This window comes from Aegilops tauschii, chromosome 1 (assembly GCF_002575655.3).
Source record: "Aegilops tauschii subsp. strangulata cultivar AL8/78 chromosome 1, Aet v6.0, whole genome shotgun sequence".
Classification (NCBI taxonomy): domain Eukaryota; kingdom Viridiplantae; phylum Streptophyta; class Magnoliopsida; order Poales; family Poaceae; genus Aegilops; species Aegilops tauschii.
Genome location: NC_053035.3, coordinates 424,377,325 through 424,521,503, shown reverse-complemented (window position 1 = coordinate 424,521,503; position 144,179 = coordinate 424,377,325). Strand labels below are relative to the sequence as shown.

Sequence of the window (144,179 nt, the reverse complement as noted above, 5' to 3'; positions counted from 1 at the left end):
CGCTGGCATGCCACACGTGCACTGCATAAGGCCGAATACATTGAGAGGCACTGTATTTGAACGCCGAGACAAGTTACAGCACCAGTTTTGTGTATTTTACAAGTTTAGGAACCAAACTGAACGCGCCGGACAAGTTAAAGCACTCACAGTGTATTTAACTCTTGAAAGAAAAAACTCGTCAATTAATGACTTCATCCTAGTCAGTGCCTCTTGCGCCACAATGCAATCCGGCGCTGGCGCTGAGCCAGTGGCTGCATGGGCCGGCCCAGCAGCAAGAGCAAAGATGGCTTCAACCTGTGAGAGCATGATGAAGATCAACGTTGACGGCGGCCTGTCGAGGTCGGGGCGCATTGTGCAGAGATGAGGAGGGAAGGTTTCAAGGTGCTTCTGCTCTTGTTACTTTTGGTCCGAATGAACCTGATATTTTAGAAGCAGCCGCTTGTCGTGAAGGGCTTGCGCTAGCGGCTGACCTGAACCACCAGCGAGTTCAAAACGCTTGTGACCCATGTGTGCAGCGAGTTCAAGACTGGTGAAAAAGAAAAAACAAAGATAAATTTAGCAATAGGAAAATCTAAGCTGTCATATTATCAATGAGCGGACTAGGGACCCATGTGTCGTCACCCCCCCACCCCTCTCCCTTCTCATGCATCACGCATGCATGCGCCACAACACACAAGTGTGTGTGTCGATATAACTAAAGATTCCATCAAATTTAAATTTGTTACCAATTTCATATCACAACACATTAATCCGATTGACGATCCATTTCCACCTTTAGCTCCGGGGGGTGAGATCTTTGATAATAGATCTCATGTCGACATGTTTTGACAAAAAGGCAATACTTAACAACTTATTGGACTTAGTTATCAGGTCATTAGCCAATTAGTTGTCATATATCCTATATAACTAAATAGGTGATCTTCACCAATAAATTATTCTTAACATGCAAATATGCCATCTTAACATGCAATCATGCATGGAAAAGTTCCACCTCAACATGCACCCTTGCATGAGAATTTCATCCAATCATCCTACTTATACATTAAATATAAATATTCTGCGTACTTATAATCAATTTCATATGTGTTCTTATTTTCATTTATCCTAGTGTTAACCCAAACACTCATGTTAAATACAATCAAATCTCATTAGATTAATCAAATTCCGCGGGAACGCAATGGGGTATCATCTAGTTATATTAACGACGCTTTGATCCCTACCTGGGTCAGTTATGGCTCGATTCAAATAGATATTCAATGCCTGAATGATTTGATGGTCAAGCATGATGTCATTGTACATGTAAGAATATACATCGGTCTTTTATAGGCCTTCATTACGGGTGGTCAAGAAGCCGAAATATGGAAGGGTCCGAAGATTCCCTAAGAAGTTCTAAAGCCAGGTTGCATGGCACTATGGAGGCCTAGTCCAGACAGTTAGTTAATGGAGACATCAAGAAAACTGAGGTTGGTATGGTTTATTTGACACAGGAGGAGCCCAACACGATTTCATCTCGGGAGATTCCGAGAGAAGCATGGCCAAAATTCTAGACAAGCTTGAGAAATACACACGGTGTACTAAACCTAGGATGGCCCATCAGCTAGGAAGCGGTCAATGGGCTGGCCTCAAGGCCCAATAGCCAAGGTGTGGCCTAGGATCCTTGCTCTACGGGAAGCGCTCCTTCCGGGAGGATCTCATATTGGCATGCAAGTCAAGAAGCCCTCGTCCGATCCGGACCCTAGGTCGGTTAGCAAAAGGTATAACCTTGAGTCTCGAACACCTTTATAAGACGAGACCAGGGGTAGTTCGAGGCATCTGTCTGTAGCATCATCGTCTCGATAGCATTATCACCACATACCCCGTCATACGAGACGTTTTTCCCCATCAATCAAATCCGAAGTAGGAGTAGGCTCTTACCTCCATGATGATGGCCCGAACCTGGGTAAACTCACCACATGTGAATCCCCTCCGGTACTTCCGATCCCGCGCATCATCCTCTCGGGACTACTGACGGTTTTCAGTACCTTCACTAATTCTTTTGGGACACAAGATGAAAACGAAATATGACAATGCTTTCAAGGCTTGGCAAGCTGAACTCTTGTAATTTCTGTTTCTGCTTCTTTTTGGCTCCGTTTGTTAAGGTTTGTTTTCCTTCATTTATCTTATTTTTTGTCTTATCTCAAACCAGTGCGTACATACACTTCCTAATGATATAAAAAGTTGCAGTGGTGTTTGCCCCCTCGCCATGAAAATCATGTTATTTATCTAGACGAATTTAGCTCTGCTTGAATTTCTGTTGTATATAATGGCTGGATGTAATGTCATTGTAGCCGACACATCTTTGATAAAGTTATTTCATGGTTATATGCTCGGTTATTATTTGGGTTTTTGCAATAAGATGTCTTGAATCCAATTATAATGAATGCAATTACATTTAACAAAAGAATTAAATTTAATACACAAAGGGACCATGCTACGACTGATCAAGGAAAAAAGGACCACAATCATCGTTCACTTTAAAACAACAACATAAGACCAGCCGCAACAACAATCAGACCGAGCCAGGCCATCGCAGACTGATCAACGCCAGCCGGCGCAGTTGAGCTTAATACTGTCTCGGACTGGCAATGACGTCGGTTCCCTGTCCGTCGGCACCGCTGCACAGTCCGCACTTCTTTGGACTTGACGTTGACCTTGACCTTCATGCCGGCATCGCAGTGCCCGGAGACGCCGCAGATGAAATATCGGGTCCCAGCGATGGCAAGCGGAACAACATCGTTACCGGTCGGGAAAGTCGCTATGGGGCTGAAGCAGTTGCAAGAGTCATACCCCGTCTTGCTCACCTCCACCACGTTGCGCACGGCGGTGGAGTACTGGAACTTGAGCTCATCGCCGGTGGTGAACCTGATTCTCGAAACTCACTGGGAGTAGTTGGTTTGAAGGTCCCACGACCCGTCCGGCTCGCCCACGGTGTGGCTGGCACCAAGCGCCGTCCCAAGCATGGTCATGGCCACGGTGATTAGAATAAGAGTTTTGGTCCCCATGGATTAAATATGGATCTAGAGTACTGGCAAGCTGACTTAGTAGTAACTGAAAAAATGGTGGGGGATGGAAGTTAGCGCTAGAGAGAAATTTGGTTATATTGTCTGATCAACTAATGATCACAAGCTCCAAGGAAGCTAAAGAGAGAAATGGCTGCAGGATGGATGGTGTTGTGAGATCATTGATACTAGTGTGTCGATCGGGTGTAAGCGCGTTGACCAGGTGACATAGAATAGGTCGTCTAAAATACATGAAGATAACATCGTACACGTTAGCTCCTGAAACTGATATTATTATATATGATTGGCTTCATAGCTTTAATAGAAAACTAACAATGGAGAAGATGTGATCAGTAGCCGTCAGTAGACCGGGTCTGGGGAGAAAATGATTAGTAACCATATTGTCAGCAGACCATGTCCAAACAATTAGTTAGGAAATCATCAGTAGCCATCAGTAGACCTTGTCCTCGATCGATCCGGATGCCCGCACGAGCGTACTAAACATAAATTAATCCAACATATTTTCTAGTTAAACATTCCGAACGTGTTGATGCGCACATGTACTACATCGGTACGTCAAATAATTATATAATTAATTAAGGTTCTTCTAAAATAATAATTAAGATGTATGCCACCGTGAAAATTCACGGAAATTCACTATTGATAATATGTTGTGTTGACCAAATTCAAAAGTTGCATAGTCTGCAGGGTAAGGGCGCCTCGCCGTTGTCATATAGCTAAAATCATATTTGGCAAAGAGGATTTATAGTTGGTCATAGTTTTTGGTAGTGAAAGGTAATTCCACTAATAATTAGTTGTCATATATGTACTATACATTTGAGCTAAACCACGACACTTATCATAGATCGGAGGGAGAATTTTTTATCACCATCGTTTCTCCTCGAGATGGTCTTGTTTCTTTTATTTAGTATGAGTTCCCCTGTTCCATTTCACACGATAAAACCACAACATTTTGCAGTGCGCCAAAATATCAAGGGGTAATCTCTGCGGTCCTGAGTGGGAAACTGTACCTTGGGCACATTGGCTAGAACCTGGTACTTACGTCCAAACACTACCACTAAGTACACCTTAAGGAAAACTCTCATAAGAGAACAATTTGAAGCAGGCTCACAAGGTCGGCCCTGGAGAGGTTATAACATTTGCGAGGTAAATGACAATTCAAAGCTAAATGAAAAAAATTAAACTAAATATTATCCTTTTTGTTAATCATCTCTTAGCCCTTTTCTTTATTACGACAACGTAAAACTAAATGCCCTTTATAGCTGCTAAGATAAAATCATAAATCTGCCATCTTGAAAGAAAAACGACGGAGGATGTATCGGAGGATCTGCCATCTCTTAGCCCTTTTCTCTTTCATTTTCTTTTGGGCTTATCTGTGCTGCGGCCCCAGCGTGCTGGATGTATCGGAGGTTTGCTTTATAATATAAAGCGGGGGGAAACCCTTTTTCTTAAAACGACGGAGGAAAGCTACGCTAGCTGAAGAGAAAAGCTACAAGGGGACACCACGATGCTGCATCCGGCCATGGTTTTTGCTGGAACCAGTTGGTGAGGACACTGGAACCAGCCGTGGTGCATCCCGGGAACCCGACGGCAATAGATGCCGCATCGGGTCATCCTTTTTGCCAGAATTGACATGTGTGGATGCTAGAATAGGGCAGGAGAAAAGCTGCAAAACCTCAACGACCGTGCAACCATGGTTCCCGCGAGCTACGACGGCATGCTTCTAGCAGTGTGGCGTGGTGCTGGGACCCGTCCGCAAAAAAGTTGCAAGCAGTCATCAAAGTAGCTATGACGGTGGTGACTGCGAGCTGCGCATGGGAATCAACAACGGTGAGCAGCGGCTTGCCAGCGAGATGTTACAACCAGCGCTTGCAAATGCTGGAACCAGAGAGAGTTTTTGCTGGAACTAGTGTGACTGTCACTTGCGAGCATCAGCGTAGCAGAAGCCATTGATAATACATCTCGCCGGCGTGGCGCGGTGCTAGGGACCGGGGCGACAGGAGGTGCGATGCTGCCGGGGGGGGGGGGGGGGGGCACTGGCAAGCTGCGCGAGGGGAAGGGTGTTTGGCGAGACTGCACAAAGTGTGGGGAGGAAGGAGCTGAGCAACCAAATCAGACAACCTAGGCAGCTTGCATCTAAGGACTAGTGCGCAACTGACCGCAAATTGGGCCGGCCGACCAACACCTCGCACTGCCCTTTACTTTTTTCCATGATTATAGTTCGGCTTTGCAAGAAGATAAGTTAAATTCAATTATAATGGAAGAAATTACATTTAACAAAAGAACTGATTTATAATACACAAATAAGCATGCACGGCGCATCAAAGAGGAAAAAAGCACCACAATCGTCGGTCACTAAAAGAACAACACGAGACCAGCCGCGACAACGGCCAGACCTAGCCGCGCCACCGCAAACTGATCAATGCCACCTGTTGTGGCCGAGCTTAATACAGTCTCGGACCGGCACCGAAGCCGCTTCCCCGTCCCTCGGCACCGTTGTACTGTCCGCACTGCCTTCGACTTCACATTGACTTGAACCTTCATACCAGCAACGCAATGCCCTGGAACGCCGCAGATGAAGTACCGCGTCCCAATGGCTGCAAGTGGGACGACATCTTTGCCGGTCAAGAACGTCGCGATGGGGCTGGAGCTGTTGCAGGAGTCGTACCCAGCCTTTCTCACCTCCACCACATTGTGCACGGTGGTGGAGTACTGAAACTGGAGCTCATCGCCGGTGGTGAACCTAGTTCTCGAAGCCCACAGGGTGTAGTTGGTTTGCAGGTCCCATGATCCGGCCGGCGCGCCCACTGTGTGACTTGCGCCGAGCACCATCCCGAGCATGGCCATGGCCACGGTGATCAGCATAAGAACTTTAGCCCCCATGGATTAAATGGCGATCGACTAGCTAGCTAACTGAAAAGATCGGAGCTAGAAGTTAGCACTAGAGAGAAATTTGATAGTATCCAAGGAAGTTGCAGAGAGAATTGGCTGCACGATGGAATGTGATGTAAGATCGTTGATGCCACTATGTCGAAATATATAGGCGATGGATTGGTTCAAGCTAGGATCATCACGTGTAAGCGCGTTGACCAGGTGAGGTATGGTAGGTCTAAGATGCATGAATATGAGTAATAGTATTCCCAGATGAATTTAAATACATGTTGGTGCGTGCACGCTTGGCTCGCCTATTATACTATGATAATCTAATAATGGTGACGATGGGATTCGTAGCCGAGAGTAGACTGGGTCTGGCGGCAAACCCTCAGGCTGCTATCGATCCGGTGCCCGAGCGTGCTAAACATTAATTATTTGAACATAATCTTTGATTAAAGTTATGAACGTGTTGGTGCGCGTGCATATTCCTACCACAAGATAATTGATTTATTAAGATGTATATCACTGTAAATATTTTAAAATAAAACGTAATCGTCTTTTCTCAAGAGTACACAAATTACGTACCATAGCTTTATCTTTACCTTTATCTTTACCTAATATTAAAGAGAGGATTGTTACTCCACTTTTTTTCGTTTGCGGTGGGAGTAGATATATTTTCGTCCGTCATGGTACCAACAATTTTCGTTCGTCGAAAATCATCTGGCCTCGCACTGAGTTTTTCGTCCTGTAAAAAATCATCAAAAAAGACGGCCTAGGTGGGAATCGAACCTGCAACCGTCAGCATGCAAAACATAAAAACAACGAGCAAAGCCTAAAGTGGAATCGAACACAACACCGCGCGCGAGTTAACCACGCCCCTAAGGCAGTGTAGTTCTTCAATTTGTTGTCTAAAAATTGCAGCACCGCTTATACAAACTATATGCATTGAAAGATGTAAACTTTTTTGAAATTCAAATGTGATTTTATTTCAAAAAGAGTAAATAATTCTGAAAAACAAACATTTCCAAAATACGTTAACAAATTTTTAGAGACTTGGACATTTCTCGAAACTATGAACAAAAACTATTTAAAAATGCAAACATTTATTAAAAACAAGAACATAATTGAAAAGGGGAACATTTTCTGAAATTATGAACATTTTTTTAAAATGCAAAATTTTGTGAAATTACCCTAAGAATTTACGAACAAGTTATGAAAACATGATTTTTTTTTGAATTTATGAACAAAATTTGAAAAGAGAATTTCGTTTCCTAAATAAGTGAAAATATTTTGAAATTGTGATTTTTTTTTGAAAACCCAATTTTTTTATGAAATCCCCTGAAATGTTTTTGAATTTGCGAACAAATTTGGAAAACATGGACTTTTTTAGTGATTGAAAAAAATTTGAAACAGAAACATTTTCTGAAATCACGAACATTTTCAAAATCTATCAAAATATATAAAAATGCATAATTTCAGAAATTTCAAACTTTTTGGAGTTTCAGCAAACATTTTAAAATTTCTGAACAGTTTTTGAAAAAAGAAAAATATACCTTGAGTGAGTAAATTGAGCTAACTCTTACTTGTGTCTATCACCTCCGTCCATTATTATTAAGCCAGGTGCAAATGAGTAGGTTTGTTGTTTTTGGGTCATTCATGAAAAATGCCTTATTTAATCTCTCTAGCAAATCGTTACAGAGCACCAGCCAATGTATGCGATGGGTTTTCTTTCCTCCAATTGGAAGCTGCTTCTCCATGCGATCACCGGTTACAATTAGATGCATTTAATCTTCATGCGAGGTTATCACTTGGTCGTAGAGTTTTGGCCGTCAAGCCCTTTAAATCCAAACGAGAGGGTTTGTTTACTTATCAAATTAAATAATCGCCTTCTCATTTTTTACACTAAATTTCATCAATTTATATACATTTGCAAGTTGTATGGAAAATCAATAAATTGCTCCAGGAATTGATAGAGTGAACAGTGGGTCCCGATTATCCCTAGAGAAACGAACACACCATTGTGTTGTTAAAGATGAGCAGGAAGGATTTAACTCCGCATTTCTCAAAAAGAAGAAATTAACTCCCAATGATTTGGATGCTTTGTACGTGGGATTGTAGGTGAACGTGAGATAGGCGGTATATTACGGGACAGTGGGAGTATGATATAACTTAAAATATAATTGCAATCGGACTGTGTTTAACTTGGCCGGATGGTCAACTTTTCTCCGATGCAATGCACGGGCATATGTGCTAGTTATATAGAAGGCAGGATAACAGATACAAGAAGGGCAGTAATAGGCGTTGGTAGACTGATTTGGTCAAGATCGATCACCACGCGCGCCATTGTAATAGGCCATCAAGGACAGTTGATTTCACGAATCGTTCTCTCTCTCTCGAAACAAGCTTTCGTCCTCTTTATAGATAAAGGCGTAAACAACTAAACCGATACAAAAATGACCCGATACGAGGCATTGAGGAGAACCTCATAAGCTGATCTAAAAAATTCGGTAATACTAGCCAAGAACGCTAAAAATGCACTAAGTGCACCTAAACGCCTCGAGCTAGCAGCCGAGAAGAAGCACATGAAACCCACCCCCATGCAAGAGGAAGACCCACCCTCACCGGTGACGCCCCCAAGAGGGTTACGGCACAAAGCGTCGCCGCCGCCGCATCAGCCGAAGCTAAGAAAGGTTTCACCCTAAGAGTTGGACGACAAGGAGAGGTCCAAGGCGACGCCCCAAGAGGAATACAATACCCGCTGGCCTTATCGCCGCCGGCGCCGGAGCGCAAATCTTTCGCTCGACCACAGCTCCCACCACATCGAGGAAACTCTAACAGGGACCCCACCACGACGGAATGTCAGCACCAGAACCATATCAGGGCAAAGCTTGCATCGAAGTCGTCTACTACACCAAGATCACCCATCACTACAGGAATCAGGAACTTTGTCGTCTGCCATGGCTGACGGCAAAGGTCTTTGCCGTCTGCCTTTGCCGTCAGCCAGCAGTCGGCAACACGTCCGGGTGAACAAACTACGGCAAAGGGCACTTTGCCGTCTGCTGGCGGACGGCAAAGGTGCAATGGTCTTTGCCGTCCGCCAGCAGACGGCAAAGAACCTGGACGGCACACGTGGCAGCTTAGGGCCGTTAAGGGGTTAACGGCGTGCTTTGTCATCTGCTGGCAGACGGCAAAGACCTTTGCATCTTTACCGTCTTCCAGCAGACGGCATAGTGCCCAAATATGCTAGCCCAGATGCCCCCCAGGTAGCTGCCACGTGGCACGCTATGCCGTCTGCTGGCAGATGTCAAAGATGCAAAGTTCTTTGCCGTCTGCCAGCAGACGGCAAAGCAACCATATAGGCTAGCCCAGCGCCTCCCAGGTTGCACAGGTAGCTGCCATGTGGCAGCTTATCCGTCTGCTGGCTGATGGCAATGCTCTTTGCCGTCTGCCAGCAGACGGCAAAGAGCCTGTAGAGCCCCTGTTTTTTTGTGTTTTTCTTAAATTCATTCAATTTCACAGATATATATATATATATACACACACATTTGAAAATAATTTCAACAAGCATAACAACACATATACATACCAAATCACATCCCTGCCACATGGATATGATCATCTGATACGTCTCCAGCGTATCTATAATTTATGAATTATTCATGCCATGTTTACAACAATTTTATATGGTTTTGGTATGATTTGCATGGAACTAACCCGGACTGACGCTGTTTTCAGCAGAACTACCATGGTGTTGTTTTTTGTGCAGAAATGAAAGTTCTCCATATGAGCTGAAACTTTTTTACGATTTTTTTGGAACAAAGGAGACCCCCGAAGCTTTGTGGGAGGGCCAGAAGAGCCACGAGGAGGGCATAACCCACCAGGGCGCGCCTGGTGGGTTGTGCTCACCTCGAGGCCCATCTTCGCGTGAAACTGACGCCAAAAATCCTATAAATAGAGAAACCATCAGAAATAACCCTAGATCAGAAGTTCCGCCGCCGCAGGCCTCTGTAGCCACTGGAAACCAATCTAGACCCCGTTCCGGCACCCTGCCAGAGGGGGAATTATCTCCGGTGGCCATCTTCATCATCCCGATGGCCACCATGATGAGGAGGGCGTAGTCCACCCTCGGGGCTAAGGGTTTGTACTAGTAGCTATGTGTTTAATCTCTCTCTCGTGTTCTTGAGATGTCACGATCTTGATATATCGCGGGCTTTGTTAATATAATCAGATCATATGGTGTTTTCCCCTCTCTATCTTGTTGTGATGAATTGAGTTTTCCCTTTGAGATTTCGTTTTATAGGATTCAATACTTTTATGGATTTGAGAGCACTTGATATATGTCTTGCATATGAATACTCGTGGTGACAATGGGGTATCGTATTGATTCACTTGATATATGTTTTGGCACTCAACTCGCGGATTCCCGAGGTGACATTGGGGTAATCTATGCATAGGGGTTGATGCACGTTCTTGTCTTTGTTTCTCCGGTAGAAATCTTGGGGCACTCTTTGAAATTCTTTGTGTTGGATTGAGTATTATGAATCTGAAATTATTTGGTGTTATTTTAGTACGAACTCTTGGATAGATCGATCGGAAAGAATAGCTTCGAGGTGGTTTCGTACCCTACAAATGATTTCTTCTTATGTTCTCCGCTAGATAGGAACTTTGGAGTGATTCTTCATCGCACTTTCAGGGGTGGTTATATGATCCAATTATATTAGCACTATTGAGAGATTGCACTAGCAAAAGTACGGACCCTAGGCCTCATTTCCAAGCATTGCAATACCGTTTTTGTGTCCGTTTACTATTTTCTACCTTGCTGTTTTTATTATTCAGATTATAAAAATATATTTCTACCATTCATATTACACTTTTATCACCATCTCTTCGCCGAACTAGTGCACCTATACAATTTGCCATTGTATTGGGTGTGTTGTGGACACAAGAGATTTCTTGTATTTGGTTGCAGGGTCGTTTGAGAGAGACTATCTTCATCCTACCCCTCCCATGGATTGATAAACCTTAGGTCATCCACTTGAGGGAAAATTGCTACTGTCCTACAAAACTCTGCGCTTGGAGGCCCAACACGTGTCTACAAGAATAAAGTTGCATAGTAGACATCATCATCCAGCACATATATAAACCAAATCAAAAGTCCATATGCAACATATATAGCTAGCCAACATATCCAACAACAAGCATACAATGGTTTCGTCCATACATACATATATAGGTAGCAAGTTTCACATTGTTCATCCTACAAAATCAAAACAAAAAGAAAGCACAAGGAGAAGAGTAGACTCCATCAACGCAAGCTTCCTCATCTAAAGCAAATCTGCAAATTGGGAAAGAAGAATGTTAGAAGAAGAAGAATAAGAAGAAGATGATGAAGAAGAAGAAGAATAAGAAGAATTTTTCTTCTCTTTCTTTTTCTCCTCTCCTCTTATCTATCTTCTTCTTCTAACTAAGGTGGGTAAAAATGCCATTTTTTAGCTAAGCTAGGTAAAAATGCTAAGTGTAGGTCATTTTAGAGCTAAGCTAGGTAAATAGGTCATTTTGGAGCTTAGTAAGGTTATTATGTCATTTTCGAGGAAAATAAGCTAAGTCTATGTCATTTTGGAGGTAACAAAGATTATCATGCCATTTTTGACCTAAGTATGCTAAGTATCTCATAAATGAACTGAAGAAGCTAAGTATAGGTCATTTTTGAGCTAACCTAGGTAGTTATGCCATTTTTGACCTAAGTAAGCTAATTATGTCATAAATGAACTAGGTAAGGTAAGTATAGATCATTATTGAGCTATCCTAGGTAGTTATGCCATTTTTTAGCTAACTTAGCATATTAAGTCATTTAGGAGGAAAAAATGCCAAGTATAGGTCATTTTATAGCTATCCTAGGTAAAGTATAGGTCAACTAAGCTTATTATGTCAATTTGGAGAAAAATAAGGTAAGTATAGCTCATTTTTGTGTTAACCTAGGTGATGATGCCATTTCTGAGCCAACTTACGTAAGTATAGCTCATTTTTTATCTAACTTAGGTAACTATGCCATTTAGGAGGAAAATAAGCTAAGCATGCATTTGTTAAGCAAAATGCTAGAGAAAACTTACCCTGATCACAACAACAAATGCGGTGAAGATCGCAACTAAGGTAACAATTGATCCAACGGCATAATGATACCAAGCCTCATTATCAATGACATATTTTCTAATCTTCTTAATCTTCAAGCGCATTGCATCCATCTTCAAGCGCATTGCATTCATCTTCATCTTGTGATCATCGACGACATCGGCAACATACAACTCCAATATCATCTTCTCTTCTTCAATTCTTTTTTTTCAAATACTCATTTTTCTTTTTCAACTAAATTTAACTTCTCGACAAGAGGGTCGGTTGCAATTTCTGGTTCACATACCTCCTAGACTAAAATATCTCTATGTCAACTTGATGGCCATAATTGTGAAATGCAACAAATAGTTATAAAAGAGAATTTACCACATCCGAATCATAAAGCGGGCGAGGGCCGACGGGGACGGATATCAAGACCATGGCACTATGTATAACAAACAATCATACAAAGTAAGAAAATTATACAAGTAACTATATAAATCATTCAATCATACAAGTAACAAGACTATATAAATCAAGTACAACATAAAAAATTGAATACCTAATAATAATCTGGATCGTCGGGTTCAATAAATACTCCGGGATCAATAAATGCATCATCATCAACACTATCAGTAATGACATGCTCATCATCATCATTAATAAATGCATCATCATGTGGAAGGCCACCTTTACGTAATCGGTTAAGCATTGACAGGTCATCCGCAACAGTAATCTCTTCTAGTTCAGGCTCTTCTTGTTCCGGCTCAGGGGTGAAGTCAGGTTCCCTGTCGCTGTCTACTTCACTGTTCTATGGTGAAGTAGAGCGGTTCTTGAAACGTTTTTTGGAAAGACGTGTTTCTTGGAAGAATTCTCCTTCATATGTGTTTGGGTTAATGTGAGGTTCATAATCATCTTCACCGGGGGGGAGGTGGTCTAACACGTGGCGGCACTTCATAAACGACATCCCAACCATTGAGATTTGGATCACTTTGACAGGCCCACGGTAGATAGAAAACTTGGGTTGCATGTTGAGCCATAATATAGACATCGGGAACATCCAAATGGGTGCTTTTTTTGATTTCCACTAGCCCTATATGTTCATGAGTCCTTCTAGTCTCCTTCGGCTGGAACCAATAACATTTGAAGACTACGACGTTGGTGGGTTTGCACCATAGAATTGAAGTTCATAAATTGCTTCAACTCTTCCATAATACTCGGTATCTCCTTTGCCGATAGCAGAGACACAACAATTTGTAGACTCCCGGTCGGCCATAGATAGCTCTCTGCCGTAGGTACGAAAGCAATACCCGTTGATGTCGTATTTGTCAAATGAACGGACCTTAAAGTCAAAACCATTAGTGACTTGTCTCAATTCGGCGTCCATAAACTCTGAATTAGCCTACAAGTTTAATATGAAAGGGATTGTTGCATTAGCCACAAGTTAGACGAAGAAATGAAATGGTCTAATGGAAATTACCATTTGTTTGAACCAAGAGATGAAATCGGGATAGCCGCCTCCATGCTTTGCCAGAAGCTCATACCATTCGACGAAATCCTTTTGGATCACCGCTCCATACGAGAATTTGGCGATGTATCGACTGTATCAAATTTATCTGGCAATAAGAGCAGTTCAAAGGAATTAGAAGTTGCGAAACAATGTACCGAGAACTTACTCGATGTACGGCCGCACTTCTGTTAGGTTGTTGAAGATATACAACGAAATGGTCCGCCATTCTTCGACATCTAATGTTAAGGAATTAGAAGAACCGGCTGGTACCAGATCCCCTTTGAATAGGCTGAGGTTGGATCCACCCTTTTTAGGGTCGCCAGCATTGTACCGAGGCTTCGGATTATGCAAATGACCATTTTCGGCTTCGTAGTGTGCTGTCACAAAGTTTGCCGCCTCCTCAGTAATGAATGCCTCGGCCATCGATGCTTCAATTCTACGTTTATTTTTACATTTTGCTCGAAGCGTCTTCTGCATCCTCTCAGTTGCGTAGCACCAACGATTTTGCACGCCCCCCTCCCAAATCTTGCCTCGGTTGGGAGATGCAAAATCAAGTGCTGCATTGGATTAAAGAAGCCCGGCGGAAAGATCTTCTCTAACTTGCAGATCAACTCCGGCGCCAACTCTTCCATTTCTTCTAGCAGGCCAGGTGATAGTTCTTTCGCACAAAGAACACGGAAGAAATAGCTCATTTCTGCCAGTACTAGCCATTCATCCTCAGGGATGAAGCCACGCAACATCACCGGCATTACCCGCTCAATCCATATGTGCCAATCATGACTCTTGAAACCAAATATCTTCAATTTATCAAGACTCGCTCCCCTCTTTAGATTCGCTGCATACCCATCGGGGAACATCAACTGCATTTTCACCCAGAAGATAATTTCCCTCATAGCTGGCCTTCCAAAATTGAACCATGCCTTTGGCTTTGTCCAGTTCTGCTTTCCTTTCGGTGGTTGCATGTTTTGTAACGGTCTATGACATAGCGCCTCTTGATCGACTCTAGCCTTAGTATTATCCTTTGACTTCCCATCTATGCCGAACAATGTACCAAAAAGTGCCTCGGCGATATTCTTCTCAGTGTGCATCACGTCGATGTTGTGTGGGCAAAGGAGGTCTTTGAAGTAAGGCAGATCCCACAAGCATGTCTTGTGAGTCCAGGCGTGTTCCGAATTATACCCCTTGAAATACCCTGGACGCTCTGGATCCGGCTCGAGAGCATTTAACTGATCCAGGGTCTCTTGGCCTGTCAACGGAGGTGGTGCAGAGTTTTTGACAACTCTACCTTTGACGAAGTTCTGCTTGTCTTTCCTGAACTTATGGCGAGGATCCATGAACTGTCTATGCAAGTCGAAGCAAGAAAACTTGCGACCAGCCTGAAGCCAACGAAGCTCAAGAGCTCCCTTGCATGTGGGGCACGGGAGCCTTCCATGCACACACCAGAGGCTATAAGTAATCATGCATATAAGAGATCAAAGAAACTCAAATAACTTTCATGGATAAAATAGATCTGATCATAACTCAAAGTTCATCGGATCCCAACGAACACACCGCAAAAAGAGTTACATCAAATAGATCTCCAAGATACCATTGTATTGAGAGTCAAAAAGAGAGAAGAAGCCATCTAGCTACTGCCTACGGACCCGTAGGTCTACAATGAACTACTCACGCATCATCGGAGAGGCACCAATGAGGATGATGAACCCCTCCATGATGGTGTCTAGATTGGATCTCATAGTTCTGGAACTTGCGGAAATTGGAATTGTGATTCGTCGACTCCCCTAGGGTTTCTGGAATATTTGGATATTTATAGGGCGAAGAGGCGGTGCGGGAGGCCCCCGAGGTGGGCACAACCCACCAGGGCATGCTTGGACCCCCAGGCGCACCCAGGTGGGTTGTGCCCCCCTCAAGGCACCCCTCTGGTACTTCTTTGGCCCATATTGTGTCTTCAGGCCCAAAAAGTTTCGGTGCGTTTGGACTCCGTTTGGTACTGATATTCTGCGAAGTAAAAAACAAGAAAAAACAGGAACTAGCACTGGGCACTATGTCAATAGGTTAGTCCCAAAAAATGATATAAAGTTGCTACCAAATGATTGTAAAACATCCAAGAATGATAATATAACAACATGGAACAATAAAAAATTATAGATACGTTGGAGACGTATCAACGTGCGATAGGGCTAGGCCCACCCGACAAGGTTGCTGACCTTACCGAGGACTTTCCGAAGCTGAGCTGGAGGAATCATTCATGGGAACTTGCCTATCGAGCCAAAGACTCTGGGACCAAAGTCCAAGAACATCATCCTCGGCATCGAAGACCAGTTCAGGGGCTACAGACGGTGTCCTGGACTAGCGGGTGCTAACCTAGTCGGCCCATGCTCCTCGAGATGGGCTGATGGGCCCTCATTCATCTCGAGGTGGACTCCGGAGGCCTGATACGTCTCCAACGTATATATAATTTTTGATTGTTCCATGCTATTATAGTATCAATGCTTGGATGTTTTATATGCAATCATATCTCATTATATATCATGTTTTGGGACTAACCTATTAACTCTGTGCCAAGTGCCAGTTGCTGTTTTTTGCTTGTTTTCGGTTTTCAAAGATATCAGTACCAAACGCAGTCCAAATGCCACGAAACTTTTTGATGATTTTTTTCTGGACATAAGAGACCCTAGAAGCTTTGGGGGAGGGTCAGAAGATGAAGGGGTGGCCAACAAGCCACCAGGGTGCGCACTGGTGCCTTATAGGGCCCTCGTTGCTCCGTTTGATGTAACTCTACCTCTATAAATTCTCCAAAATCGGGAAACCAACAAAGAGCCACCCAAAACACTTTTTCCACCACCACAAGGTTCTGTTCTCGCGAGATCTCATCTAGAGGCCTTTTCCGGCACTCTGCCAAAGGGGGAATCAATCACGGAGGGGATATACATCAACCTTGCTGCCCTTTCGATGATGTGTGAGTAGTTTACCTCAGACCTACGAGTCCATAGCTAGTGACTAGATGGCTTCTTAGCTCTCTTCGATCTTCAATGTAATGTTCTCCTCGATGTTCTTGGAGATCTATTTGATGTAATCACTTTTTGCGGTGTGTTTGTTGGGATCCGATGTGTGAGTTTATGATCAGATTATCCATGAACATTACTTGAGTTTTCTATGAACTCTTTTATGCATGATTATTATAGCTTTGTATTTCTTCTGATCTATTGATTTGGTTTGGCCAACTAGATTGATTTTTCTTGCAATGGGAGAGGTGCTTTGTGATGGGTTCAATCTTGTGGTGATCTATATCCCAGTGACAGAAAGGGACAAGACACGTATTTGTATTGTTGCCATTAAGGATAAAATGATGGGGTTTATTCATATTGATTGAGTTTACTTTGTCTACATCATGTCATCTTGCTTAAAGCGTTACTCCGTTCTTTATGAACTTAATACTCTAGATGCATGTTAAATAGCGGTCGATGTGTGGAGTAATAGTAGTAGATGCAGGCAGGAGTCGGTCTACTTGTCTCGTATGTGATACCTATTTACATGGTCATTGCCTTGGATATCGTCTGGATTATTCGCTTTTCTATCAATTACCCAACAGTAATTTGTTGACCCACCGTATGCTATTTTCAAGAGAGAAGCCTCTAGTAAAAACTATGGCCCCCGGGTCTATATTTTTATCATATATTAAAATCCAAAAATGCTTTGTTGCAATTTACTTTACTTTATTTTATTTTTTGTTTTATTTATCTATCTATCACTATGAGATTTGATCCTTGCAATTAACCACCAAGGGATTGACAACCCTTGTTTGTGTTGGGTGCAAGTATTTGTTATTTTGTGTGTAGGTACTACTAACGAGGTGTTGCTTGGTGCTTCTACTGGATTGATAACCTTGGTTCTTAACTAAGGGAAAATACTTATCTCTACTGTACCGCGTCATCCTCTCCTCTTCAGGGAAATCCCAACACAACTCACAAGTAGCAGGAAGAATTTCTGGTGCCGTTGCCGGGGTGACATCATCAACATCTATCAAGTACCATCACATAAACTTTCATCTCCTTGCATTTACATTATTTGCCATTTGCCTATCGTTTTCATCTCCCCAACTTATAAAACATTTTCACAAAACTACAAAAATACTTTCCATTCGTCTTTTTGCTTGTTTCCTTGTTTGCCTTGTTTATATGGCCAGCATCACTATCTCTCCTTTTTCTCCATACTTTGAAGTTCTTTACTTCAAACAAAAGCAAGGAGGAAATTTGAAAGATGCTTGGTATAGAATGATGGAATCTTATCGCATTTGCACTATAAAAGGGGGTATGAAAATTTTGCTTCGAAATTTTTACGCAGGGCTCACCATGCCTAATAGAGAACTTCTGGATTTTGCTACAAAAGGGAATTTTATTGAATGTGATTCCATCATTGCTTACGAAATAGTGGAAGGAATAGTGGGAACCCCTCCTCCACAAAAGGAATTTAATTACACTCAATAAGGAATTCAAATCTTGGAAAAATTAGGTGATATGCAGAAAGATCTGGTTGAGTTGCAAAAATCTAGTGAACCTCTCAAAAATATTAGCAGGAACCTCAACCGCACGAATACATTGATTACTCTTTGCAATAAGCGCCTAGATGCTTTAGATATACAAATTGCTTCATTTTCTAAAAATAATGGGAAGCGTAAGGAACCTACGGGGTTCGAGAAAAGCCCCATCAAGATTGCAAAAACTAAGATGACAACACTCGAAACTATGCATTACGCCTAGCTAGGGGCGTAAAACAATAGCGCTAGTTGGGAGGCAACCCAATAGTTATCTTTTTTTTTCTAGTTCCTTTTATGTTTGTTGTGTGCATACAATTATGCTACTATTATGTTTGTGTTTTTGTGTTTTAATTAGTGTTTGTGCCAAGTAAAGCGTCCGGGATAATTTGGATGATAGTTGCTTTGATTCTGTGCAAAAACAGACACTTTTGCGTCCAGTATCAGAATTGTTAAAATTTGGTGGAGCTTGATAAATTCTTAATTTTTTTACACGTGACTGATATACAAATTGCCCACGTTTTCCTAATGTTTCAGAAATTTTCGAGTTACGAAAGTATGGTCATTGTTCGAATTATTATAGACTATTATGTTTTTGACAGATTCTGTTTTGTTGCGTTGTTTGCTTGTTTTGATGAATCTATGGATTTGTATCGGGGGTATAAGCCATGGTGAAGTTAGAATATAGTATGTATAATGCAATAATAAAATATGAATGGGTTTACAACAGTACCTAAAGTAGTGATTTGCTTTGTTATACTAACAGATCTCACGAAGGTTTTTGTTGAGTTTTGTGTGCTGAAGTTTTCAAGTTTTGAGTGAGATCACAATGGATGAAAGAATAAGGAGTGGCAAGAGCCTAAGCTTGGGGATGCCCGAGCCACCCCAAGGTAATATTCAAGGACTCCCAAACATCTAAGCATGGGGATACCCCGGAAGGCATCCCCCTCTTTCCTCTACCAACTATCGGTAATTTTACTTGGAGCTATATTTTTATTCATCACATGATATGAGTTTTGCTTTGAGCATCCTGTATTATATGAGTCTTTGCTTTGTTTGATTTTTATTTTGTCACAATCATCTTTGCCGGACACACCTTTTTGAGAGGGACACACATTATTCGTGATTTGTTAGAATACTCTATGTGGTTCACTTATATGTTTTGAGCTAGGCAGTTGCTCTAGTGCTTCACTTATATCTTTTTTAACACGGTGGTGGATATATTTTAAAGAAATAGTTGCACTCTCATGCTTCACTTATATCTTTTTGAGAGTTGACAATAGTAATGGCAATTAGTACAAGTTATTAATTTGGTCCTAATATGATAGGTAATCAAGAGGGATATAACAAAAACTTTCATGTAGATCACTGAATATGATAAGTTTGATTCCTTGCAATAGTTCTGTGATATAAATTATGGTTTAGTAAGAATATTGGTGTTAAGGTTTGTGATTCCCGAAGCATGCACGTATATCTCTCGTTATGCTATGAAGTTGGAGCATAATTTATTATTGATTGTCTTCCTTATGGGTGGCGGTCGGGGACGAGCGATGGTCTTTTCCTACCAATCTATCCCCCTAGGGGCATGCGTAGTAGTACTTTGCTTCGAGGGCGAGTCCATGGATTATACGCACTCTCACCTTTCTGCAATTTGCTAGCCTCTTCGGTACCGTGCATTGCCCTTTCTCACCTCGAGATGTGGTGCAAACTCCGTCAGTGCATCCAAACCCCGTGATATGATACGCTCTGTCACACATAAGCCTCCATATATCTTCCTCAAAACAGCCACCATACCTATCTATTATGGCATTTCCATAGCTATTCCGAGATATATTGCCATGCAACTTTCACCGTTTCGTTATTATGACACACATCATCATTGTCATATTGCGTTGCATGATCACATAGCTAACATAGTATTTGTGGCTCAGCCACCATTCATCATTTTTTATACATGTTACGCTGGATCATTGCACATCCTGGTACACCTCCAATGGCATTCATATAGAGTCATATTTTGTTCTAGGATCGAGTTGTAATTTTGGAGTTGTAAGTAAATAGAAGTGTGATGATCATCATATTCATTATTAGAGCATTGTCCCAAGTGAGGAAAGGATGATGGAGGCTATGATTCCCGCACAAGTTGGGATAAGACTTCGAACGAAAAAAGAGAGGCCAAAAAGAGCCCAACAAAAAAATGACAGAAAAAGAGAGAAGGGGCAATGTTACTATCCTTTCCACACTTGTGCTTCAGAGTAGCACCATATTTTCATATAGGGAGTCTCCTATGCTTTGAATTTTTCATTATATAACTTGGCTTGTATATTCCAATGATGGGCTTCCTCAAATGCCCGAGGTCTTCATGAGCAAGCAAGTTGGATGCACACCCACTTAGTTTTATTTTTGAGATTTCATACACTTATAGCTCTTAGTGCATCCGTTGCATGACAATCCCTACTCCTTGCATTGACATCAATTGATGGGCATCTTCATATCCCGTTGATTAGCCTTGTCGATGTGTGGCATTCTCCTCTTTTGTCTTCTCCATATTATCTCTATCACCATACTCTATTCCACGCATAGTGCTATATCCATGGCTTGCGCTCATGTATTTGCGTGAGAGTTGAAAAAGTTGAAGCGCGTTAAAAAGTATGAACGAATTGCTCGGCTTGTCATCGGGGTTGTGCATGATAAATACTTTGTGTAAAAAAATGGAGCATGACAAGGCTATACGATTTTGTAGGGATAACGTTCTTTAGCATTGATATTTTGAAAGACATGATTGTTTGTTGGTATGCCTTATTATTATACTCCCTCCGTTCCTAAATACTTGTCTTTCTAGGCATTTCAACAAGTGACTACATACGAAGTAAAATGAGTGAATCTACACTCTAAAATATGTCTACATACATCCGTATGTGATAGTCATTTGAAATGGCTAGAAAGACGAGTATTTAGGAACGGAGGAAGTAGTTTTTATGTCAAATTATAGATTATTGCTTTGAATCATTCGGATCTTAATATTCATGCTACAAAATAGAGATTACATGATGAACATGTTAGGTGGCATTCCACATCAAAAATTCTGTTTTTATTATTTACCTACTCGAGGACGAGCAGGAATTAAGCTTGAGGATGCTTGATACGTCTCCAACGTATCTATAATTTTTTATTGTTCCATGCTATAATAGTATCAATGCTTGGATGTCTTATATGCACTCATATGTCATTATATATCATTTTTTGGGACTAACCTATTAACTTAGTGCCAAGTGCCAGTTGTTTTTTTGCTGGTTTTTGGTTTTCCAGGATATCAGTATCAAACAAAGTCCAAATGCCACGAAACATTTTGACGATTTTTTTCTAGACATAAGAGACCCTAGAAGCTTTGGGAGAGGGTCAGAAGACGAAGGGGTCGCCCACAAGCCACCAGGGCGCGCCCAGGGGGGTAGGCGCCCCTAGTGCCTTGTGGGGCCCTCATTGCTCCGTTTGACCTAACTCTGCATCTATAAATTCTCTAAAATCAGAAAACCAATAAAGAGCCACCCAAAAAAAATTCCGCTGCTGCAAGCTTCTGTTCTCGCGAGATCCCATCTGGAGGACTTTTTCGGCACTCTGCCAGAGGGGGAATTGATCACGGAGGGGCTCTACATCAACCTTGCTTCCCTTCTGATGATGTGTGAGTAGTTTACCACATGCATACGGGTCCATAGCTAGTAGCTAGTTGGCTTCTTCTCTCTCTTTGATCTTCAATACAATGTTCTCCTCCAGAGGCGGAGGACGAAAAAAATTAAAGGTGGGGCGAAGTCTTAAGCAAATACTTTTTTGATGCAAATTGAAAGAGTCAATACACACTGCAAACAAAAAATCAAATACAATGAAAATGTAGACATGTTTCAATAGAAAAACAAGCTAAAATATACTGATAAAGAAGCTTTCAATGGCGTCTACAAGGACAAGACAAGGGCAGTGTCCTGCCCTCCTTCTGAAAATCTTTGTTAGTTTTACCAAGATCAATACCTTTGAAGACCCCTCGCTCATTGTAACAGACCATCATGTCATTAAGCCAGCCAGCGGACATCTTGTTGCGCAACTAAGTCTTGATGATTTTCATTGATAAGAATCCCCTATCAACTGTTGTCGTCGCTACTGGTAGTAGCAATGCCAACTTAATGAGATGATAAATAGTAGGAAGCATGACATGCCTTTCAAGTTCAACCATCTTTTTAGCTAGCTTGCAATATCATGACAAAGCTCTAAAGTCTTCAATTCTTCCCATATGAAAATGAACATATCAAGGTTATCTTCTATATGTTCATGTTCATTATCAAAGAAATTCATGATTAATTTATGTGATTCTAGCAAGCTTATCCAGATTGAACCTAGAAAAGGAGTTTCTTCGGTCAACACAAAAGAAGTTTTGGAACAGCTCTAAAGATACCTCATTAAAATGATAATCAAACTCTGTGATCATGGAGTCTATAGCAGAATGAAAGGTGTCCACATGAAAAAAAAGTATGTGCTATCGCTTGCTGCCGCCGCCGCCGCCTAGTCCTGGCGACCTAGCCAGCCGCCGCCGCCATGCTAGCTTAGCGTTGCCTCATGTCTGGTCACTACAAAAAAAATACACATCCGTGACATTTTGGGCCGAACGAATTTTTTTTCTGTCATACATATGACACTTCTATGACGACAATTGTGACAAAACCCGGTATCATCATAGATGTGGTGGGCTCCTACTTCTATGACAAAAACTCATGACAGGAAATGGGCTTTTCGTCCTGGGCGGGCCGGAGACGCAGCTGCATGACATTCTTTGGGCCGTCCATGACGGAAAAAACCGTGGTAGAAGCGAGGGGGAGGAAAATTTCGGGGAGTTCCCGGTTACGGTGGGAGGTTGGGGGCCGAGCGATGCGCGTTTCTCTCGTACACGTACGCGCGTGTGTGCGAGGCGTTGGCTCTAAGTGAACCCGAGCGAGGCGTTGGGCTCTAACTGAACCCGGGCGATTGCACTGCAGGCTACGCGTTACTGAACCCAAGCGATCGATCGATGGCTGTTAACTGAACCCGATCGAGCGATTCCTTCGCTACTACTGCTAACTGAAGCCGATCGATTGGATGAACAGTGAGCGTTGCGGGGGGGGGGGGGGGGGTTGGATGAACAGGACCCCGTGGTGTGGTGGAGGGCTGGATGAACAGTAGACGGTGGAGGGGTGCCCGTGGAGGGGTGGTTGAACAGGACCCCGTGGTGTGGAGGGCTGGATGAACAGTAGACGGTGGAGGGGTGCCCGTGGAGGGGTGGTTGAACAGTAGCCGGTGGAGTAGCGCGCGGTGGAGGCTGGATGAACAGGAGCCCGTGGAGGCTGGAGGAGGTTGACGGTAGCCCGTGGAGGCTGGAGGAGGTTGACGGTAGCCCGTGGAGGCTGGAGGAGGTTGACGGTAGCCCGTGGAGGCTGGAGGAGGTCGACGGTGGAGATGAACAGTATCCCGTGGAGTCCCGTTTTGCGGTACGCTACACCCCACCCGATGAACAGGACCCCTGTTTCGACCGTAGGAGGTCCGTTTCGTCCGTTTTGCGGTACGCCACACCCCTCCCGGTCAACAGGACCCCCCGTTTCGACCGTAGGAGGTCCGTTTCGTCCGTTTTGCGGTACGCCACACCCCTCCCGATCAACAGGACCCCCGTTTCGACCGTAGGAGGTCCGTTTCCTCCGTTTTGCGGTACGCCAGACCCCTCCTGATCAACAGGACCCCGTTCCGAACGTAGGAGGTCCGTTTCCTCCGTTGTGCGGTACGCCAGGCCTCGTTTCCATCGCCTGTTCCGTCCAAGCCCTCTCGATGAACACAACCACGCATTCCGTTCTGACCCAGCCGGTTGGCTCCCACGCGTTCCGTTGCCTCCCGATGAACACGACGCATTCCGTTGCCTCCCCATGAACACGACGCATTCCGTTGCCTCCCCATGAACACGATGACGACGCTGTTTCTCCGTTCCAACCCAGCCATGTACACGAGCCCTGGCCGTACGTATGCGCGAGTAGGCGTTCGAGACCCCGCCCATATGTACACATACGTGGCCGTATGTTCTTTCTTGCACCCTGGTCGCTGTACGTACGTGTACATGCTACGTGCGCGCCTCTACTACGACACGTACGAGCCTCTACTACGACACGTGCGCGCCTCTACATCCACCAGTATATATGTACGTACATGTTCGCGACCAGAATGACAACGCTACGTACGCTTCGACCAGGTGGGTCCCGACTGCCAGGCACTTCCTTGCCTGCGAAGATGTAGCTGGTGGGTCCCAGCAGTCAGGGGGCGAATCGTTTTTTTTTGCCCGAACGCACTTCCTTGCGTGCGAAGATGTAGCTGGTGGGTCCCAGCTGTCAGGGGGAAACATTTTTTTCGTGAAATACAGTGGCCCGTCCGGTGGGTCCCAGCTGTCAGGTGGAGGAATCGTTATTTTCCGCGTAATAAGGAGGCACTTCCTTGTTGCGGCCGTGGACCCAGATGTCAGCCTCTCCACGTACAGTCCACGTCCGATGGAAGTCGTTCCTTGACCACGTTGACCACGCCGCGCCGAGAGCACCAGGGCGGTGGACGACGGCAAGGCCTAGGAAGGGGACGACGGGGAGCCGGGGAAGACGCGGCAGTGGAAACCCGCGCGGAGAGGAGTACGAGGGTTCACTGGTTCGGCTGCGGTGTGAGGCTGCCGTCGCCGCAGGGCCTAGCCAGTGGTGGGAATAGTAGGGGGCGATGAGGCCTCCGCGGCAGCACAGCCGGCCACGGGAGGCAGGAGCATGCGGCACGACCGGCGCTGCTTTGGGCGGCTGGAGCAAGAAGACCAGAGGTTGAAGAAGCACTACGGTCATTGGATGGACATCGTACGGTCACTGGAGCTAGAATCGTTCATATTGACTAAAGTTGATAAAGGCCCCCGTCCCAGTCAACTTAGATAGGCCCACAAGTCAGCCTCCCACCATGGTGGGTCCCAGCTAGCAGGGGGAGTATTCATTTTTTTGTGCGTAATAAGGAGGCACTTCCGGTGGGTCCGAGCTGACAGCGGGGGGGACGTTTTTTTCGCGCAATACGCTGGCCCGTCTGGTGGGTCCCAGTAGTCAGGGGGAAACTTTTTTTTTCGCGAAATAAGGTGGCCCGTCCGGTGGGTCCCTGCTGTCAGGTGGAGGAATAATTATTTTGCGCGTAATAAGGAGGCACTTCCTTGCGGCCGCCTGGACCTAGCTGTCAGCCTCTCCACGTACAGTACTCTTCCGATGGAAGTTGGCCGTTGACCACATTGACCACGCCGCGCCGAGAGCACCAGGGCGGTGGTCTGGACGACGGCGAGGCCTAGGAAGGGGACAACGCGGAGCCGGGGAAGACGCAGCAGTGGAAGCCCGCGCGGAGAGGAGTACGAGGGTTCACTGGTTCGGCTGCGGTGTGAGGCTGCCGTCGCCGCAGAATAACAGGGGGTGTGGGTGAGTGGAGGGATGGCCTGGCCAGCGGTGTGAGTAGTAGGGGGCGATGAGGCCTCCGCGGCAGCACAGCCGGCCACGGGAGGCAGGAGCAGGCGGCACGACCGGCGCTGCTTTGGGCGGCTGGAGCAAGAAGACCAGAGGTTGAAGAAGCACGACGGCTGTTGGATGGACATCGTACGGTCACTGCAGCTAGAATTGTTTATATTGACTAAGTTGACAAAGCCCTTGGTACGTCAACTTAGTAGGCCCACAGGTCAGCTTCCGAAACGGTGTGCCCCAGATGTCAGGGGGAGGAATCATTTTTTGGGCGGGTGAAGCTAGAATATTCGAGATTGAAGAAGAAGCACGGCATCCGTTGGATGGACATCCAACGGCCACTGCTGCTAGAACCGTGTGTTGACTATAAGTTAACAAAGCCTTGCATACGCGTCAACTCTGTTTTTTTAGGGGACGCGTCAACTTAGTAAGGCCAGAAGTGTGTGGCAGAGAACTTATAGCCCATTTGAGATTTGTAAGAATGTGTAGCCCATTTTTGAATTCTAATGGAATTTACTACAGCCCATTTACAGTTTGTTAAAAGTACAGCCCATTTCAACCAACCGTTCAAAACAGAATTCAATAAAATTTCCCACATTTTGATGGGATCCGAAATATTTTTATCCCGAAATTTCTAGTCAGATTAAATACAATTTCAATATAAATTTATATTACGTAAAAATCCAACGAAACATTGCGCTCGCAACAATTAATGAAATTAAAATTTTCAATATCCAAAAATAATATTTTATAAAGTAATCACGTGTTTGGTGCATTTTTTTATAGTTACTGCCCAGTTTTTATAATTACATCCCATTTATTATTTCTTAAAGCCCATTTTCTTGTTAAGCCTAATGCATCCCTCCTAGGAAAGATTTGCAGCCCAGCGGGGCAGAGAATAACAACTTGACCTTGCCTGGGTATTCCTAAAAAAAGTATAGCTGGGCTAGCCATTTTCAGCTTGAAAAAAATTAATATCTGGGCTGGATATGTGGCCTGGGCTAGACGGGCCACAGCCCGCCCAGTTAATACCTGCAGCGATGTTTTCGTTGTTGTTCAGAGGAGAAAAATTAATATCTGGGCTAAACATCGAAAAACTCTGCAGTGCTCACACCTCAAAAGCACAAATACTGCTCGAGCTGCTTGGTCCCAGCTGTCAGCCGCTTCTTGTGCAATTCTCTCGTTTATTGACTACTACATAGGTTGCCAATGGTGTGGGACCGTGATGTCAGGAAACCAGGAGGAAGCAAAATAGATTATAATTATATGTATATATATATAATAAGGAGGCACTTGCGTACGTGAGGCTATGGACCTGGTGGGTCCCCATTGTCATCCTCTCCAAGTAAAGTCATCTCCTCGCCCGCGCGCGCTTTCCACCCGAAACAGTCAGCGTCGCCTGCCCCGCTTCCCGGTGCAGGCGATTGCTCCGCCTTCAAACGACACAAGTGTCGTCCGTCCGTCCATCTGCCGCCCACATTAATGATACACGGTTGCCGAGGCGGCTACTCCGGCGCCACACGTCCGTCCCTCTGCCCGCCCACCATTGCTATATAAACTGCTGCGCCGGCCATAGCCGCAGCCATCCGCATACGTTCCCTTTCTCCTGTCCACACCACTACTGCCCACGATGGCTTCCTCGCGCTCCAGCGCTCTTCGGGACGGGCGGACGACGGACCACAAGGAGATGGCAGCCATTGCTGCCGACCGGCTGGCCGACAGGCAGCCGGAGGACGACGACGTCCCAATGGAGAACATGGTAGTCGACGATCCGGCGCCAACCCCCTCCTCCGCGCCATCCTCGCCGGTGCATTGCACCATGACCATCGGCGAGGCCCGTGCCCAATATATGGACAGGGTGAGGCAGATGCGTGAGGAGCAGTTCCGGGAGGCGCAGGCCGACGCCGCCTACAACCACCATCTCCTCCAGGAGCACCTGCAGGCGAAGGAGCAGATCGCCGCGGAGCGGGCGGAGCAGGAGGCGCTGCTCGACTCGTACCGCTCCGCCCGTAAGGGCCGCCTCGAGCGCTGGCGGTACCGCATGCGGGTGGCGGAGGCTGCGGCCGCCTACAAAGAGGCTAGCAAAGAGGGCGATGAAGCGAGCGATGCGCTGTTTGGCGAGACCGAGGACGAGGCAGAGGACAATGTCGGCTCCGACGAGTCCCCGCTCCGCTGGCGTCGACGAGGCCCTGCTCCGCCGAGGCCCCGCGGCGCCAACAACGAGGCAGAGGACACCGCCGGCTCCGCCGAGGCCCCGCCCCGCCAACAACGAGGCAGAGGGCATCGCCAGCTCAGCCGAGGCCCCACCCTGCCGGCAACGTGGGGGAGGATTTCCACCGCTCCGCTGAGGCGCCGCCCGCCGGCAACGAGACAGAGGACATCACCGGCTCCGCCGAGGCCCCGCCCCGCTGCCAACGAGGCCGCGCCACACAGAAAACGAGGAAGAGTAGAACACGGTAGGTCGACGCCGCTCGGGTCCAAGTAAGGCCACCGCTGCTACCCTCCGGTTGAAGCCAAGCTAGGCGGGTTAACCATTGACGGCCGGTTAGCTTCTTGGCGGCGACGTGGAGTCGCAGAGCTGCGCTGGAGAAGAATGCTGCTTCTACTTAACTGCTGGTGCAGTTGGCTGACTGACACGTGGGCCCAACAGGCCACATGTCAGTTACGCAACTGCACCTGCAGTTAAGTCACTGAAGCTTCTGTTCGTCTCAGCGGGACACAGGTGGGTAGCTTCGGTTAATTAATTATACCTCCAGCGCACCCCTTTTTAGTTGACGAATGTATGAAATGTAATGAAATCCGGCATGTTTATATGAAATCCGACCGTGTATGAATGAATTTATTTCGATTAGTTCGAATTCCTGTATCACTGGCATTGGATGAACATGCAAAACAATGCGTACTAGCATTATTCCCAGGGTGATCACCTCGTTTGCAGCAGTTTCACATGTACTCCCTCCGGTCCTTTCTAGTCTGCATACAAGTTTTGTCTGCAGTCAAAGTATCTCTACTTTGACCAATCTTATACAAAAAAGTATGCACTTTCACAATGTGCGAAGTAAAAAGGAACAGAAGGAGTACAAAGAGTTTGAGCAGCTTTTAGCATTTCTGTACATTGCAATCAAACACACAGGCCTGGCAATTCATAGAGAACATTCAAAACAATCGATGATTATGCATCTCAGCGACTCACATGTCAGAGGCAATATTTACTTCACAACTAAAGAATAAAGAAAAAATTGATCGACGCTGCTGACAGCAAAGGGCGTCCCATTCGAAAATATCAAACGCATGTCTTGCTAAAATCAATGAGCAAAATTTGACAAGGTTGTCCCATTCCAAAATATCAAATGCCTACGATTGTGGAATGGGCAGGGTTTGCCATCAGTTCGGACATTGACATGGCACCTCGTGCTAAATAAACCAGCTGTTCTTTTTGTGCAGTTCCACCAAAATCAACCAAATTCGCGTGTAGCTTGTATGATTTCACCCTTATATGTTGCAACGCCTTGAACTTATCGGCACCTCCTTTCTTGTGGTGGAAATGAATGATTCGATGTATTCATGAACATTTTGTGCAGTTCCCATTGAAATCAAGCTGAGCACCCCTGTTTGCACAAATACAAAAAAGTATTGGTATAAAGCAAACTGTACTATGAATTGACAGTTTCAACAGGCACATACATGGTCCATGTAGAGCACACTTTTAGAAAAATGGAACTCACCAGAAAGAATCCTAGAACAACATTGTACTCGCGCATCACAGCAAAAAAATGGAGATTTGTCAGTCCTTCTGATCTGAAGTTAGTTTGGTCTTGTGGGGAGTAATGTAACCATCCTTCAACTGCTCCTTCTGATGAGAAGATAGACAGGGCTTCTTCATCCTGGCATAATCGGAACTAGTCACTTCACGTACTCCATATTCTTCTTCAGAGGAAGATGATCCTGTTGTGCAAAGACAAGAGGACTACTAAATGCTAGCATCCTTGTTTGCTCAAAAAAAAGGAAAGGAAACATTTAAAACAGCACAGATGAAGCACTTCTCAAGGACAATACCACTTTTTCATGACAGTATCTAAACAGTAGCACAACACCAATAGAGATGACAAAGCTCAATCATATGGATGAAATCAGTGGGCGAGTACCAACCTTTGTCAGGAGGCTTATTGTGTAGAGCATACAGATGAAGCACTTCTCCGGAACCATCTGTTGCTATCTACGGTGGTGGCCATGCTTACTATATACTCCTCGATTAGTTTAATGTTTCCAACATCTTCTTGTGCAGTTCCACTAAAATATATGGTATCTTCAAAGAAGATCCCTGTTTGCACAAGTAGCGATAATTACATATTACATTAAGAGTGACATCAAATCAGTGGCAAAACAATTGCTCGTTCCAGCCATAGCAATAAATTAAGATGCAAAACTATATCATTACTTGTGTCATCATAGTTCCAGTGCTTCATTACAGCACCGGGAGTTGATTTTTGTTTTTCTTCCGCTTGTTCTTCCCCTTCATCACTTGGTTCAATAACAGACAAGCTTCGCCTTCAATGTAAGATTTGGCATGTCAATTAGGGAGCACAAGTATAGTACTAAACTTAATTTTCTGATGAAAGTGGCAAAATACAGGCCATCAGTTGTGAAATATCCTTATCTTACCTCAATGGGATATTACGGTGCACATACAGATTGGAAGTCTTGTCTCCATTTGTGCAGTTCACTAAAATCAAGCAACATTATCGTACAAGTAGCACAACATATGAAAGCACACTGCAGAATCATGTGAAAGAAGGCTAGTACTGACCTCTCATGATGCGGAATTCAAACAACTCACAAGAAGAAGATCTGAACCAAATTCGCCTTAACGGATAGGAAGTAAGATCTCCTCTTGTGCAGTTCCACTAAGATCAAGCAATCAAGCAACGTTGTTGGTGTGACATTTTGGTTGAACTGCACAAAACACTCTTAAAACAAAAGTGTTTTGTGCAGTGCAACAAAAGGTCACAATGGCAACAAGGTGAAGTAGATAACCCTGTTTACACAGAGGTGCAAAGGAAACAATTAGTGGTCAATAACGGTGGATGACACAGAAGCCAACAAAAAGAAGCATCTACCTTATCTAAATGGGAAAGAAAGCAAGACAGTAGCATTTCTCAAACGGTGGCATTGATTAATATTAACATAGGGATTATATTAACAATAAAATTCGTTAAACATGTAATTTGCTTTTAACTCTGGCATTGCATCAATTTTCCAGCGGCATTATTAGAGGGTGTTTGTTTACAGGGACATTTTGGTGTAGGGACTAAAAAAACTCCGTGTCAGTCCCATCTAAACCAAACAGGAGGGACTTTTAGGGACTAAAAGTGGGCATTTGGGACTAAAGAAAGAAGACCCCGAGGGAGTCTTTTTGGGACTTTTTCCAACAGTTTCCCCTGCCACGCATCGCACCTTGTCTCTATTAGTTCATTACTAGGGGTAACATGGTCTTTTAGCATGTCATTTAATAACCTCTAGTCCATGTTTAGTCCCTGGAACCAAGCAGGTAGGGACTAGGGAGTTTTTAACCAAACAGGGCCTTAGATTAACAACAGCTAATGATTTGCACGGGACAGTGGACGCACCAGCACCATGTGCATCTACCGATGTACTGTGGTCCTGCACAGTCTATTGCAACAAAGAACAAACAACCAAGGAGCATATTTGTGTTGGTCCCAGTTTTGTTATCTTTAGACACCTTTCCCTATGTGAGCGCAGCAAATCTAGTCCTGCTCAAATTCTACAGCCTTGTCCCTTCCTTTCCTTTTTGAACTAGTACTTTCGCCCCTTCCTTTCCTCTTTTAACCACGTCCTAGATTTATGCGATACAACTTTCCCCACTACTTTCCCCCATTCCTTTCCTCTTTGAACCACGTCCTAGATTCATGCTATACAACTTTCCCCACTACTTTCCCCCATTCCTTTCCTCTTTGAACCACGTCCTAGATTCATGCTATACAACTTTCCCCCTTCATTTCCTCTTTGAACCACGTCCTAGATTCATGCTATATACAACTTTTCCCACTACTTTCCCCCACTCCTTTCCTCTTTGAACCACGTCCTAGATTCATGGTATACATGCAGCTAGAGCAATGCATGTGGAGTAAGTAAATTACACCTTAAGGTTCTTGGGGCGTGGTTCGGTGGGAGACGGGACGGCGGCGAAGAAGGGGTCGGAGGCCCTCCCGCGCCGCCGCTGGGTGGAAAGTGAACAGCTGCGCCGGTAGTCCCTCGCCGACGGCGACAGCGTTAAGCCTCCTTCCCTTCCCGGCGGACGGATCCTGCCGGCTCTTTGAGCAGCAGTGAGGGAAGAGAGAGGCCAACGAAGTCTTGTTTAGATCTGGAGAGGGCGAGAGAGTGTGAAGAGAGCAACTACAAGCGCTGAGGCTCCAGCGGGAGAGGGCGAGAGAGTGTGAAGAGAGCAACTACAAGCACTGAGGCTCCAGCGTGTATATATATACTGGAGAGAGAGTGTGAAGCGTGCAAACCCTAGAAAACATTTTGACCAGTCAAAGAATCCTCCCGGCACAAATTATGCTCAAGTGTAGTTATCGAACCCGAGACCTCAAGTTTGATGAGCGAACAGGCTAACCAGCTACACAACCCTCCCGTTATGTTCAACGAGAGGGAAATAACCTTTTATACATTCCTGCATTCGTGTGACAAGCATGTCGTGTTTTTTTGTGTGTGTGGGAGTCATTGGGATTTCAATCATAATCGTGTCATTTGGCTTTGGTGGTAAGACTATCCACAATGGTGCAGAAATAATGCAGCCTTAGTCACCTTACCTCTCTCCACGTAGTACGTTGGGTCCCACCAGTCAGAGGGTGAAACAAACAAATTAATAAGAAAAATTAAAAGCGCCAGCGGTGTATCTTACCTCACACATCTCGCTACTGCTCGGGAACACTGTCCAATTGATCCCTCTATTCGCTCACGTACTATTTTAAGTGAATCCTTATTATAACATGCACACAAATTTTGGGCACTTGTATTTGACTTAACTCAGTGTGCCACCGTATCTCGTATACTTACTACTCCCTCCATCTAGGTGTAATAAGTCACGTTAGAAGGTGCAACGGGACCAAGGTGCGTGTGTGTGTGTGTGTGTGTTTAACAGCATGTGTGTGTTAAAGAGAGCGACAGATCGACCTACTCCTACAGAGAGATGTTGTGTAGTGTTCGATTTTAGCCGCGAGAGTCGGTGCATCCTCTCGTTTCCGGGCGTGTCCGGTAGGGACATGCGGACAACTGCCACGCCCGCTCCTGACCAGCCTGGCCCACCCAAAGCCCCTCCATCGCCCGCGCGCGCTTCCCGCCCGAAACAGTCAGCGCCGCTCCAAAGAATCGGTGCCGCATTCATGCCTGGGCAGAGCGGACGCAACCTCTCACTGGCGCAAGAGTGATGGTTGCTTCGTCCGTCCAACTTATTGCTGGGTCTATGTGATTTGACGGCTCATTGGTCTTTATTACTGAGGTGGTAGGACTGCTGGATGTCCCACGCTTTCGGCGAAAGGAGGTACTACTACTAGATTACAATTTTCTCCATTCTTACAGCGGAGGCGTGCAAGAGCAGTGAAAACACGCAGGCTCAGTGATTACATGGCCCACCTCACACTATCACCGTGCGACACCTAACTCTTTACATAGTACTCCCTCCGTTCCTAAATATTACTAGATGAGTCCCCGCGCGTTGCCGCGGAACAGCGGTATATCTCTCTGCGCAAAATTATCGATTTCATAGGACTAAAAAAACTCTATAACCGCATGACAAATGTGGTAGCCAAACTAAATAAACTCCCATCATCATTTAGATCATCCCACGTAAGGAAAAAAGATCAGCCAACTCGTACTGCATAATGGGATTATATTTTTCTTTTTGACATGTTAATGGGACTTAAAAGCTCACTTACATGCATGCTACCGGTGCATGCTTGCATGCAGACTTGTTGATGTGATTTAAAACCCACTCACATGCATGTGCCACGGTATTTCTGCATGCTTGCATGTGGCTTAGTGCGGAGCCTCTCAACGTCTAGATCAGGCAACTATTATGGACTGATTTACTTCATCTAACGGCTACATCAATTTTGATGATGTGGCTCAAGGAGAGGAAAGAGAATTCCTAGTAGTGGGGGCTAGCTATTACTAGTAGATAAGTCTTTGTAGAGATTCCACTACATACGGAACAAAATGAATGAATCTACACTTAAAATGCATCTATATACATCCGCATGTGGTTCATGGTGAAATCTCTACAAAGACTTATATTTAGGAACGGAGGAAGTACTAGTATAGTACGTACTGTAATTTATCAGCGAGATAAATTTGTACAATGCTATGAAGCTTCCAGCTTCTGTTACATGTATCTTGCGTCCAAGGTTGCCCGTTGCAACATTTCATCAAATACAAAGGAGACTAACATGCATGCTATTGCGTCTCAATGATTGACAGATCATAGCAAATATGTACTCCCTCCGTTCCAAAATAAGTGTCTCAACTTTGTGCAAACTTTAGTACAAAGTTGTACTACTACTAAAGTTGACACTTATTTTGGAACAGAGGCAGCTAAAGAAAAAACAATCCATGCAGTCCCTAGCCCTTGAATCGTGAACCCTGACCAGGCTTCAATTTGCTGGCAACGTTCGAGCTTCCTAATAAATGAAGTTTGCAACCTTTTGACCATCGGATCATTTTGTGCAGTTTCACCAAAATCGAGATGAGCATCCCTGTGGCAAAGAAATTGAAGAAGCGTGATTAGAATAAGATTACTGGGACTAGTTGATGAGACATAAACTCATCACAAATACAGTACGTAGAAGCCAGTAGAGGTATGTGCGGGGCAAAGAAGTAGAGAAATATCCACAGGGAGTGATGTGGGCAGCTGGAGCAGTGGTGCAAGCCGGCTGTAAAGGGAGTTGTACCTGAGGGACGTAGCTCAACCTTGAGGAGGGCGGCGGGAGGCGACAACTGCCCACGTCGCGGCAGTGAGCAAGGGACGAAGGCAACCTCACCGGCTTTGTGAGAGAGAACAGCGGGGACCCCTGATCGGGACGTGCCAACAGTGGGTTTTCGCCGTCGGCGACGGCCACCGCATCTACACTAAGCATCCACCCCTTCCCCAAGCGGACGTGATCCGCCGGGATGTTAGAGATGTGGCCACAATCGTTTTGTGCGAGAGAGTGTGAAGAGAGCAACCCCAGCAAGCAATCGTGTAGGGTGGCCCATCCTGACTATGTATATAGTGGAGCGGTTTCCTTTTCTCTCCATATGAACCTATCATATTGCGTACGTGCCACTGAAGAAAAAAACTTTATTTATAAATGACGCGACACCTACTACTCGTTCTCCTATAACCTTGCGCTTGGCATCTCCAAAATATTAACCTTGCGATTGGCTCTTCGCCTCTTCGGGAAGTCGAGCAATAATGGTAGTGCAGTATATATCATTCTGGCTATATGAGACCGAATGAATTGCTGCACGTCCACCACGTGGGCGAGGGTCGAGGGGCGAGGGAGAGTGCTACATACGGAGCAAAATGAGTGAATCTACACTCTAAAATACGTCTATATACATCAGTGTTTGGAGTATGTACTAGTAGTTCATATTGAAATCTACTAAAGGACATATATATTCCAAACAATATGATATAATCTCTATAACCAAGGTAGTAGTACGGACGAGGAGTAAACGGAGGGAGTAGTAAATTTTTCTCCTCGTCCTGCGAGCCACCGCGCACATGGGCGAGGGAGCGGGCGTAAGGCGGAGCAAGCTTCACCTCATCCTGCGAGCCACCGCGCCCGTGGGCGGGGGAGACGGCGTACTAAGCAAGCTTCTCCTCGTTCTGCGAGTTGACGGGACACATCAAAAGTACTCCAGTGTATAGAGCCTTGCCTCTAAGGTAGGCCCCACATGGTTTGCCTCTTTTTTTGAACATAACACGTCAAGTCGCAATTTGTTTGTTCACCCGTGGTAGATGATCCTCCCTCCACCAAGTGGACAACCAGTACACGTGCCAAATTACCACGTGGGTTGCCTTTTTCGTACAGAAATGAGCTCCACCGTGTACCCGCGCGGGTGTGGTTGGGAAAGAGACGGGAGTACGTGTGCCGTGCATGCACCTCTTCTCTTCGTGCACGTCCCCCACCTACGTGGGTGTGTGTGAGAGATACAAACCGCGTTCGTGAGTGTTTTTTGTTTTGGGGCGGGGGGTTGATTTCGTGAATTATTTGTGGGAATATGTGTCGATGACATCTCAAACAAAATTTTGCATGCAATGTGTGTCAAATGGAGGCCTATCCATATCATACATAGAGGGTCGGGCAATCCACGAGAAGAGAGGGAGGGGTCATAGCTATCGATAGAGTCGAAGAGAGGATCAAGTGGGTGGGTGCGAGATCGATGAAGAGAGCCATCGAAATTGTGTGTGTGTGTAAGTCAAAGATATAGGGCGACTGGCCTACCGGAATGTTAGAGGGCACATGTCAAGTTTGTGTGTGGCAGGGAGACATGAGCGCTCGATGTATCGGTGTGTGTGAGGGGGAGGGGGGTGGGGGGAGGGGTAGGCAGAGGCCTAACTATAGAGGTAGAACGACTCGTATATGTGTTGAGAAGGAGAGACCCAGCTATGTCTTGAGGGAGATCAGTCGACATCCATACATAACTGAAGGACGGGAAATATGATGGGACAGAGAGAGAGAGAGAGAGAGGAGAGAGGGAGGGAGAGGGGTAGAGTGCTGGATGGGTGATGGAGTTTCTTCTCGAAGATGGTGGGAGAGGCCTACTAGACAAACTGAGGGTGGAACTGCAATGTTATCAATAAGAGTGGGGATGTGTTTCTGTGTGTGCCTGTGCGTGATAGATCTGTCGGGACGCATCCATGGATGATGAATGGGAACCATGTGTTTGGTAAGCAAACCTAACTAGATCGGTAGATCAATTGTTGTTTGTCGGAGGAAGGGAGAGACACAACTAATGAGGTAGATCGATTGACGTGTGGGTAAAAATGAGTTATAAGGACCTAGCTAGCTATATGTATAGCGAGAGATCGGTCGGTGTATGTCCATTTGTTAGAGGCAAATAAGGCCCAGCGAGACGGATAGACAGAGAGAATAGAGCTAGGAGGTGGTGCGAGAGGCCCAACTACTAGCTAGATAGGGGGAGGAGTGTGCGGTTGTGAGATCGATGAAAAGAGGGGCGAGAGTTTACACATGTGTCTGACCGTATGAGAGAGCGAGGCAAGGACACATAAAGGAGGAGATTGAAGGTGTGTGTGTATGTTGTACGCAGGCATCGCTGGAGAGGTTTATCGATCGGTGTGTGTCGGAAAGGAGTTGTGGAGACTCTGGGAGAACGACCTAAAGAAAAAAATGAATGTCCCGGTGGATAGAATGCCGAGGGAGGGGGAGGGCGAGGAGGGCGTGTGCATGCACGAGAGAAAGTTAGTGGTAGCTACAAAGGTTAGAGGATTGTGTGGGTGTAAGAGACTAACAAAGATCATAATTTGATATGAAAGCGGATTCATATATTTGAATAGGAGATCATAGTGTTTTAAACATTGCATGCATGAATATAGCGGTGATACACGTGCTGTGCACATGTTATACCATAATGTGATAATGCATGGCGTTTGCAACTCACAGCTAAATGCCGAACAATCTAAACCATACTATACATCAAACAATCTCACATTTTATTTGAATTTGTGATAATGTGTGGCGTTTGCAGCTTACAACTAAATATAGAACAATCTAAACAATACTATATATCGAACATTCTCACATTTTATTTGAATTTGTGGTAATGTGTGGTGTTTGCAACTCACATCTAAATACTTGTAGGCGTAGGGGGCGGGGCACCATACATAATGTGATAAACACATTATACATATGAGACATGGTTTAGATTGTGAAGATCTAGCTAGAGCTAGAAATGTAATGTGATTTGAAATGAAAATAAAGTGGATTCAAAAAATCTAGTTCGAGTTCATATAGTACACATAGTTCATATGTAACTCGAGACTAATCATGTGGTGTGCTGTGAAGATAATACACAAACGATGGTTTAACTTGACAATAATGATGATTGTAGATCTTATTAAAACAGAGAAACGAATTCAAATGCTTTGACTTCACAACAATCATTACTGTAGATCTTATTCAAATAGAGAAATGAATTCAAATTTAGTTCATATTGAAGCGGTAGTATATACATTTGGAATGCACTAAAACGTTCATTTGAGTAGTAGGTTGCATGCATTATACACGTAGCGAAATATTTTAATTGAACATAACATGAATTCAAAGTTTTGAATGACATTTGTAGTGCGCATTGATTTGGTACAATACACGTTAGGCTTGTCCGGAAATTTCAACCCGCGCCTTGTTAGCCCGAAATATTTAAGATATATCTTTGTCTCGTTGTGCTCCGACAACTCCCTCCATCTCAACCCGCGCCTTGCTATTCCGAAATTACAACGCGCGCGAAAACTCCCACCTCCTGTGAAATCCCGACACGTGAAATGCCCGTGGTACCCCTGAACCGAAAGAACCGCCTCAAATCGGTGGGGGTACTTTCGTAACTTACCCCACATTTCGGACAAGCGCGTCTCTAAGCCATGGTTCCCCACTGCCATCCCATCCGCCCACCCATTCGTACACCGAGGCCGTGAAAACCCGCGACGAAACCCCACACCCTGCTCCGTCCGCCACCCAGCCGGAGCCTCTTCCCCGACGACGTCGTCCACAGCAACACCTCGACGTCCCTCATCCACCGTACCGGATGAGGATCCGTCATCGATCTCATCGTCCCGCCGGTTCAGCCACCCCGTCCTCCACCTCCAAGGAGCTGCCCCGACGTTCCCCTCGTCTTTCGCGCCAGCTCCATTCCCACACCGCCGTCTTCACCTGCACCACCGGAAGAGCATCATCATCACCGTTTCCTCGGATGAAGCTACGGCCTAATCGGCGCCACCAAAGAGGTTGTACACTAATCGCCGCATTTTCTTCTTGATTCGATCTCACGGTGCTGCCAGCGCTCGGTCCTGAGCCGACACGGCGCGGCTCCATCCACGGCGGTGTCGCCGGCCACTTCCTCCACGGCGTCGCTCCCTCGGCGGTGACGTCCACATCAGTAGGAGTTGTTGCTGCTTTAGCTCTCGCTCGCACTGCTGCTCTGCTCTTGCTCTCGGTCCCCTGCCTGGTCTGCTCTTGCTATTGCTCTCGCTCGCGTTGCTGCTCTCGCTCTTGCTCTTGCTTGCGATGCTGCTCCGATTTAGCTACACTTCAGTCGACTGAATCGACTTTTGGGTCAGTCGATTTTCAGGGGGTGGGGGGGCTCGCCGGGGTGAAGGAAGAACCAGCCGCAGCGGGGAGGGGGGCATGCCGGAGAGGTACCCCACTATCTATCTTAGGGTTCAGGATGGGGGCGATGGTCGCCGGCGGTGGCGGGGCGTTGGCGGGGCGGTGGCGTGGGGATCACCGGAGAAAAAGCTCAGCACGGGGGGGCCTAGAGGGATGGCCGGGGCGGCGGCGGACCGGCGGTGGGGAGTGTTTTCGGGGCGGGCGGGGCGGCGCACCGCCGGCCGCGGGCGGTGGGGGGCTGCTGTTTTGCCGGTGGTGGCTGGCGGCTCAGGGGGGTGGAGGTTGAAGATGAACCGCAGGCCCTTGATTTCGTATCCGACGGCTGCAAAATCGACTGACCAGAGATGAAAAAGTCAGTCGACCGACGTGTAGCCTCACCTTGCTAGTGCGTTCAGTTTCAACAGCAAAATTCAGTTTCGACAGCAAAATTCAGTTTCGACAGTTAAGTTCAGAGATGAGCGGCTGATGTATTTTACATCTAGCACTTTGTGGTTATGTATTTTACGTCATGTATTGGAGATGCTATTAGAATTCCACTCAGGTTAACGTTGTTCGTTGTCTCTCTTGTCCTGCTTCAGCCTCGGCGTCGTACAACTCACCGGAGCTGCTCCAACGACGAAACCCTCCATCACAGCGGAGCAGTACCTCGGGCTCCATCTCCAGACGCCTAAGATCTTCTTCCCCTCCTCTGACAGCAAAGTCAGCCGGAGCATCCTCACCGGCCAACCCAATCACGCTGAGATCGACATGGCTTCGCCAAAGAGGTTGTACACTTGTTGCATCTCTTTTTTACTCTACATGTTATATATATATTGTCCACTGAGCACACGGATTTGTTCCTTTAGTGTCTCCTTGAAAGAAAAAACGTAGGAATTTTAATTTTCACTTGTCCTCCTTTTCAAATTCCTATTCATGAAGCACAAGACTAAGAGATAGTAGCATAATAGCATTATAACCGTACATTTTCTTGTGGTTTGACTTAATCTCACCATGCTTCTTTGCATCCTGTGATCTTCCAATTGTTGTGAATCAAACACCCAGATTGGCAGAAATCCTGTGTTTTTAAATTCTCTGTTTTGCACGTGCATTCCTATCCTATTCCTGTCTATTTCCTATCCCTGCATTGTTGGAATCCTCCAATTCAAACGAGCCCTTACAGAATTACTTCTCTTACAGATAGTTGTCAAAGAAAACCTTGTGTGGTTTGTCCCGCTCCTGCTGCGTCGTCGTCCACCCCAGCTCAGCTGCTCCAACGACAGAAGGGTCTAGCACAGCAGGGATCCGGCCTCCAGACTGTCTTTCGCCGCCTCAGATCTTCTTCCCCGCCACTGGCAGCCATGAAAACTGCATTACCATCATCAACCGAGCAGATGACCTCGAGGACTACACGGGTCCGCAAGAGAGGTCACACTCTTTCGTGTCTGCTTACGTTATGCATCGCTTAATATTACATGCTACTTTATCGTCCTGTTCACCGATTATACTCTGAGTCAGCTCCAAACTAATGGTCAAACTTGAGTTTTTAAATGGTTGTGGGGTACATATCGGGGCCGCTATCAATAGTATCTATCTATTGTCTGGTTAATCTCCGGTGTCTACTATGAGTTTCATGTTGGGTGGGAAACAAACAGTAAAGAAGCCATTATCTGTATTTTTTAACTGAAGCCATTATCTGCCTGCTATTATTGGTTTTGGGTCTATCCACAGGTTGCTACCATCACTCTAGATTTCTGCATGCACTCCTTACATAATCTCACTATGTTTTATTCCTATGCATGACAGTTATTGTAAACAATGGAACTGAACATGTAGAGCAAAAGAGACGAGCCTTGCGTGGCAATAAAATTTCATGCAGACGTCGCTCCATGGTAGGCGCAAAGGCAGCCCCCCTCCACGCATTTCGGATTGTAATCGAGAGGAAGATATCTGTTCTGAGGGGGATTCAGAAGGAGAAGACAACTCCTATTTACCCCCTGAGGTCTTCGCTCTAACTTGGCATGCTGATGTTGGTTATATCATGCATATGGTGTCTTGCATTGCTTACTTTATACATCAAATATGTCATCTGCTTAGTTTAGACATCCTTTGTGCGAATGCCATCTGTTTAGTTTATTCATCGTTTATGTGAATTATGCAACGCCATCTTGTTTAGCCAGGCATCAAATATGTGAATTTTGCAATGCTATCCTGCTTAGCCAGTCATCTTATATGTAAATTATATCAGGCCATCCTTTTTTCGTTACATATTACATTTGTCAACAATGTTAGTACATTCAACTGCTCTTCGTGTGCATCAGCCATTTGACACGGTGATGGCAAATTCTGGAGTGAAAACAAGGTCTTCAGAGCAGACTATGCTATCTGACGAAGCGCATATCTCGCTGGTTACGGATAGCTCCTCAGAGGAGGATTTAGAGACAGATGACCAGTCCTATCCCCCCCCCCCCCGAGGTGTATGCTCTAACTTGGCAGGGTTATGTTGCTCATATCGTGCGTATGGTGTCTCGCATTGCTATGTCATTTGATTAGTTTAGACATGCTTTGTGTGAATGCCACCTGTTCAGTGTCTAATTACCATATATGTGAATTATGCATTGCCATCTTGTTGCAAGACATTATATATGTGAATTATACAATGCTATCTTGTTGCAAAGGCATTATATATGTGAATTATGCAATGCCATGTTGTTTAGCCAATCATCATGTATGTGAATTATATCATGCTATCATTTTTTTGTATTACGTGTTCCATTTGTCGACAACGTTTGTATATTCAACTACTCCTCCTGTGCATCAGCCATTTGAAGCGGTGATGGAAGTATCTGGAGTGAAAACAAGGTATTCAGAGCAGACAATGGTACCTGCTGAAGCAGACATCTTGCTGGTTACAGAGAGCTCCTCAGAGGAGGATTCAGAGACTGATGACCAGTTCTATTTCCCCCCTGAGGTCTATGCTCAAACTTGGCAGGGTTATATTACCCATGTCATGCATGTTGTCTTGCATTGCTTAGTTTTTACATCATATATGGATTGCCATCTGCTTACTTGCTTACTATATAAATCATATATTTGAATTATATCATGCCATCATGTTTACATAGTACATACACATCATCTATCTGAATTATGGCATGGCAACCCATTTAATAAAGACATCATATAGTTATATCATCTCATCCTGTTTAGTGTTTACAGTCATCATATTTTGAATTATGGCATTCTATCCGTGAATGTATGTGAATTATGGCATGCCAACCTATTTAATAAACACATTATATAGTTATGTCATGTCATCCTGTTTACATAGTCTCATATTTTGAACTATGTCTTTCCATCTTTTTTAGTTAGCCATCATAATGTGAAATTGTGTCATGTTATCCTGTTTAGTTAGCCATCATATATGTGAAATTGTGTCATGCTATCCTGTTTGGTTAGACAACATAAATATGAATTATTTCATGCCCTCTTTTATTCCCCACTATCCATTGCACCTATCTATCATACAATGTCTATACTTTCAATTACTTTTCTTGTTTATCAGCCATTTGAATTGGAGAGCGTGATGGCAGTATCTAAGGGAGTAACAACACGGTCTTCAGAAAAGATAGTGCTACCAGTTGATGCAGATAGAACCACGGTTGTACTTGCCCAAGGACCAGATCCACCACACATAACCCAGACTCTCGCAGATTGTACCCCTACCCAGTTGGACAGAGAACCAGCTACACCCCTTCTAACCCCAACCCCGGCAGATAGTAACCCAGTTCCAGTTGACACAGCACCGTCTCCACCACAGAGCACCCAAACACGAGCAGTTAGTAAGGGAACTCCAGTGCCCAAAGCACAAGGACCACCACTCCGAATCCCAACTCAACGCTTAAAGGAGAAGAAGATTTGTTCTCAGGTCAGGTCCTGTAGCTATGGTTCATACTCCTTTTCTCTTGCATTACTGTATTTACTCATACCAACTATTTTCAAATTTGAAGGATGGAATTGAAACTCCAATGGCGCAACAGGTATGTTTTAAACCTGTTTCTTTAACTGGTTTGCTGTTGTAACCTGCTCTATGTTGATTTCAGTTTCAATTGAATAAACAGTTATGTTCTCATGTCATGCACATTACAAGTGTTGTTATTGCTCTATAGTTACCCACACTTATATTCTGTCTATTCTGCTTTGTCTTGAACAAATATAATTTGAACTGTGTCTCTATCTTGATTTGGCAACAAAAACTAGAATGATATAGACCATAAAGTGACCATGGTACATAGATATATGTTTGTTTCATGCTGTTATCCTGTCCACTTTACTACTGAACTCGTTTACCAAAATGAGTTTCATATACAACATGGTAAACATGTGATGTGTCTGCTTGTTTCTCTTTTAGAATGCGGACAAAATATTGGAGAACAGTACCGCGTTATCCAATGGTAAAGGAAGTAATGCAGATAAGGTTCAAGATAGTGAGACATCCCTGTTGGTCTCCAAGAAAGCTGATAAAACTATCTTGACGACAGTGAGGGAACCCAAAAGTCATGTCTTGATGTAGTGTTCGAGTTACTGGCCACTACTGCTGGCACAAGCTCTTTGAACTCGCTGCCTGAATCAGTTCGTCTTCTTGAGTCTCAACTTCAAGTTGAAAGACATCGATCAGATGTGCTGCGACAGGAAGCTGAAGGACTGAGGAAGTCCCTGCAGAATTCAGATGCATATTTTCTGGTGCAACAGCAAGCGCTGGAGGATTTAAGCGCCAAACAAGAGAAAGTTAATAAGCTTGCTAAGCATCTTGCCAGCATTATGGGTACCCAGGATATTGTTTCTTGAGATCTTCTGAAGTGGTTTCAGTTCTGGATTTGTTTTGCTGCGGCGTTTATTTGCGCTGGTCGCCAACTTTGACAACCAGTGTATATGATATGCTGCTTTGTTCCCTATATTTGCACTGGTGGCGAACTTTGATGCCCAGTGGATGTAATATGTGTAATAGCCGTGATAGCCTAGCGTTAGTTGCTTGCTTATTTATTTCCTTGTTGTCTTGTTTATTTGTTTGCTTGTAGTCATTGCAGTTCTTTTTCCGCGGTTAGCTAGTGGCTGCAATAACCTATTTTTTAAAACTAGGCCACAATAACCATGGGCTAATATTTACTGTAGTGACACTGGGCCTCCTACTGGCCGTAGAAACAGTGGGCCTTCTATGGGCCATAGAAACAATGGGCCTTCTACGGGCCGTAGAAACAATGGGCCTTCTGCGGGCCGTATCATCAATGGGCCTTATACGGGCCGTATGATCGATTGGCCAAACATGGGCCAAACAGACCGCATTATGGCCGTAAACGGGCTAGAGTTGGAATCGTCCGTTCATGGGCCGACCATAACGGGCCATTGTTAATAGGCCGTATTTGATGACGCTATGAAAACGGCCCAACGTATTAACAGACCACAAACGGGCCGACTGTAACGACGGGCTGAATTTGGCCCACAAGCAGAAAATGACAGTAACGGGCCGTAAGTAACTGAATGCTGGAAATGAGCCCAAGAATAAATGGGCTCCGAGAAGGCCGAAAGATAAAATGAGCTGGAAACAGCCCAACGGAATAACGGGCCGTTAATAGGTATAAAGTGATACACTATTCATTACGGGCCAGTTTCACCACAGGCCGTTAATGGGTGTAAAGTAATACACTGTTCATTACAGGCCAGTTTCACCACGGGCCGTTAATAGGCCAAGAGTTACATAGGGCCTCATATGGGCCGAAAGACATCATGGGCCATACATGCGCCAGAAGTGAAAATGGGCTGGAATCATATTGGATGGCCCAGATGACGCTACTGGGCCTAATTCGGATAGGGCGTAACGGGCCTTGGGTTAGCGGGCTGTAAATGGGCTATATGCAAACATGCCGTTAACAGCCTTTCCATGGGCCGGCCCGCCAGCTTTTGACCAAGTCAAACGGGCCGGCCTTTTCACAGGAATGGGCCTCTGTTGGGCCGTGCCACGTGTCGACGTATCATAGGCGCCTTCCGTCCAATGAGTGGATGACATCTGTCCCAACGATGAGCCGACACGTGTTTCCTCCAGCCAATGATGATTTTACACGTGGAAAATCCCCATTGGTCGGGGCTGTTAACGGGTTATCGGATCCAAAACCCGACCCGATAGCTTAACGGCGTTCTGTTACGGTGAATGCCATGTGTCGGTCACCCTTGACGAAAGCACTTCTGTGACACGCGATTTATCGTCATGGAAGTGGACACTTCCGTGATGATAATTTTGGTAATGTCATGGAACACTTCTACGACAGCACAGGTATGACTATCTTGATTCTGTCATAAATTTGTCATGGATGTACATGCATGACAAAAAACGCGACCTACTGTGACAAACACGTATCACCACGGAAGTGTATTTTTTTGTAGTGGGTGGACTGGCTGGTCGCTTGCGTGTGCGTCTCGATCGAGTTGTGCGTGGTTGACCTGGCTTGACCGGTTCTTGGTTCGTGCATGGGCGCTTATGCGTGGTCGACCTCGACCGATTGCTGGGCCAATACACTGGATGCATTGTCGGTGGGAAACAACACCTATGGGATCACAAGAATCCCTACTATGGTTTCCGGGGCGCAGGGTTGTGAGAAGAGCAGGAATAACAGTCAACACAAGGATCGTTTACCCAGGTTCGGGCCGCGAGGATGCGTAATACCCTAGTCCTGCTTTGGTGTGTATTTGAGAGAGTTCTTGAGCTCTCGAACTAGCTATGGTGGCTACGTAGTTCAAAAGAGCCGAATCCCTCTCCGGTATGCCAAGGGCCTCCTTTTATAGTCGAAAGGGGCTGCCACAGTGGCACACATGAGGTGGAAAGGCCTACAGTGCTACGAGCTTATCGCTCGTGTTACAGGACAAGACGCATTTAATGCGTAGATTAGGTGTCCCTTAGCTGTATTGGGGACGGGAACGAGGCCCGTCCCGTCTGTTGCCGCCTCGCCTTGCTTCGACACACACCCAGGCCAGCGATGCATGCGGCGCCATGTAGGCAGGCAGGCAGCTAAGGTGACGCGGTGGTAGGGTCTTCATGAAGATCTGCATGCCACCACGCAGGTGCTTGCTGAGTCGGCGTAGAGGCCGCCCGTCGCCACGCAGGTGCCTGCCCAGCTGGTTGAGCTAGCAGCTTCTTGGGGACGGCGGTGGAGTCTTGGTCGACGCGGGCCTGGCTGTGGCCCCGCTGACGCCCATGGCAAGGGCCTTTCCGGGGGCCCAGCAAGGGTCTTGCCGTGGCATTACAGTCATCCCCAGCAAGGAGCTTGCCGGGGGTCTTGTGGATCTCCTCGGCAAGGACCCCGCCGAGGGTCGTCGTCTTCTGGTTCTCACCTGATCTCATATCTCTATGGTCTTGACGAAGATTTGCATGCTACCACGGAGGTGCCTCCCGAGCCCTAGTTCCAATGTGGTTGGTTGAGTTGGAACCCGTGGGCTCAAAGGTGGCTCGCTCTGTTAGCATCGGGCAAGTTGCCCCGGCAAGGCTCTTGCCGGGGCCACGGAGGCTGCCCCGGCAAGGGCCTTGCCGGGGGAGTCCACCTCGCCCTCTCGCTCTTTGGTATCTGTGGTCTTGGCGTTGCCTTGGCCATCTTGTGCTTCGGCTTCTCTCCGGCTCCCCTCCTCTACCGTGCTTAGTGTGGTCGTGGTGCGCGACTCCGACTGCTCGTGCACAAGTAAGGGGTACAAAGGTGTGCCCCTACTTTTGTACACCGACAGGAGCCCCCGGGCCTGGGTGACACATAAGCGCGACACGTTGTTGGACCAGGCCCAGAACGGTGCGCGGGCAGGCGGGGCGGATTTTTACCGTGGTAACTCCTCGTCCGCTGCGCTTCCCCACGACCCGCGTCGAATGCGCGTCGTGGAGGATCGTGCGTGACGGGGGGGCATGCGTGGGGCGGTTCCCGCACGCATGCGTCACATCGTAGTAAAGAGGCGGCTCGCGCCTTCCCCATAAAAAGAGGGAGGCATGGAGGCGCGGCTCATTTACTAAGTGGACTCGGGCCGCGGTCTTGGAGGCTCCGACGCCCCATGATCACGGGGCGGGGAACGGTTGCCTCACCCGTCCCCTTGGCTCTGCTTGCTCGCCACATGGTCTTCATGCAGGTGGCAGGCGGTGGAGGCGGAAATCCGGGTCGTCGCTGATTGGGGCTGCGGGTCGGTCCGGATTCTCCGCGTCTCTGATGGCTGGATTGGCTGAGTAGAGCGGCCGGGCCTCGACCCCGCTCCTTTATAAGGAGGGGGAGGGGCGCCATCCCACATTCCTTCAATATCCATCCTCCTCCACCTCTGCTCCTTTCCTCCATCTGCAATGGCGAGAGGAGGTGCTGGGCCTTCGACGGTGGCGGCGAGGGTTGCTGCTCGTCAGTGCGTCCCTCCTTCTCATGAGCCTGTGGCGGAAGATCCGGCCACGAGAGGAAGGGGGCGGCGTGGCCGAGGTCGCCGCGGCGGTCGGGGAGAGGGGGACGAGGCGGCGCGGCGGCCGTGCCTCCCCAGTGGTGCCTCCCGCGATGGAGGGTCACGTCGGGGACCAGCCCCGTGAGTTCTTCATCAAGTTGCGCCAGCCACCGCGTCGTCGTCTCCGTCTCCCCACCCCCTTCGCCCAGGAGATGGCGCTCGATCCGCCCCAGACCCTCAGATTGCACATGAGGGGCTGCGGGACCGGCGGCATGCAGGTCGACGTCGACTTCCCCGCTCCTCATGTTATGTATCTCTGCCGCGGATGGAAGACATTTGCTTGCATCCATAGCTTGACGGTGGGGCTCGTCCTCTACTTCAAGTTAATGGAGGGTGGCCTGCTCTCCGTCAAGGTCCTCGGGGATCTTGGAACTCGCCTAAAGTGCTGCGTGGAGAGCTCCTCCGACGATGAAGATTCCTCCTCGAGCGGGAGTGACAAGGAGGACAACGACATCGACAACGAGGGAGTCGAGCGGCAGGATGCCGATTCCGACTTCGACTGACCGCGTCGCGCCTCCCTCGGTCACGTGCCCTGCCGAGGGCCATCCTCGCCAAGCTCTCCGTCGGGGTGCTCCCCGTCATCTCCTTGGGCGGCTAGTGTAGGAGGGCCGGAGAAGGCGAAGAAGGCGGGTGGCGGCCATCAAATCGGAGTACGCGGGCACCGACGCCTTCGTCGCATATTGCCAGCCCATTGCCTCATCTTCCAGCTCCTTTTCCGGCACCAAGATGTTCTCTTGGTGCCTTCTGCTCCTCATACCTTGCCTAGGCGCTCTTTTTGCCCTCCCGTTGTCCTGTTCCGCCTTCTGAGGAGAGGGACAAGAAAGGGATTACGGGCACCTCATCTCTTTTCAGTTTGTAAGCCTGCGGGCACTTGTTAGATTTAAAACTTGTAATCCCCTTGCTCATGTTTTTTATTCCGTACGAACTGTACCTGTATGGGACATTTTTAATGAAAAAGGGTGTTTGTCGGGTTCTTTGTGCGTGAGCGAGGCCCATGCCAAGGACGAATCCTTGTTATTTCTAAGGTAAACATTGTCGCCCGGCAACAGGCCTTGCCGTCCCCCTGCTTTGGTCGACCATTCTCACGCTCTTGGCGGAGGCAGGGGTGAAGCAGGGTTAGGCCCCTCGTTCATTTCTCTTGCCACCGCGACTACGACCAAGTTCCGACCCAGGGGATAGCTCTTGGGTACGGGGAAAGGGGAGCACGGTGGTTTTAAGAATATAAATGAGGTTTCATATGTCCCAGTTCTACATGGAAGTGCATAAAACGGGATAAAAGACTTATCTGAATCCGCAGCCCCCGACAACCTTGGCTTGCCGTGGTTGGATCCTTGTGTCTTCAGCCCCCGGTGATCCTGGCTTGCCGGGGCCGGAGCACCGGTCCATCCTCTTTCTCCCAAGCGGCTCAGGAGACATGTCCATGCGCCCTGCGAACCAAAGAGGACAGAAAGACACACACTCGACCTCTAGGCTAGGGGTTAGTCGACGCTAAGCACTATCAACCCTAACCAAGGAAGAGACTTAACCTAGCATGCATGCTATAACTTAGGGCGCCAGCGCTTCATTTATTTATGCTCAGGGTCTGCGCCTGGCTTTGTACAGAGGGTTACATGCCTTGCCGGCAAAGCTTGTACAAAAGGTGGCTTGCCGGGGGGCCCGGCAAGCCACGCCTTATGGGTAAAACTTGCGAAGATTCTCGATGTTCCAGGAGTTGCTCACTGGAACAACATCTTCGGTCTCCAGACGGACTGTGCCGGGCCTGGTGACTCGTATTACCCGATAAGGGCCTTCCCACTTTGGCGTCAACTTGTTGGTATTCTTGGCCGACTAAACGCGCCGAAGAACAAGGTCGCCTTCCTCAAAGCTTCGGGCATGAACCTTACGGCTATGGTAGAGGCGTAAGGCTTGCTGGTAGCATGCTGCTCTCACAGCCGCCCGAAGAGGATCTTCCTCAAGGAGTGTTGCGTCATCTTGCCGCAATTGCTCTTGCTCAAGCTCGTCGTAAGCGAGCACTCGAGGTGACCCGTATGTGAGTTCTGTGGGGAGAACTGCTTCTGCCCCGTATACTAGGGCAAGGGGTGTCTGGTCGGTGGCTCGATTTGGCGTCGTCCTGATCGACCAAAGAACCGCCGGCAACTCATCGATCCAATGCCTTCCACTCTTGTGCAGCTTGTCAAAAGTCTTTGTCCTCAGGCCTCGCAACACTTCAGCATTTGCCCTCTCCGCTTGGCCGTTGCTCCTTGGGTGTGCCACGAAGGCAAAACAGACCTTGCTGCCGAGGTCTTGGATGTATTGCATGAAGGTGTGGCTTGTGAACTGCATGCCGTTGTCGGTGATGACTCTGTTTGGCACACCAAAACGGCAGACTAGTCCCTTGAAGAACTTGACGGCTGACTGTGCTATCACCTTCCTCACTGCTTCCACCTCCGGCCACTTTGTGAACTTGTCGATTGCAACGTACAAGTATTCAAAGCTCCCGACAGCACGGGGGAAGGGGCCCAGTATGTCGAGCCCCCAGACCGAAAATGGCCAGGTGAGAGGGATTATCTGAAGGGCTTGAGCTGGTTGATGAAGCTTCTTTGAATGTAACTAACACGCTTCACACTTGGTTACTAGTGCTGTTGCATCCTGGAGAGCAGTGGGCCAGAAGAAACCCTGCCGGAACGCCTTGCTGGGAAGGGCCCTCGACCCTATGTGGGAGCCACATATGCCTCCGTGTATCTCCGCCAATAGCCCCAGTCCTTCCTCCCGGGGAATACACTTCAATTTCACACCGTTCGGTATCTTTCTGTATAGGACGTCGTCGACGAACTGATACATAGCAGACCGACGGGCTACTTTCTCCGCTTCTTCCTGCTCCTCAGGAATCTCCCCTGTTTGGAGGAATCGGACGGTATGTTGCGATCATGCCGGAGCCTGGGGCTCGACGACAAGGACCAAAGGCATTTCTTCTGCCATGGGAGCGGCCGTCTCTACGGCCAGGGCTTAACGGCCTGCCGGAGTCGGTCGCTCCTTGGCAAGCTCAGGGCCCACGGCAACACCCTTGCCGGCGGCCCCTGGGGGCTCGGCGGGAAAGTACTTGCCGGGGCCTGATTTTCTCCGCTTGTTCTGCTCCGTTGATGGTTCGACGGATGGTCGAGTCAACCGAAGAAAAAAGGTACCTGGTTCCACAGGTAGCTTGAATGCAGCGTGCTTTGACAGGTAGTCAGCGATGTCATTCTCCGCTCGGGGAACGTGCTCCGCTTGTATACCGTCAAAGCACTCTTCCAGCTTCCTCACCTCATCTACGTAGGCCTCCATCAACGGGCTCTGATAATCCTTGTTGACTTGTCTGACGACAAGCTGTGAATCACCCCGTACGATGAGCTTTTTTACTCCGAGGTCTGCCGCGATCCTGAGACAGGCAAGCAATCCCTCATATTCATTAGTGTTGTTGGTGGACATCTCCCTGCGAAAGTGCATCTGGATTACATACTTGAGGTGCTCTCCGGTGGGTGCGACGAGCAGCACACCAGCACCGGCGCCTTGCAGCGAGAAAGCTCCGTCAAAGTACATAATCCAGTCGCGAGTGGTTTCCTTGCCGGGGAGAGTGGTCTCCTGGATCTCTTCATCAGGCGTTGAGGTCCATTCTGCAATGAACTCTGCCAGGACTCTACTCTGGATGGTTTAAGTACTTTCAAACTTCAACCCAAAGCTTGACAATTCCAAGGCCCACTCCACAATCCTTCCGGTTGCGTCTGGGTTGTGCAGTATCCGTTGCAACGGGAGGCGGGTGACGACGGTGATCTCGTGGGCTTGGAAGTAATGACACAGCTTCCTCGAGGCCATAAGGAGGCCGAAGAGCAATTTCTGCACACCGGAGTACCTTGACCTAGTCCCCTGCAAGAGGGAGCTGACAAAGTAAACCGGGTGCTGCATCATCTTCTTCTTCTGCACCACCTCATTTGGCCGCGCGGGCCCCGCCCTGACGGCGCCAGTCTCTGCCGGGAGCCTTGCCTTGCCAGCACCAGGCCCTGCCGGGGGAGTCTCTGACTTGCCGTCCGCCGGTCCTACCGTTGCCACTGCCTCTTCGTCAATCTCCCTTTGTGCCACTAGCGCGGCACTGACCACTTGGTTCGTCACCGCCAGATACAGCAGCAACGGTTCTTGTGGTTTTGGCGCAACTAGTATCGGCGTAGAGGAAAGGTATCTCTTCAGGTCTTGCAACGCCGCTTCGGCCTCTGGGGTCCACTCCATTGGGCCCGCCTTCTTCAGGATCTTGAAAAAAGGAAGGGCGCGCTCGGCAGACTTGGAGATGAATCGGCTCATGGCGGCAACACAGCCAGTGAGCCGACGCACATCCATAATCCGCTTGGGCGCCTCAATCTGCTCGATAGCCTTGATCTTGTCTGGGTTTGCCTCGCTCCCATGCTGCGACACGAAGAACCCGAGAAGTTTTCCAGACGGAACGCCGAAGACACACTTCTCAGGGTTCAGCTTTAGGTTGATTTTGCGCAGGTTGGCAAGCATCTCTTCTAAGTCTTGTACAAGAGTTGCCCTGTCCTTGGTTTTGACCACTATGTCATCCATATAGGCTTCCATATTTCTATGTAGCTCGGGTTCAAAACCAATTTGGACTGCCCTTGCAAACGTTGAGCCAGAACTCTTCAACCCGAAAGGCATCCGTAAAAAGCAGTACATACCACATGGGGTGATGAATGTTGTCTTCTCTTCATCTTCTCTTGTCATGAAGATCTGGTGATAGCCCGAGTAGGCGTCGAGGAATGATAACAGATCACACCCGGCCGTGGAGTCAACAATCTGGTCGATGCGCGGCAACGGGAAGGGGTCCTTAGGACAAGCCTTATTGATATCTGTGTAATCAATACACAGCCTCCACTTCCCGTTTGCCTTGCGCACCACTACCGGATTGGCCAACCACGTCGGATGGAGAACTCCCCTCACCAAGCCCGCTGCTTCCAACTTCCTGATCTCCTCTGTGATGAACTCCTGCCGTTCCAAAGCTTGCTTCCTGACCTTCTGCTTGACGGGTCGCGCATGGGGACAGACAACAAGATGGTGCTCAATCACTTCCCTGGGAACGCCGGGGATGTCAGATGCTTGCCATGCAAACACATCGACATTCTCCCACAGGAAAGTGACTAGCGCGCATTCCTATTTGCTATCGAGGGTGGAGCTTATGGTGAAAGCCCCTCCCGTGCCATCCTCCCTAACGGACACCTTCTTGGTCTCTGGTGGCATAGCTCTGGATTTCTTGCTCTTGCCGGTGGAGCTCTCCGGCACGTCCTCGACGGTAGCACAACACTCCGAAGAGGTGTGCTCGCCGGAGTGGGTGCGAGAGGTCTTGCCGGTCTTCTTCTTCCCTCCCGGGGCATCAGCGGCAGGAGCAAGTGCCTTGGCGGCAGCTGCTGCAACTGCTTCCCGGTAGAGTAGGTCGACGCAGATCAGCGTGTCCTTCTTGTCGGAGGGGACGGTGATGATGTTCATGGGCCCAGGCATCTTCAGCGTGTTGTAGGTGTAGTGCGACGCCGCCATGAACTTGGCCAGTGCCGGGCGGCCGAGGATCCCATTGTAGGGCAAGGGGATCTCGGCTACGTCGAAGACAATCCTCTCCGTCCTGTAGTTCAGCTCGCCTCCAAACGTCACGGGCAACGTGACCTTCCCCTTTGGCTGGCTCCTCCCTGGGTTGACCCCTTGAAACGTGCCCGTTTCCTCGAGGTTTCCATCAGGAATTTGCAGCCTTTTGATCACAATGGGTGAGATCAAGTTCAGACCGGCCCCGTCGTCAACCAGCATCTTGTTCACCTTGAGGTTGCGTATCATTGGTGAAACCAACAACGACAAACACCCGACCGCAGTTGTGCGGTCAGGGTGATCCTCGGCGTCAAAGATGAGGGGCGTGCTGGACCATTTCAGCGGCTTCTGAGCGTCGAACGAGGGCTCCGCTGCTGTAATCTCACGCGCCCACTGTTTGAGCTGGCGGTGAGAAGTATGCAGCGAGGCACCACCGTCGACGCGCATGGCCTCTGTAGCCTTCTGGAACTCTTGCTCGCCGGACTCGTCGTCCTCGTCATGATCATCATCTTCTTGCTTCTTGTCGCGGCCCCGAGTGGGCCTCTCTTGTTGGTTATCCTTGCCGCGGCGGCCTCCTTGGCCGCCACACTTCTTGCCGGATCCCTCGGCACCATCCTGGCCCTTCTCCTTGTCCCGCCTCTCGTACTCAGCTTTTTGCTTCTCAGCAAGCAGCTCGACTTGTCGGCAGTTCTGGAGGTCGTGGCCCTTGGTGCGGTGGATCTTGCAGTACTGCTTGTCGGAGCTTCCTGGCTTGTCGGCAGCCGCCAAGGCCCAGCAGGCGGCGCACCCGGCAATCAGCTTGCCGGGGTCGTCTGCCTTGGCCTTCTTGGCGGCGCCGGTGCTGTCAGATCCCTCGATGGCAAGCACGGTCTTGCCCTTGCATTTCCTGTGGCAACGCTGGCCCCTCTTCGCCGGGGCGGCGGTGTCTTCATCAGTAGAGTCGGTTTCCACGCCGGCGTCCTCGCCGGGGTACTTCCTTCCCTCTTCAGCCCGGGCGCACCTATCGGCCAAAACATAAAGTTCGGCCACATCCTTAACCTTGTTCATCGCCAGGTCTTCGCGCATCTTGCGATTGCGCACGTTCTGATGGAACGCGCTGATCACGGCGGCGGGATGAACATCGGGGATGTTGTACTGCACCTGGCTGAACCTCTAGATGTACTTGCGCAGGGTTTTCCCCTTTCTGGGGAATGATATGCAGATCACTGGCCTGGCCATGAGCTTGGTGGCCCCCGGTGAAGGCACCAACGAACTCATGGCACAGATCCGACCAAGAAGAGATGGAATCCGCCGGCAAGTGCATCAACTACGACATGACGTTGGGCTTCAGTGCCAACGGGAAGTAATTGGCAAGCACCTTGTCGTCACGAGCTCCGGCAGCTTGCATCGCGATGGTGTAGATGCTGAGGAACTCTGACGGATGGGTCTTGCCGTTGTACTTCTCGCCAACGTCGGGCTTGAACGTGCGGTGGGACGGCCACTGGAACTGCCACAGCTCATGGGTAAAAGCTGGGCAACCCACCTCGTAAGGTAGGCCGCCGGAGCTCCCCGGCGCTGGGTGGTCCATAGCGGGTCCCGCCCGCTTGTCCGACTGGTGGCGCGTATCGCGCCGGCGCTCGATAGTGGTTCGAGCATCTTCGTGGGCTCGTTCTCGAAGAACTTGGTGTTGGTCGCGGTGGGTCTGTGGGTCGGACGACGCTATGGAAATATTATCACAAGCGTCATCGTGATGGACCGACACCCGCGGTGGCTGGCGCGGAGGGGGAGAGTGCACCGTGGCCGCAGCACCTCCGGTCCCTCCACCGCTGGCATGCGGTGGTTCGACGGAGCGCCGGCCCGAAGGCCCCGCCGGTCGCGGATCATCTTTATTGGCGACGGCGACGAGGCTCAGGATGGTGGCTCTCCACTCGTTGAGCTTCTCCGCAACAGGAGGGAAGTCGAGCAGCTGCGCGCGTGCCAAAGCTTCTGCTGGCGTGGGTGGTGGTGACAGCTGCGTGGACCGTGGCGCGCTTCGACTTCTAACTACGTTAGAAGGAGCTCTACCACGGCCCAGCGGCTGCGTGCCATTTTCGCCAGCACTTCGGCGAGCATGCTGGACTCCTTCGTCCCGCGGACGATGCACAGGGCTCTTCCCACGGCGGTGTCCGGGGTCTCCAGCGTGGTGGCGCTTCTCGTCGCGCGCACCCTGGGAAGAGCGCGCTGTGGGCGCCGGCGTGGGCGTCTTGGAGGTTGCTGTGCCGCCCGTGGGTGGCACAACGACACTCCTGGAGGGCCCCGCGCCGCCTGCGGGGGGCCCAGCTCCGTCTTTGGATTTGGCGGCGTGCGGCCCGTCGCCTGGCGCACGAACGCCGCCGCTCGCCAGGCTCTGACTGCCAGAGCGATGCTGGTGCTCGCAGACTGCGGCCCGGGTCCTGTCCGCGACCGGCCCGCTGCTCGCCCGCACTGGCACGGGCCGTTCGGCTGCCGACGAGCAGATCGCCGTGACCATCTTCTTCTTGGGAGCCATGGCGATGAAGAAATGCTAGGTTAACTACTAGACCAGATTCTCACAATTGCACCCCCTACCTGCCGCGCCAAAGATGTCGGTGGGAAACGACACCTATGGGATCACAAGAATCCCTACTACGGTTTCTGGGGCGCAGGGTTGTGAGAAGAGCAGGAATAACAGTCAACACAAGGATCGTTTACCCAGGTTCGGGCCGCGAGGATGCGTAATACCTTAGTCCTGCTTTGGTGTGTATTTGAGAGAGTTCTTGAGCTCTTGAACTAGCTATGGTGGCTGCGTAGTTCAAAAGAGCCGAATCCCTCTCCGGTATGCCAAGGGCCTCCTTTTATAGTCGAAAGGGGCTGCCACAGTGGCACACAGGAGGTGGAAAGGCCTACAGTGTTGCGAGCTTATCGCTCGTGTTACAGGACAAGACGCATTTAATGCGTAGGTTAGGTGTCCCTTAGCTTTATTGGGGACGGGAACGAGGCCCGTCCCGCCCGTTGCTGCCTCACCTTGCTTCGACACACGCCCAGGCCAGCGATGCATGCGGCGCCATGTAGGCAGGCAGGCAGCTGAGGTGGCGCGGTGGTAGGGTCTTCACGAAGATCTGCATGCCACCACGCAGGTGCTTGCTGAGTGGGCGTAGAGGCCGCCCGTCGCCACGCAGGTGCCTGCCCAGCTGGTTGAGCTAGCAGCTGCTTGGGGACGACGGTGGAGTCTTGGTCGACACGGGCCTGGCTGTGGCCCCGCTGACGCCCTTGGCAAGGGCCTTGCCGGGGGCCCGACAAGGGTCTTGCCGTGGCGTTGCAGTCGTCCCCGACAAGGAGCTTGCCGGGGGTCTTGTGGATCTCCTCGGCAAGGACCCCGCCGAGGGTCGCCGTCTTCTGGTTCTCATCTAATCTCATATCTCTATGGTCTTGAAAGATTTGCATGCTACCACGGAGGTGCCTCCCGAGCCCTAGTTCCAATGTGGTTGGTTGAGTTGGAACCCGTGGGCTCAAGGGTGGCTCGCTTTGTTAGCATCGGGCAAGTTGCCCCGGCAAGGCTCTTGCCGGGGCCGCGGAGGCTTCCCCGGCAAGACCCTTGCCGGGGGAGTCCACCTCGCCCTCTCGCTCTTTGGTATTTTTGGTCTTGGCGTTGCCTTGGCCATCTTGTTCTTCGGCTTCTCTCCGGCTCCCCTCCTCTGCCCTGCTTAGTGTGGCTGTGGTGCGCGACTCCGACTGCCCGTGCACAAGTAAAGGGGTACAAAGGTGTGCCCCTACTTTTGTACACCGACATGCATTGGCCCATTAGGCCGGATGTACCTGTCGGCCTCTCTCTAATTAGCGTCAAATTGCCAGCGGTCAAAACAAACGATCGAGACAGCCAAAAGGATCATACGTATATTTTTTTCTCAGAATCAAGGTATGGCGACTGCCATACCCTGCCCACTGGAGCCCTCCGCTAGTGTTCTCCTCGATGTTCTTGGAGATCTATTCGATGTAATCACTTTTTGCAGTGTGTTTGTTGGGATCCGATGAATTATGAGTTTATGATCAGATTATCCATGAATATTATTTGAGTCTTCTCTGAACTCTTTTATGCATGATCATTATAGCTTTGTATTTCTTTGTGATCTATTGATTTAGTTTGGCCAACTAGATTAATTTTTCTTGTAATGGGAGAGGTGCATTATGATGGGTTCAATCTTGCAGTGATCTATATCCCAGTGACAGAAAGAGACAAGACACGCATTTGTATTGTTGCCATTAAGAATAAAACTATGGGGTTTATTCATATTGATTGAGTTTACTTTGTCTACATCATGTCATCTTGCTTGAGGCGTTACTCCGTTCTTTATGAACTTAATACTCTAGATGCATGCTAGATAGCGGTAGACGTGTGGAGTAATAGTAATAGATGCAGGCAGGAGTCGGTCTACTTGTCTCGGACGTGATGCCTATATACATGATCATTGCCTTGGATATCGTCATGATTATTCGTTTTTCTATCAATTGCCCAACAGTAATTTGTTTACCCACTGTATGCTATTTTCAAGAGAGAAGCCTCTAGTGAAAACTATGGCCCCGGGGTCTATATTTTTATCATATATTAAAATCCAAAAATACTTTGATGTAGTTTTATTTACTTTATTTTATTTTGTGTTTTATTTATCTATCTATCACTATGAGATTTGATCCTTGCAATTAACAGCCAAGGGATTGACAACCCCTTGTTTGCGTTGGGTACAAGTATTTGTTATTTTGTGTGTAGGTACTGCTAATGAGGTGTTGCTTGGTTCTCCTACTGGATTGATAACCTTGTTTCTTAACTGAGAGAAATACTTATTATTACCGTACTGCATCATCCTCTCCTCTTCGGGGAAATCCCAACGCAGCTCACAAGTAGCAGGAATAATTTTTAGCGCAGTTGCCGGGGAGACACCATCAACATCTATCGAGTACCATCGCATAAACTTTCATCTCCTTGCATTTAGATTATTTTCCATTTGCCTATCGTTTTCATCTACCGAAGACTTGCCGTATACTCTAAGACTTTTCCCGCCGCCTCCATGCCAAGATATGGATGCCCTACCTAGCGTGTATATAAGCCAGAGGGTTTAGCCCGTAGAGGGGATATTAACGCAATCTCATTCACCTAGCCTAGAGTTAGAACACATCTTACGATCTTGACGTAGATCAGCTATGTACTTGATACATCTCTATCAATATAAACAAGAGAAGGACGTAGGGTTTTACCTCCATCAAGAGGGCCCGAACCTGGGTAAACATCGTCTCCCTGCTCCTGTTACCCACGACCCGAGACCCACAACTTAGGACCCCCTAGCCTGAGGTTGTCTGGATTTCACATCGAGACTCGCTGAACGCGAGATATAGGGGCGCTCGCCTAATTTTGCTATTCTCTATTTGGCGCCTCGCCGGTTAAAGGCATTTTCACCATCTGGCGCACACCCCACTACGAGCTAGGCTGGCCCATTCACATTTTTTCCTGCTAAGCTTCAAGAAAGGTGCGAGCGATGGGCATGGAACTCAAGACCTATCAGGGAGGACCGCATGTGGGCTCTGGGGCAGCAGCATGAGCGCAGCAAGATGTGACGCGCCCACTACTAGGAAAAACCTTACCAGTAGCGTGGTTTTTTTTTCATACCAGTAGCGTGGGTGCCGGCGCTACTGCTATGGCGCTACAGCTAAATATTAGCAGTAGCGCGTTTTCTACCCCACGCTGCAGATATGCTAAGTACTAGTAGCGCTGCTTTCTCCACACACGCTACTACTATCGTATGTACTAGTAGCGCCGCTTTCTCCACCCCACGCTACAGCTAATTAATTAGAAATTAAAAAATATATTCAAATGCAGTATTCATGGATGGAAATTCAGATGCATTTGCTTCACCAACAATGATTAGTAGTAGCATCAACATAGCCTCTAATTCAGCATAGGAGTTGCAAGTAAGGGAAAATTACCACCGATACTAGCTAATAATCATCATAGCTAGTCATTACCACCAACATTGTCTAATCATCATAGCTACATAGTGTAGCACATCATCATCATCTTGAAATTCATTCTAGCTAGCTAATCACTCCTACTGCTCTCTCTCAGGTAAAATAGCATAGAACATGTGGAGCGCTCCTGATTCATCATATTTAAGCATGCAGATGAACCTGTCTCCTAATTGTGGGCTACGCTTCTGATTGCTACCCCCTAGTACTTCTCTGCGATCCTTCATAATTTTGTTCCAGTCTTTGACTATTAAGACTTGCTCGCTTCTAGAAATCCTGAATGCACTCATGTGCAATGTAGGAAGTCTTGGCCGTATGCTAACCATGGACATGCGACCTTTAGCTTTGATCCACTAAGGCACAACTATCACCGGGAGTCCCTGTTGAAGAACATCGTAGTAACATACTTAGCAATGAAGTTTAGCTTAAAAATAATGTATGCAAAAGATGCACTAAGGACAAATAATAAAAATCTTACCATCTTTCCTAAATAGATGTGACCGTAGTTCAGTACGAACACTATTGGTCGCACGTTTTCAGTACTAACATTTCTAAGTCCAAGAAAATAACTTGTCTTGACAGTATGAAGATCCTCAAGCCATGAAACATAATGACTTGTCTCCTCGCAGTTTAGTTCAGCCCCGGGACAGTAGTAGGTCATGTCTACCAAGCGCCGGACATGTTTGCTTGAATGAAAATAAGCTGTCAATAGAAATTAGTTGTCAACTATTTTTGAATAAACAATATCCAAGACATAAATATGGTTGAGAAACTTACATAAAGGTAGAACTGGAAGCGTTTGCACATCGACCCAGATGTCGATATTATCTTCAGTATCATCTTCCGGACGAATATCAAAGGTGATAAGCATATCAGGCCCAAATGCATAAGCCTTGCATAGTGCTCTCCATTGTTTGCATTCAAAATGGGTGTAGGTGTCTGTATTGTATAATTTTACGAGAAAACTATAACCATGCTCGGTCCTCAAGTTAACTCTTTTTACCTCCATAGTTTCCATAGTACTGAAACCTAGCATGGCAGGGGATACGCTAGTAGAATAGTAAAAAAATTAAATTATAAGTTGAAACAAAAGAAGCAGAAGTCATGCTTAATTACGAAAAAAGACTTGTCGTTGTGACTTACTGTATGCACTTCGAAGTTCTCATCCAGCTTGATGCTGAAGCACCTACCACCAACTAGGTGAGGCCTGTCGCACTGCCGCGCTCGTCTTCGCAGTATTCGCACATACCGAATTCCCTTTCGCTATCGTCGTCAGACATTTCCTATGTTCATATAGTTGAAACAGACGTGCATTCAATAAGCAAACTAAATCATAAAACGAATTAGTATTCAAATTAGCATGCATTCAATAAGTAAACTAAATCATCTCTTGTGTCCGTACATCGTCGAATATTATCACTAATACATCTCGAATTGTATCATACATATAACATCACTAATACAGCTAGAACCCTAGCGAACGACGGGTATCGGCGCGCGCAGTGGACACCCAAAGAGAAGGAACCATCACAGGATCATAGCTCCAGTGAGATCCCTAAAGAACCATCCAGGTACTGTCGGACCTGCCCTCCAACGCAACCATGTAGCGACGGACGTGCTCATCCTCCTCGCTGACACGGTGAGATACCACCTCTGCGGTGGACGAAGGCCTCCCCACCGTCACTGGCCCACGCACCAAATAAGGTCCGGGTCGACGACGGGCTGCCTCCTCATGAAGTTGCGCGCCCCGGAAGGTAGCACCTCCCAGTACCAGCCAGGCGGAGACCAGTCCCGGACATGGCCCCTATAATCAAGCAAGCCTCCTCCGCCGAGTCGACGACGAGGATGCGGGCCAGGCATCGTCGACGTCGAGAACAAATGCTTAATTATGAAAACAAAATTAATAAACACTTAGCAAGATTCGACATGACCTTTGCTAAAAGCAGGACATATCGAGTGCTTGAAATTTTCCATAACGTAAACGAATCGACATTCTCGCAAAACATAGGCCACTTGGAAAAATATGACATGTCCAAAATGTGACATGTTCAAAATATGACATGTCCACTGCAAATTTGCATTTAACAGGAAAAAATGCTTTAACTAAAAAAATAACAACAATTGCCTTAACTAAATAAATACCTAGAATTTGTTAACTACACCTAAAACAACTAAAACACCTAGAATTATGTTAAATACACCTAAAACACCTAAATTCTATTAACTACACCTAATTAAAAACCTAGATAAATTTCTGTCCTAATTTTAAAACCTAGCTAATTTAAAAACCTAGGGTTCATACAAATTAACTAGGGTTCATACTACCTAATCTGTCCTAGCTAGGGTTCGATCATAACCTACATTATTCTAAGAACCTACATTTTTCAACTATATAGGATTCAAAATAACTACTCTCTAATAATTATAACTAGGGAGGGAGGGGGAGGAGGAGGAAGGAGGGAGAAGTACCTCTCGATGGAAGAGGGCCGGCGCGGGAGGGGGGCGGGGGAGGATGGCCGGCGCGGGGGAGGGCGGCCGGCGGGGGAGGAGGGCCAGCGCGGGGGAGGGCGGCCGGCGGGGAAGAGGGCCCGCGCAGGGGAGGGAGGCCGGCGGGGGAGGAGGGCCCGCGCGGGGGAGGGCGGCCGGCGTAGGACACGGGGGCGACGGCCGTAGCGGGGGATTGAGGGGCGCGTGAGTGTGAGAGTGAGTGAGAGAGAGGGGCGCGCGCGTGGGCCGGGGCATGGGGGAAGCAGAGGTGGGCTTAGCAGCAGCGTGGGGGAGAAGCCCCAGCGCTATAGCTAAAGCTGCAATAGGGGGCCGAATGCGTGGCCCATTAACAGCAGCGCTGGCCGGGAAAACACGCGCTACTGCTAATGTGCGCTTGCAGGGCTGGTTTTGACCGGCGCTACTGCTAAGTAGCAGTAGTGTGGGGTATATAACCAACACTACTGCTAAATGTCTACCTATAAGCATTTTTCTAGTAGTGGCCCTTGCACAGCGTGCGCGCCGCTGTCTCCCACTTCATAGATGAGAAGACGGCGGACCCCCTTGACGACTACGATGACAGCTACCTGGACTTCTTTACCTCGAGTTACATAAAACGGTAGTAACCACTACGTCATCTTCACACAGGTGATGTTTAACTGCTTATTTGCGCTTTATTATTTCCTCAGTTCGTTGTGAATCAAGAGTTCACGTTTCTATTTCCCCTTTTTCCTTGTTCGTTTCCCTTTTTGTTTTCTTCAATGCGCGGACTTTTTTCAAATTCGTGAACTTTTACTGAAAATCACCAAACTTTTTGCAAATTAGGAGTTTTTCCCTTCAAAATCGATGAATTTTTTCGATTTTGATGCACTTTTTTAAAATATTGATGTTTTTTTAAAATCGGTGAAGTTTTTCAAATTCAATAAACTTCCTTTAAAATTAATGAACTTTTTCTTAATCAATTAACTTTTTTCAAAATTGTTGCACTTTTTTCCAAATCGATGAATTTTTTTCAAATTCAATGATTTTTTCAAAACAATTGATGAACTTTTTTTTCATATTCCAGGAACTCTTTTTCAATGTCGATGAGCTTTTTTGAAATTTATGAACTTTTTTCAAATCAATGAGCTTTTTTTCAAATTCATGATCTTTTTAAAAAAATCGGTGAACTATTTTGAATTCACAACTTTTTACGTGTTTTGCAATTTTTTGTGTTTTCTTCCCAAATGCGGTTGAGTACATGGGCCAGCTCATTAGTGTCGGATGTGGGCGACAGGGAGCTTCCCTGGCGCCTGAAGCGCCGAATAGGGTCTCCGCTTATTTCACCTAAAAAAATGTCATGCCTCAATTGCGGGTCCTCCAGTGTCGCACATTTTTATAGGTGACTGTTAAGATGTGAATTGGCCAGGACTAAATAGCCATTGCCCCGCTAGTTACAATCACTCGTCTAGCACATTTTGCATGATTTTATTTTTCGAAATCACTAGTTAAGCTGTACCGTTGGAAAGGTCACTCGTCATTTTTTTTTTGGAAAAAAACACTACTCCTTTCGAGAAGCACAGGTCATGCTTCCCGCGAGCAGCAAGGGTGTGCTCTTCGCGGAAGCAAGTCTGTATCTCATGGCATTGCTTTTCCTTTTTACAAGAACAACTGTGATTCTCGCAAAATCACATGTTGTGTTTCTCGCGAATTTTTTTGCTTCCCCAGAAAAAGCCTACAAAACCAATTTTCCATTACCAAAATCTAGGGAACGAACCCAAAAATGTTAGAGGAAACAAATTCCCGAGGATGCGGCTAGAGCTAAACATATCACGGCGGTTGGCCGCATCACTTGACGGGCTCCCATGTTAAAAAATACATTTACGGGAGGCCTCCAAGAGGTACCCCTTAATTAGTTGCTTTTTTCCTTTCGCTTCCACCTTATTGGATAAAAAGTTAAAAACCAGCAGCTAGAAGGACAAAAAATCTAAATCTTTTTCCGCAGATTTGAAAAATACCACAAATTAAAAATATCATGAGTTTGAAAAAGGTTCATGAATATAGAAACTTCTCATGAATTTGATTTTTTTAATTTATAAAAACAAAAAATTTAAAAAATGTTTAAGATATTAATAAATGATCATGAGTTTTAAGAGTGTATGTAAATTTGAAAATGTTCTTGAATTGTACAAAAGTTAATGGATTTGAATAAAATTTGATATACAATGTTCACATATTTGAAAAGAGTCTGTGATTATGAAAAAGTTCAACAAAAAACCCGAAAAATAGACAGGAAAACATAGAAAAAAAAAGGAAAGGAATAAAAGAATGACCGAACCTCTGAAACCGAGAGCAACTGATCAAGGACTAGCCCTTGCACGAGCCCCGCATAGGCCGCTTTGGTGGATGAGTGGGCAACACATCGCATGCCCGCAACTGCGGCAATATGTCTCATGTTGGGCCCTCCCTCGGGATTTTTTTTATTTTTCTGTACGCGTTTTGGGTTTTAGATGCTTTTTTGTTTTCGAGTGGTTTTCCCAATGTTTTGGAGGAAAAAAGTCAAATTGTTTATGCATGAAAAAACACAATTTTTCTTCTTCCATGGGAAGCATGGATTTGCTTCCACGAGAGGCACTCGGAAAAGGAAAAAAAAACGTGTTTTTTTCCTTCATGGAGGCACATTTTTGCTTCCACGAGTGGGCCTCTCAGAAATGAAGAAAAGGGTGAAAAACAAGTTACTCCTTGCTTGGTTTTAATTTTCTTGCCCCTTCTGGCTTGGATTTGGACACACAAGAAATCCAATATAGAAAGGAAAACTCTCAGGTTGCGAGAAGTGACGCACATGCAATACGCCACTAGTCAACCCCTAGGAAAGTGATAGTGACCTTTGTAATGGATACCCCTTAATTAGTGATCTCGGCCAAAACCGGATGGAAAGTTCAAAACCGTTAAACAATGCGTCTACTAACAAAGCTAGCGGGAAGGTTCACATTTTGTAGGAGAAGAGCTGTATTTCATGCTACGTTGCGTGAAACTAGGGTTCCCCGCAATGGCTATCTATCATGTACTTTGACGGAAGGTTATGTATCGCGGGATCTATATCTCACTTATAGCAAGATGTACACTCTGGCCGCCTAAGGCGCTATGTGACCATGATGGCCCATTAGTGTACTAGGTCATGACATTTTATTCCCTTTTCCAGGTTTTCACGCGTTTCAACCCAGTTTTTTCTATGTGGGTTAATTTGTTTGGTTTTCACTGTTGGGTTCGTGTTAATGCTTATGTCGGTCTTTTCCCTGTTTTTTATGTTTTATTTTTCTTTCTTTTTAATGTTCTTTTGTTTCTTCCTCGTTTTTTCTCTTTGAACTGTTTTTCACTTTGTTTTTATTGTTCCCTTTCTATCTTCAGTTTTTTATTTCTTTTTATTTTTAAACATGTATCTACATTTTTTTTAAAGATTGTAAACTTTTCATATACGTCAAGATTAATTTTTTAATACAGGTTAACATTCCTCAAATACAAGATTAACATTTTCCCAATATTCTTATATACTACACACTTCACGTACATACTCTCTGATTTAACATTCCTATATACTACACACTTCGCGTACATACTCTCCGATTTAAAAAATTTAGATACATAATTAATTTTTTTAAACATGTACTTTTGAATGTCTACTTTTTCATACACATTGTAGATATTTTTTATACATCAGAAATATTTTATATATATATGTTTAACATTTTTCAAATACATGATTAACATTTTTGAAAACTTATATTTTTATGTCTACTTTTTTGCATACATATTATACATTTTTGTATACATCAGAAACATTTTTTATATACATAATTAACATGTTTTGATGCATGGCTACCATTTTTGCAAAAAATTTGTAAATTGCTTTTTGTAATATATACATTTTTGGAAGTATAAACAAAAGTAAAGAAAGCAAAAAAAGTGAAAAACATATAAAGACATGAGTCAGTGGCCTCCTAGAGCAATGTGCCAGCCCATTTAGGCAGGCGTCTGGTTGCGCCAGCAAGTTGGATTATCCCTTGTGTTTCTCAAAAAAAAAGTTGGAACATCCCATTCGCAAGCTTCCTTCATGCGACAACTGACTCTGTCTCCCGTCAAAAGAGACATAATCGCTCCCTCTATGTATCGCCTGATAGGAGACACTTGCTCATTGGGGTCATATTATGAGGATCAGCCCAAAAGAGCAGCGATTCACGACGAGTTATGTTCTTTCGGCCTTACTCTCTCTTTGTGAACCGATTTACCTAATGGTTTTCTATTCAGTTTACCGGGATGAACTATTATTGGTTTGATTGTTCATTTTTTTACATTTTTCTTTTGCATTTTCTTTTCTTTTCTTTTCATTTGTTCTTTTCATTGGTTCTTTTTCATTTGTTCTTTTCTACTATTTTTCCTTTTTGTTTCTTTTTGAAAAGAAATGTAAAAAAATGTATATGATGAACATTTTTGGTAAAAAATATATTTTGTACATGACATTTTGCTAGTATATGTTGAACATTTTCCAAATATACATTGAATAAATTCTAAATACATGACAACCATCCTTCAAATACATACATTGAACATTTTGTATATACCGGTTCATATTTTTCTTTTGAATACATAATGAACATTTTTTAAATATTTTTTTACATGTTTTCAAATGCATGAGGAATTTCTTTAAAGACAAGGTGGTAGTTATTTGTCTCATGGACTAATTTTTAACCTATAATATTTTGAAAATATTTATATAATATTCTGTATACATGATTAAAATGAATAAATAATAATAATAATAATAATAATAATAATAATAATAATAATAATAATAATAATAATAATAATAATAATAATAATAATAATAATAATAATAAAGCACACACACTCTGCATAAAAAAAATCTATGCATGATGGGACACACTCGAAGACTAGCCGAAATGCGCTGGTAGCAGGTGATACAAGTAGTATCACCCGTAAAGGGCGATACATGGCATCACCTATTAGGTTGGTATTTCTTATATGATACTCACAATGTCAAAGTTTCAATGGGAGGGAGTCGATCGAAGCATATTGTTTGTGCTCCCTTGGCCAAGCCTAGTAGCGGGTTTATTTTCCATTTTGCTTTTCTCTCTTTTTTCTCGGTTTCTATCAGGTTCTTTTTAGTTTTTGTGTGTTTTGTATTATTGTTCCATTTGTTGTCCACCTTTTCATTTTGACTATTTTTAATATATTATTTTTTGAAGAAGTGTTCACTATTTTAAGAACCTTTTTGAAATCTGAAAAATATCAATTTTAAATAAAAATATTCAGAAATTAAGTAAAACATTTTGTATTGTAAAGGCATTTAAAAATATTTATAAATTACGAAAATCGACTTTAAAAAATAAAAATCTGATGTGTTCTATGGAAAATATGAAAACAATTCATAAAACCAGAAGAAAAACCAGCAAAATCACTATAAAACCGACTGGACGATCCCATACACGATCACTCTCTGTGTCCACTCAACAATATTTCGCACCAAGCGTCATATATGAGAACTCCACTTGATCATCATATCATAACATACAACCAGGACCGGCCTCCAACAAATAAAATTAGTGCAATACAGATGAGGATCGATCTGACCCCTTTTGTTGGATAGGTCCTATGTGCACTGAGCAACTAATGAGCGAGTATTCCTTCAGGAGCCCCCGCATGGGTTACTTTGGATGGGCTGGGAGCGCGCCACCTGACGCGCTCTTAGCCGTAACGTGTCGCACTCTGGGCGCTCCCTCCAGTTTTTTTATTTTTCTATGCGTTTTCTGATTTTAGATGATTTTTTATATTTTTTTGCTTTTCAGTTTGCCTCCGGTTTTGCTTATGTTTTGGACCAAAAATTTGATTATTTCGGTGAAAAAAATGTTTTTTTGCCGCGAGAGACATGGATTTACATCTCGTGAAGGCACGGATTTTCTTACACGAGAGGCACAACCGTGCCTCTCGCAAAAGGAAAAAAATATGTTCTTTTCCTTCGATGAGATGCACGGATTTACTTGTCGTGATGTCACGGATTTGCATCCGCGAGAAGCACAGCCGTGCCTCATGGAAAAGAAAAAAAATATGTTTTTTTTCCTTCAGCGAGAGGCACGGATTTACTTCTCGTGGAGGCACGGATTTGCTTCGTCGAGAGGCACGGCCTTGCTTCTCGCAAAAGGGAAAAATTCATGTTTTCTTTTTCCTTCCGCTAGATGTATGGATTTACTTCTCGTAGAGGCACGGATTTGCTTACACAAAAAAACGCGTTTTTTTCTCTTCCACGGAAGGCACGGATTTGTTTCTGCGACATGCACAACCGTGCCTCTCGAAAAAGAAAAAGAAAAACACGTTTTCCCTTTCGCGAGAGGCATAGATTTATTTCTCTTGGAGGCATGGATTTGCTTCGGTGAGAGGCACATGCGTGCCTCTTCCGAAAGGCAAACAAAATGTCCTCAAGTTTTGAAAGAAAAGTTCGTCGAAATATATCAACATGTGATCTAATTTTGAAGATATCAACATGATGAATCCAATGGTGAAAATGGTTCAAAATTTAGGCGCACGGTTTAAGAAATAAAACATTTTGAATAAACGAATCTACCAAAAAAGAGAAAACTCACAGGTTGCAACAAGTGACGCTCTGCATATGCGCCACTTGTCGCAATTTAGGAAGACGTGAGTGATCTTTGCAAAGAGTATTACTTAATGAGTGATTTCGCTATGTGCAGCTCCGCATGACTGTTTGGCAGGGAAATGCACAAGGAGCTGTCCTAATGGGCTGGCTCAGTCGACGCTACTCTCCTCCTAACTTTCATTTGTTTGTTTCAAAACTATTTTTTATGTCCAAATATTTTGCTTTCTTTTGGATTTCATTTGTTTTACAACTGTTTTCTTACAGAAAAATATAACCATATTTTATGAGTGTCAATTTTTTGAGTTACACAAAATAATTTTTCTAAAAGGTATGTGAATATTTGGAAATTACGTGTACAATTTTAAAAAATACATGAAACAAATCATAAGTATTTCAAAAAAATGCATTGTGTATTTAAAAATGTCCATCGGTTGAAACAACAGAAAACCGATGCAAAATGCAATGTACTCCCTCAGTAAAGAAATATAAGAGCGTTTAAATCACTACTTAATGATCTGAACGCTCTTATATTTCTTTACAGAGAGAGTACCGAAGAAGCAGCAGAATTGGGAAGAAAAGCTGTTAAGAAGCATACAGGAACTCGGAACGTAGAAAAAAGTTAGTGAAGCATAAAATAAATCTGAAACATGGGGCCGGCCCAGCTGGTCTCCCTGGTTTTGCTATCTTGTTGATCTGGTTGCGTATTATGTCTCCAAAAATAAATAAATCTTGTTGCGTATTCTATGATAGACGTGCAACCATGCATATGCAGATACGTGGAGAGCTATGGTTTCCTCCTTTGACGTTTTAGTCGTGGTGGGGTGCCAGATCTGGAGTTCGACAGCATGTCCGGGGTGTTGCCCCAGTTTGATTCGTTCAACAACAATGACTTCACTTTTGGTGAGCCACCTTGGAGGTCCGCAAAGCTGCTTATCAGCGATGGAGCCGCGTCAAGCTCGGGTGAGGAGGTGATCCGTCATTTTTTTCCTTTGGTGGCTGCTGTGGTGGTGCGGAGGCAGGTGACGGGAGTTTGTGTTAAGCTCAGCGATGTTCTGCTATCTTTTCAGCATTGTCATGTCGGCGTTTACGTGACTTGTACTTTGTTTTTCATGATATGATATGAATGAAACACGTATTACGATGCCAAAAAATGATACGTGGAGAGCTCCATCTTTGGGCCCGAAGGGCCCTGCCTCTAGCCACCGCATCACCCCGCAGCCAAGCGGCCGTGTCATCACCACCTCACCACCCGGAGTTGCGCCACCCGAAACGGCGCGTCGTCGCCAGAACCGTCGTCGACCTAGGGACACCGCTGCCAGCCCTCCCGAGCAGGGGCGCTGCGGGCGGGGAAGTCGGGGCTGCCGCCGCCGGCACCACACGAGCAAGGCCCGGTGGCGCACGCCAGCGGCGGCGGGAGGGGGCTAGGGGGAGGGAGGAGGCACTGGAGGGAGGGAGGGGAGCCCCCGGTCCTCTCACTTGGGGAGACGACGCACGTGACCAATGGATACGTCATCCTTGGGACTCCCAACCAGGTATAGGGGCAGGTAGTCGCTGAGTGGAGTGATTGAGACCCATCTTTGAGAGGATTATAAAAAATGGTTGGACTCTTTCTCGAGGAAGAGTAGGGACTCGGGTAATTAGCATAATATAGTGGAATGGATAAAACTTTCTATATACGGATGAAATAACACGAACCATTATGGTGGAATGGAATGCACGTACTGTACTGTTCTGATGGAATCGAAAAATTGTGATATATTGTAATGATTAAAATGTGCTTTGTTTTCGCAAGAAAAAAGCTCAAAAATCTTTAAACTTATCGGCTTTGTTTAGTCAGTTGTCAAGGAAAATTTATTTCCACCGACGGATAGGACACCCATCAGTGGAGGAGACTTCCTAGTCACAGAGCAACTAATTGAGGAGCGCTCGTTTGGGAGCCTCCTGAAAGTCACTTCAGGCGGGTCGAGAGCACGCCACTTGGCGCGCTCTTAACCGCCGTCACATGTCGCGCTCTAGGTGCTCCCTTCGGAATTTTTCCACCCTCGTTTTCGGCTTTTTAGATGTTTTTTGCTCGTTTTTTTTGGCTTTTCGTTTTTCCACCTGTCTTTCTTAGCTTTTGGCATTTTTCTCAAAAGGCATAGTTTTCTTCTTTTGCTTCAACGTGTTCTTTTTGCTTTCGCGAGATGCACGGATTTGCTTCCGCGAGAGGCACGACTATGTCTCTCGGAAACGAAAAAAGAGCGTGTTTTTTTGCTTCCGCGAGAGACATGGTTTTGCTTTCGCGAGAGGCACGGATTTGCTTCCACGAGAGGCACGGCTGCGCCTCTCGGAAAAGGAAAAATTAACGCGTTTTATTTTTTTTCTTTTTGCTTCCGCGAGAGGCACATATTTGCTTCCGCGAGAGGCTCGACCGTGCCTCTCAGAAACGGAAAAATGCAGCCGTGCCTCTCGGAAACGAAAAAAAACATGTTTTCATTTTTTCCTTCTGTGAGAGGCACGGTTTTGCTTCCGCGAAAGGCACGGCCATGCCTCTCGGAAACGAAAAAAACGTGTTGGTTTTCCTTCCGTGAGAGGCATTTTTTTTGTCCGGTTTTTTCATGAAAAAAGTTCATCAAAACCTATCAACGTGGGATCTAGTTTTGAAGATCTAGACGCGAGGAATTCAACGATGAATACGGTTCGAGATTTGGACGCATAAAACGTTTTGAATAAACGGATCTACGAAAAAGAGAGAAAATTCTAAGGCTGCGATAAATGGCACACATGCAGCGCACCACTTGTCACAACCTGGGAAGGTGGAAGTGATATTTGAAAGAAGAGTTAAATACACTGTGAGTGCCTTAACTTGTCCGACGCGTTCAGTTTGGTTCCTAAACTTGCAAAATACACAAAACTGGTGTTGTAACTTGTCCGGGTGTTCAAATGCAGTGCCTCTCGGCGTATTCAGTCGTATGCAGTGCACGGGTGGCATGCCAGCGTGTCGCCGCCGCACATGTCAGTGGCTGGGGGTGCGCCGTGAGCTGACTGTGTTGGTTTCTTACGGGGAACCCCATGCACTTTAATTAAACATCACAAAAATGCCCCTGTAACAGCGGGAACAAAGACCGTGTTCACTTTTGCACGTAGGTACCCTTAACCCCCTGCCCCTTCGCTCGCTGTCGCCACCGCTTCGTATCCTTTCTCTTACTCTTCTCCCGATCATTCCAAGGCGGTGGCGGAGCTGGTGCGGCACGGCACGGTGACCGGTGGCGGCGGCGGCGATGGATCGACCACGTTGTCGACGTCCAGGCGAGGCAGCTCCTTCCTACGGTTAGTAGCTCTGTCGTTCTCTTCCTCCATCCCGATTTCCTTGCCGCCGCCAGGGTAGGGTTGAGGGGCTTGGGCGTCTTCTATTTCCCGTGGTAGATGTCCATCTTTAGTCAGTGTTATGTGCGAGATGAGGACTGTTGTGAACGGCATTGGCCCCTTTTCAGGCGTAATAGGGCTAGGGTTTTGTTGGGGGTTATTATGGAGGAAACTTTTTGTTTGAAAGGGGATGATCTTGGATAAAAAGATCCAGAGGAGAAAAAAGGGATAAGAATGGACTGAAGAAAACTTCCAAACATGGGTGTTACAATGCACTGTTCTATATGTGGAGCTGCAGACCATAACAAGAAGGGTCACCACAATGATAAACCAAATCCAACAACACAAGAGGAGGCGGAAGATTATGCTGACCCAAGCATCATTGCAGACAAATGGCGCTGGCCTTCTGGCCTCCTCGTCTATGTCCACTGCTCGCCGGCCAAAGGGCAACGACGAAAGATTCCGCCGCTGTCGCCGCCGCTAGCCATCAGAGAATATTTCACCGCCAGCCATCTCTACCAGCATAGGAGGAGGGGGAGTAGAAAAATGACGCCGGCCTTCTGGCCTCCTCGTCTAGGTCCACTGCTCACCGGCCAAACAACAACGACGAATCGGAGAAGAATCCGCTGCCGCCGCCGTCGCGTGGATAGAGTTAGGGATTCGCCTTTTCGATTTGGGAATCGGGGAATTGGCCATCGAGGGTTATACAGTACTAGGGGCTTTTTTGCGACGCTTAACTAAAGTACAGGGGGTTCCCCGTAAAACAAACCAGCATGGGCAACCACTGACATGTGGGCCGGCGACACGCTGGCATGCCACGCGTGCACTGCATACGGCCGAATACATCAAGAGGCACTGTATTTGAACGCCGAGACAAGTTACAACACCAGTTTTATGTATTTTACAAGTTTGGGAACCAAACTGAACGCGCCGGACAAGTTAAGGCACTCACAGTGTATTTAACTCTTGAAAGAAAGAACTCCTCAATTAATAACTTCATCCTAGTCAGTGCCTCTTGCGCCACAATGCAATCCGGCGCTGGCGCTGAGCCAGTGGCTGCGTGGGCCGGCCCAGCAGCAAGAGCAAAGATGGCTTCGACCTGTGAGAGCATGATGAAGATCAACATTGACGGCGGCCTGTCGAGGTCGGGGCGCATTGTGCAGAGATGTGGAGGGAAGGTTTCAAGGTGCTTCTGCTCTTGTTACTTTTGGTCCGAATGAACCTGATATTTTAGAAGCAGCCGCTTGTCGTGAAGGGCTTGCGCTAGCGGCTGACCTGAACCACCAGCGAGTTCAAAACGCTTGTGACCCATGTGTGCAGCGAGTTCAAGACTGGTGAAAAAGAAAAAAACAAAGATAAATTTAGCAATAGGAAAATCTAAGCTGTATATTATCAACGAGCGGACTAGGGACCCATGTGTCGTCACCCCCCCCTCTCATGCATCACGCATGCATGCGCCACAACACACAAGTGTGTGTGTCTCTCTCGATATAACTAAAGATTCCATCAAATTTAAATTTGTTACCAATTCCATATCACAACGCATTAATCCGATTGACGATCCATTTCCACCTTTAGCTCCGCGGGGTGAGATCTTCGAAAATAGATCTCATGTCGACATGTTTTGACAAAAAGGCAATACTTAACAACTTATTGTCACTTAGTTATCAGGTCATTAGCCAATTAGTTGTCATATATCCTATATAACTAAATAGGTGATCTTCACCAATAAATTATTCTTAACATGCAAATATGCCATCTTAACATGCAATCATGCATGGAAAATTCCACCTCAACATGCACCCTTGCATGAGAATTTCATCCAATCATCCTACTTATACATTAAACAAAAATATTTTGCGTACTTATAATCAATTTCATATGTGTTCTTATTTTCATTTATCCTAGTGTTAACCCAAACACTCATGTTAAATACAATCAAATCTCATTAGATTAATCAAATTCCGCGGGAACGCAATGGGGTATCATCTAGTTATATTAACGACGCTTCGATCCCTACCTGGGTCAGTTATGGCTCGATTCAAATAGATATTCAATGCCTGGATGATTTGATGGTCAAGCATGATGTCATTGTGCATGTAAGAATATACATCGGTCTTTTATAGGCCTTCATTACGGGTGGTCAAGAAGCCAAAATATGGAAGGGTCCGAAGATTCCTAAGAAGTTCTAAAGCCAGGTTGCATGGCACTATGGAGGCCTAGTCCAGACAGTTAGTTAATGGAGACATCAAGAAAACTGAGGTTGGTGTGGTTTATTTGACACAGGAGGAGCCCAACACGATTTCATCTCGGGAGATTCCGAGAGAAGCATGGCCAAAATTCTAGACAAGCTTGAGAAATACACACGGTGTACTAAACCTAGGATGGCCCATCAGCTAGGAAGCGGTCAATGGGCTGGCCTCAAGGCCCAATAGCCAAGGTGTGGCCTAGGATCCTTGCTCTGCGGGAAGCGCTCCTTCCGGGAGGATCTCATATTGGCATGCAAGTTAAGAAGCCCTCGTCCAATCCAGACCCTAGGTCGGTTAGCAAAAGGTATAACCTTGAGTCTCGAACACCTTTATAAGACGAGACCAGGGGTAGTTCGAGGCATCTGTCTGTAGCATCATCGTCTCGATAGCATTATCACCACATACCCCCTCATACGAGACATTTTTCCCCATCAATCAAATCCAAAGTAGGAGTAGGCTCTTACCTCCATGATGATGGCCTGAACCTGGGTAAACTCACCACATGTGAATCCCCTCCGGTACTTCCGATCCCACGCATCATCCTCTCGGGACTACTGACGGTTTTCAGTACCTTCACTAATTCTTTTGGGACACAAGATGAAAACGAAATATGACAATGCTTTCAAGGCTTGGCAAGCTGAACTCTTGTAATTTTTGTTTCTGCTTCTTTTTGGCTGCGTTTGTTAAGGTTTGTTTTCCTTCATTTATCTTTTTTTTGTCTTACCTCAAACCAGTGCGTACATACACTTCCTAATGATATAAAAAGTTGCAGTGGTGTTTGCCCCGCTCGCCATGAAAATCATGTTATTTATCTAGACGAATTTAGCTCTGCTTGAATTTCTGTTGTATATAATGGCTGGATGTAATGTCATTGTAGCTGACACATCTTTGATAAAGTTATTTCATGGTTATATGCTCGGTTATTATTTGGGTTTTTGCAATAAGATGTCTTGAATCCAATTATAATGAATGCAATTACATTTAACAAAAGAATTAAATTTAATACACAAAGGGACCATGCTACGACTGATCAAGGAAAAAAGGACCACAATCATCGTTCACTTTAAAACAACAACATAAGACCAGCCGCAACAACAATCAGACCGAGCCAGGCCACCGCAGACTGATCAACGCCAGCCGCCGCAGTTGAGCTTAATACTGTCTCGGACTGGCAATGACGTCGGTTCCCTGTCCGTCGGCACCGCTGCACAGTCCGCATTTCTTTGGACTTGACGTTGACCTTGACCTTCATGCCGGCATCGCAGTGCCCAGAGACGCCGCAGATGAAATATCGGGTCCCAGCGATGGCAAGCGGAACAACATCGTTACCGGTCGGGAAAGTCGCTATGGGGCTGGAGCAGTTGCAAGAGTCATACCCCGTCTTGCTCACCTCCACCACGTTGCGCACGGCGGTGGAGTACTGGAACTTGAGCTCATCGCCGGTGGTGAACCTGATTCTCGAAACCCACTGGGAGTAGTTGGTTTGAAGGTCCCACGACCCGTCCGGCTCGCCCACGGTGTGGCTGGCACCAAGCGCCGTCCCAAGCATGGTCATGGCCACGGTGATCAGAATAAGAGTTTTGGTCCCCATGGATTAAATATGGATCTAGAGTACTGGCAAGCTGACTTAGTAGTAACTGAAAAAATGGTGGGGGATGGAAGTTAGCGCTAGAGAGAAATTTGGTTATATTGTCTGATCAACTAATGATCACAAGCTCCAAGGAAGCTAAAGAGAGAAATGGCTGCAGGATGGATGGTGTTGTGAGATCATTGATACTAGTGTGTCGATCGGGTGTAAGCGCGTTGACCAGGTGACATAGAATAGGTCGTCTAAAATACATGAAGATAACATCGTACACGTTAGCTCCTGAAACTGATATTATTATATATGATTGGCTTCATAGCTTTAATAGAAAACTAACAATGGAGAAGATGTGATCAGTAGCCGTCAGTAGACCGGGTCTGGGGAGAAAATGATTAGTAACCAAATTGTCAGCAGGCCATGTCCAAACAATTAGTTAGGAAATCATCAGTAGCCATCAGTAGACCTTGTCCTCGATCGATCCGGATGCCCGCACGAGCGTACTAAACATAAATTAATCCAACATATTCTCTAGTTAAACATTCCGAACGTGTTGATGCGCACATGTACTACATCGGTACGTCAAATAATTATATAATTAATTAAGGTTCTTCTAAAATAATAATTAAGATGTATGCCACCGTGAAAATTCATGGAAATTCACTATTGATAATATGTTGTGTTGACCAAATTCAAAAGTTGCATAGTCTGCAGGGTAAGGGCGCCTCGCCGTTGTCATATAGCTAAAATCATATTTGGCAAAGAGGATTTATAGTTGGTCCTAGTTTTTGGTAGTGAAAGGTAATTCCACTAATAATTAGTTGTCATATATGTACTATACATTTGACCTAAATCACGACACTTATTATGGATTGGAGGGAGAATTTTTTATCACTACCATTTCTCCTCGAGATGCTCTTGTTTCTTTTATTTAGTATGTGTTCCCCTGTTCCATTTCACACAATAAAACGACACCATTTTGCAGTGCGCCCAAATATCAAGGGGTAATCTCTGCGGTCCTGAGTGGGAAACTATACCTTGGGCACATTGGCTTGAACCTGGTACTTACGTCCAAACACTACCACTAAGTACACCTTAAGGAAAACTCTCATAAGAGAACAATTTGAAGCAGGCTCACAAGGTCGGCCCTGGAGAGGTTATAACATTTGCGAGGTAAATGACAATTCAAAGCTAAATGAAAAAAATTAAACTAAATATTATCCTTTTTATTAATCATCTCTTAGCCCTTTTCTTTATTACGACAACGTAAAACTAAATGCCCTTTATAGCTACTAAGATAAAATCATAAATCTGCCATCTTGAAAGAAAAACGACGGAGGATGTATCGGAGGATCTGCCATCTCTTAGCCCTTTTCTCTTTCATTTTCTTTTGTTTTCTTTTGGGCTTATCTGTGCTGCGGCCCCAGCGTGCTGGATGTATCGGAGGTTTGCTTTATAATATAAAGCGGGGGAAACCCTTTTTCTTAAAACGACGGAGGAAAGCTACGCTAGCTGAAGAGAAAAGCTACAAGGGGACACCACGATGCTGCATCCGGCCATGGTTTTTGCTGGAACCAGTTGGTGAGGACACTGGAACCAGCCGTGGTGCATCCTGGGAACCCGACGGCAATAGATGCCGCATCGGGTCATCCTTTTTGCCGGAATTGACATGTGTGGATGCTAGAATAGGGCAGGAGAAAAGCTGCAAAACCTCAACGACCGTGCAACCATGGTTCCCGCGAGCTACGACGGCGCCGACAGGCGCCGAATGGACCATAATGAATGCAATTACATTTAACAAAAGAATTGAATTTAATACACAAAGGGACCATGCTACGACCTACCAAGGAAAAAAGGACCACAATCATCGTTCACTCTAAAAGAACAACGTAAGACCAGCCGCACCAACTATCAGACCGAGCCGGGCCACCGTGGACTGATCAACGCCAGCCGCCGCAGCTGAGCTTAATACTGTCTCGGACTGGCAGCGACGTCGGTTCCCTGTCCGTCGGCACCGCTGCACAGTCCGCACTACTTTCGACTTGACGTGTAGACGCCGCAGATGAAATACCGGGTCCCGATGGTGGCAAGCGGAACAACATCGTTGCCGGTCGGGAAAGTCGCTATGGGGTTGGAGCCGTTTCAGGAGTCATACCCCGCATTGCTCACCTCCACCACGTTGAACCTGATTCTCGAAGCCCACTGGCAGTAGTTGGCCAAGCGCAGTCCAGCAAGGTCACAGCCACGGTGATCAGGAGAATAGTTTGGTAGTAACTAATTATTTTTTTAGAATCATCGGGGGAGGAGACCCTCCACCTGAATATATTGCTCAAAGTGACCATAATGCCAGGAGAGTGATCCAGTTTATAAGAAAAACCGGATCGAAAACCTTAACAAATTGACCTTGTTTATGAGGAAAACCGAGCCGAAAACCAGACAAGTAACAAGTGTTACAAGGAAAGGAGAGGAACAAGATGCCCAACATAAGGCAAGACCTAGCTAGCATACTAACAGGACCAGGTAGATGAGGGGTGCGTCGAGGGATCACAATACCAAGACTCTACAAACAACCTAACGCACCGCACCGGCGTGCGTATCAAACCCCACGGCACAACAGAGGAGCATCCATGATCAACGAGTGACAAAGCTTAACACGAACCTTGACTGAGCACTCCGCCACAGAAGTTCAAGACGATTAGCAAGTCGGGGAGGCGTCATTGTGTCATCATTGAGCAAAGGTGAACCAAGATGAGACCAAGAGCCCGAGGCTCGCCTCAACAGAACAGGGTCATGAGCATGCATAGTAGCAGGCCGGAGACCACACGTAGGACAGCTGAAGAGAAACACCTGAAGAAGAACACACCACCCTCGGTCCTGAGCAGGCCGCACCACCACCACCAAACGCACTACCCACAACCACACACAGCAACAGAAGCCGTTGTTTGGGTCTCCAAGACGACGCCTCCAAGGAGGTAGTGTTGTCGAGCACACAACACCGTCATCCGATCCGGCAAGCCCGATCTTGGGTTTTTACCCGGAGACCACAAACAAAGAACTGTAGGTGTTGTAGCTCCACGACGGCACCTCCTACGAGGAAAATGACGTCTGCAGATGCCGCTGCCGCCGGCATCAGCGGGGCCGATGCAGGGTTATCACCCGGAGTTTGAGCACACCCCTACAGCAAGATGGCAGACGACCACCACCGTCGAACCCTCCAACGATGAAGAAGCACGACGAACCGCCTCAGCCAGCTGCACCTCGCGGAGACCACCGACAACCAAACTCAACACTAGACGCCAGATCCACCAAAGGTCGGCCGGACGCAGAGCCACTGGACGCAACGCGAGCCACCATGCCCACCAAGCACCATGCCGACAAGGAGCAGAGGGGCGCTGCCCGAGGCCAAGAACCACCATGGTTCCGGGCTGCAGCCATACATCAGGCACGCCGACACGCCCCACGCGCGCCACCGCATGCCTGCCGGAGGCCAGGTCCGAAGCGCCCGCAGTGCAGACTGAAGGCGGGGGGAGGGGGTGTCGAACCTTGCTGTTGCAGCATCTCCACCGCCCACCACACCTCCTCCACGCGCCCGTCGGAGACCACTGGCCGCACCACCACCGCTGTCAAATCAACAATGGTCCCCCAGCTGACCCCTACTCCAGAAATGATGCTCATAAGAGGGGAACGACGCAGGCCGCCGCCATCATCCGATCCGAAAGAGCACGGACCTGAGGTTTCCCTCGGATCAGGGAACGACAAGGCAGAGGAGCACCTCACCACAGCAGCGCCCTCGAGAAGGTAGCAACGCCTACGGTCGCCGCCGCTGCCGGCTCCGACCAAAGCACCACCAACCTCCGCCTTCTGCACACCGCCTAGCTCCCAGCAGCGAGCCGCCACCTCACTGCTGAGCAGCAGCCGTCTCAATGGCCCGAGACACCAGATCCGGCGCTGCGCCTAGAGCCCCGACCCACCTAGTCGGCTAGCAACAAGGTCAGCAACGGCCGCAAGAACCCAGCCAGCCATGGCCGAAGGCCACGAGCAGCCATCAGGTCCTATGTCGGTCCAGATCCAGGGGAAGACTCCCACGCAGGGCCGGTCCTGAGATTTCGGGGGCTCGGGGCGAAACTAAAATCCCGGGCCCTTTTATTAGCATACTAGATAATTTTTTTTGCACTACAACGAAGACACTTATTAGCTTACCAAACAGTAAGTCAATAAAACATGGGTTAGTTGAGGCGGTTTTGAGAAAAAAATTGTGGGAAAAACCAAATATGAAAGAAAAAAAAATCAAAATAAGGAGGAGGCATAGGGAGGTTGGACTAAGGACAAACTTAAGACGGAACATTGCGTTCTTTATAAATAGTAGAGATGGCAATAAGTTAATAATACATTGGGACAGTTGAGGATCAAAGATGAGAGAGAGAGAAACAAAAACAGGCGCAAGGACGTAGAAAGGTTAAACGAAGGACAAACGTAATACATAACCTCATTCTTTTATATAGTATATATAGAGATAGATGAAATAATAAGTATATCAAATATTCTCTTCATACATGAAATGTTACCAAGAACATTTATAGATTACCTTAGAATTTTCTTCAAACATTCCATGATGTCAACATTGACTTCTATATGGTCATCGTCTCTTGATTAGCATTAGTTTTCTCATCCACAACGATCTCTGTGATACTATCAACTCATCAAATAATTTTCTCATCTCTTTTTTTTCACCATCGGACATAGTAGATCTGAAATTTAGAAGACAAGTACTAATTAAAAACTTAACGCAAGGTCTTATGGAAAAATTCTAGGACAGAAGATAAGACCAAATCACTAAGACATAAGCTACCTTATTTGAAATCAACGATGGTGTGTATGGCAAGGACCGAGGTAGCCTATGCGCGGTGGGCATTCTGCTGCGTCCGCTGGCGGGCGGCGGGCGGCGGCAGCGCTCAGCGCTCGGTGGCTCAGGCGACTTTACAAATCGCGATTAGTGGAGATAGAGACGAGGGCCGGCAATCCATGCGCAAACCTAGATCCATCGGATGGATCAATAGTACGTGTGTAATGTACGGTTAGGCTGCCAAAGCACGTACTTGCACGGTTCCACGAAGCTCAGTTTGCATTTTTCTTCGCCACACCCAGCAAGGCCCAGATCACTAACGTACGTATGTAAGCAGGCCAGGTAGGAGGGGCCCCCAAGATATTGAGTAGCAGGCCAGGTAGGAGGGGGCCCCAAGATATTGGGGACCCGGGGCGGCCGCCCCCTTGCCCCCCAATCAGGACCGCCCCTGCTCCCACGGATCCAGGACGCAGCTTGCCTAAGCACCCGCAACAGCGCGCCCAAGCTCCGCCGAGCAGCAATGCCGCCGCATCTGCAGCCCCCCGGTCCGCCGATGTTGCCGCCGCCACACCCCGTTTCGCCGCGGCGGCCACCACCCACGCACGGACCAACAAGAGCACCGAGGCGACGGACCACGCCCACAACCACCGCCCACCACCACATATAAAAATTTGGATAGGGTGACCAATAAAGCAATACGATGGTAGTACCACGCACGTGGTAGTAGGTTACGTGGGGCAGAATTTATTAGGATGGTAGGTTTTAGTTGGATATAAAACTGTTCTCATTAGCATTTTCGTGGTGTGCTCCCCCTTTTTTGACACAGAAGTCACGTGTGGCATCGGTTTGGGGATCTGTGTGCGGCCATCTAGTGGGGTCGGTCCCCTGCAAATACCTTTGACATCATATATGTTATACCTGAAAAGTCTCAACAACTCCCTCCATCTTAAAATAGGAGTCACCGATTTCATACAACTTTACATATTAACTTTGTACTAAATCAACTACATTTATTTTGAGACAAAGGAAGCATACACTAAGTAACGTTGCCAGGGGATCGAATCTTGAAGCAGGCAAATCCATTGATAGTCCAGTGCAGCTGCCACCATGTGCAGACAGCACTTCCCATATGTGACAACACTAAATCGGGCCGAATCGGCTCAGAAAAACTAAGGACTGGATGGTCAAAATCAATTGCTCGTTTGAATATGCTGGGGAAGCAAAAAAAAAAAAAAAAACGTACAACTGTAACGATGCAATAGGTGGAGTTAAGTATTTGCAGCCAACACCAACAGCACTCCAATTTTCATTCACGGCTTATGTACAACGCTCTGCTGGTTCTGAAATTCAGCCACTCTTGTAACTCCAACGCAGCCCAATCTACGCCTCAGGGGGAAATACGTCCTCAAAGAAGTGGTTCAGATCACCTTTGCGCGGATCGAAGGCCAACAATTTTGCCATTGCATCCTGAAATTTTGAACAAATACTCATCATATATTCACTTACAATAACTATGCCCACTCTGCATGTAACAGCCTAGCTAACGACAGAACAAACATGCATGCAAGTCATAAACCTGGTATTGCTTGTCCTTTGCCGCCAAATTATCGCAGATCATGCGCCTTACAGGTCTCTTGGAATGGATATCCTCCAGAACACTAGCAGCTCTCTGAATAACTTCACTGGGAACACCTGCGAACAGCCAAACATGAGAATCATTTCTCTATGAGCAGTCATGCTGTCCGGTTTCTTTCTTTCACAAGATCTCCTGGAGCCACACGTGTCATGATGTAGATCAAGTAAAATAGTACTCCCATAGCATATGAATTTCTGAATACAATGGCAACTAACAGTGTGAAATAAATAAATAAATTTAGCCTTTCATCAAAATGAAAGCAGATTAGTTTATCATGCTATCGCAATTTGCCAGCTCAATAGAAGTTTACTCCATGTACATACCAGCAAGCTGTGCACAATGAAGTCCTGCAAGAAAAGATGTGTTACTTGTTATCTCACTCAAAAGGATCCGTATCTATCATTGTATAAATGCTGTATACATAAGCTTACCAAAGCTCAAGAGTGCCTGTCCAGGTACAAGTCTTCACCATGGGTATCACAAGTTACATAAGAAATTAGTACCAAAAAGAAATTATTCGGAACAAGAAAAACACATAACAGCTAAGCTTTCATATCTACTTACCTGTAAAGGAATATGATATCTTCATTGCTTGCCTGTCCATCAGGATTCAGAACACTCATGGTACAGCATTTTATATGTTCAGACTGCAAAATTTCTCACATTTACCAATCGTTATAACCAGGGTCAGGAAACCTCAAATGTAAAAGGACATACTAAATTTCTATACACCAGCAAACTAGTTATTTTCTTAACCTGTGGTAAGTAGTTTTCGGTGAAGATCTCCGTCAGATGTGTTGACAAAAGGACCTGCAAGGTTGCAACAGTTAGATCATATCCCAACACATTACAGTGGTAAATATTACTACAAGAATTCCATCATTTATCCATAGAGTAAATTTATAGCATTCCCACATTCAATCAAGCTGTTTAAGAGATATACAAATCAATCAGCAAATGTGTCACGATGCAAAAAGTATGCCATTATGAAAGAAACTCTTACGGTTTCGATAACTAGCCATGGACAGACTGCGTTGAAGCTAGCTATCCATGTGCCAGAACCATGAGTTGGTTTCAAGATCTTATGGGTTTAAACTCTAGCCTACCCCAACTTGTTTGGGACTAAAAGGCTTTGTTGTTGTTGTTGTACAAAACAAACTCTTATATAGGAAATATGTTATAGGATGCAGAATGAATATCGGACCAAGTTTTCCCTTCGACGAAAAGCCATATATAGAACCTGTTTTAGGTATAGAGGGATACATTGACAATAATATGTTACTCATGCTTGAAAGCATCAAACAAAATAAACAATATGATTCAAGAAACGCAACATTATGCCTTACTTCCATCCCTTATTTGCACTCAGTGTTCTATTCTACAGTCCCGTTTTCACACAAGTACAGAGTTCGAGTAATACTGGACTTTACTGTATATCTTCTTTTCAAGTTAGAAAATATAGTATATCCATTTTCTATCATGAATCAAATTTTGATTCAGTTTTAAAAATGCATAAATCTGCCGCCAAACAAGGATAACCATTCTGGTACCGGTATTCACAACTCTAATGTCCAGTAACCGATGTGGCATTAAAATGCCTAATTTGAAGTGAAAAGGGAAAGAAAAAAGATAGTAGCAACGGAAAAAATCTGAGCTAGTAAACTATGAAATGATGGTATTAACTTCAAGTGTGGCTGTAAGGAAGATCAGACAGGCAATACTATCAGATTCATAATCAACAGTAACATTTACCAGGCTACCTAACCTTTGGAGGATAATCATAATTTGCAAAATGACTGATAGTCCCTCCAAGCAAACCAATACCATCTGCAGGGAATCACGAAAGAAAATTAGCCATCTACTCTTAAGTCATGTTGAGGATGGGAGGAAGAATTTCAGATTTTCTGTGGTCTCACCTTCTGTTAGAGTACCCTTACCGAATTCATCTAATAAGCACAGTGATCTCGATGTTGCATGCCTGCAAAATTTCTTTGGTTGTATGTTCAAGATCACAAGACAACTTAAGGGTGGATACAAATATGATACCTGAGCATTGTTCCAACTTGATGTAAATCAATCATAAATGTTGACTGCTCAGTTGTCATTGACTTGCTTCCCATTGCACAGAATATCCTACAAAACATTATTAAACATGTCAGATATATAAAACTTTAATCTAGGAGTACTACGATAACTGTGTGTCATGAACCGTATACATATTAGCATTTGACCTACAACACTAATACACTAATAATTTCCCCTCAATTCTTCACACTGAAACATGTCATATAAACACAAACCTATCAGTCAATCCAACAACAGCAGAATCAGCAGGAACAAAGCTTCCAATATGAGCAAGAAAAACCACCAATGCAACCTGAAAGCAAATATCCAATGCAACTTGAACTTTATTTCGCAACTTTGAGTTCATGAAAGTAGGAAATTCGTACATGCTCTCCCTAGGAAGTAAAAAAACACAAAATTTAAAGTATATTAACGATCTGATCTTCAGCCACATTTTAATCCAGAACTAACTGATACAGCCTAAGCATTTGTGGAATTTAGTTTGGGGGTGCACAAAGCACTTCTCAGGTAACATTACCTGCTTAATGTAAATGCTTTTCCCTGAATAGTTAGGTCCAGTTATTATGTTTATTCTTCCTGAGATAAGAAATAGCCATAAATCAGATTCTTGACAATAAGAGAAGTACTAAGTTTAGAATATCACATATCTTGGGAACTAGCCACCTGCACTGCGGATTTTCGTATCATTTGGAACAAATGTGTCAACGGTCATTTCCTGCAAAGCATGTCTAAATTGTGTTGAAGTAAGTTCAATGCCTTCAACCATAAGATTGTTAGTAATACCCAACTAACATGTAACATGGGAATAAAAAAAAAACAATACTAACCTTCCATTCCGTATCTCAAGTATGGAATCCTCGGTTAAGATGGGCCTCACATAATTGTTTTGGCGCGCAACAATTGCCAATGATAAAATACTAATGTAACAGCAACAAGTGCTCATTAGATCGCCATATTGTCAGTAAGTTGAATGTGTGTAACAAATATGTGCATACCAATCAAGTTCTGCTGCAAAGTTCACTGCTTTTGTCAGTTGAGGTAGAAACTGAAGAACACGGCATACTAGATCCCTTATGATTGCTCTTTCCATGTCTGTCAGCGCAACAACGCCAAAGTCATTATCCATTTGCAGATTTGCTTATACTAAATATGCAAATTATCACAAAAGGTCCCAAAACTGGTATAACAGTCCAGAGAGATCAAATAGATAATCGACTTAATTATGGAAATACAAAAAGAGTATCCATTGCAAACTTCAATAAGACACACATTTAGACCCGTATTAAGAAAAAGGTTACATGTAAACTTGAACTATAGAAATTTCTGGAACAAAATATAAAATAGCAAGAAATTGGCAGATGAATATAAAATTACATTCCGAAATCCACAGGCATGTCATATCTGGAGACGATGGCAAGATAAACTTGTTAAGGTGAAATGCTCACTATTTGCTTATTCATGGCCTTTAACTTTAAAGGTAAAGTACCATCGAACATGAAGTTCAAAATAAACTCATTTGTAAGTGTAGCTCTATCTTCATCAGGGAAAATATGATTATTGCACCAACAGTATAGATAATTCGATAAGAAACCACAGCATTGGGAGCAGAATTAAATAAGTAGATAAATTATTTAAGCTACCAAGAATTTTATGATAAATATCTCCCAGAAGGTTGTCCAGCTCTCTTGTCTTCTGAGTATGGTAGTAGAACCTTCTCTCTTCCCCATCCTCTGAAAACTGATGAGCATAGAACTTATTACACATTAACAATCAAACAAAATAAAACAACACACAGCTTACCGCAAATTCAAAATCTTGAAGTCCTATTAACAAGGCCTCACTTATCTTCTCATCAAAAAAACACATCAAGTATCCTGTTAGCATCATAAATGGTAAACACATGAGTGTTCTCATTATTAACTTTTAGTTCCTATGAACGATTGCATATTGTATTTTACAAGCACTATCCAGCAACCTGTAAGACTCCAGTACCACTATAGTAAATTAGACAAAGAAACTAGTAAATGACAACCAGAAAGACGTTAACAAACAAATAGCTAATGTTTCCAATCCACATGCAGACCAGACTCAAGCCCTTATCTTCTTGCAGATATTGCCTCAAACTTTAATTTGTACTAGTCAAACAAGGAGTTAAAATAAATATTTGAACAACGAACCTAATTACTTAGTCGATGGTCACATACTCACTCCATTCTTATGAACAACAACAACGACAACAACAACAACAACAACAAAGCCTTTAGTCCCAAACAAGTTGGGGTAGGTTAGAGGTGAAACCCATAAGATCTCGCAACCAACTCATGGTTCTGGCACATGGATAGCAAGCTTCCACGCACTCCTGTCCATGGCTAGTTCTCTATCGATACTCCAGTCCTTCAGATCCCTCTTTAAGGACTCCTCCAATCTCAAGTTCGGACTACCCCGACCTCTCTTGACATTATCGGCACGCTTTAGCCGTCCGCTATGCACTGGCGCTTTTGGAGGCCTGCGCTGAATATGCCCAAACCATCTCAGACGATGTTGGACAAGCTTCTCTTCAATCGGCACTACCCCAACTCTATCTTGTATATCATCATTCCGGGCTCGGTCCTTCCTTGTGTGGCCACATATCCATCTTAACATGCGCGTCTCCGCCACACCTAACTGTTGAACATGTCGCCTTTTAGTCGGCCAACACTCAACGCCATACAACATTGCGGGTCGAACCGCCGTCCTATAGAACTTGCCTTTTAGCTTTTGTGGCACTCTCTTGTCATAGAGAATGCCAGAAGCTTGGCGCCACTTCATCCATCCGGCTTTGATTCGATGATTCACATCTTCATTGATATCCCTATCCTTCTGCAACAGACCCCAAATATCTAAAGGTGTCCTTCTGAGGCATCACCTGCCCATCAAGGCTAACCTCCTCCTCATGCCTAGTAGTACTGAAACCGCACATCATGCTATATACAGCTGAGAGCTACTCGGTTTTAGTTCTACTAAGTCTAAAACCTTTGGATTCCAAGGTTTGTCTCCATAGCTCTAGCTTCCTATTGACCCCCGTCCGACTATCATCGTCTAGCACCACATCATCCGCAAAGAGCATACACCATGGGATATCTCCTTGTATATCCCTTGTGACCTTATCCATCACTAGAGCGAAAAGATAAGGGCTCAAAGCTGACCCCCGGTGCAGTCCTATTTTAATCGGGAAGTCATCAGTGTCGCCATCACTTGCTCGAAGACTTGTCACAACATTATCATACATGTCCTTGATGAGGGTAATGTACTTTGTTGGGACTTTGTGTTTCTCCAAGGCCCACCTCATAAAATTCCGCGGTATCTTATCATAGGCCTCCTCTAAGTCAATGAACACCATAGCAAATCCTTCTTTTGCTCCCTTTATCTCTCCCATGAGTTGTCGTACCAAGAAAATTGCTTCCATCGTCGACCTCCCGGGCATGAAACCAAACTGATTTTTGGTCACGCTTGTCATACTTCTTAAGCGGTGCTCAATGACTCTCTCCCATAGCTTCATTGTATGTCTCCTCAGCTTAATTCCATGGTAATTAGTACAACTCTGAACATCCCCCTTGTTCTTGAAGATTGGTACTAATATACTCCGTCTCCATTCTTCTGGCATCTTGTTTACCCAAAAAATGAGGTTGAAAAGCTTAGTTAGCCATACTATAGCTATGTCTCCAAGGCCTCTCCACACCTCAATGGGGATACAATCAGGGCCCATCACCTTGCCTCTTTTCATCTTTTCTAAAGCCTCCTTGACCTCCAACTCCTGGATTCGCCGCACAAAGCACCTGCTGGTATCATCAAAGGAGTCATCCAATTCAATGGTAGAGCTCTCATTCTCCCCATTGAACAACTAGTCGAAGTACTCCCGCCATCTATGCTTAATCTCCTCGTCCTTCACCAGGAGCTGGTCTGCTCCGTCCTTGATGCATTTGACTTGGTCGACATCCCTCGCCTTCCTCTCTCGGATCTTGGCCGTCTTATAGATGTCCCTTTCGCCTTCCTTCATGTCTAACCGCTGGTATAGTCCTCATACGCCCGACCCCTAGCTTCACTCACAGCTCGCTTTGCGGCCTTCTTTGCCATCTTGTACTTCTCTATGTTATCTGCACTCCTATCTAGGTAGAGGCGTCTAAAACAATCTTTCTTCTCCTTAATAGCCTTTTGGACATCATCGCTCCATCACCAGGTATCTTTAGCTTCTCTTTTACTTCCCCTGGACACTCCAAACTCCTCTAAGGCCACCTTACAAATGCAAGTCGACATCTTCATCCACATATTGTTTGCATCGCCTCCTTCCTCCCAAGGGCCCTCCTTAATGATCCCCTCCTTGAACGCCTGAGCTCCCACCCCCTTGAGCTTCCACCACTTCGTTCTAGCGAATTTGGCACGCTTATCCCGCTGGACACGAATTTGAAAGCGGAAGTCAATCACCACCAGCCAGGTATCACCTTACAATCTAGGCACACACGTTTGTCTTCTCTTCTCGAGAGGATGAAATCAATCTGGCTAGAGTGTTGACCACTACTAAAAGTCACTAGATGTGATTCTCTCTTTTGAAAGAGGGTGTTAGCCACGATCATGTCGTAGGCTAGAGCAAAGCTTAAGACATCTTCTTCTTGATTCCTGATGCCATAACCAAAGCCCCCATGCACCCCTTCAAAACCTGTGTTAGATGTACCCACGTGGGCACTGAGGTCTCCTATGAAGAGCTTCTCGCCAAACGGTACACTCCTAACCATGTCCTCCAAGCCTTCCCAGAACTCTCCCTCTTGGTGTTCTCATTGTGGCCTACTTGCGGGGCATACGTGCTGATAACCATGTCCTCCATTCCTTTAATCACAAAGACCAAGGCAACTGTGCGCTTAGAAGTTTTGGAGTATTTTACCCCTGATAAATCGCATGCTGAGCAGTTATTAGCACACCAAAAGTGCTATTATTCTTGCCAGCCACACTGCACATGGCCAATCAGAGGCAGCTAGCTCTACACGGATTGGCATTGGCCATTACTCTCGATGCATGCATGTGGGAATATGGCGAGAGGAGGTGAGCTGTTCACAACACAATTAAGGCTACGTCTTTAGAAGAGCGGGGTGCAGTGCATTGATTACGAGTCGAAGGACTAGTCGATGGACTAGTCTATGAGTCGCAACTGTGGTGTCGACTTCAAATCTCGTGTAGACTAATTTGATGAGTCGAGCGGTCGAGAGACTAGTCATAGACTAGTCTGGACTAGTCGTGTACATTAAGTCGAACGACTCAATTTTTTCTTTTTTTAGAGGCGAGTGACTTAAAAGTGGAGGGGATAAGATAGCTCAACCCGCGAGCGCGTGGGAGGGAAATTTCGTGGCTAGGTTTCAGTTTCGCTCCAAAGAGAGCTGCCTCCGCTGGGACACGGCGCCGCCAGCAATCACTGACCCACCGCCACCAGCAGTGGCAAGGAGAATCGCGACGCCCACCCTCCGCTGCTTCTGCCCCTCCGCTGGATCCAGCCCACTCCTCTGGAGCTCTCCCTCTTTGCTGGTTCTGATGTCCAGATCCACCCCTATCTCTGCTGGTTTCTGGGCTGGTTCATCTGCTCCTGGATCCTCCCTTTGCAAGTAATTTCTCCCTTCTCTTATCCTCATATGGTTCCTCTATTGCTTGTTCCTTGGCTGGTTCCTCTACCGCTAGTTCCTGATTTAGGTTTGCTTGTTTCAATTCAACATCCTTAGGTTTGAGCAAAGCTAGAGTTACAATGTCTACAACACCAGAGATATCTCGGACAGTGTGCTCAGCAGCCGCTTATATAGTACAGTACTACATACTACTACTAGGTATTAGTATTTATGTACTGTAAGTTCAGTGCTACAGTACCATGTCGACTAGTCTCGCACAAATCTAGACTACTCACGATTAATCTATGGGTCTCAACCTTGGAACGACTCGACGACTCTTCGACTCGTAAACGTTGGTGCAGTGTGGAAGGGCATTCTCAGCATGTTAGAGGAACAAACAAGGGTGCGCCCTGATTAGTGAAATTCTGACAGAAAAGTTCCACACCTCGTTTGCAGGGATGGAGGGAAAAACATTCATACATTATGCAACAGCCATTTTAAGGTTCAAAATTTAATTTCGTAATTTACCCTGAAATAGGCTATGGAATTATCTTACAAGTTCCTAATGCAAGGCACCAATAATCAATTAATGTTTCTCATGCAACTACATCAAAGTGTAACCAGACTACCCAGCTACACTAACACACAAATTTGAGCCAAACTACCCAAGGGTAAAAGGAATTTAACTAACATGTTCTCCTGCAAGATTAACTTTGGACCCAAAAAAATGCTTGATGACCGAAAAAAATACGTTGGTTTCTAAAAAAAGAAAGCACATTAGTAAGAACCCCTGCTATGTATATTTCATTTTAGTATAGCAGAAAAGGAGACCTTCCATAGCATAAACAAAAGAAAGAGGACAAAGCTTGAGCATGCAATAGCAATGTATATCATATGGAGGGCTCGATAGTATCAAATTTAACAGGATAAAAAGAATAAAGTTCTATCTGGGGATCAGCAACAAAAATACCTATTTGGTGTACATAGACAATTAGCGGAGCTTTTCTGCATTCGAGCGAGAAAGGGAAGGAGGCATTTTCATTAGCTGAAACCTAGAAGCAGCTAAACTGTTACAATTTATCGAACAAAGGCATAAAAAGTTGACGCTTCAAATTAAATTCACTTTGGAAGATCCATCACCTGCTCCAGAAAGTCAGGTAATCCTTCATACACCATCCTCAGTTCATCCAACTATATTTCACAAGGAGGTTCATTTGATTAGAAGAACGAGGCCATATCGCTGAGAAAAAGGAAACATACAATACTAGATACCAAACTTAAAAGGAAAATCAAGATATTTTGAAGAACCACAGAAGTTGCCAAGAAAATTTAATGTTGTGATGAATTATTATCACGTTAAAGAATGGTGTTCAAACTTTAAATAGTACCCACATATGTGCACACCCACCCAAATGTGCAGACAAGGTCCACACAACACAACAAGCTGTTCTTATTACCCAATTCGACCAGACCCCTGTGAGCCATTGAAGTACTCCCTCCGTCACATAATATAAGATGTTATTACAACCGATGTACTCACATATTGGTTGTGATAACATCTTATATTATGGGACAGAGGGAGTATTTAGCAAAGCAGAACATAACTATGATTTGAGTTTGAGAAAATGAAAAAAAAAAACAATTTAATAGTGTTATATGGCAATCACCAACTGCAACAACTGAACAGGACAAATACCACAAGTACTGGTTACGCTCAAGGCAAAGCAATAAGCCTGCTTCAACTATTGCACAAAGAGATGGGAGTTTGATAATTGGCTTTTAGTGATAGATTACAACTAAATGATTATTGAATATAAAGTAAAGTATGGGATCGATTAAAAAGTATAATTTATAGGACAACAGAATACAGCTCCAGGATAACCACCCCAAGGCCTGACCTCATCACATAAATTTTCTTTCACCAATGTTTCATAGCCTTTTTCCTTACTCCGTTGTACGTCAATGACACCAATCACCTATCAATAATAGATAGAGGTCATCAATTTGTGGAAGATGAAACAACAACAGCAAGCCTCAACAATCCCGAGAAAAAAAATATGCATTCACTCGATAAGATACTGACATATTATTTGGATAAAACTGTAACACAACCACTCATTCACTGCACAGAGCCACAGATTCAGCAGAAATGTGAATTAACTTCCCAGGAAGAAAAGAAATATTGAACAATCATTGTACATTTGTTTGTCCAAGGCTAACATGTTTACCCAGGTCTGAAGCAACAAATTTCACAAATAACTTTTCATACAAGAGTATCTGTAAATCATTTCATGCAAATCTATGATACATGATGTTAGAAGCCCGAGTGCTGACCACACCAATTCATATAATTCACTAAGATCAATTGCCTAGTTAGAGATACCAGTAGGCAGATTTGTACAAAATTATACAGTAGGAGTATAGCATAACTCATACTATTTCAAAAATTTGAGATGGTCATATTGTTGTACGTAATGATCTAAAACATCACGGCATATCAATGTAAGTCAAAGATAAGGGTAAAACGCATGCACAAACTTTCTTCTGCATTTAAAGTGAGGGACAATGGTATGGGTACTAACCAGATTCGATACATAATCCAGCTCTGCTGTAATTGAAGAATTTGCCTGAAAACATATGCATCCAAGAATAAAGAAACTTCTTATTACAATATCATGAAACTAGTTCAAACTTTCATTAGTTAGTTGTGGAAGTAACAGCACCGGCTTGGAGACTAGTACCTTTTCAACCAAGTCAATGCTCATATGTTGCAACTTATTTGCCAGATGCTCTGATATTCCTACCTCAAAAATCTTGTTTATATGAAGCAAAGAACAAATGCACTGAAACAAGAGAAGCGAGCAAAGAAAATTACCAAGAGAAACAAGAGGAGATAAATAACCTACACACCACGTTTGTGCGCCATTGATCAGTAACCTTCAGTGTCCAACACTGGATATCAGATTCATTACAGAACGGTACAAAGCAATAATCAAAACATGCACCGCGATAATTGTTCAGTTATTTCCTGCCCAAAATCTTAAGTAGTCGACTCGCCTGAGCATTTACTTAGTTCAACTAGGAAACAGCAGAGGCATGTTCCAAATTTGAGTTCTCCACAAGTACCGTACTAGACATACTTATTAATTCCATTCTAGCGAGCCTCCCAGTTTGGTGTTTGGAATGGAACGTTATTATAGTACCAGAGAGTTCCGGTGTTTCGTTCTGTGCTTTCATATAAAATGGATATATATGCATAAGACACACCATAAAAAGATAAAAGGGAAAAAAGGGGATAGATGTTGCTTGTAGGCTGGCATAGACATTGTTGCTCGCGTCCAGCTAGACCTGTCTGATCCCAGTGCCTGGTAACAGCATGCAGGCACATCGCAGAAGAGTCTGTCTTGTATCTAGCTTGTCCAGCTGAACATCCCAGACAACAATACCGCATCGGCAAGGAGCAAGATGTGATGGGAAGCCAACTTTATAAGAGAGTAGGAGTGATCTTTGTGTGTGGAGGAAAGCATGAGCACAAAGAGTTCTTTACTTGAAATCAGTGCAAAATAACTTCTGTCAGCCGGCAATAGCGTCACCTGATCAGAAGTTTCTTCCAGAATATGTTGGGGAAACCCTAGCCGCCACCGCGCTCGCTGGCGGGGCGGGGGCCTCTTCTCCTCCTCGAGCGGTGGTGGGCGGCACGGGACGGCCTCGTCGTTTGGGGGTGCAGCGCTTCGTGGGGCGCGGCGGCGCTAGTGGGTACTGCCCCGGCATGGTGGGCTACGTGGTGTGACCGGCAGGGATGTGCCCGTGGTGGTGGCGGCGGCGCGGCCCAAATCAGGTCTGGATCTGGCGGCTCTCCCTTGACAGGCGGCGCGGGGGCTGGCCTCGACCCGGCGTGGTTGTGGCGCTGGGAGTGGACCGCGGGAGCGCGTGGCGAGCTGCTACAGGGGTGCGGCGGCTGCCGGTGGTGCGGTGGTCCCTCGGTGGGTGGGCGCTCTGGAGGCCCTCTTTGGCGGGCCGGCGGCCCTCGCCGGTGGACGGGTGGCTGCGGTTGCCCCGCGTGGAGCTGCGGGAGACCGTAGTGGGGCGTCAGGGGTGACGTGTGGGGAGGTTGTAGGAGGGATGGGTGGTCTCTCTACCCGTCACCGGTGCAGGGGGCGCTGGTCCGGACTTGCTCCGCTCCTCTTCTCCCCATTTCCCCTACCTAGCGACTCCCACTCTAGATCGCTGTTCGGGGCAGTCCGGTCACCGGCGGCTCTGCTATGCTACGGTTTTGCCGGTCGGTTCCAAGTCCGTCCCTTTGTTGGTGTTCTGAGCGTCGGGATGCAGGGCGGCGGCCTTGGTGGCGGGAGCGCCGTGCTCGTGGGCGGAGCTCGCGGCTCAGGTGCGGGCTAGTCTCCATGGCCATGTAGGCGGCATGGCGGCTGGTGCTTGTCAATTGGTGGCTGTGATGCGGCGTCTGTCCCCGGGACTGGCCGCAACCTTATTCGGAGCCGGAGTGTGTTTACCTGGGTGAATTGAATACCCTGCCTGGCTTTCCTAGGCCGACGGAGGCGTCGTCTGTGGACGTCGTCATCTTCTTGAAGGCTTCGTCGTGGTTACTCCATATCCTCCAAGGTGCCTTGGATGAAAATCGTGATCCTCTGGATCGGGTGGCGGCGGCACTCCGGTGGCGTATCCTTCTTGAAGGCATCGCCTTGGGGCTCATAGATCGACAGCGTGTAGCTTGGTCTCTTCTCGGTGGCTTGTTCCCGGTTGAGTGCTCCCTCAACTTCCTAGTGAGGCTTAGTGTCTATCTGTTGTTTACTTGGACTTGTTGTGGGAGTGTTAGCTGCTTCTTAGCATCTTTGTACCTTGCCTTGGGTGCGTGTGGTGTTGTATCACTCGTTGTAAGTTGGTTGTTGCTTTATATATAAAGCGGGGCGAAAGCCTTTTTGGGTAAAGGGAAGCTCCATCCGTTGAGGATGGAATGGAGTGGATTGATACTAGCATGAAAGGCATAATTGAACTAATTGACCAGAATGGCAGACATGAGATATACTGTTCCAGGATAACATGTATTTGAACTTGGAAATAAAGCTTTTTGGGTACCTTCAGAAATGTGTGCCAATCACTGCTTGTACAGCTGGAACTTGGAGAGTTGAATTTCTTCAGAAAAAAGGAAAATGTTAGTTCGGCATATCTGAAAACTTGAAGCTGAATACAGCATGCTCAAAGAAACTAGGAATAACCATGATATTCTTAATCAGCACTATGGCTTCAATTGTTTTACAATACTTTTGAGTTTCCTTTTTACTTCAGGCCAAAGTAGTATGTCTCAAGCTCTCGATTTCATTAATTAAGAGTTACAATAAATAACTATTGATCGGATATAAACAAAGATAGCATGTAAACTTATGTTTTAACGAATTCACATTGTGTGTAGCAAGATGGAACGGGGTGGACAAACAATACCCATGAGGCCATGACCCAAAAGAACTATAGGGAGGTACATGAAGGTTAAAACTTCACGTAACGCAACTAACTGGCACTTAAGTCTAATCTCCATCGTTTTACCCAGAGAACATTATCAAAGAGGTATTATATGTTTTTTCACTTCACTTTAGACACACCTGTCTTGTCATGACAAAGGGATTTTGACTATATTACAGCAAGCGGAGGTACAAATAAAATACCTTAAAATGTACATGAACAGAGTAAACTAAATAGAACCTTGAGCATGTGGGGAACATCTCTCACAGACTTCAAAGTCTCACGCAGTGCAGACATTACTTCTTCACAGCAAAGGAAGAAAGATATCTAGAATTGCTAGGAAACACAAGACCACAAACCAATGGCATTTGGGCATCAAAAGTCAGAAGGGATGAAAGATTTTGTACTGTTCAAAATAAGGATACTGTGTTGAGGCGATTATTTATGACATCGATATCAATTATGGGACGTAAGAACCATGCTCTAAGATGAAGCATAGAAATAGATAAGACTTCAGAAAATGTTACTTATTCCTATTTCACTGATACTGGCTAGCAGAGATAGAAAACTGACCTCAAGAGACGTCTTCCCATAGGTGTCACACACTACATTTAAGACAAAGCAGTGAACTTACTAGAAAATAAATGAAGGAAAGAAAAAAAAAAAGGCTTGCTACCTTATTGAGGATACCAAAGACTGAAAACCTGCAGTTTAATATTACTATTACAAACTGGAACCAGAGTAAGGGTACAACACGTAGATCCAAGATTCTTAGTTCTTACCCTTCTTTAGCTCTTCCTATTCCCATGTAACTGGGGTGCTTATCCACTTGAAAAATATGTAGTGCCTCATGAGCAGCTGCATCAAGTTTCAAAAATCTGTCTCTGTGATGAATGTCAAGGCATACAGTGCTAAACTAACCATAACAAATTGCTAATATATATGACATAGCATTACCCTACAGTGAGCTACTTAAATTGTTAAGTTGCTTCCAACAGGGCAGTGGAGCTATATAAATTTCTTGAGTTGGTTCCAAAGTACGAACGAAAAATATGTTGCATCTGAAATAAAGTATCATGATGGAAGATGTAATTTAAAATTGACTGCATCAGCATGTTGTGTTCATCTAATACAATCATAGATCGAAGGATAAAATGAGATCTGTGCCACAGAATCAATTGCAATGGATGCTCCTCCTTCCATTTGTTCAAGGGTATCAAGAAGCCTCTCGCTATCTAATATAGCAAGAAGACCTCCAGCAGCACGAACTTGAACATCACTTCCAAGATCCATCATGGAATTAAGCTGCAAGTACGCACAAAATGATTTCACTGTGCAAGGACAGAATGGTTAACAAGATCTGAGAAACGAAATGAATGGTGAAACATCAACTAGCAAGAGTTTATCAGCAATTCATGTGAGGCAAATATGGCATATATCCTAACTTCAAGGATATATTGAAAGTAATCACTTTTGGAGGGGATAATAAAGAATTGTACAAGTATCCTGATCATAGTTTTAATTATATATTACAGATTCAGTGAGAAAATGAGCATGTCCTGATTGCAAGTTCCATAGAATGACTAGAAATAGTATACAGGTACATCCAGCAGAAGAAGCGTAACACCTTCCCACCCAGAAATGCAATGCAAGAGCTTGATGAAAACAAATGTTACACTATACTTTTTCTAAAAAAGTGTGATCGACATGAGCTTTCAAATATCAAATGTGATAATATTAACTATTTACGAGAAATAAAAGTTCACTCTATCTATAGAAATGATCTGCGAGACCCAAGGCACCTACCCGACTTTGAGGGCAAGAAAATGACACAATGCCCTCAAAAGAAAGAGAAACACAAGCTTTTTATTACAAATAGAGATAAAAAGGAGCTACACCGCTGTTTTGTTAGATTCAAATTGTAGGATGTAGATTCACATACAGATAATGAAGATGTATAAGTCATACAACTGCATTTGCGATTATATGCATAAGAAGTGAAGTTAATGTGATCTATGATATGAAGTCCCTAAGCAAATGAAGTAACTGTTTCGACCAGTAGGCAGTAATTTTCAGTATAGAAAATTGGTTCTACAATCGCGAAACAAGATATACAAATAGAGTGGGTTATTTTTCACAATTCCCACCTTCAGATTCCTAAGCATATAAATTTCACCAAAATTCTTAAAAGGAAAGTAACTGGACAGGAACACTGCTATTGATCAAGTAGAGAAACAGAAACAATAGTACATGTGGCCCTGTGCATTTGTATAAATGGAAGAGAACAAGAAGAACCCATAAACAAAAGAGGGACTACTCGCTAATCATATGTCCTCAAAGTTCAGATATGTGATTTCTTAGGAGGTCAAAATCCTGATTTTCTTGGCAACTGTAGCAAGTGTGGGGTGGAAGAAATCAGGAAAATATAATTATAAACTGAATGAAACAATGATAAAATAAATTTCTTCAAGGCCATGCTGAATAAGAGTTTATCATGGCTGGAGATGGTCTTTTTGAAACCTATGGAGAAGTGAAACATATAGGTAGAAAACGGTAGCAGTAAGATTCTCATTTAGATCACTTACAAAGCAAATCCTCTCTTTTACACTTAATCCATCATCCATTGCTGCAACTTTCAAGTATATTAATCTGCAATTTGGACAAGCAATACACAGATAATTCATCATCAATGCATCAGGTTGAAGAATTAGGAAATGCACGAGATGGAGATACAGTAGCCCAAAATGTATTGACTGCAACTGCAATGAACTTTCTAGTTACTGACAAGTGTTTTCCTTCCTCACATAGCAGGATCAATACATATATACAACAATAATAACATTCATATCATAAGTTGTCAAACACCTACATGGATGAGTTTCTCAGCCTTCTCCAAATCCAAAACCGAAAACATTCAATTACAGTTGTTAGGCTAATTTGTTTTTCACTGACAAAACAATGATATTGAAAAGCCCCCATCCTCTTATACTATTGCAAAAATCATAACCAAGTTCGGACTGACACTTGGTAAATGTAGTTGATTTAACGTACAAAACAGCAACTGAAACAACACATCCAATAAATAAGCAGATTAGTACTACCCAAATGGCCAAATCTGATTAATCCTTAAGATATTCCTGTAAAGCATATAGTAAGGTGCAGAAACCATAGTTCTCACACTCAAGGAAGTGCTTGGTCTAGTGATCAGGTAAAGAGTACACAAAACTGCTAACCTGTGCCAGGCTTGCTCATAGGTGAATGTTGAGCTTTTCATGAGCTTCACAACAGGGGGGTCATCATTACTATCTGTGTGATTCCATGCAAAACAATCAGAAGAGAACTTAAGATATCAGTTGAAGAACTGGCTGCAGTCCAAACCATTTCTCTGTAAAGCCGATAGAAGTTCTTCTTCTGTCTTTGTACTTGCATATATGGTGCTTGGTTTTGCTTGACATTTCACTGATCCAAAATCAAGCAACACAGAGAGTCAGCTATGCAGTTTTTGCTGTTGTAAATGTTGAAACTACTTCACACTGGAAAATTTGTCAAAGTATTTTGCTACCATAACAATTATTTCGTTTTAAAAAAATCCATAGCATACAACCTGAAATTTGGATTTCTGTAGTATTAAGTCAACAACATACCAAGATCAATCAGAGGGAATCCCCCAGCGCTATCTTCCCAGATTTCCAATACAAAAAGCTGGCGCGTATTTGAATCATAGTATGACACTCCAACCCTGATATCACATGAAAGTGGCAGGTATTATAAGCAGTTGACTCATATTCCATATTCCACTGTAACAAATACATTGATGTGCTAGTAATCGACAGAAGAAATTTTTAGCATTGAAATCTCAGTGTAATGGTGGACTAGAACACAGACTATGCTGCAAATCAGCGGGGGCACTCTGTTTTACTGAGGACTAGTATCCATGTCCTTCGGAAAGTATATTGTGCAGGATACAAATACAAGTAAAGAAGCTTATCTCGTAAAATAACGGAAAAAATCTCAATAAACTAAATATACATCTAAAGTTTACCTACGCCCTTGCATTACACAAGCCATATGGACCTGCAACACAATCAGTTGAAAATCAGTCAGCACATTGCATAGCACGAATGTGTGAATAAGATATTCTGGAGTTACCAAAGTATCACGTGCATATAGAATCATATCTGCAATATCATTGAGTGTGAAACAGAAACTACAACTTGGCCTAAACACGAAGTCATAAAACAGTCTAATAAATGAAGAACAAAGTCACAGAAACTCCAAAGTGAGCCATCCAAGGCCATTCATGCTTTGCAATGTATGAATATCAAAACAAAAGGAAGGCCCTGGCAAGTATGGCATTCTCTTCAAAAACAATGGTGTTTTAATATAGCAGCATTACTTGTACTAAAATCTTGAGGCCTTATCCTTGAAAAATGTGAAGGAAGCTTAAAGAAGGCACTATTAAGAACTTCAGAGGTATACACACCACACTCCTCTGAGTTGCTTTACATTTCAGGAATATGATTCAGCCAGTAGTACTGTTTAACTCTCCAGTAAACCAAGATATCCATTCAGAATTATTCATGGCCATGAAAAAACATATAACCTTGCTTGACATTCTGATAAAAATATATTTAACCTCTCATACAAATACGTAGATACAAATGGTATAATGGAGCAATCATTAGTTGTTGTTTTTTCTCTCTGGTTAGGCTTTTCTTCAGTGCTGGGATGTGTAGAAGCACTTAAACATCCAGAAGAAACATTGCCAAATAATACGTTAAATAAGAGATTTTGTGTTACAAAAATCCACAACTCCACCTGCTTGATAGACTGATCCAATCAAGTCAGACACATTAGACATTTCTCAAATCAGGCTCGGGTTTGTGGGTGTGGTGACATAAGAACCAACAACAGAATTTACAAGTTAAAATAATGTTTGCCAAATACTAGAGGCCCATTTAGATTTTAGGCAAAAATAATTATCCAAACGAATGCAAACACAGCGTCTAACACAATCGAGTGCAGAACAAGACTTCCCAGTAACAAAACAGCATAAACACTTCATCCTATCACAAGTAAAATCCCTCGACCTTTGCATAGTATGCTTCCACATTTAGGCTAAAGCAGTAGGCAATCTTCAATCAGAATGGCTTTCCCTTTTTGGTATCCACAGTATGCACACAATTTTAGAAACAATTTTTGAGTCGAAACAGTTGTGCAGCAAACTTCATCAGAATTCATCATTAAAAATCTACCACTCTACTGAAAGGCGCATCAAATGGGCATTAAATGTGTAAGAGGCATGCAATACTGAAGCATGCCAAATCTATAAGGCAAGGCCGCAAAGCGACAACCATCTAAAACATCGATATGCTCCGTACCTCGAGTCCTGGAAACTATTCATAAGCTAAGAGGGATGCTCATTAAAATAACAGGGAAGAAGTGTGTGACGCTTGGATACATGGATTCAAGTGGCATGAAGTGCTAGCTCTTCTAAACGCATTTTCTAGGACCGGTTGCTCAAAGGCTAGAGAGCAACCGAAGCAAAAGCAGCACTAAAATAATCATGGAACCGAATCAGAGCACTGGCATGTGCATCAGATCAAAAGCAGCTATGCGACGTCACAACAAGCACACGGGTGTGGCAAGTGCCATAAACAATAATTCCGGCTACATTCCAGATCAGAGACACGGCATTTCGCGCGAAATTGGGGGTTTCCACTTCCACAACACGATTCGAACGGGCGCAGCGTTAACGGGGGCGTTTGATCCAGAACGAAATACTGCGTATAATGCGGCGGTCGGGGCGAGGAACTGGGATGGTCGAGTCGATACGCACCTGGGAGTCGATCCCCGTCTCGGCCACCTCCTCCTCCTCCTCCAGCTGCTCCTCGTCGTCCTCGTCCATTCACGCTCGATTGCTCGCCTCCCCCGTTCCTCTACACGGCGGCTCCTCCCGCTCGCCTCCCCGCGGGGGCCGGACCGGCGCGCCCAGAAACTGCGAAGGTCGGCGGGATTGAACTAATTGGCTGGATGCAAGCAACCTCACTCCTCAAACCCCAGCGGCCAAGGATGGCGGACGGGATGGGGACAGGGGGGACGCGATGCCGCGGTGAGGAGGACGGGAACGAGGAGGGAGTCGCCTCGCCGGCGACGGGCGGGGCGGAGTGAGGCGTCGGCGGCAACGCTGAAAACCCGCTGCGGCTGCGGCTGCGGCTGCTCTGACACCCGACACCTTGACCCCACAGGCCAGTCACTCGGTCTTTTTTCTTTTCTTTTTGGGCTTGCCAGTCACTCAAGCAGCGTCCACCTAGCCTGTGGGCCCAACCAAGAAGAAAGATGGGCAAGGCAGGCCGCCCTGTCCGGTGGCAGCCCCGATCCAGAACCGTACACTCTCAACTCACAGTCACCGTGCTAGCAATATCACGCGACGTATCAACATTCAAAAAAATAAAAACACGACGTATCAAACCATAGCACACTACCTACAAAAAAAATGATAGCATTATTTTTAACTTAATTGATTGCGGTTTCCGCGAATAACTTGTGAGATAACCATATTCCAAACACCTTACCAAGCGTTTTTAAACTTGTACTCAATGGAGGAAGTTCTAAATTGTCTGATTGCATTGGCTTGTTGCAATTGCACTTTGGGTGTCGGAGTTGGCAACACAATTCAGCGTACGAGAGCTCGCACAACGTTTTATAGATAATGGTTCATTGTGTGTCGGGTCCTCCCCGTATGCATGTTGTTCCCGGCTCAACCTCACGGGGATGTCACTGCCTGCTGCGTCGTCATGTCTCCGCTTTCGACTATATGCCTCGCCGCATGGTAAAGGATAAGTCCAACTGTAAATTTTTGCTGGAAATATAAGGTGGTGGATGGACTTCACATGGTTGGAGGAGGAGTGCTTGAAGGTTATGGCATCTGTCGAGGAGAGGAAGACATTGGCCGAGGAGAAGCTTCTTTCCGTCAGGGGGGAGGGGTTGAGGATCATAGCTGAGGCAGGGGCGCTCATGCTCACGGATGTTCCATGATTGGATGACATGCCAAAACAATATTTTGAGCAAGCTTGTCGTGAGATTTGGTCACACCAAAACCGCCATTCTCCATGTTGCCAAGATCGATGTACCCGGTAAGTGGAAGTCACAATGCAGTTGCTTGATCTATGCTCAATGTTGCCTCACATTTCTTCTCAATGAACTTTTTTCATTTTTTTGCACCGGTTGAACTATGTTGTGGCTTTCGGTACAATTCGAGAACATTTGTGACTGAATTTCATTCCGTGCATTAACATTTAAATGTTATTAAAATGTATGCATTTGAATCGTCAAATAATTATTAAAATGTTATTGTAATGAAGTCAAAATGAGATTTACATGTGCAATAGGATGAGACAAATTGCCAAAGAAAAATATTGGGGTTAAGTTTAGAGCATCTCTAGCCGATCCCTCAAAGGCTATAGAGGAGTAAAATTTTCATTTTACTCCTCTAACCAACACCTAGCCAAAGTAGTAAACCCAATAGTGGAGTAAACAATTTACCCCGCCTCCTAGTGAGTGCCTAAAAATATTCGACAGCGACTGCGCGGAGTAAACTTTCTGGCCTCTCTCGCACCTCCCCACCCCCACCGCTTCTTCGCTGATGCACCTCCCGACGATCGTCCACTGGCCCTGCCCCTACCTCGTCGCCTCCCTTGGCCCTCCCGCCCTTCTGCCCAAGTTCGAGCCCTTCGTTGGTCGTCGTCGTTTCCGAAATCGAGGTGAAATGTCGTCGCCTTAACTGATTCGTCGAATTTCTCTCGGATCTTCTTCCTCGTCGGCGGCCGCCGCATCAGATCGTGGTTACACACCCTTGTAGGTCATTCCCACGCGTCGATTTCCACTAGTTTGGCCTAAACGTCGCCGGCTGCCAGGTGCACCACCACCACCTTGCAAGTGTTTGACGGTTTGCCTAGGTTAGTTTTTTTTTCATTTTGTTTTGTTTTGTACAATTGAATTGTACCGAGCCATTTGAATTGAAGATTAAGATGTTGAGAGAGATGATCTTTGAGGACTCATCGTCATCCGAAGAGGAAGAAGACGTCGATGACTTTGAAATTGTTCTTGGCATAATTTTCAATGATGATATTCGGTGGCCGAGGAGAGGATTGCAGTTTGGCTGCATACAACTCAACCGTGATAGAGCAGAGGTCCATGCCAAGATCATGAGAGATTACTTTGATCCAAATCCAACCTATCTAGAGAATTTTTTTCGGATGCACACAAGTCTTTTTCTCACCATTGCAAAAGACGTTGAGAAGTATGATGATTGGTTCAAGCTTAGAAGGAACTAGAAATTGTCGCGCGCTATGCCGCGCCGTTCGTCGGTCATGAGGATCATTTTCCCCGTGGTCGTAGAATGGTTGGTCGCTAGGTTGATGGCTTTATATTTGGGCTGAGTGCTTTTCCTCCCATGATCCATCCTTGATTTTATTCGAAGATAAGGTTTAGACGTCCGGGGAAAGATAATGTTAGTTATAGACAACACATATTGTAGGAAAATTCACATACGCACTGACCACAAAAGCAAATTTCCACCTCCTCAGGATTGCACGACATAGCAGCATCGATACAGCTGCTATAGGATGCTTGTAGTGTCCAATAGCATAATGTCTCCTGCTACCTTATATATTGGACCGACCCATTAGCATAGGTTCACCATATTTTGTTTATTTTATACAATCTCTTGTTTAAGTGTGTTGATTTTTTATTTAACTTTTATTTTAAACAATAACTAAAAGTTTAGGTAATTTCAAGAATGTTTTAGGAATCATTCAACATATTTAAAAAGTTATTCATGCGTAGTTAAAAAAATGTTTCACATTTTTTACTATTTAATTGTACAAATATTTTCAAAATATGTTTGCAAACTTTTGGAAAATTTTATGGAATTTGAAAAAGTGTCCACGGTTTTGAAAAAATATCTTTGTACATTTGAAAAATGTCCATATAGTTAGAAACTCGTATTCATGTATTTAAAATAGGTGTTCATGCATTTTAAAAAGTTCAATCAACTAAAAAAGTATTCATATATTTAAAAAAATATTCACCTATTTGAAAATGAGCTCATGGCTTAAAGACAATATTTGCGAGATTTATAAAAATGATCGCTCGCACACACACAACATTTCACAAAAAGGAGAACAATAAAAAAAGAAAAAAGAAAAAATTGGAAAACTAATAGAACTAAGAAAATATGTGAATAATAAACCTATGAAATGAAAGTACATAGATATACATAATTAGGGTTGCCTCTGAAGGATGGCTGTTACTTGTTAAGAAAGAGAAGGTATGCGACTGTTCGGTGTTGAATATACTCATTCACTAATAAAATTTTATTAATTAGCATGTGATAATTAATAACAAATGCGTGTATATTTATTCCTAATTTTTTTCTTTGATGGCATTTGTTTCGCAGGCACCATTGTTAGGGCGTTTTGCGATTGACTGTCGTAATGCGCCTTTTCTTGGCGCCCTTGTTGTTTCTTTGTTGAATGTTTTTTTTTGTTTGGTTTACGATTGTGGGATGGATGATTTTTCTTAATTTTAGTGTTGTGGTTACACATAGTTGGACTGTTGTCAAGCGGTAGGTGAAGTATCATAGGTAATTTTTTATTTGAGATATGCTACACATAGCTGGATTGTTGCGGAAGGCACCAAATGCAAGCAGCACGGCACAAAGAACTGGCCCAGCCTATATAGCATCTACGCATCGCAGGACAGTGTAGGCTCACCCATGTTCAAAACTCACGATGCACCACATCGCTCCATTTCAAGGGAGCTTAGTATCCTTAGAGATGCATGCGAAGAGATATGTGCAAGCCCTCTGATGAAGCGCATTTTGGCGGTTCAAGTTTTGACATATGGGTGTTCGGCTGATTTAATCGACAACTATGTCCGCACTAGAGAAGACACAATCTTGAAGGTCGTTCAAAGGTTCACAAAAGCAGTGAAGTGCCGGAAGATGTGGAGAAAGCCTTCACAATCATTCATGGGCCCGCCGAGTACTAGAGCTCCAAGATTCTATGGCAAATCATAACTTGTTGCATTATTCTGCATAACAGGATTCCCGTTGGTGATGTACGCTGAAGCACATCGTAAGATCAAGATGTTGGAAATATTCCCTAGAGGCAATAATAAAATGATTATTATTATATTTCCTTGTTCATGATAATTGTCTATTGTTCATGCTATAATTGTGTTATTCAGAAATCGTAATACATGTGTGAATACATAGACCATAACATGTCCCTAGTGAGCCTCTAGTTGGCTAGCTCGTTGATCAATAGATGGTTACGATTTTCTGACCATGGACATTGGATGTCATTGATAACGGGATCACATCATTAGGAGAATGATGTGATGGACAAGACCCAATCCTAAGCATAGCACTAGATCGTGTAGTTCGTTTGCTGAAGCTTTTCTAATGTCAAGTATCATTTCCTTAGACCATGAGATCGTGCAACTCCCGGATACCGTAGGAATGCTTTGGGTGTACCAAACGTCACAACGTAACTGGGTGGATATAAAGGTGCACTACAGGTATCTCCGAAAGTGTCTGTTGGGTTGGCTCGGATCGAGACTGGGATTTGTCACTCCGTATGCCGGAGAGGTATCTCTGGGCCCACTCGGTATTGCATCATCGTAATGAGCTCAATGTGACTAAGTAGTTAGTCACGGGATCATGCATTACGGAATGAGTAAAGTGACTTGCCGGTAACGAGATTGAACGAGGTATTGGGATACCGACGATCGAATCTCGGGCAAGTAACGTATCGATTGATAAAGGGAATTGTATACGGGATTGCTTGAATCCTCGACATCGTGGTTCATCCGATGAGATCATCGTGGAACATGTGGGAGCCAACATGGGTATCCAGATCCCGCTGTTGGTTATTGGCTAGAGAGGTGTCTCGGTCATGTCTGCATGATTCCCGAACCTGTAGGGTCTACACACTTATGGTTCGATGACGCTAGGGTTATAAGGAAGGTTTGTATGTGATTACCGAATGTTGTTCGGAGTCCCGGATGAGACCCCGGACGTCACGAGGAGTTCCGGAATGGTCCGGAGGTAAAGATTTATATATGGGAAGTCACCATACGGTCACTGGAAGTGTTCGGGGGTATGCCGGTATTGTACCGGGACCACCGAAGGGGTTCCGGGGGTCCACCGGGAGGTTCCACCTGCCCCGGAGGGCCTTATGGGCTGTAGGTGGAAGGGAACCAGCCCCTAAGTGGGCTGGGGCGCCAAACCCTAGGCCCATGTGCCTAGGGTTTGGGGGAACCCTAAAGGGGGCGCCCCCCCTTGCTTGGGGGGCAAGCCACCTCCCCCTTGGCCGCCGCCCCCCCCCCTCTAGATCCCATCTAGAGGGGTCGGCCCCCTTCCTCCTTCTCCCTATAAATAGAGGGGTGAGGGGAGGGCTGCAACACCACATCCAAGGCGCAGCCCCTCCCCTCCCCAACACCTCTCCTCCTCCGCGTGTGCTTGGCGAAGCCCTGCCGGAGAACTGTCACTCCACCACCACCACGCCGTCGTGCTGCTGTTGGAGCCTTCTTCCTCAACCTCTCCCTCCTCCTTGCTGGATCAAGGTGTGGGAGACGTCACCGCTCCGTACGTGTGTTGAACACGGAGGTGCCGTCCGTTCGGCGCTTGGATCATCGGTGATTTGGATCACGATGAGTACGACTCCATCAACCCCGTTCTCTTGAACGCTTCCGCTCTCGATCTACAAGGGTATGTAGATGCACTCCTCCCCTCTCGTTGCTAGTAAACTCCATAGATTGATCTTGGTGATGCGTAGAAAATTTTAAGTTCTGCTACGATCCCCATCAGTGGCATCATGAGCTAGGTCTATGCGTAGATTCTATGAACGAGTAGAACACAAAGTAGTTGTGGGCGATGATTTGTTCAATTTGCTTGCCGTTACTAGTCTTATCTTGATTCGGCGGCATTGTGGGATGAAGCGGCCCGGACCGACCTTACACGTACTCTTACGTGAGACAGGTTCCACCGACTGACATGCACTTGATGCATAAGGTGGCTAGCGGGTGTCTGTCTCTCCCACTTTAGTTGGATCGGATTCGATGAAGAGGGTCCTTATGAAGGGTAAATAGAAATTGGCATATCACCGTTGTGGCTTTTGCGTAGGTAAGAATCGTTCTTGCTAGAAACCCATAGCAGCCACGTAAAACATGCAACAACAATTAGAGGACGTCTAACTTGTTTTTGCAGGGTATGCTATGTGATGTGATATGGCCAAAAGGATGTGATGAATTATATATATGTGATGTATGAGATTGATCATGTTCTTGTAATAGAAATCATGACTTGCATGTCGATGAGTATGACAACCGGCAGGAGCCATAGGAGTTGTCTTAATTTATTGTATGACCTGCGTGTCAATGAAAAACGCCATGTAATTACTTTACTTTATTGCTAACCGTTAGCCATTGTAGTAGAAGTGATAGTTGGCGAGACAACTTCATGAAGACACGATGATGGAGATCATGGTGTCATGCCGGTGACGAAGGTGATCATGCCGCGCCTCGAAGATGGAGATCAAAAGGCGCAAGATGATATTGGCCATATCATGTCACTTTATGATTTGCATGTGATGTTTGTCATATTTACATCTTATTTGCTTAGAACGACGGTAGCATAAATAAGATGATCCCTCGCAATAATTTCAAGAAAGTGTTCCACCTAACTGTGCACCGTTGCGAAGGATCGTTGTTTCGAAGCACCACGTGATGATCGGGTGTGATAGATTCTAACGTTCGCATACAACGGGTGTAAGCCAGATTTACACATGCAAAACACTTAGGTTGACTTGACGAGCCTAGCATGTACAGACATGGCCTCGGAACACAAAGAGACCGAAAGGTCGAACATGAATCGTATAGCAGATACGATCAACATGGAGATGTTCACCGATGATGACTAGTCTGTCTCACGTGATGATCGGACACGGCCTAGTTGACTCGGATCATGTATCACTTAGATTACTAGAGGGATGTCTATCTGAGTGGGAGTTCATTAAATAATCAGATGAACTTAATTATCATGAACATATCAAAAGGTCTTTGCAAATTATGTCGTAGCTTACGCTTTAGTTCTACTAAGATATGTTCCTAGAGAAAATTTAGTTGAAAGTTGATAGTAGCAATTATGCGGACTGGTAAACTGAGGATTGTCCTCATTGCTGCACAGAAGGCTTATGTCCTTAATGCACCGCTCGGTGTGCTGAACCTCGAGCGTGGTTTGTGGATGTTGCGAACATCTGACATACACGTTTTGATGACTACGTGATAGTTCAGTGTGTAATGCTAACGGTTTAGAATTGAGGCGCCAAAGACGTTTTTGAAACGTCACAGAACATATGAGATGTTCCAAAGACTAAAATTGGGATTTCAGACTAGTGCCCACGTCAAAAGGTATGAGACCTCTAACAAGTTTCTTAAGCCTGCAAAGTAAGGGAGAAAAGCTCAATCGTTGAGCATGTGCTCAGATTGTCTGAGTACTACAATCGCTTGAATCGAGTGGGAGTTAATCTTCCAGATGAGATAGTGATGGTTCTCCATAGTCACTGCCACCAAGCTATTAGAGCTTCGTGATGAACTATAACATATTAGGGATAGACATGATGATCCTTGAGCAACTCGCGATGTTTGACACCGCGAAAGTAGAAATCAAGTAGGAGCATCAATTGTTGATGGTTAGTAAAACCACTAGTTTCAAGAAGGGCAAGGGCAAGAAGGGATACTTCATGAAACGGTAAATCAGTTGCTGCTCCAGCGAAGAAACCCAAGGTTGAACCCAAACCCGAGACTAAGTGCTTCTGTAATGAGGGGAACGGTCACTGAAGCAGAACTACTCTAGATACTTGGTAAGATGAGAAGGCAGGCAAGGTCGACTGAAGTATATTGGATATACATTATATTAATGTGTACTTTACTAGTACTCCTAGTAGCACCAGGGTATTAAATACCGGTTCGGTTGCTAAATGTTGGTAACTCGAAATAAAAGGCTACGGAATAAACGGAGACTAGCTAAAGGTGAGATGACGATATGTGTTGGAAGTGTTTCCAAGGTTGATGTGATCAAGCATCGCATGCTCCCTCTACCATCAAGATTGGTGTTAAACCTAAATAATTGTTATTTGGTGTTTGCGTTGAGCGTAGACATGACTGGATTATGTTTATCGCAATACGATAATTCATTTAAGGAGAATAATGGTTACTCTGTTTATTTGAGTAATACCTTCAATGGTCTTGCACCTAAAATGAATGGTTTATTGAATCTCGATCGTAGTGATACACATGTTCATGCCAAAAGATATAAGATAGTAATGATAGTACCACATACTTGTGGCACTGCCATTTGAGTCATATTGGTATAAAACGCATGAAGAAGCTCAATGTTGATGGATCTTTGGACTCACTCGTTTTTGAAAAGATTGAGACATGTGAACCATGTCTATTGGTAGATATGCATGAAGAAACTCCATACAGATGGATCGTTTGAACTCACTTGATTTTGAATCACTTGAGACATGCAAATCATACCACATGGGCAAGATGACTGAAATGCCTCATTTTCAGTAAGATGAAACAAGAGAGCTACTTGTTGGAAGTAATACATTTGATGTGTGCAGTTCAATGAGTGATGAGGCACGCAGTGGATATCATTATGTTCTTACTTCACAGATGATTTGAGTAGATGCTGAGAATATTTACTTGATGATACACAAGTCTGAATTATTGAAAGGTTCAAATAATTTCAGAGTGAAGTAGAAGATCGTCGTGACAAGAGGATAAGATGTCTATGATATGATCATAGAGATGAATATCTGAGTTACGAGTTTGGCACACAATTAAGACATTGTGGAAATTGTTTCACAACTAATACCGCCTGGAACACCATAGTGTGATGGTGTGTCCGAACATCATAACTGCACCCTATTGGATATGGTGCATACCATGATGTCTCTTATCGAATTACCACTATCATTTATGGGTTAGGCATTAGAGACAACCGCATTCACTTTAAATAGGGCACCACGCAATTCCGTTGAGACGACACCGTATGAACTATGGTTTAGAGAAACCTAAGCTGTCGTTTCTTAAAAGTTTGGGGCTGCGACGCTTATGTGAAAAAGTTTCAGGCTGATAAGCTTGAACCCAAAGCGGATAAATGCATCTTCATAGAATACCCAAAACAGTTGGGTATGCCTCCTATTTCAGATCCGGAAGCAAAGTGATTGTTTCTAGAAACAGGTCCTTTCTCGAGGAAAAGTTTCTCTTAAAAGAATTGAGTGGGAGGATGGTGGAGACTTGATGAGGTTATTGAACCGTCACTTCAACTAGTGTGTAGCAGGGCACAAGAAGTTGTTCCTGTGGCACCTACACCAATTGAAGTGGAAGCTTATGATAGTGATCATGAAACTTCAGATCAAGTCACTACCAAACCGTGTAGGACGACAAGGATCTGTACTACTTCAGAGTGGTGCGTAATCCTGTCTTGGAAGTCATGTTGCTAGACAACAATGAACCTACGAGCTATGGAGAAGCGATGGTGGGCCCAGATTCCAACGAATGGCTCGAGGCCATAAAATCCGAGAGAGGATCCATGTATAAAACAAGGTATAGACTTTGGAAGAACTACTTGATGGTCGTAAGGCTACTAGGTACAGATGGATTTTAAAAGGAAGACGGACAATGATGGTAAGTGTCACCATTAAGAAAGCTCGACTTGTCGTTAAGATGTTTTCCGACAAGTTCAAGGAGTTGACTACGATGAGATTTTCTCACTCGTAGCGATGCTAAGAGTCTGTTGGAATTATATTAGCAGTTACTGCATTATTTATGAAATCTTGCAGATAGGATGTCAAAAACCATTGTTTCCTCGACGATTTTCTTGAGGAAAGGTTGTATGTGATACAACCAGAAGGTTTTGTCAATCCTGAAAGATGCTAACAAGTATGCAAAGCTCCAGCAATCCTTCTAAGGACTGGAGTAAACATCTCGGAGTTGGAATGTACGCTTTGATGTGATGATCAAAGATTTTAGGTTTTTACAAAGTTTATGAGAAACTTGTATTTCCAAAGAAGTGAGTGGGAGCACTATAGAATTTTTGATGAGTATATGTTGTTAACATATTGTTGATCAGAAATGATGTAGAATTTCTGGAAAGCATACAGGGTTATTTGAAAAGTGTTTTTCAATGAAAAACCTGGATTAAGCTACTTGAACATTGAGCATCAAGATCTATAAGGATAGATCAAAAACGCTTAATAGTACTTTCAAATGAATACATACCGTGACAAGATTTTGAAGGAGTTCAAAATAGATCAGCAAAGAAGGAGTTCTTGGCTGTGTTACAAGGTGTGAGTATTGAGTAAGACTCAAGACCTGACCACGGCAGAAGAGAGAGAAAGGACGAAGGTCGTCCCCTATGCTTAAGACGTAGGCTCTACAGTATGCTATGTTGTGTACCGCACCTGAAGTGTGCCTTGCCATGAGTTAGTCAAGGGGTACAATAGTGATCCGGGAATGGATCACATGACAACGGTCGAACTTATCCTTAATATCTAGTGGACTAAGGAATTTTCTCGATTATGGAGGTGGAAAAGGAGTTCGTCGTAAAGGGTTACATCGATGCAAACTTTGACACTAATCCGGATGACCCTGAGTAGTAAACCGGATTCGTATAGTAGAGCAGTTATTTGGAATAGCTCCAAGTAGCGCGTGGTAGCTGCATCTACAAGATGACATAGAGATTTGTAAAGCACACACAGATCTGAATGTTGCAGACCCGTTGACTAAAACCTCTCTCGTAAGCATAACATGATCAAACCCTAGAACTCATTGAGTGTTAATCACATGGTGATGTGAACTAGATTATTGACTCTAGTAAACTCTTGGGTATTAGTCACATGGCGATGTGAACTTTGAGTGTTAATCACATGGTGATGTGAACTAGATTATTAACTCTAGTGCAAGTGGGAGACTGTTGGAAATATGCCCTAGAGGCAATAATAAAATGGTTATTATTATATTTCCTTGTTCATGCTATAATTGTGTTATCCGGAAATCGTAATACATGTGTGAATACATAGACCATAACATGTCCCTAGTGAGCCTCTAGTTGGCTAGCTCGTTGATCAATAGATGGTTACGGTTTCCCGACCATGGACATTGGATGTCATTGATAACGGGATCACATCATTAGGAGAATGATGTGATGGACAAGACCCAATCCTAAGCATAGCACTAGATCGTGTAGTTCGTTTGCTGAAGCTTTTCTAATGTCAAGTATCATTTCCTTAGACCATGAGATCGTGCAACTCCCGGATACCGTAGGAATGCTTTGGGTGTACCAAACGTCACAACGTAACTGGGTGGCTATAAAGGTGCACTACAGGTATCTCCGAAAGTGTCTGTTGGGTTGGCTCGGATCGAGACTGGGATTTGTCACTCCGTATGACGGAGAGGTATCTCTGGGCCCACTCGGTATTGCATCATCATAATGAGCTCAATGTGACTAAGTAGTTAGTCACGGGATCATGCATTACGGAACGAGTAAAGTGACTTGCCGGTAACGAGATTGAACGAGGTATTGGGATACTGACGATCGAATCTCGGGCAAGTAACGTACCGATTGATAAAGGGAATTGTATACGGGATTGCTTGAATCCTCGACATCATGGTTCATCCGATGAGATCATCATGGAACATGTGGGAGCCAACATGGGTATCCAGATCCCGCTGTTGGTTATTGGCTAGAGAGGTGTCTCGGTCATGTCTGCATGATTCCCGAACCCGTAGGGTCTACACACTTATGGTTCGATGACGCTAGGGTTATAAGGAAGGTTTGTATGTGATTACCGAATGTTGTTCAGAGTCCCGGATGAGATCCCGGACGTCACGAGGAGTTCCGGAATGGTCCGGAGGTAAAGATTTATATATGGGAAGTCACCATACGGTCACCGGAAGTGTTCGGGGGTATGCCGGTATTGTACCGGGACCACCGAAGGGGTTCCGGGGGTCCACCTGCCCCGGAGGGCCTTATGGGCTGTAGGTGGAAGGGAACCAGCCCCTAAGTGGGCTGGGGCGCCAAACCCCCTAGGGCCCATGCGCCTAGGGTTTGGGGGAACCCTAAAGGGGGCGCCCCCCCTTGCTTGGGGGGCAAGCCACCTCCCCCTTGCCCCCCCCCCCTCTAGATCTCATCTAGAGGGGCCGGCCCCCTTCCTCCTTCTCCCTATAAATAGAGGGGTGAGAGGAGGGCTGCAACACCACATCCAAGGCGCAGCCCCTCCCCTCCCCAACACCTCTCCTCCTCCGCGTGTGCTTGGCGAAGCCCTGCCGGAGAACTGTCACTCCACCACCACCACGCCGTCGTGCTGCTGTTGGAGCCTTCTTCCTCAACCTCTCCCTCCTCCTTGCTGGATCAAGGTGTGGGAGACGTCACCGCTCCGTACGTGTGTTGAACACGGAGGTGCCGTCCGTTCGGCGCTTGGATCATCGGTGATTTGGATCACGACGAGTACGACTCCATCAACCCCGTTCTCTTGAACGCTTCCGCTCGCGATCTACAAGGGTATGTAGATGCACTCCTCCCCTCTCGTTGCTAGTAAACTCCATAGATTGATCTTGGTGATGCGTAGAAAATTTTAATTTCTGCTATGATCCCCATCACAAGAACCAACAAGTTGATAGCCAGCTCCAAGAAGATCTTGTTGAGCATCATTGACATGTTCATAGGACTTCCTAGTTGTGCTTTTATCATGTTATTTGCTTCATTTGTACCATCTGTGTGTTTGAATTTAAATAATTTGGTTTGTAAACAATTCGGTTTGTAAACTATATTCTTGATTTCCTTGAACCTTCATTATTATGTTTAGTTTTTATATGTGTGCTAATACGTAGTTGCAATGTAAACTAGAATTGAATAAGTTAAAAAAAATATTCTGTTATATTTAAGGGAAGGGAACGGCTAGGTCCTGTCAAAATGTAGTGAAGTAAAAATAGTCCACTAAGCTTTACTCAGCCGGATATTCCTCTACTTTTTAGGAATCGTCTAGAGATGTTCTTAGAGATCGATAAGAAACTAGCCTTCTGATGTTCTGAATTCTTTGGGAGTTCAATTTTGAGAATCCATTAGAATGGCCTGCAATCATGTTTTTGCGGACACGCAACAACTTCTTTTTTGCATCTCAACACACTTTCATTAAGTTATAACATACTGTTTGCAGTCATTCCCCAAACACGAAGTAAGGAAGCTAGCAATAAAGTTAAACCGGCCACATGCATCTTCTCCTAGTAAGACTAGTTTTTTTTTTCCCTAGTAAGACTAGCTTGGCCGGCACTTTTGCTTCGCACCCTACATGTGAACCAAATCAAAACTCTGAAAACCATCAGATATAGCTTCACTTTTCATCAGGACGGAGGAAATTTCCTTCACCCCTGTTTTTCCACAGGTCCACAACACCTTTAGCGTCCGTTTCAATCACCACATTCTGAATCCTCATATCACAAGCTAGCCTTACACCTTACTCCATCCCTCGCCGCATAGGCCTCCGCCGTCGGTGCATTTGGTGCTTGCTGAACCCAACCCAAAGATCTTGGGCACGGACCAAGGCTCCGTCATGCCCACGAACACCAGCCCCAGCCCCTGTAGCAGCAGCACGGTCCGGTTTCGTGGAACCTTGCATCAACATTAACCTTCATCGTATTCGGTAACGGTGGTCTCCGGTGAGCAGGTGAACCAGCAGCCGTAGGAATTTTCTCCTTTCCAGTAATTGATAGATCCATCCATTGTGACATCAATGGTGACACCAATGGTTCCCTTTCGCCATGTTCAACTGCGCCCCGCGAAGAACAAACGGACGAGGCTCCGGCAACCAGGAATGTTCACGTTACGCGTCGAAACAGTACTCCTATACCACATAGGGAAGGAGGACCGGCGTGACCCGCTCGACCATGGCACGTACGCTTTGCCCTCTTTCAGCCAAGGCAATGGTGGACGCGTCGTTGATCCCCGGGCACGCCCAGCACGAACAAGGCAATGGCGCCAATGGTGAGAAATACCCGACGCCCCACTCTGCACACCGGTCGAGTTTCCTCGCACCTTCCCGGCCTCCTCGGCGTCCCTCTCCGTTCAGTTCGTCATCATCATATAAACGCGCCCTCCGCCCTCCGCCACCGCACCGGCCGGGAAGAGAATGTCACCTCTCAACTCTATGAAAAACAACACACATGAGAGATTTTTGCGCAGCGATGAACTTAGCTGCTTTTCTGTTTTGCCTTCCTTTTATTCCTCAACTGAAGTAAACGTGCCGCGGATCCTGCGCCCTGACTGGATCGTGCCATCCCACGATCGAGCACTCGGTCCACGACGCCCTACGATCGCTCCGCGGATCGCACAGAACGCGTCTCGCGGGAGCAGCTAACTAACCTGACGAAAAACACTAATTGAAACTTTAACTGAAGAAAGCTAACGCGAGTCTGAAACCGAAAACGGCATGCTAGCTATCCTAGCTTATTGTGCAACAAACTCCCCCTAAGCTAGGGTGGCTGGCACCTGATGACCCCAACACGATCGCGCATCTCCTGGAACTGAATCCGTCCGAGAGCTTTCGTGAGGATGTCGGCGAGCTGGTCACCAGTTCGCACGTACCGGACGTCGATGCTGTTGTTGTCGACGCACTGCCGAAGGAAGTGATATCGCAGCTCAATGTGCTTGCTCCTATCATGGAAGACAGGATTCTTGCTCAGCGCGATCGCTGACTTGTTGTCGACGCAGAGCTTGGTGGCGCCGTCGACGCGCCCGAGCAGCTCCCCGAGCAGCCGCCTGAGCCAGATTGCCTGGCACGCGGCTCCCGCTGCGGCGACGTACTCTGCCTCGCACGAGGAGAGCACGACGATCTTTTGCTTGGCAGATTGCCATGACACCGGGCTGCCTCCGAGGAAGAAGATGGTTCCGCTGGTACTCTTGCGATCATCCACGTCCCCTCCAAGATCTGAGTCGCTATACCCGACGAGTTCCGCGCCGCGTGCTTGCCGAGTGTAGCAACATCCCAGCTGGCGCGTGCCGGCGATGTACCTCAGCAGCTGCTTCACGGCAGCCCAGTGTTCGCTTGTCGGCTCCTCCATGAACCTGCTGACGTAGCCGACGGCGTAGGTGATGTCCGGTCGAGTGTGGGTGAGGTAGCGGAGGCTCCCCACCACACTCCTGAAATGCGTGGCGTCCACGCGCTCCCCGCCGGCCTTCCGGCTTAGCTTGAGCCGTGGCTGCATCGGAGTGGCCACGGGATGGCAATCCTCCATGCCGGCTTTCTCCAGTAGCTTGCCGGCGTAGGATGACTGCGCGATGAAGATTTGCCCCGGCCGCTGAGTCACTTCGATGCCGAGGTAGTAACTCAGCAAGCCTAAGTCGCTCATCTTGAAGAGGGACATCATTTCCTGCTTGAACTCCACGACAGCCGTCGTGGACGCACCAGTGACGATCAGGTCGTCCACATATACGCCGACAAGGAGATGGCCACCGGCTCCGGTGCGAGTGTACACGGCGTGCTCGGACGGACACTTCTCAAAGCCGAGGGCATGGAGACTGCTGTCAAGTTTTGCATACCAGGCCCGCGACGCTTGACGCAGTCCGTAGAGTGCTTTGTGTAGCCGGAGCACCTTGTTCGCTGCACTGGCAAGTTCGAAACCGGGGGGCTGCACCACGTATACCTCCTCCTCAAGTTTGCCGTTGAGAAAGGCTGACTTGACATCAAGGTGGTGCACCTCCCAGCGCTCCTGTGCCGCTACGGCGAGAAGTACGCGTACGGAGTCGAGCCGAGCCACCGGCGCAAACACTTCCTCGAAGTCAATGCCGGCGCGCTGCACAAAGCCCTTCGCCACGAGGCCAGCCTTGTGCTTGATCACCTCGCCGGCGGCGTTCCGCTTCTCCTTGAAGACCCACTTCAATCCAATAGGCCGATGATCTGCTGGCAAATCACATAGGGACCAAGTCTGGTTAGACTTGATGCACGCCATTTCCTCCATCATCGCCGCCCGCCATGCCGCATGGGGCTCGGCCTCTGCGAACGTCACCGGCTCTCCTTCGGGCAGCAGGAGCAGGTGCTCTGCCCTCCCGCCCTTGGCCGCGTCGTGCGCGAGCACATCATCCATGCGACGGAAACGGTGCACGGCGTCGGGGTTGTCGTCGTCGTCGAACATGTCCAGCTCGAAGGGCGGCGGGGTCGCGTACTGCACGTCCTGCCAGACTGGATGGGCAGGTGGCGCGCTTCCCGTCGCTGGTGAATCTGCTGCAGAGTTGTCGTGGGTGGGTGTCGCCGTGGTAGGAGCGGGCGACCCCGTAGCAGCTCCGGGCGGCGCCGATGGCGACGGGCTGACCGGCGCAGCGCTGTCCCCCTCATGGTCACCATATGAGGCGAAGTCGACGATGACCGTGCCGCCCGTGCCTGTCGCCTCGCCGCTCCAGTCCCAGCTCGCGTTCTCGTCGAACACGACGTCGCGGGACACATGCACGTGGCGACTCGTCGGGTCGTAGACCCTGTACGCCTTGGTGCCAGGCTCGTAGCCAATGAGCACCATGGGCGTGCTTCGATCGTCCAGTTTCTTGAGGTTGGGCCGCGCGCTCTTGATGTGAGCCACACACCCAAAAACTCGCAGGGGACTCACCTCCGGTTTCTTGCCGTGCCAGAGCTCGTACGGGGTTGCGCCGTCCACGCTGCGAGTGAACGCGCGGTTCAGGAGATAGACGGCCGTAGTCACCGCCTCTCCCCAGAAGTAGTCCGGCATGCCCTTGGCCTTCATCATGCTCCTCGTCATGCCCACCACCGTCTGATTGCGCCTCTCGACAACGTCGTTCTGCTGCGGCGAGTACGGCGCTGTGAGGTGACGTTGAACTCCGGTGGCGGCGAAGTGCTCGGCCAGTGACGAGGCGTGAACTCTCCGCCGCGGTCAGTGCGCAGCGTGCCTAGCTTGCGTCGTGCCTCCACCTCAGCACGCGCCTGGAACCTCTTGATGGCGATGCCTGCCTCATCCTTACTAGACAGCAGGGTGAGCCACATGTAGCGACTGTGGTCGTCCACCAGAAGCAGGAAGTAGCGCCGCCCTCCTGGTGTTGCTGGCGTGATTGCCCCGCACAGGTCTGCGTGAACGAGGTCGAGAGGCGTCTCCGCTCTGAACTTGGCCGCCTGGGGAAATGGCGCTCGGCGTTGTTTGCCGGCGAGGCACGCCTGGCAGAGCTCCCCCGAAGACTCAATGCCCGGCAGCCCCTGCACCATACTTGCCCGCGCCATCCGCTGCAGTGCGTCGACGTGCAGGTGACCGAAGCGGGCGTGCCAGCGCCATGACACGCTGTTCGCGCGCGCGGCAAGACAAGCCGGACGAACAGGGTGGATGTGAACCTTGTACAAACGATTTTGGGACCGTTTTACCTTGAAGATGAGGGCGCCGCGTCGATCGCGGACAGTGAGGACGCCGTGGCGCGTGTTGATGTCGCAGCCGTTCTCGTCGAGCTGCCCGAGGCTGACGACGCTGCTCTTGAGCCTGGGGATGTAGTACACGTCCATGAGGGCGCGCTGAGCTCCCCCGTCGATGCTGAAGGCGACTGTGCCGCGCCCCTCGATACGTACCACTGACCCATCACCGAACCGCACGGATCCGGTGATCGCGGCATCGAGTTCGGCGAAGGCCGTGCGATCTCCATTCATGTGGTTGAACGCGCCAGTGTCCAGGAACCACATTGGGTCCGGCGCAGCGTCCTCGGCGGCCGGAACGACGTTCGCCTGCTCCTCGTTCAGGAAGACCATGGCGTGTGGCGGATCGCAGTGGCCCACGACGAGTGCCGTGGGTTTTGCCGCCGGAGCCAGTGCCGCGACGCTGCTGCCTGCCTGAGTGGGACGTGCGATCTCGACCACCTCGGCGAGCAACAGCTCCGGATCGGCCTCCTCATCGGCCTGGGCAAGGAGGGCGTCCTCCTCCCTCTTCTTCTTTCTGCAGTCGCGCGCCCAGCGCCCCTTGAAGCCGCAGTATCGGCACTTCTCCTTGTCCCCGCCGCTCTTGTCGGGGTAGTCCGCGCCACTCACGGCGCCACGCGCGGCGCCACGTCCGCCACCGCGGCCCCTTCCTCGGCCACGGCCGCCGCCCTTGCGACGGTTGGTGTTGCCGCCCGAGACACGAGGTTGCAGTTCTCTGGCCTGCCACTCCTCCCGAGTGAGAAGCAGCCGCCCACCTTGGCTGCTGCTGCCGCCATGCGCGTCGTCGAGGCGGTCCTGCACGACGCGCAGCCTGCCGGTGACCTCGTCCAGGGAGAGCGTACTGATGTCCAGCAGCGTCTCGATCGCGATCGCCACCTGCGCGAACTGGGATGGAACCACGCGCAAAAACTTGGCCACTACCTTTGATTCTTACACGGTGTCGCCAAGGGCGTGCAGGCCGGTGACGATCCCTGACAGGCGGAGCGAGAAATCGTCGATCGTCTCCCCGTCGCGGAAGGTGATGCCCTCGAAGTCACGCCGGAGTTTCTGCGCGTTGGCCTCGCGCACACGCGTGGCACCGAGGCGCTGCAGAGTGATGGCGTCCCACGCCTCCTTGGCGGTCTCCTTCTCGCCCACCGCGAGCAGCACATCCGAGGGAAGGCCGCGCAGGATGGTGATCATCGCATTGCGCTCGTGGTGGTAGGAGACATCACCGTGCGAGACCGCTCCCCACCAGCCATGGGCCTGAAGGTATACCTTCATGAGCAGAGCCCACTCTGCGTAATTTGTACGCGTCAGCATTGGGAGTGCGCCCGAGGAGGTCGCCGGCTGCACCACCGGCTGCACAGTCATGTCGCCGCGGCGGCGAGTTCGTCCCCGATCCTGGGACGGAGCACGCAGACGTGGAGGGGTCTCCGAACGCCCTGCGCCGCCCGCGAACGTCCTCGCCGCGGCCGCCGGCGTCCTTGACATGGCTCTGATGCCACTTGTCACCTCTCAACTCTCTGAAAAACAACACACACCAGAGATTTTTGCGCAGCGATGAACTTAGCTGCTTTTCTGTTTTGCCTTCCTTTTATTCCTCAACTGAAGTAAACGTGCCGCGGATCCTGCACCCCGACTGGATCGTGCCATCCCACGATCGAGCACTCGGTCCACGACGCCCTACGATCGCTCCGCGGATTGCACAGAACGCGTCTCGCGGGAGCAGCTAACTAACCTGACGAAAAACACTAACCGAAACTTTAACTGAAGAAAGCTAACGCGAGTCTGAAACTGAAAACGGCATGCTAGCTATCCTAGCTTATTGTGCAACAGAGAACGCGAGCGAGAGCGGCGAGCTACGTACTGAGCCAGGCTAGGCATTGCCACCGACCCCATCCGACCAACAGCGAGCGGGAGAAGCCGGCCGGCTTAGCTAGGCCAGGGGAGAGGATCATTTGAGCAGGCATCATGGCGAGGCGGCTCTGCGCGGTGCTGCTGGTGCTGCTCGTCCTGGCCGCGCAGTTCCAGGGCGTGTGCTGCCGCGGCGGGAGGGGCGGAGGAGGCTCGCGCGGGAGGGGCGGAGGCTCCGGCCGCCCGTTCATCATCGGCCACCACCACCACCACCATGACGACGAGCCGGACAGTTACAGCGCCGCGGCTGATCCGCGTGGCCATGGCGTCTCGAGGGTCTCCGGTGCCGCCGCCGCCTTCGCTGCCGCGGCGCTCGTCTGGTGATGCTGATCTACTCCTGCACGCGTAACGTAGGTACAGATCGTGCTGCTAGTTGGACTTGGATTGGCAATCTAGTACTGATCGATCGTTTGGTAGCCAGTGGTAGTATGGTTGATCGATCGCAGTGTGTAAACAAAATCTAGGTTGGGAAGTGGACTGGTGGTTTAGTCGTGCTACTACTAGTTTAGGTGTGGTTCGTTGATCTGTGGATGATATGCAAGTATCAGTCAGAGTCGATCAGGAACCCAATGCTGATCTCCGGATGATGTGTAAGTATCAGTCAGATGCTCAATGCTGATCTGTGAGCGCGCAGCAGCGCCACTAGTGCCCAATGCCGAGCAGCCAACATGGAGCTGTAGAAGTATATATTGCTTGAACTAATTCGGAGTACGTATACATTCGCCGGGAAACGCAATCAGCCCCTTTAACTCACGAGTCACGACACGGCCAAGATGTGCTTAATTTCAAGCCGCCGTGTGCGCACGAGCGTGCGCTGACCAGCTCACGCGCAGTCCCAAGCCCGTCTTGGTCTCGCCTAGCCCGAGTCGGCGTGGGAGCCAAGACCGCGACGGACCGTTCGTACCGAACTCCCCTGGCTCCTCGATCGACAAATAAATAGCCGCACCCCACGAATCCAGCGACATTGGAACTTTGGACCGAGACATCCAGTCCACGGCGACGTCGACATCCACGACTCGACATGGCGCTCTCCCGGCGGTGGACTCGCCGCGCGCTGCTGCTCCTCCTCCTCCTCGTCACCCTGGCGATCACCTTCTCCGGCGCTCATGCGGCCCAGCCCCTTCACGACGCTGCACCCATCTGGCCGCGTCCTCGCTTCGACGGCGGCGATGGGCAGAGGTTCGCTAACTGGCAATGGAGGAGGACGACTGGCAATCCGCCCCTGCTTGGGCATATCTCAGACTTCGTACTGGAGAGGGACGGACCGGCCCACGTGATCGCTACCGTAGCAATGTTGTAGTGCCGCCCGCCGCGCCTGTACTTCATTTTCTTTTAGTTTTGCTAGGGGGCGGGAAAGCAATCCCTGCAAGAAAAACAGTTAGATGTTATGACTTACCTAGGGTTTGTAAAGAATATGAATCTCATTTTGGAAAATGTATGCTTGTTACCCAGCGTCTGCATCGGATGGCAAAAAAATGTCTGCAAAGCTTGGCAATGCGACCGTCATGCTCGTGGTTTTGAGCCCTGCTATGTCTATGTTTTTTTTTGCGGGTGATGCTATCTCTATGTTTCGTCAAACAGGAAAACAGGAAGACTGAAAATGCTAATAATTTGACGTCAAATTTTGAAACTGTTTTTTAGGGGTGTGGTGTTGATCGAGCGAACCACCCCACACACAGCCCAGCCTCTTTAGCTTTACCATCTTATTTGTACGCAAATTTATTTTAAAAATATGAAGGCCATGATGTATGTAAAATTAAGCAGTATCAAAAATTTGCCATCTTACACAAAAGAAATTATGCCCCTGGTCTGAATTATATTAAAAAAATCCATCCTACTTTATAAAACAGCCATATTAAAAATGCCGTCCCTCTTAAAATAATAAAAAAATGCCATCCTCACAATAAAAAAAATGCCATCATATTATAAAGAAATAGAATGCTCTTACAAAAATAAAAACAATGTCGTCCTCTTATCTTATAAAAAAACCCATCCTCTAATAATAAAAATGAAACCCTCTTATATAACAAAAATACCATCCTCACAACAACAAAAATGTTATACGTATAATAAAAAAATGTCATCCTCTTATAATAAAAAATGCCATCCTCTTATAATGAAAATGCCATCCCTCTTACAATAAGAAATGTCATCCTCTTATAATAAAACTTCCCCTGTGAGAATATTAAAAAAAATCAGGATTTTTGGAGAAATTAAAAAACAAAAAAGATTCAAAAAATGCAAAGTTATATATAAAAATATGCTTTAACACAAATAATAAGCAACAAACAAGCAATCTGCAATGATTTTGGTAATCATGAAAATAAGAAAGCTTGAGTTCATAGGAAAACTAACTGACTCTCGTAGGCCAATCGATCGGCGGGCTTCGGTCGAGGGAGTAAAGAAGCCCTAGCCTTCGTCCGTCCGTGGTGTTGAACGCCAGCAGCACCATTCCTGCGCCAAACATCATCAGTTGTGGAGGACTGGGCATTCGGTTAGACCGAACCGAACGGTTCGGTGCTTCGGTTTCATTTGAAATTCGGTTTCCTGATTCTCTTGACCGATCGGTCATCCAGAAAATCAATGACCGAGACTTCGGTTCACAGATAATTCGGTTCGGTCCTCGGTTATGAACATAAAGACCTGATATTGGCTGGAAAGAAAGAAATCGGGATATAAATCCCGGGGAAGAAATTATTCATGGATAAACAGAAACAAATCCAAACATTCTTAGCATACAGAGGCTGTGTGGGAATGGCAAGAGAAAAGAATTGCCGCAGGGAGTGATGGCCTCGACCGTGCAGGAGCCATGGACGTCGTCGTCCATCGGTGTGGGGGAGTCGCCCGCCGCCACCGCCGCGAGGGAGCTATGGGGGCCGCCACCGCGCAGGCCGATGGGCATGGGCAGGCCCGCAGCCGACCGCCGCGGGGATGGATTGCGCGACTTCGGAAGATGGAGACAGCGGCGCTGCGCGATGTGCGTTCGTCAATCAAGCACCAAAGCCGGGAGCGTATTCTGGAATCTTGGATAAGCTACGGAGGCTGCCTGTCTGCTTGTGACGAGAAAAGCCTGGAAGAAGGCCTCGTGTAGATTAGTATTATTTTTGAGACAAAAAAGGCCTCTAGTATTATCGTGGATAACTAGTGGGCTGAGTTGACTGGGCTTTAATAAAATACGGTTAATTCGGGAGATTCGGTGCATAGAGTCCAATAACCGATTTCACCGAAGTAAAGATCGGTTTCTCACGTTCGCTGACCGAACGAAGTACCGAAGTTTAGGTCCTCGGCTTTTTCGGCTTCGGTCTCGGTTTTTTCGGCTCCGGTCTTTGGTTCTCGGTTTTTATGCCCACCCTGACATGGATTAGGAGTGGGAGAGGTGGAGTGTGTGTCGTACATGAAAACCGGGGTGAGCGCCATGTACGCGGAGGACCCTCTCTCGCCACCGGGGGGGGGGGGGGGGGGGGGGGGCGCCCCTCTGGAGCAGCCTCGTCATGGCCGCCGTCAGCTGCGGAAGCGCAGATCCAGGGGCCTCCCTTGGTCGCAGCTGGCTGGAGGCCGCGCTTCCTTGATGAGGACGAGCCAGGGGTGTCGCGTCACTGATCTGGGAACGGCGCCGACGTGGGCTTCGATCTGGAAGCACGACCGTCGAGGGGGGGGGGGCAACTCCGGATCCTTACCATTCGTGGGGCTGGAGGGAGACGGCAGATGGGGACGGGCATCAGTGGGGAGACGAAAGGGGATTTGACCGCGGGTTGAATATACTAAATACGGGGGCTTTTCTATAAAAAAATGGTATCTCAGATTAGCCACTTAAAAGAGGACCACAGGTTGAATTTCAAAAACCAGAAGGACTCTTTTGTAAAACGCCGTGACGGTGAATCCGACAGAGACAATGCGTGCTGTATTAGTAGGTAAAAGATAAAGATAAAGTTAAAATAAAAATATGATAGACTAGTATTTGTTCCTGCCTTGTTCTGTACTTCAAGTTAGTCATTATACTTCTACCCAAAAGTCTCAAGCAATAAACAATTGATTTCACCCATTCCTCTTTATTCCCTTGTAACAAAGGTAACGCATCAACGGCGGGAAAACCCCCACTCTGCCAAACCGTAGCAGCTAGCTTCCTTGCTCCTTCTCGTCCTCCTCTGCATCCCCTCTACGCCCAGTTCACCATAAAACGCGCCCTCCGCCACCGCGCCGGCCGGGAAGAGAGGACGAGCGAGGTGCCAGGCTAGGCGACCAAGCGCGCGCGGAAGAAGCCGGCTAAAGCTAGCTAGGGGAGCCGGGGAGGCGACCATGAGAGGCGTGGGGAGGCCGCTCGGCGCGCTGCTGCTGGCTCTGCTCTGCCTGGCCGCGCAGCTCCAGGGCGCGTGCTGCCTCGGCAGAGGGGGCAGTGGAGGAGGCTCGCGCGGAGGGGCAGCGGAGGTTTCGGAAAAGGTGGTGGCCCCGACGGCGGGAGGAGCGGTGGCTCCGGCGAGCCAGGAGTGCCAGGACGACAACGACCACCGCCGCAGCCGTCGCCGTCGCCGACGCCGCCAGCACGACGACGACGACGACGACGACTGCAGCGCCGCGGCTGAACCGCGTGGCGGCGGCGTCTCGAGGGTCTCCGGTGCCGCCGCCGCCCTTGCTGCCGCAGCGCTCGTGTGGTGGCGCTGATCGGCGACCGTAGTCCTGTCCTGCAAGCGTAATGTAGGTGAGCGATCGAGCTGGCTAGTTGGATCAGCAGTTCAGTACAGCTCGTTCAGTGATGCAGACATGTAGTGATGCAAATCTAGGTTGACGAGTGAGTCGGTGCTTCTGTTGTGCTAGTTTAGTAGCCGGTGATCTGTGGTGTGGATGCTTGTGTGAGTGTGGGGAACTCAGTGCTGATCTGTGACCGCATTAGTGCCCAGTGATGTCGAGCAGATTAACTTTTTTGTGTGTGGAACTGATGGAGAACATATGTTGCTTGTAGTATTAATTCTACATGAATGATGTGTGGTGCATTCGATGGAAATATGGTCTGCCCAGCTCACGTGACGGCCAAAATGTGCTGCGTGGCGTGGGCGCGGTCAGGATATGTTGGGGTGTCGCAAAAAGAAAACGTTGGATGTTGCTGAATGCTGGTGCATGCCGCTGTGCGAGCTTGTGTGCGCGAATTGCGACAGGGTCCCGAGCCCGTCTCGGTCTCGCCGGGCCCGAGTCGGCGAGGGAGCTTACGTACGCACCGAATCCCAAACCGTTCGGAGATCGATCGAGCCCCCACCCCCTCGATATATAGTCTCGCACCCCGTGGCCGGCCATTGCAATCTACTCCGTTTTTAGGATCGAGACATCGTCCACGCCGACAGCGACAGCTCGACATGCTGCTCTACCGGTGGACTCGCCGCGCCCGCGCGCTGCTGCTGCTGCTTCTCGTCGTCCTGGCGATCGTCGTCTTCAGCGCCCACGCGGCCCGGCCGTGCTTCGACGGCGGCGTACGTCTGCGGATGAATCCCGGCTTCAACTTCTCCGCTGCCGTCGACGGACGGAGGTTCGCTAAACTGGCAGTGGAGAAGGTCGCTTGGCAACCCGGCCCTGCTTACTCCGTTACGCGAATATCAGATTTTGTGTTGGAGGAGGGACCAGCTTACGTGATTGCCGTAGCAATGTTGTAGTAGTAGCACCCCCCGCGCTTGTACTACTTCATTTCCTTTTATTTTTGCTAGGGCAAGAAAGCAATCCTTACAAGAAGAAGAAACCCACGGTAGAGTTTGTAAATATGAATCTCTTTTTAGCAAATGGAAGCTTGTGTTGCCGAGCATCTGTTTTTTTTCTTTTCGAAAAGGAGGATAACTCCGGCCTGCATCTGGACGATGCATTTTTTTAGAAAAGGAGGATGCACCCCCGGCCTCTGCATCTGGACGATGCATACGACCACTTTATTAATTATTAAACACAAAAGACCTTACAAAGTAGTATATCAGTAAGCCTGAAGCCACCATCTAAGCAACATCTATCGCTACTCCTACCCCCTTGATGCAGTGGTGCCGAATGTCCGAGCCTAATACCAAACAGACATCACACCAAATCCTAACATCTAATGCCGGATGCCCCATCCTAGCCACATACCGGGACTGGGTCACACGCCGGTCCGGCGCACTCACCGAGGCTGCCGCCGCCTTCTTCCACCGATCCATCTCCAAAGCAGGTACTGACGCACAGACCTTGCCAGGCCTGCCGTCGACGCCACACTGGCGCCAGACAGCTCGACCACCCTGCGCTCGTCCATCCAGCCGCATCCGTCGTCGATATGCAGCTGCACCATGCCGCCACCACTCGTCGTTAATGACGCGGTAGATACAACGCCGCACCACCTGGCAACCTCCACACCATCGCCGCTGCTGGAACTACTCGGATCCCACCATCCACAACATCTCTCCCCCGAACAGCAGTTCCTCCCAAGACGGCGCCTCCATGGAGGATACGACGCGCAGGACGTCGCCGCCGCCCAATCCAGACTGAATTTTGAACTTTCGTCTGGGAGGGGTTCGGGGTGGATAGGGGGGACCTCGGCTTCGCCTCCAGGAAGGGTAACGACGTCAAGTGACGTCGCCGATGCCGGGCCGAACACGCCGACCAAAGTTTCCTCCGGTCCCCATCCTATGCCACCAAACCTCCGTGTACTCCGGATCCGGCAAGCCACGATCCGAAACCTGCGAAGATGAAAGAGCCATGGGGCTCAACCCACCAGAAAGGAGGATCGAGAAGAACTCCTTGTAGATCTCCAGACGCCGAATCCAACGATCCGACGTGGCCAGCGACGATCATCACCACCCCGCGGCGGCCGGCGGAGTCCGAAGAAAAGATCCAGATGGATCCGATCTGGATCCGGCGGCACCCGCGACCACCGGTCAGGCCGACGCAGCCACCACCTCACGACACGCAGGTCACCACCGCCGCGCCGCGCACGACACCGATGGGAGACCCGCCCGCCGCGCCGCTGGAGCCCACGTTCGCCCCGCGTTCCTCTGGATCCCGATGTCCCGCGCCAGCCAAGACGGAGAGGATGGGGAGAAGCCCCGCCACCGCCCAGCCGGCCAGGCTTCGCCCGGCGGCGCTATGGACGGCGGTGAGGAGGGGAAGAGGAGGAGGAGAGTCAAGGGGCGGCGGCTAGGGTTTCCCCCCCGGGTCGCCCGCGGGGGCGACGCGAGGGGCGGGTGCGTGGTGGTGCAATGTGTGCCATCAGGACGATGCATACAACCATATATTATTAAGAATGTAAAATCCAGCGCCGAACTGTTGGGGAACGTAGCAGAAATTCAAAATTTTCTACGCATCACCAAGATCAATCTATGGAGTAATCTAGCAACGAGGGAAGGGGAGTGCATCTACATACCATTGTAGATCGCGATGCGGAAGCGTTGCAAGAACGCTGATGAATGAGTCGTACTCGTAGCGATTCAGATCGCGGTTGATTCCGATCTAAGCACCGAAGAACGGTGCCTCCGCGTTCAACACACGTGCAGCCCGGTGACGTCTCCCACGCCTTGATCCAGCAAGGAGAGAGGGAGGGGTTGGGGAAGACTCCGTCCAGCAGCAGCACGACGGCGTGGTGGTGATGGAGGAGCGTGGCAATCCTGCAGGGCTTCGCCAAGCACCGCGGGAGAGGAGGAGGACCTGGAAGAGGGGAAGGGCTGCGCCTGAACTTGTGTATTGCTGCCCCCCACCCCCCACATATATATAGGGGCAAGGGAGAGGGGGGCCGGCCCCCTCAGATCCAATCTAAGGAGGGGGCGGCGGCCAGGGGGGTTGCCTTGCCCCCCAAGGCAAGGGGGGCGCCTCCCCTTAGGGTTCCCCCAAACCCTTAGGCGCATGGGCCTTGGGGGGAAAGGCGCCCAGCCCACTAAGGGGCTGGTCCCTCTCCACATACACCCCATAAGGCCCTTCGGGGCTGGTGGCCCCTCCCGGTGGACCCCCGGAATCCTCCGGTGGTCCCGGTACATTACCGGTGACGCCCGAAACTCTTCCGGTGGCCAAAACGGGACTTCCCATATATAAATCTTTACCTCCGGACCATTCCGGAACTCCTCGTGACGTCCGGGATCTCATCCGGGACTCCGAACAACATTCGGTAACCACGTATATCTATTCCCTATAACCCTAGCGTCATCGAACCTTAAGTGTGTAGACCCTACGGGTTCGGGAACCATGCAGACATGACCGAGACGTTCTCCGGTCAATAACCAACAGCGGGATCTGGATACCCATGTTGGCTCCCACATGTTCCACGATGATCTCATCGGATGAACCACGATGTCGGGGATTCAACCAATCCCGTATACAATTCCCTTTGTCAATCGGTATGTTACTTGCCCGAGATTCGATCGTCGGTATACCAATACCTTGTTCAATCTCGTTACCGGCAAGTCTCTTTACTCGTTCCGTAACACATCATTCCGTGATCAACTCCTTGGTCACATTGTGCACATTATGATGATGTCCTACCGAGTGGGCCCAGAGATACCTCTCCGTTTACACGGAGTGACAAATCCCAGTCTCGATTCGTGCCAACCCAACAGACACTTTCGGAGATACCTGTAGTGCACCTTTATAGCCACCCAGTTACGTTGTGACGTTTGGTACACCCAAAGCATTCCTACGGTATCCGGGAGTTGCACAATCTCATGGTCTAAGGAAATGATACTTGACATTAGAAAAGCTCTTAGCAGACGAACTACACGATCTTGTGATAGGCTTAGGATTGGGTCTTGTCCATCACATCATTCTCCTAATGATGTGATCCCGTTATCAACGACATCCAATGTCCATGGTCAGGAAACCGTAACCATCTATTGATCAACGAGCTAGTCAACTAGAGGCTTACTAGGGACATGGTGTTGTCTATGTATCCACACATGTATCTGAGTTTCCTATCAATACAATTCTAACATGGACAATAAACGATTATCATGAACAAGGAAATATAATAATAACCAATTTATTATTGCCTCTAGGGCATATTTCCAACACGAACAACTTCGACCAGGAAATAAAGTGAAAAGAAAATCCGAAACCGCATGCCTGCAACAGTAACTCCACCAGATAACCATTAACCATATACTATTTGTTAAAAAACCCCTCACTAACCCTGTGTTACAAGACCACAACAAAACGAAAAATACACAACTTCTATGCTACGCCTCCAAGAAGGAATCGTCACACGTGCGCCGATGATGACGAGTCGACCATAAGGTTGAACTCCGGATTCTCATCCCCAAAGCCAAGGTTCCATCCACCACCTTCAGTAAGGACACGACGCATGCGCGCGTTGACAAAGCCTGATCATAAATCTTGTGTTTCCACCGGATTGGATAAAGTCATCGTTGAAGCCGTATGTACCATTATCCCTTATCCGGGTACCGCCGCCTCGATAGTCGGATACCTCTGGAGAAGACACCAGAAGACAGACGTCCCATACAACCTGCTGAAGGAAATATGCCCTAGAGGCAATAATAAAGTTATTATTTATTTCTTTATATCATGATAAATGTTTATTATTCATGCTAGAATTGTATTAACCGGAAACATGATACATGTGTGAATACATAGACAAACAGAGTGTCACTAGTATGCCTCTACTTGACTAGCTCGCTGATCAAAGATGGTTATGTTTCCTAGCCATAGACATGAGTTGTCATTTGATCAACGGAATCACATCATTAGGAGAATGATGTGATTGACTTGACCCATTCCGTTAGCTTAGCACACGATCGTTTAGTATTCTGCTATTGCTTTCTTCATGACTTATATAAGTTCCTATGACTATGAGATTATGCAACTCCCGTTTACCGGGGAGCACTTTGTGTGCTACCAAACGTCACAACGTAACTGGGTGATTATAAAGGTGCTCTACAGGTGTCTCCAAAGGTACTTGTTGGGTTGGCGTATTTCGAGATTAGGATTTGTCACTCCGATTGTCGGAGAGGTATCTCTGGGCCCACTCGGTAATGCACATCACTTAAGCCTTCCAAGCATTGCAACTAATGAGTTAGTTGCGGGATGATGTATTACGGAACGAGTAAAGAGACTTGCCGGTAACGAGATTGAACTAGGTATTGAGATACCAACGATCGAATCTTGGGCAAGTAACATACCGATGACAAAGGGCACAGCGTATGTTGTTATGCGGTTTGACCGATAAAGATCTTCGTAGAATATGTGGGAGCCAATATGAGCATCCAAGTTCCGCTATTGGTTATTGACCGGAGACGTGTCTCGGTCATGTCTACATAGTTCTCGAACCCGTAGGGTCCGCACGCTTAAATTTCCATGACAGTTATATTATGAGTTTATATGTTTTGATGTACCGAAGGTAGTTCGGAGTCCCAGATGTGATCACGGACATGACGAGGAGTCTCGAAATGGTCGAGACATGAAGATTGATATATTGGACGACTATATTCGGACACCGGAATGGTTCCGGGGGTTATCGGATATATACCGGAGTACCGGGAGGTTACCGGAACCCCCCGGGGGTTTAATGGGCCTACATGGGCCTTAGTGGAGAAGAGGAGAGGCGGCTAGGGCAGTCCGCGGGGCCCCTCCCCCTCTAGTCCGAATTGGACAAGGAGGGGGGGGGGGCGCCCCCCCTTTCCTTCCTCTCTCTCTCCCCTCTTTCCCCCTTCTCCTAATCCAACAAGGAAGGGAGGGAGTCCTACTCCCGGTGGGAGTAGGACTCCTCCTGGCGCACCCCTCTCCTGGCCGGCCGCCTCTCCCCCCTTGCTCCTTTATATACGGGGGCAGGGGGCACCCCAAAGACACAACCATTGATCATTGATCTTTTAGCCGTGTGCGGTGCCCCCTCCACCATAGTCCACCTCGATAATATCGTAGCAGTGCTTAGGCGAAGCCCTGCATCGGTAGAACATCATCATCGTCACCACGCCGTCGTGCTGACGAAACTCTCCCTGAACACTCGGCTGGATCGGAGTTCGAGGGACGTCATCGGGCTGAACGTGTGCTGAACTCGGAGGTGCCGTGCGTTCGGTACTTGATCGGTCGGATCGTGAAGACGTACGACTACATCAACTGCGTTGTGCTAAACGCTTCCGCTTTCGGTCTACGAGGGTACGTGGACAACACTCTCCTCTCTCGTTGCTATGCATCACCATGATCTTGCGTGTGCGTAGGTTTTTTTTGTTGAAATTACTACGTTCCCCAACACCTGCCTCCCGCCATTGTCGCACCACCTTCGATCCAGTACAACAGGCTAGACATGAGACCTCCGCCAGAGCCACCATGTCCTTGGCCTCTTTTAGATGGCGATCTTCTTGATGTGCGAGGTCATCCCAGGTGATAAAGACCGAACCGCATAGCAAGATCCGATATGCTGTTGCGGCCTGACCTTTCACGACACTCCACCTTCAGCAGTAATAACCTCTCACCCGCGCATGCAGTGTATGCGAAGTAGAGGGAGTCAATCTTACGGTCTAGCACGAGAAAACCAATCTTGACAACGACACTCACGCGGAATATAATTTCTATAAAAAATCACAACACAAAGGTTTTTTAAAGCTTTCTCCAAATTTAGGGATTTCTAGACTGCTTCCCCCAAAATGGAGACGTCGTTTATGTGGCCCTCATGATGGCCTGCAAGTGCAGACCGTTTAGTTGTATCCTTTTTAAAGTAAGAGTATTGATCTCAGATGGAGCACATGAATTAGGCGTTGCCTCTTGAAGTGAATTATGAATTTGCGCCTGCAAGTAATTGTAGACTCCAGACAAAGTGAGGGCGGAAATAAATAATTGGTTTGGTGAAGAAAGAACTGAAAGTAAATAACATAAAAGTAATAAAACAACGGTAAAAACAGTAGCACGGGTAACAAGTAGAACTGACATAGGAGTAAGCCATTACCAGGGAGTCCGGAATTCCAATTGGTATGTTTTTAACGCAACCTATGCATCAACATAATATTGTGTGGATACTTGTAACACTCTTGACGATTAATGCTGGGCGGAGCTGGGTACGGAACACGTTCTACTCTATGTAGACTTCATGCCATGCACGCCACTATCGAAGTCTCCCACTGCAGGTTACAACTACGGTAATTAAGGGTTGCCCCGTGGACGCGGCCTCTCCAAGAGTTCTCCGTAATTCCCCTATTAATTGCAAAAGCGAGGGGTGAAATCTTTTACTATCACCTTGAATTACATTCACGTCCTAACCTTTACAACGACAGTGATACACTTTGTGGCCTTTCGACGATAATACCGAGTGGGGCCCCTTCACAACATTCACCAAGTTTATTAAACTAAGCATTCAATAGAGGATCTCATATCCAATATAACATTTCAGATTCTATACATACCAAGGTTCATCCATATCCCTGAGAACTAAGTGGTCCACTCAGCTATTAAAGTAGCTTGCAACGCAGATGCTATCCTCATATCCGATGTGCGGGAGGGAGAGAGGAGTTCAGTCCCCAGTGAGTGCGATCTATGAACAAGCATGTGATCGATGTGTAGTAGACATTGCAGCACAACTCGGCATGGCGCAGATGGTGTCCACATGACAATGACCAGCATAAGGGTGCCATGCAGGCGCGTCGTGCATGGTGCACCATGACGTGCATCGTTGATATATAGTCATTGCAAGCTTTGGAAATGAGGAGTTTATCTTGTTCATCTGCCATCGAGGCAGCTGATGCATAGAGGGGACAGATGCAAATTCGGTGTGCATCATGACAGTTAAGTGTTGCTATCCTATTTAAGAGGCCAATCTTCACTTGATCCACGATGCCAGAATTCCATTTGATCAATTATAAAAACATATGTAGAACTTGATGTGCATAAGTATTCTGATCTCAATTCTGGCGTAAGCTACATCTAAATTGTTGTTTCTAGAGTAAAGCTAATTTCTACAGAGGGGTCAGTCTCTTCTGTGACAAAGTAAGACGGAAAACAATAGAAAATGACTTAGGCTTAATGTTCTTGCCTAGGTATTATAGAAGGTCGTGAAAAGAGAGAAAATGTAAGCTCACTCAAGATAATGTCTTGAAAGCACGCGTTGTTGTGAAACACACGATGCCTCACCACTTTATACCTTATGGAGGCATGTCATCAATCGCCATCACTTTGTTTTGACATGCTTTTCGATGTTACTTTATACTTTTGACTTCTTTTGACACTTTTTCGAGTAGATGACAAGGGTTAAGATGACCATGTAGACCTTTGGGGCCTCATCATCCATTCACAACAAAGATAAATAATATATCGTGAATGGTCTCATGAAAAGTCGAATTGATTATGCGTAACAATGCATGTCGTGGTCGTATCCCCTAACAACATCAAAGCATGAAAGAAATGTAATAAAATAAAACTTTTCAGCCAAAATGTCGTAGAAGCTAGGTGGTCAGAATGTTTGATGAGCCACCCGTTGTTAGCACGAAATCACACTAGTTGAGAATGACGGCGAAGCTAATTAAAACGAGCTAGTTAGCTTTTCACCGACAGCAATGTATGCATGTGCGTGTTGAGCTTCACCCTCATTTCTGTACATTTGCGAAGAAACTAGGCATCCTAATGCATTGCCAAAGATGGTATCCCACAGCACCATACGACTAGTGAAGGTGAGCTCGATTGCCTCTTTTTTTTTAAACAAGGCAAAAATTTGTCATTTCATTAATTAAGAAGGAAGTTGCAGACAAAAGCCGCAAAGCGGCTAAAAGAAAAAACAATAAGAGGTCTACTCTTGCGGCAATACAATACTCATGTGCTTCGCGCCGGCCATCGCCCAAAGAGACACCATGGAAGGGATGGCCGTGTTTATGAAGACTCTGGCATTGCGCTCCGTCCATATCTCCCATGAGATAAGCATCATCAGGGAGGCAAGTGCCTTAGGGGATCCAAGGCGAATATGAAGGTTGCCGTTTCACCATGCTCTCACCAAAGTCATTGTCTGCCAAGCCGCCGTAGTGATGTGATGCATTCAAGCCACGGAAGAATATTGTTCCAAATGCGGGTGGTGTAGCGACATTGGAAAAGGAGATGGGCGGCCGACTCTTGGCATTGCTGACATAGAGGGCAGAGGGCACAGTTTGGCCAGCAGCGACGTATCAGCCGATCCGAAGTCCAAATCCTATTTTGAAGGACAAGTCAGGCAAAGAACTTGCACCTTGGGGGTGCCCAAACCTTCCAAATTGAGTGAACAAGATCCGACTTAGTGAGTCCCTCAAACTGAGCCCTGTAGGCTGAGGAAGTAGAGTACACCACATCCTTGATGAACTTCCAAATGATGGAACCTTTTATGTCATCAGTCAAAGAGGCCATGGAAACCTTCTCCCAAAGGTTAGCAAACTGCTGGACGTGTGCGAGCGACAGGCCATTGGAGGTGTCAATGAGAGAGATCCAGTTGTTGTTGGTGAGGGCTTGCTGGACGGACGAATTCTTGTTGCGTGAAATGGCAAAGATGCCCGGTGCTAAGTCACGGGGATACAAGCCGTTTAACCATGGTGAGTTCCAGAATCTGGCTGTGCGCCCGTTGCCCACATTAACCGTTGTAGCAGCAGCAAAAAAAATACGATCCTCTCCGGTGCATGGAGATCCCATGCCTATCCAAGGCTTGCTTTTGTCCACCCACTCAAACCATAGCCATCGAAGACCTTAGCAAAGCAAGCACCTGGCCATCATCTAACTCTGTCCTTCATCGGATCTACGCCCGCCGTCTTAGCTACTCTTTGCTTTTCTCGCTGACATCTCCTCTTGCAGTCTTGTTTGAAAATAAACAAGGGGGCCAACTAACCGTGCGTTGTTGTTACTGATCTATCTCTTCCTAGCTAGCTAGCCTGGATCCATGGACTCCCCGCAAGAAAAGCTTGGATCCACCATGGACGGCAAGACGCCTCATCTGCTGCATGTGAGCGTGACCGTGAGCGTGACCGCGGCCAAGAAGAAACCCCGGTTGCTGTCCGGCGGGCCAGCGCTTGGGTGCTCTTCATGCATACATGCTGCCAAAGAGGAATCGTGGCGGGTCGGCGTAGATGAGGAGGCGGACAGCGACGGCCTACATGCATACATGGCAATCTTCACTTGATTTCCTATGCCATAATTCCACTAGATTAATTATAAAAATGTATTTACAACTTGATGTGCATATGTATTCTGATCTAAATCCCCGTGCAAGCTACATTAATTTAACGGTTAAACTTACGTTGATGATCTCGTTATGTCGTACATTCTCTAAGCCTCAGTTGGCGCAAAATAAGTTTAGTGGTCCTAGCAAAAATAGTTTCGAGGCATGGTCATTTGATATGTGAGCATATGAAGGACTAATATGCTAGGATTTTCTCTGTGTTCAAAAGGGATTAAACAATAACCATCTTACTTTGTTAAAGCAACTAGCTTGGGAGGTGCAGGAACATCTGAATTGTTAATTTTGTAAGGCAGAGAGCTAATTCCTGCTGAGGAGCCGGTCTCTTTCCCGACAAAGAGAAAGAAAGAAAAACAATAGAGAATGACTTATACTTATGAAAAAAGAGAAAGATTAATCTTACTAAAGATAATGCCTTGAAAGCATACGTTATAGGGAAACACATGATGGCTCACCACTTTATGCCATGATGGAGGCATGCCGTCAATCGTCATCACCTTCTTTTTCTTTTGACACGTTTTTTGAGTAGATGATAAGGGTCAAGATGACTATCCATACCTCTGGAGCCCCACCACCCATTCTTAACAAAGATAAATTCCTATTTCAAATTATTTGTTTGAGATTTGTTTACATATGGATGCATCTACATAATCAAACGATTCAGTCAAATGTTGTACAAGCTAGCTAGAACCCCCCCGTGGTTTCCTGTGTCCAACGTCACTGCCATGCAAGAGACCATCAACACAGGTTTGCTTGTTCATCGACTCCCCTCTCTCTGCCTCCTCAAAAAAGAAAAAGAAAATAACTCCCCTCTCTCTGCACCAAGAAAGGTAATACTGCTACCGTGCAGCTTAGGCTCGGCCGCGCGCTGCCCGACACGTCACTTTGCTTCTCCCTCCTCATTTGCTGCTACGTTGCTCGAGCTGCTGCTGCCAAGCTAGCCAGCTAGCGATCCCCGGCCCCTCCCATCCCATCCGTCCTGGCTAGCTAGTGTATGCTTTTCTCCGTGAAATCTTTATTTGGCTTCTTCCTTCCTATTGAAATCTCTAGCTAATTAGCCTTTCAGGTTCCTAACTTTTTCTTTCCCCTCGCGCAAGACGACTAGGGAAAGCCTTCCTCCTTTCAATTTTCGCCAGCGAGCCCGTGGATTTGCCTCCCCTTCGTCTGCCGCTCCAGTGACCGATTGCGGGGAGGGTATTGCTCGTGCCTCGGCTTAGATAGATAGGGTTTTGGTTCTAGCAAGGGCGGCTCGGATGGATGGAGGCACTTCTTCTTCGAGTCGGTCTTCTGGGGTTCGATCCTTCTCAAGTTCGTTTGTCGGGATGGGTTAGACGAAGCTCCTACGTAGATTGTTGTCGTGCATACGCAACGGCGAGATTTGGCGTCACGTTCTTTAGATCGATTCAAGGATTCAATGAGGACGACTGCGGCTCCCGAACGCTAGTCCTTATGGATACGTGCACAAAGACAACTTGCCGACTGTCATTTCCCGACTGTCATCGACAAGGTCAGGCCGGCTCCGGTGTGGGAACGGCGACAGCGACGCATTGGTGGCTCGTTCTGGCGGCGGTAATGGTCGTTCGGTTGTCCATGGACGTCGATGTAATTTTTATTATGTTTTGGGTGTTTTGTACTTCCAGTGAATCTTTATAATAAATCTGATATTTTCGCAAAAAATAAATATCTAGCTAATTAAACAAGGAACTAACTGTGCGTTTGTTGATGATACTAACCGTGCCTCTCATAGCTTGGCGTCTATTTGAATAAATAACGTAATATGCTAAATCTTCGTTGATATGATTTTGTTTCAAGTTTGAACCGCATGTGTGTTTGATCAGGCACATGCACGGATGCCCCAAACTGTTGCAGCGATCATTTTTTTCTTGCTCTTCATGTTAAGATGTACTACTAGTACTTAATAGACTACCACACACACACATTTGTTAAATGCAATTAGCTACAAAACCTAAGGACGAGATTTCACCTCCGGTGTGGACAGTGGCGGATCCAGGATTGGAGCAAGCCCAGGGCCCAAAAAAAATAAAATTTGTCGCGAGCGAAAAACTTAACGTCCATCAGACTATAGCTACCTCAAATATGGCTCAATTACACCACAAATTTAGAATTTATAAACTCAATGCTTAAAAATACAACAAAAAAGATAACAAAAACTACAAACAGTATGTGAAGTAAAAAGAGTACCAAATCAATGGCTTGCTTCATCAGTTGCTTTCTCGAGTTGAGATTGAAGGCGGTGGTCCCATTTCTGCAGTTGTTTCATTTTCTGGAGTTGCTTCAGTCCTCTTGGCCCCTTGAATCCCTGCTAAAACTCCGGGTGTAGCACTTCTGTTGCGGCCACAATGAAAAATATCTCGTCATCTTTTATTTCTACAAAATGAAATGAAATTGATGTTAACAGTGGCAACAACAACATTCACATTCGAATACAACTCAAGTGAAATTGAATGTTTGACAGCAGCAATGAACCATAAGCAGTACTGTAGTACAGTAGTAGCAAATCCAAACATTACAGCAGTCTAGCAGATAAAAAATGTTCAGAAAACAGCAAGTTATAGTCTAGGTGTGCCCAGCCACTTACACATCCGGCAGCAGAGAGCAGTCCTGCGCGTGGCGGAGAGCAGGAGCCAGCAGATCGGGCGAGACGGCGAGCTGGGCTGCGCGAGCGGCGGAGTAGGGCAGCAGGCGAGCAGGGGACGGCCGGACGGCGAGACGGGCGACGGCGCGAGCAGCGGAGCAGGCCAGGCGGATGAGCGGCGGAGTCACCAGCGGTCGTCACGAGCAGCGTAGGCCGGAGGGCACGGGCGAGCGGCGGATTCATCGGCGGCCGTCACGAGCGGCGGAGGGCGCAGGCGAGCAGGTGACGGGGAGTCGGGGCGTGACGTCTGCGCGTCGGGGGCGAGCTGGGCTGCGTCGTGCGCCCTGCGCGCGAGTGTGAAGATCGATAGCCTGGGCCCTGGCTGTGTTTTTGGGTAAGCCCCGGGCCCATTTAGAAAACATGGCTAGGTAATAACAAAAAAAAGCCACGCCCCGGGCCTGGGCCCTGGGGGCCTGGGGCCCAGATCCGCCCCTGGGTGTGGAGGAGGGCTACCGGATGCGCATCAAGTTCTGAGGATATGGTTTAGAATTGATCAACAGGGATATTTGGCATAGGAAATAAATTAAAGATTGGCACTAAAGGGGAATACGGCCTAACCTGCTAAAGATAATTTAATGCTTGGCATTTTAGGAGCGACTCTTCACTTTATTTCCTTTGCCATAATTTCACTTGATCAATTATAAACAAATTCATGTGCATGTGTATCCTGATCTGAATTCTGGTGCAAGCTACATTTTTTTTGAGGGAAGGCCATCATGGCTAGCTTTATTGATTTCAAATAGGAATTACATCGTCTAGGAGTTTGGAAACCAGACAAACCGGGGGCTCATCAGTCCATGAACTACAAATCTTATTACAAAAACAGTAACTAGCTAGCACATGCGCCACTTGATTTGAAGAACGAGCACAATGTTTAAAGATAACCTTCCCAATTGACAAAGACACGTCAATGCATTCTGCAAATACTGCTGCAGCCGAGTCCCACCATTCTGTCTGTCCCGAGCAATAGTCAATAACAATTGAAGAATCTGACTCTGCCTCCACCCTGTTGAATCCTAATGAGCTTGCAAAGATCAATCCATCTCTCATCGCCATAGCATCCGAGGTAACTACATCAGATGCATACTGAATATATTTGCAATGAGCTGCCAAAAAATTACCCTTCTCATCTCTAAGGATTGCCGCCGATGCTCCAACACCCTCATCCACATAGAAGGAGGCATCTACATTTAACTTAACAAATTTTGGACTGGGGGGTTTCAACCATCTTTGTTCATTTGTCACCCCGTTCTTCTCATTTGCTTGATGAGATTTGTTCGCAAATGCTAGCACAGACATAGGCCATCTCATTGGCGGGGGTGTTGCTCCATCATGAGTGTGTTGGCGACGAGTCCACCAGAGGTACCAACTACCAACAACAAGAATTTGTTTAATATCCAAGTTCGACTTCATCGGAACTGGCTTATCCTTTGCCAATAGTAAATGCTCCAATATTACCGAACCGGAGCGATCCACCGTTGCAGCTTCGTCAAGAATTTCCAATATGCCCAGGCCTCTCCAAAGTTCTCTGGCCGTCAAACATTCAAAGAGAAGATATTTTATATCCTCAGCAGCTCCATGACAAACCGGACAAGCACCATCCGATCCCACATGCCTGTTCATCAGTATGGATTTTAGAGGGATGATTCCATGAAGAGCACGCCAGCAAAATATCGAAACTTTACGTGGTATATTTAGTTTCCAGAGTCTAGTCCACACTTCCGGGGCTTGGGATTGCCTTGGGCGTTCAGACATGTTTGTGTGTGTCCCAAAAGTCCGATACCACTGTATTTTGTACGCCGATCGTACTGTGAATATCCCTCTGTGGTCAGGATGCCACGCAATAAAATCGTCAAATGCATTGTGACTCAGCAGTATTTGCATAATTCGCCTAACGTCCACCGGATTCAGAATTGTTCGAAGAAGTGCTTCATCCCATGTCCCTGATATAGGATCGATTAAGTCACTAACAGAACTGAGCAGAGTATGACCACGACCTGAAATAACCTTCCTATCCGGGCTCCCTAGGATCCATGGATCAGTCCATATATTCACCTTCTCACCGTTTCCAATCCTCCAAATGTATCCCATTTTGAAAGTTTCCAATCCTTTCATGATGCTTTGCCAAGTGAAGGAGGATCCATTTTTCAATGTAGCATGGAGCAGGCTACAATTAGGAAAATATTTCGCTTTTAGTACCCCTGGTGCAAGCTACATTAATTCACTTCTGCTTCCGTACACCCCCTCCCCCTCCCTAAACACATCGATGGCTGAGATCTCTTCATACCTATTCATAATAAAGGGTGGTGGTCTTTTTTTTAAATACGTCACCCGTGCCGATACGCGGCCTTCGTACATGGTCCTTTTCTTCTTCTCCAGCTCATGGAAGCCCCCGGTTTTAAAAAGGGTGGCACGGTCCTTTTCTTCTTCTTCGGCTCGCGGAAACCCCCGGTTCGCTGGGCTGGCCCATTTTCGAACTGGTCTTTTTCCCACTGTTTCTTTTCTCTTTCTATTTTTCATTTGTTTTTCATTTTTGTCCTTTTCCTTTTTTGTTTCTTTTCTTTTTCATTTTTGTCCTTTGTCCTTTTTCATTTGGTTTTATTTTTCTAAAAAATGCCCGTGCTTTGATATTTCTTTCTAAAATAAAAAAAAGTTTCTTTATTTTGTTTATACTCCCTCCGTCCCATAATATAAGAACATTTTTTACACTAGTGTAGTGTTAAAAATGTTCTTATATTTTGGGACAGAGGGAGTAAAATGCAAATATACACATTTTGAAGAAATTGTACAAATATTTCAGAAAAATGTTCGTATCTTTCAAAATTGCTCATAATGTCAAAACACAAACATTTATTAAAAAGAGCAAACAAAATTTTAAACACAATTTTTTTTAAATTTTTCAGTTTTTTTGGAAAACACTAACAAATTTGGAATTTCAAACAATCTTTAAAATACAGACAAAAAATTGAAACCAATCTTTGAAATTTTCTAGAACATTATTTGTATTTGGTAAAATTTGGAAACATGATCATTTTTTGAAATTCCGAACAAATTTTGAAAGGTCGAACATTTTTTGAAACACGCCGAACATTTTTTAAAATTTGTGAACAATTTTTCATGGCCTTGTATGACCAATTCAGAGCACCATGCCAAGTTGTTTGAGTTTCGATAAGTTTTACATTTTTTTGGAGTTTTTGTGAGAAAAAAAAGACCGATAAATGGCTGAATGTGTCCCAACATGCACACGGTGTTGAAAGTCGTTCAAACATGACATGGATGCCTACCATGAGCATGCCAAAGCCAAGAAGGTTGACATGCCTTAAGTTGGATAAACTAAAGTTAATGTACCAAAGCGGAGCTCACATTAATTTAATGGTTAAACTTACATTGACGATTTTTTATGTCATAGATTCTTTGAACCTTAGTTGGCGCTAAAGAAAATTTAGTGGTCCTAACATAAATAGTATATATAGAGGCATGGTAATTTGATATGGGAGCATGTGACAGATTAGTATGCTAGGATCTTGAATTTTTTTTGCTAGATGTTGGATTTCCCATGTGTTCAAAGGAGATTAAGCAGTGACCATCTCACTTTGTTAAACTAAGGATTTAGGGTTAGGGTTTACAACAACATCTGGATTGTTGCCTTAGAGCAAAGCTAATTGCTGCAGGAGAGCCAGACTCTTCTCGAACAAAATAAAGAGAAAAAAGGAAAATACTAGAGAATGACTTGGATTTATTGTCCTCGCCTAGAAATTACAAAAACTTATGAAAAGAGAGAAAAAATAAGCTTAGTCAAGATAATGTTTTGAAAGCACGCGTTGTTGAGAAGCACTTGATGACTGACCACTTTGTGCTTTGGTGAAGGCATGCCATCAATCGCTATCACATTCTTTCTTTCTTTGACACGCTTTTCGCGTAGATGACAATGGTCAAGATGACCATAAATACCTCTGGAGCCCCACCACCCATTCGCAACAATGATAAATAAGCTCGTGAAAACCTAGCGTCATGTGGTAATACACAATGTAACTCAAATTAATTAAGTTGAGGTTTTATCCTCTAATGGCATCCAATCTTGCATAAAGAAGGATATTGAAAAGAATCAAACGATTCTGCCAAAATGTCGTAGAAGCTAGCTTATCAAAATGGTTGGTTTGGCACCCGTGGTTAAGAGTGGTCTATGCATGGGTACACTACTGGAAATCACGCGCGTTAGTTGAGAATGACCGTAAGCTAATTAAAACGAGCATGTGCATGTGTGCGAGTGCTGAGGCTCAGTCACGTTTCTGTACGTCTGCAAAGAAGCTAGGCATCCCACAGCACTGCCAAAAATGCTATACGCGCTCCCGGGCAGGACGAAGCTTCGACGTGGTTTCGTCTCTCCATCGGTATTGAGAGATGAGACGGCCGAGACCATCATATGCTTGCATCGCAGCCTTGCATGCAGCTGCGTTTGCCATGAGACGAACAGTGCCTTGTTGCTGATAGGAGTACTAGCTAGCTTGTAGTACTACATACAACCCATGTGCACCACACCATGCATATATACCATGCAATGAAATTATTAGGCAGCATTGCCAAAGATGGTCTACGCGCTCCTCCCACACCACATGCAATGCAACTACCCGGTGGTTTCCTTGTCACTGCCATGAGATGAGATATCATCTCTCTCTCTCCCTCTCTCTCTCTCTCTCTCTCTCTCTCTCTCTCTCTCTCTCCCTATGTGTGTGTGTGTGTGTGTGTGTGTGTGTGTGTGTGTGTGTGTGTGTGTGTGTGAAGCCTAGGCTCGACACGTTGTGGGTGTTGGGAGCGGCTTCGCTTTGCATCGCAGGCAGGCTGCAAAACCACCACACTCGCTCGCTCGGCGCCTCCGCTACTTAAACAGCTTGCTCCACAGTACTCTCCACACACCAGTCCAGTCCAGTCCAGGGGCTCCAGCACGTAAGTACGACCTCCAGTCCAGTCCAGGCTCCAGCACGTCGCTCGCCACATCTCAGACTAGCCACTCACGGTGAGTCCCTCCGTCTCCCCGTTCTTGCATTTTCTGGCTGAAATCTCCTCGCTGAAACTGCATCGCGTGGGAGGCATTTTGTGGCTGAAATGAAATCCCCTTCTTCTTTCCTTTCCTGTTGAAATTAATTAAGCTGCAATCTTTCTTCTTCCTCTTCCTCTTCTTTACCCTGTTGAAACCTGAAGATAACTAAGATGCATAGATCGATCGTTTCGTTTGTTTTCGAGACTGATAACTAAGATAATCTAAGAGTACAGTTCCCCATCTGCTCATTTTGTCCAGTGGTTCATGGAGTCTCCGCAGAAGAAGGCTGCATCCATGGACGGCAGCAAGAGCAAGACGACGGCTCATCTGCTGCCGGTGACCGTGGCCAAGAAGACGCCACGTCCGGATCATGTCCGATGGGTCAGCGCGTGGGCGCTCTTCACCGCCAGCGTCTTCGCCTTCTCCTTCGCCGTGGGCTCTGCAATCGCCTACGCACTCGACCATTTCCACGTCGCCTGCAGCCAGGTAAGGATCGACGAGTTGCCTGGTGTACTGTAGCATCGCCAAATCTCCCCGATTCTCCTGCCTTCTCAATCAATTTCTTCTGTCCTCCACAGTCCTCCTTCTTCCTCCGGTGCGACCAGCTGACGGACGCGGCGGAAGCCGTGGTGAATGCCCTAGGGACCGGGATGCTGTGCTGCGCCGCGCTCCAGGCGGCCGCGGCGGTGCTGGCGCTGCGGCTCCGTTGCCGCCGTCGCTCCCTCGCCTACCTCGCGCTCGCGCTCACCATCGGCGGCCACTGCATCTACGCCGCCATAGCCCACCTCTTACTCGTCGCCGACCCAGGAGACCTCTTCTTCGGGATCAGCTTCGCGGTGAGCATCGTCTTCTTCGCGGCGGGAGACATCATCAGCTTCGTGTCCCTCCTCCGCGGCGGCGAGGACGAGGAGTAGGACTGGGGA

General features: G+C 46.6%; 5 protein-coding genes, 1 long non-coding RNA gene and 2 pseudogenes across 7 annotated transcripts in view; 1 reads left to right on the top strand and 7 right to left on the bottom strand.

Moving 5' to 3' along the window:
- Positions 1-2,130: 2,130 nt before the first annotated feature.
- Positions 2,131-3,207, bottom strand: LOC123496931 (mavicyanin-like; annotated as a pseudogene).
- A 517-nt stretch (positions 3,208-3,724) lies between these two features.
- On the bottom strand, positions 3,725-6,172 carry LOC123496930 (uclacyanin 1-like). The gene is made up of 4 exons (XM_045232360.2): positions 5,456-6,172; positions 4,171-4,223; positions 4,070-4,126; positions 3,725-3,775 (listed from the first exon to the last, which is right to left on the bottom strand). The coding sequence occupies exons 1-4, from the start codon at positions 5,940-5,942 to the stop codon at positions 3,725-3,727; spliced, it is 648 nt and encodes a 215-aa protein (XP_045088295.2). The 5' UTR covers positions 5,943-6,172.
- Positions 6,173-74,707: 68,535 nt separating this feature from the next.
- On the bottom strand, positions 74,708-75,545 carry LOC109746233 (mavicyanin-like). Its single transcript, XM_020305358.4, has one exon. It carries the CDS (start codon positions 75,367-75,369, stop codon positions 74,842-74,844), a length of 528 nt encoding a protein of 175 aa, XP_020160947.1. The 5' UTR covers positions 75,370-75,545; the 3' UTR covers positions 74,708-74,841.
- Positions 75,546-75,985: 440 nt separating this feature from the next.
- LOC141036433 (uncharacterized) lies at positions 75,986-79,035 on the bottom strand (annotated as a pseudogene).
- Positions 79,036-81,099: 2,064 nt separating this feature from the next.
- On the bottom strand, positions 81,100-101,266 carry LOC109746232 (DNA mismatch repair protein MSH5). 2 transcript variants are annotated; one of them, XM_020305357.4, is made up of 34 exons: positions 100,860-101,266; positions 99,063-99,094; positions 98,665-98,759; positions 98,399-98,479; positions 98,254-98,326; positions 97,606-97,669; positions 96,174-96,325; positions 95,803-95,904; positions 95,697-95,724; positions 95,594-95,625; positions 95,446-95,503; positions 95,261-95,347; positions 94,640-94,696; positions 92,290-92,391; positions 92,131-92,175; positions 91,447-91,524; positions 90,689-90,739; positions 90,519-90,600; positions 85,725-85,798; positions 85,565-85,661; positions 84,920-85,016; positions 84,752-84,841; positions 84,588-84,652; positions 84,442-84,500; positions 84,140-84,216; positions 83,886-83,972; positions 83,756-83,817; positions 83,605-83,666; positions 82,596-82,649; positions 82,404-82,486; positions 82,271-82,302; positions 82,163-82,186; positions 81,780-81,895; positions 81,100-81,670 (listed from the first exon to the last, which is right to left on the bottom strand). In XM_020305357.4, the coding sequence occupies exons 1-34, from the start codon at positions 100,926-100,928 to the stop codon at positions 81,584-81,586; spliced, it is 2,454 nt and encodes an 817-aa protein (XP_020160946.1). In that variant the 5' UTR covers positions 100,929-101,266; the 3' UTR covers positions 81,100-81,583. The 2 variants fall into 2 exon arrangements, with proteins under 2 accessions (XP_020160946.1, XP_073356284.1); XM_073500183.1 differs by having other exon boundaries at positions 95,803-95,878; positions 95,978-96,325; positions 100,860-101,232.
- Positions 101,267-117,897: 16,631 nt separating this feature from the next.
- Positions 117,898-120,027, bottom strand: LOC141036402 (uncharacterized). Its single transcript, XM_073506362.1, has 2 exons — positions 119,491-120,027; positions 117,898-119,439 (listed from the first exon to the last, which is right to left on the bottom strand). The coding sequence occupies exons 1-2, from the start codon at positions 120,025-120,027 to the stop codon at positions 117,898-117,900; spliced, it is 2,079 nt and encodes a 692-aa protein (XP_073362463.1).
- Positions 120,028-137,623: 17,596 nt separating this feature from the next.
- On the bottom strand, positions 137,624-138,527 carry LOC120968330 (uncharacterized). The gene is made up of 2 exons (XR_005762736.3): positions 138,162-138,527; positions 137,624-137,950 (listed from the first exon to the last, which is right to left on the bottom strand). It is a non-coding gene; the product is annotated as an uncharacterized lncRNA (long non-coding RNA).
- Positions 138,528-143,089: 4,562 nt separating this feature from the next.
- Positions 143,090-144,179, top strand: part of LOC109746231 (uncharacterized) — a 1,448-nt gene continuing 358 nt past the window's right edge. Inside the window, exons 1-3 of the mRNA XM_020305356.4 lie at positions 143,090-143,232; positions 143,515-143,742; positions 143,835-144,179. The exon at positions 143,835-144,179 is cut by the window's right edge and continues 358 nt beyond it. Of these exons, the coding sequence (XP_020160945.1) occupies positions 143,521-143,742; positions 143,835-144,170 (558 nt within the window). The 5' untranslated portion in view covers positions 143,090-143,232; positions 143,515-143,520 and the 3' untranslated portion in view covers positions 144,171-144,179. The remainder of the gene's footprint in view (positions 143,233-143,514; positions 143,743-143,834) is intronic.

Bases quoted from the DNA above. Each gene is read 5' to 3' on its own strand.
- LOC109746233 (XM_020305358.4), bottom strand. From the start codon at position 75,369: ATGGGGACCAAAACTCTTATTCTGATCACCGTGGCCATGACCATGCTT.
- LOC141036402 (XM_073506362.1), bottom strand. From the start codon at position 120,027: ATGTCAAGGACGCCGGCGGCCGCGGCGAGGACGTTCGCGGGCGGCGCA. The intron at 119,440-119,490 runs GTGTAAGAATCA...GTTCCATCCCAG, and splicing joins TGCACGCCCTTGGCGACACC to TTCGCGCAGGTGGCGATCGC.
- LOC123496930 (XM_045232360.2), bottom strand. From the start codon at position 5,942: ATGGGGGCTAAAGTTCTTATGCTGATCACCGTGGCCATGGCCATGCTC. The intron at 4,224-5,455 runs GTCTGGCCGTTG...TTTTTCATTTAG, and splicing joins GTTTGCGGTGGCGCGGCTAG to CTTTGAATTGTCATTTACCT. The intron at 4,127-4,170 runs GTGAGCCTGCTT...GTTTTCCTTAAG, and splicing joins ACCTCTCCAGGGCCGACCTT to GTGTACTTAGTGGTAGTGTT.
- LOC109746232 (XM_020305357.4), bottom strand. From the start codon at position 100,928: ATGGACGAGGACGACGAGGAGCAGCTGGAGGAGGAGGAGGAGGTGGCC. The intron at 91,525-92,130 runs GTTAGTACCCAT...TATTATTGATAG, and splicing joins TGGATTATGTATCGAATCTG to GTGATTGGTGTCATTGACGT. The intron at 82,487-82,595 runs GTTAAGAAAATA...GAAATTTTGCAG, and splicing joins CCGAAAACTACTTACCACAG to TCTGAACATATAAAATGCTG.